Source organism: Perna viridis, chromosome 15 (genome assembly GCF_037379345.1).
Source record: "Perna viridis isolate PV_CMFRI_1.1 ecotype Kerala chromosome 15, ASM3737934v1, whole genome shotgun sequence".
Classification (NCBI taxonomy): domain Eukaryota; kingdom Metazoa; phylum Mollusca; class Bivalvia; order Mytilida; family Mytilidae; genus Perna; species Perna viridis.
Window position 1 is genome coordinate 2,507,017 of NC_142459.1, and position 121,896 is coordinate 2,628,912.

Sequence of the window (121,896 nt, forward strand, 5' to 3'; positions counted from 1 at the left end):
CCATGTTTTTCAACAGACTGGAACAAATTCTGCAAACTATGTAATGAACCTTCCATACATCATTTTCTTAAGGTTTTTTTTTAAATTTTCTTCAATGGAGAAGATAAAAAATGGAGCTTTACAAAGCGCAGCATGATACGACCGCAGCATATTGAACATTAGTAAATTTGCGTAAGTGTTGATATAAACGAGTGTGGACACAATAAGGTTTTGGATACAGTAACTTGCTGGACACCGTAATGGGGTGGACACAGTAGGATTGACCAAATTCCACTTTAAGTCTCAAACTAGGAACACCATGCCCTAAAATCCCATTAAAATCTGACATAAAATACAAATTTTAGGCAATTTTGGACATTTTCAATTTTGGCCCCATTTGGCCCCTTATAGCTTGGGAACGATAAGAGCTACACCAAATCTGTCAACATACTACTGAAAGCTCATGTCAAGAGGAATACAAAGAAACAAACGCCACTTTAATCTGTTAAAAAATAAATATTTTACATTATTAAAAAAATGGAGCTTCGCAAAGCGCAGCATGATACGACCGCAGCATATTGAACATTAGAATATTTGCGTAAGTGTTAATATAAACGAGTGTGGACACAGTAAGGTTTTCGATACAGTAACTTGCTGGATACCGTACGTAATGGGGTGGACACAGTAGGATTTGCCAAATTCCAGTTTAAGTCTCAAACTAGGAACACAATGCCCTAAAATCTCATCAAAATCTGACGTAAAATACAAATTTTAGGCAATTTTGGACATTTTCAATTTTGGCCCAATTTGGCCCCTTATAGTTAGGGAACGATAAGAGCTACACCAAATCTGTCACATACTACTGAAAGCTCATGTCAAGAAGAACACAAAAAATAAATCCCACTAAAATCTGTTAAAAAAAATAAATATTTTACTTTATTTAAAATAGTGCAATTTTGGCCCCTTTGACCCCTAATATCTCGGAAAAGATAAGAGCTACGTCAAATCTGTCAACATATTACCGAAAGTTCATGTCAAGAGGAATCCAAAGAAAGAAACCCCATCAAACTCCCATTAAAAATAAAAATTTGAGGTTCTTTGTTAAAGTACGATTTTGCCCCCTTTAGGCCCCTTATAGCTCGGAAACGGTAAAAGCTACGCAAAATCCATCGACATACTGTCGAAAGCTCATGTCAAAGAAAGAAACCCCAACAAAATCCGATGAAAAATAAAAATTTGAGGTACTTTGTAAAAGTGCAATTTTGGCCCCGTTTGGCCCTTATAGCTCGGAAAGGGAAAGAGTTATCCAAAATCTGATAGTTGTGCGCTATGTTTGTTTTTCATAAGGAATCCAATGAAAAAACTCCATCAAAATCCGACTAGAAATAAAAAAATTAAAATTTTTGAAATTTGCCCCTTTTATCTCGTGAACGGTAGATGCGACATGAAATCCGTTGAAATACTACAGCTGCATAATTTTATTAAGAATAAAATGAAACAAACCATCAAAATATGATAAAAAATAAAAGATCTGCAATCATATATGAGAAAACATCAAAATTGGCCCTTTTTGGCCCCTTATTTTAAAATGGGTGGAGCCCCAACTTCCTTAATCTACAGAAGTCTTCCATTTGTGCCAGGGAACCAGGAAATTTCATAATGATCCCTATAGTATAACAAAAGTTATGTATGTACACGGACGACGATGACGACGTACGACGACGACTGCGCCATACCATAATACGACCGCAAAATTTTTGCGGTTGTATAAAAATGTGATTTTGCCATAGGGTGCATTGTGAAGCCAAATTTTTTTCTGGCATCATGTTTTTGACGGATAGGAACCAAATAAAGGACCTTTCACGCTGTGGATTCATTATGTTCGTGGTTATGCAAAAGTTTGTTTGTTTGTTTGTTTGTTGGGGTTTAACGTCCGGTCAGCAATATTTCAGCTATATTCAGACGATGAACATGACATGGATGATAAAATGAACATGAAATGAAAAAAAAGGATGGGACACAAGGACAATAGGGTCGACAAATTTTGATTGCCACTGGAAAAAGGGGGGATGGGTAAGGTCGGACAATTTAGCCTCCTGTGGCGGAGCGCAAAGGTTCCTACTCCTATCGAATACCACAGCAGGGTTCTTTAACGTGCGAGGAACGTGGCATCTTTCCCAACACGGTGCAACACTATGGTTTGCGGTCAGGTTTTCCGTATTATAGCCTGACAACCCCAGCATGTAACACGCCAGGGGTACCCCATTCCACCACCTGGGGCACACATCCCAGTTGCTCTGTGGGCAGAGCGGCTAGCCCCCGGCTAGGTTTCTGAGCACTATTTAGTCACCTTATACGACAAGCTTAGCGCTTCTGCAGGCCTATTCTTTTAACACCCGGACCTGCACGGGGCGTTATGCAAAAGTAGACTGTTTCCAGGATACATACTGAATTTTGTGGTTTTACAATTTTACAGTAATAAAATAATGTAAAATACATATTTCATTGAATATTTAAATTCATGGTTTAACTGCACCGATAAAAATTGGTATCCAACGAAATATAATGAATCCACATTTCATGTAAAGTTTGGTTAAATTTGTCTCAGTGGTTTCAGAGATGAAGAACAAACTGATTTTCAAACAGGGTCCAATGTTAAAGTTCCTCCTTAGCAGAAATGCTTTTTTTGACAGATGGGAACGAGATGAGTAATCTTTGTAGAGGACCTTTCATACATCATTCCTGTAAAGTTTGGTTCAATTTGCCTAATTGGTTTCAGAGAGTAAGATCAAAATAGGGTCCAATGGTAAACTAATTCTGTCCTTGCATCATGTTTTTTGATGGATCAGCTGGAATTAAATGAGCAATCTTTGTCAAGGACCTTCCATATATCATTCCTGTAAAGTTTGGTTAAGTTCACCTTAGTGGTTTCAGTGGAGATCAAAATATTTTTTTTTCCGTACGGTCCAATGTTCAAGCAAGTTTTGCCATGGTGGCCATGTTTTTTGACAGATCAGAATGGATGAGTATCTTTGTGAAGGACCTTCCAAACATCATTTCTGTAAAATTTGGTTAAATTCACTTTAATGGTTTCAGAGAGGAACATCAAAATGTGATTTTCCTATAAGGTCCAATGTTAAACTTAGTTCTGTCTTGGTGGCCATGTTTTTGACGGATCGGAAGAAAATGACTATACATCATTCCTGTAAAATTTTGTTAAATTTGCTTCAATGGTTTCAGGGGAGAAAATGAAAATGTGAATTTTCCCATAGAATCCAATGTTAAACTAAGTTCCGCCCAGACGGTTGCCATGTTTTTCGACGGATCAGAATGAAATGAGTAATCTTTGTTAAGGACCTACCATACATCATTCTTGTAAAGTTTGGTTAAATTTGTTTCAGTATTTTCAAAGGAGAAGATGAAAAAAAATGTTATTTTCCCATAGGGTCCAATGTTAAATTAAGTCCCGCCCTGGCTGCCATGTTTTTAGACGGATCGTAACGAAATGGGTAATCTTTGTTAAGTACCTGCCATACATCATTCCTGTAAAGTTTGGTTAAATTTGCTTCAATGGTTTTAGAGAAGATGGAAATGCGATTTTCCCATAGGGTCCAATGTTAAGTTAAGTCGCGCCGTGGCGGCCATGTTTTTTGACGGATCGGAACGAAATGAGTAATCTTTGTTAGGGACCCGCCATACATCATTCCTGTAAAGTTTGGTTAAATTTGCTTCAAGGGTTTCAGAGAAGAAGATGAAAATGTGATTTTCCCATAGGGTCCAATGTTAAACTAAGTCCCGCCGTGGCGGCCATGTTTTTTGACGGATCGGAACGAAATGAGTAATCTTTGTTAGGGACCCGCCATACATCATTCCTGTAAAGTTTGGTTAAATTTGCTTCAAGGGTTTCAGAGAAGAAGATGAAAATGTAATTTTCCCATAGGGTTCAATGTTAAACTAAGTTCCGCCCTGGCGGCCATGTTTTTTGACAGATCTCAACGAAATGTGCAATCTTTGTAAAGGACCTTCCATATATCATTCCTGTAAAGTTTGGTTAAAATTGCCACCGTGGTTTCAGAGGAGAAGTTCAAAATGTGAAAAGTTAACGGACGGACGACGGACGCCAAGTGATGACAAAAGCTCACATGACCCTTTGGGTCAGGTGAGATAAAAATCATGGGGGGGGGGGTTATTCCTAGGTACAGATGTGCGGCCCAGATTTTCTTACTCGCCCCATTCATATACATGTAGGTATGATAGCTAAATTATTTCTGAGACATTAATGTTAGCTATGCATGCATGTTGTTATTTAGAATGGAAGGAAGATAACCACATTTTACAAATACAAATGCTGAATGCTAAAATATTATGCATTAGTTTACTTTTATACTTTAGTACTGTCATGAAGGCAATTTATTTATATATATGACATTTGTGTAAAGTACACCTTAGGGGACAACCATTTGATTCTGAAAGGTGGGATGGCAGTTTTCTGGCCTTGAAAATCATGAAAATAAATTTATAATCTGGCCTGAACCACCCAAAACATAAAAAAATAATCTGGCCAGATTCTTTAAAACAGTATATAGAAAATAAATATTGTGGCGAAAAATAAATTTTCTGATCCGCAAAATGTTGAAAATAAATAATCGAACTCCACCAAAACTACCAGGTCCCCCTCAGAAACATATGGTCGTCCCCTCATCGTGTACATATGCAACATTTGAAATTTCCACCCTTTCATATACTAATAATAAAATCCTGTGGAGGGGGTAGCACCTAGTCTGAAAATTGACCTCTGGTAGGTCAAAACCCTGACCCCTGTCCAGACAATTAGACGAAATTTTAGACCCTTTAATCCTAAAGCGATCCTTACAACTAAATGATAATGATATACAATATGATTTATACATATTTTGATTAAGTTATTTCATGCTTAAAGATAACATTTACATGATTTGATGTAATGATAAAACCGCATTCGAGACAGAAAAGTTCTAGCCCTTTCTATAAGACGAGATGAGATTTAAGCACCCCTTTCCAGACAAATCTTCCAAAAATGCAACGTTCCACATTTGTCGAACAAACCCTGTACCATTTATAAGGGGAGTGCATACCACCAGCCCCCGGGAATTAAAACCTTCTGAAGTTTGCCTACTGACAACGACGACATGCAAGTCTATCAAAAGAGCTACATTATTGCATCTCAGCTCAAACAGTGAACCCTCATTTGCCTATGGGAAGCACACATTTGCAAACATGTAGAATGGAAATACCACCCCTTGGAGTGGAGGTGGAAAGGGGGGACAGGGGTACGGGGGGTTGAGGGTCGGGGAGCGGTGATGGAGTAGGCAGGGGAAGCGGGGAAGAAGGGGGCGGGGAGCGGGGAGGAAGGGGCCGGGGAACGGGGAGAAAGGGGCCGGGGAACGGAGAGAAAAGGGGCGGGGAGCGGGGATACAATATCCCCCTTTCCACCCCCCCTGGACATAATCGTGCTCTCGAGGTTTTTTTTGTGAAGTTTGTAATTTGCCATAGATCTGCATATGGACACAAGACAATTATTAGTATAGGACAGCCTTCAAAGTTCCAGTGCATATAGACCTCGTGTAAACATGTATTTCTATCTGAGAATTCTTTCCACAACATACTTTCTTTACCTACCCTAGGATTTTTCTTCCACAACCAAAATACACTAGGGAGAAATATCCTAGGGAATAAACTGCACTAGTGTATTTATTCCTTGTGAGTAGAAGTCAACACAATCTGGAAGATCTACAGTTAATCTCATAGAGATGTTAGATCCGGTGAAATTTTTATGAGAGACGGTCAGTCAAAAATTTAGCCGGATCTATAAACATCTCTACGAGATTATCTACACAAGGAGTGAAATTACGCTTGTTAACACAAGTTGTCATATTGATCGCCGAGAAAGAAGTGCTTGAGATGGACCTTCAAAGATAAAATTATATAATTTTGTGTGGTGTTTCTTACCGACTGCATACTTGCTGGTCTTGCTTCAACTGGCCTGCCACGATGAAAATGTCGTTCTTTTTTCCCGCGTTTATGCACATTTAAGACGATAAAAATATAACGTTATCAAGATTTATCACGTTTATACGACACAATTATAATGATATATGATTTTTATTTGAAAATATGTTAATTTTGATTTCATATCTTTTATCGATAAAAATATTTGTCGATTTAATTAAATCGACTAAATAATATGTCGTCATAAATAAAGCATATTATGCGATATTTTTTTATCGCCATTTGAGTTAAATGACCGTATAATCGGTATTCTGCCATAATTTTGATACGAAATGTTGACTTTTATCACAACAAGAAATGATACCTATACGCTTCCGTACATTTCGCCTTTTTTTAAGTTGACTTGTTGCGTTGGAACAGGCCAAATCAACTTGTCTAAAGTGCTCTTGTTCAGTTGAAATGAGAAGCGTATGGAACAAGTCGACTTGCATTTGTTGACTTGTTTGATTAATTTCTTTTCTTTCCGACTTTTTCAAGTTGATAATTTTTCGGAAAATGTTTCTACACACACCACGTGATTTTTTCAGCTAGAAGCATGGCAGTCTAAGGGGATGGATTTCTTTTAAGGTATCTATGCTTAATTTTTCATAGATTGTACCCCGTTCATTATGAATTCTTATGTTTTTCTTCATTCATTTTTATTTCGACCTCCGGGTTTTGACTCCTGCCATACCATATTTCATGTGGCGCAATCAACATTTGTGCATCGGACTCAAATAATTCGCAATAATAAATGAACTATAAATAGTGGTCTGACCCACTATGGTTTACACAGGACTTTTTAGGCTCTTTAGCTCAATGAAATCGATTATACCGGGCCCAGTGCAGGTCCGGGTGTTAGGAATTGCAGCAGCGCTAAGCTTGTCGCAAAAGGCGACTAAATAGTGCTCAGAACCCTTGCCAGGGGCTAGGGCGCTTTGCCCACAGAGCAACTGGGATATTGTGCCCCAGGTGGTTGAATGGGGTACCCCTGGCGTGTTACATGCTGGGGTTGTCAGGCTATAATACGGAAAACCTGACCGCAAACCATAGTGGTGCACCGTGTTGGGAAAGATCCACGTTCCTCGCACGTTAAAGAACCCTACTGTGGTATTCTCCCAGAGTAGGAACTATAAGGCTCCGCCACAGGAGGCTAAATTGCCCGACCCTACCCACCTCTCCCCATTTCCAGTGGCAATCAAAATTTGTCGACCCCATTGTCCTTGTGTTCCATCCCCTTTTTCATTTCATCATCATTTTCATGTTCATTTGATTATCTATTTCATGTTCATCGTCTGAATATAGCTGAAATATTGCTGCTCGGACGTTAAATCCCAACAAACAAACAAACAAACGATTATACCGGAAAAACAATTAACGATCTTTCTCAGAGTTATATCTTTTTTTATCATTTGCTGCAGTTTTTTTTTGTTTTTGTCATGTATGTTACATCAAGCATGACCATATATGATGTAAGTGTGATTTAAAAAAAAAACGAAAAAAACCTTGGTAACCCATCTTGAAAAAATACCCCTGAAATCGCAGTTTTTGTTGATTTTAGCAAATTTAGTTTGCGATCTGGATATCTAGCTATACAGAGTATTAAGAAATTTAGTTTTAATTTCCCAAAATATGATTAGTATGACAAAAATATCTCCAATGTAATGTGTAAAATAATTGGTTGATCCTTCTGGAGTTTTAATTTATAAATAAATAGTGATCATATGGTTGCAGTTGTTGTCCGTTATCGTTCAGTCAAAAAAATGAAACAGATTGATGACTATTAAATATTTGACTTATCTTTTCCATGTTGTGTTTGAAAGCCGGAATCTCTCACCTGGCAGTGATTTTGTTACCTCCTGTTTACCCCTGAATACATGCATTTTTCCTAGGTAGCAAAATTATTTCAAAATCATTCAGAATTACCTAAAATTATCGGCACAACGTTTTACCTAATTCCTATAGGGGGGCCTTTGTTTAAAAAAGAAAACTGAACGTTTATGTAGTTTTTCCCAATTAAGCCGAAAAGTACTGATAAACTTTTCTAATTTCAAGGAAGGGAAACTTAAAAGTAACAAAATCATTGCCTGGGAAACCATGCCCTTAATTAAAGAGAAAATGAAGTATGTATACCAAACAATATTTCAGGGGTTATAACTCCTACAGAAACATTTTTTTCTTTAACTTAGTAGGAAGGTAGAGTTCATTTCATTAATCAACTTTCTTTTTTATTTCCAAGATAAAATCCAAAAAAGCCCGGAAAATTCAGAACATTTCCAGGACCACAACTCGTTCAAAAATATTACATTGTTTTCTTTCAATCTTGGTTGAGCGCTTTATGCTCGTCTGTCTTATAATTGACATTGATCGGCTGTTTTCAAGATAAAAACCAATAACGAAAAATACTGTTTTAAAGGTTAATATTAGTTCAAATATATTTCTACCTTAATTTGTTAGTGGAGCTCGTCATGATTTTCATGTTCATAATTTACATTAATCAGCTGTCTGCTGTAGTTTCAACGTTAGCCATGAGCCGAAAAAGTTTGGACATTTTTAGGGCAACAACTCTTCAAAACTAATTCTACTTATCTTGAACTTCGTAGACACATAGTGTTGCATTTGATTAAACTACCTTTATTTTAGAACAGTGATCCAGAAACTCATATGCTATCATGCTTCATGAACAGAGCCCTTTCTTGACATATAGGGAGAGGCACATTTGTGAAGAATAATCGAAGCTTTTAGCTACATGTAGGTTACAGTTACACTGTATGGAATCTACATCGATAGCCGGGCGTTTGGATATTGGAGTAAATTTTGCGAGTAGTTTAACACAGTTACAAATGATTTCACGGATTATTTTTATGTTGCCTGATAGATAAGACACGGACCATTTGATTAAATTTTCCAAAGACATTTTCTCACAGTAACCATAAAGGAGAAAAAGTAATCTGACCGCGAAGCGGACGAAAACAATTTTCTGACCCGCATACAAATACCCCTCCCCCCCCCCGGAAAATCAAATGGTCCGTGCCTAAATCCAAACGCCCGGCTACTAATACGGATTCCTTACAGTGGGTTAGTTTGCCTGTCCCTATTGTGACATACTACGATCGAAACATTTTATTCATGATTTTAACTTTATAATTACAGGTCGCTTTCCTTACCATTTTTATACGATGTAAGAGCCATGATACCATATCCAGGTGACAACGGAGATATTGAAGAACTAGTTAGTTACTATTTTAGCAATTCGTTCACGACCTCAGAAATCTGTGGTTTCTTAATGATCCGTCATGGTATATCAGCAAGCGCTTCAACGGTTGAGAGAATTAAACGACGAAACGAATTGAGACGACGGCAAAACCGCAGCGATCTCGTATAAGTCGCTCAGAAAATATATGAAGTCCGGAGAGAAGGTCATATAAATCTTGGATATAGGTTTTTATGGAGACTTTTGAATACACGCCACCACCTCTCTGTTAGTCAGGAAATCATGAGGCATTTGTTGCGAATGGTAGACGGAGAAGGTGTTAATTTAAGAACAAGACATCTATTACACAGGAGGACTTACTTCAACAGAGGACCAAATTTTCTTGTACACAAAATGTACCATCAACCACAGATGTATAACTGTTCAGACTATTCGTTTGCTCTTCCATGTAATTTACAATCTATAGATACTCTTAGCAGGGATTATTCACATGATATGCCGGTTAGGGGTTGCAGTGACGACTTTTTGGAATTTATTTGGTTTCTCACAAATCAGCCGCCGCAAGACACTCTTCTTCCAAGAAATATGGAAAAGGCTATAGAAATATTTTTTACTTTAATATATGCTTGCGATGTGTTCACACATAGAGCTTAATTAATGCCAACAGAGTGTATTTACATAGATTTAGTAATAAATACATTTAATATAAATTCGTTTGTGTATTTCTCTATTTAAAGATACAAAATTTAGGTTCAAGCTTGGATTACAGAGCGATGTAACAGTAATTTTACACAAGAAACTTTCCAGAACTTCCGAATGTATCCGTAGAATTTAGAGTTAATGTTGCACATACACCGAAGGCATATATATGTAAAACTGTATATAGATGTTTGTGAGTCCTTTATCACTCAGTAAGGATAGCAAACATATCATCTTTTCCGTTTAGACTTCAAAAAACCTTAAGTATCAAGTTTGAGTTGTGTCGCTGTAAAGTTAGTAGTGGATGGGGATCTAAGGGGACAAAAGCAACCGTTGTTAGTGTTCCGAGAAAGCAAAAAAGTGTTGTCTCGTTCTTTTTATTCTCTATTTACGGTTCATTGAATAGCGGGTCATGATGAAAATGTGCTTCGGTCAACACTTTAACATGCCTATAAAACTATAAGAAAAAAAAATGCATTCAATTCTTGCTGATCAGAAAACAAGATATAGCCATCACAGCCATACATAGTTTGAAATTGGCACCTATTGGGATATTTGTACAAAGTTCTTATTTTGTATAGAACCAGTTTTGTCCAGTTTGAACAAAACATTGTCGAAGACTCAAACTTTGTCTCCTACAGAAGTAATGCCAGGCTTTCCAGAGCACTTACAAAGATTTCTACCACAGCCAAGCTGTTTTACGTAGGACCCTATATGAAATCCAGGTGAACAACTCAGGCTCCTCGGAGCCCCTGGTTTAAATTTTAAACTCTTGAAATTACGGAGTAGGCTTCATTTCTCGTATTGAACATGGTAGATGTACTTTCCACTATTTGGCTACTTATTTCGGTTTGTATGAATATGAGTACCTCTTTTTACTATGTTTGGATCTCGGTCTTCCTTTGTATAGGTTGTGATGCTGCTGATGAGAGATTACTCCTTGAAACACGTGTACAGCATATCAAAATTCACAATATTTATACGACATTGGTAATCTTGTTTTTTGAAACAACTGGGTCGATGCCACTGCGGTGGACCAGAAGTCCCCGAGGGTATTCTCAAGCCCAGTTATCAAACTCTTCTGACATTAATTTTACTACAAATTGTTTTATAAAAAAGGAGTAGGTGTATTAAGCCCTAAATTGACCCAAAATTAAAATTATATTACAGTCATGAACTGTTGTGAAAACGTCTTTAAGTCAATTCCTTTTAATAAAGCACACCTTAACCTAATATACATTTTACGATTTCGTAGTAACAACAGTGCAAAAATGTATTACTTTAAAGAAATTTGTGAAAAGTGCAATAAAATGACATATTTTCCATGGTTTTCAGAGAAAATGAATGTGTCCGCATGCAACTTACAATAAGATATTTTAAGTGTACATTCGATTTGTATGTATCTTTCATCATACAAAGTTTAGTTTTGTAATTTTTAATGCGGACGATTTCAAATTTGAGAAAAACCTACAAAAAATTCACTACCCGTGCTGGTCCGGGTGTTAAAAGAATAGGCCTGCAGCAGCGCTAAGCTTGTCGTAAAAGGCGACTAAATAGTGCTCAGAACGCTAGCCGGGGGCTAGGGCGCTCTGCCCACAGAGCAACTGGGATGTGTGCCCCAGGTGGTGGAATGGGGTACCCCTGGCGTGTTACATGCTGGGGTTGTCAGGCTATAATACGGAAAACCTGACTGCAGACCATAGTGGTGCACAGTCTTGGGAAAGATGCCACGGTTCTCACACGTTAAAGAACCCTACTGTGGTATTCTCCCGGAGTAGGAACCATAGGGCTCCGCCACAGGAGGCTAAATTGCCCGACCCTACCCACCTCTTCCTATTTCCAGTGGCAATCAAAATTTGTCGACCCCATTGTCCTTGTGTCCCATCCCTTTTTCATTTCATCATCATTTCATGTTCATTTTATCATCAATTTCATGTTCATCGTCTGAATATAGCTGAAATATTGCTGCTCGGACGTTAAACCCCAACAAACAAACATACAAAAATTCGTGATTTTCGGCGTTTTAACAAAATATAGTATCTTTATATGGTCATTTCAACATTACATTAACCACAAGTCTCAAGTTACTGATAAATTTCTTTTATACAGATCTTTTTTTGATAATTTATAACTATAAAACACATTGCATTTACAATTTAAAATTTTTAGCTGAAATACGGGCCTTAAATCAGTGCTTACGACACCTACCCCTTTGCAATATTTATTTAAATTCTAAACCCTCGAAATTATGGAGTAGGCTTCATTTTTTGTTAACACATGGCAGATATAATTTTTTTCCGCTGTATTTAGCTACTTATTTCAGTTTGTTTGAATATGAATATTTTTCTTTACTGTTTGGATACTCCTTGAAACACGTGTACAGGGTATCAAAATTCACAATATTTACACGACTTTGGTATTCCCTACTTTTTAGTTATTTGGCAGAAGTTGCAGTTGGACCCCTTATTGCATTTGTATACACCCATCTTTTAGACAGGACGTATTATGGTAATGTTGTCCGTCAACTCAAAAAATGCTTCTACCAAACATTGTTCATTTGAGTGGTGAATTTGATGTTTGACACAAATCTTTTCAAAGAAGTGCGTCTTGCCTGTTTGCATGTCCTGCGCGCTTTGGCTCGAAAACCTCGAAAAAGTTTTCAGAGATCGGATGTTTATCAAAGCGCCGGTGTGCCTTGTTCCGAACGCCTTGGGTTTGCCGAGGTTTTAGGAATGGCTCTTACGGCTATGTCTATGAGGTATTCATTAAAATGTAAATGGATTTTCTTGATCAGTTAACTTTTAGGGTGACAATTCTTCTGTGCAAAGAGATTGAAAAGAAGGCGAGTCAGCTTTTCTAATTTCCAACAAGGAAGTCGCTCTTGAACTGAAGAAAAAAGTCTTCTATGTTTTTTACCTTTATCATTGAGAGATTTATTGCCCCACATTGGATTATGAACGTTGAAATCTCCGATCACATAAAGGGTGTTCGTAACTGGTCTGTAATTTTTTTTCAAATCTGAGGTCAGAATCGATGTGTTTGGAGGAATGTAAATTAATCATAGTGTTATTGTTTGATCAAGTGATAGAAGAACGGCAACTTCCTGCAGATTGGTGTCAAGGTCGACAGCACTGTGAAGCACGCCGTCTTTTACCCAAATGGTGGCTCCACCGGCAGTCCGCTCGTCTTCTGTAGTTTGTTTGTTTGTTTGTTGGGGTTTAACGTCCGAGCAGCAATATTTCAGCTATATTCAGACGATGAACATGAAATAGATGATAAAATGAACATGAAATGGTGATGAAATGAAAAAGGGATGGGACACAAGGACAATGGGGTCGACAAATTTTGATTGCCACTGGAAATAGGGAGAGGTGGGTAGGGTCGGGCAATTTAGCCTCCTGTGGCGGAGCCCTATGGTTCCTACTCTGGGAGAATACCACAGTAGGGTTCTTTAACGTGCAAGGAACGTGGCATCTTTCACAACACGGTGCACCACTATGGTTTGCGTCAGGTTTTCCGTATTATAGCCTGACAACCCCAGCATGTAACACGCCAGGGGTACCCCATTCCACCACCTGGGGCACACATCCCAGTTGCTCTGTGGGCAGAACGCTCTAGCCCCAGCTAAGGTTCTGAGCACTATTTAGTCGCCTAGCGCTGCTGCAAGCCTATTCTTCTAACACCCGGACCTGCACGGGGCCTCGTCTTCTTTAGCATATGTACTGTAAATATTGTAACCTTTTATTGACATGTTGTCGGACTCCTTCAAATGAGCTTCTTCGAGAAAAAATGCGATAGGAAGGAATGATTGAATTAAAAGAGTTATCTCTAGAAAATTAATGTTAAAATCTCAGCAATTCCATTGTATAATTTTGTTCATAGCGTGCGTTTTCATGTAGAAGGTAAAGGAATGAGCTTTTTAGCACTTTTTGGTCCAGTAATCGGTGATTGTGACTTTGGACGACGACAATGTAATGGACTAACTAATTCCATCTCACTGTCTCTATCACTTAAACTTTTAAATCTGTTTTGAGTTTTTGTTGGACTGGGACCTCTGTCGACCCCATTGATAGGTCGGGTGGTGCTCGGTGGTTTCACTACCGACTTCGACCCTGATCCACTAGGGTCCCTGTTTCCCACTTCCTGCTTGTTGTTCCTAGGAGTAACAGTCGATATTCTATTAGGAGCTCCCATGCGGGACAGCTTATTGCATCCACGCCACCAGATGTGTTGGTACTATTTTTTTACGATATAATGGTATTACAATGTCCGTAGTCGTCTTTGTCGTCGTCCGTCTGTAGACACATGGTTTGCGGACACTTTGCTCTATTGCTATGAAATTTTAACATAAGGTTGAGAATCATGAAATACAGCTTGGGATTGTTTTTGGAGTTTCTGGCCTTTTCCGTTTCTGAAAAAGGGGCCAAATTAGTGTTTTCCATTAAATTTGATGTAGAGAATATATTATTTGTCCGATTTTGATAGGATTTTGTTTCAAAATGTTTCGTATAAAACTCTGCATCTGAATAACAACAAATTTGACACAACTTTTACCGTTTTCGAACTACATGTATAAGAGGTCAAAGTGGGTCCACGCCCAAAAAATGTTACTTTTTTGTTTCTGGTCCGATTTTGACGGGGTTTGTTTCTATGGATTCCTTGTCAAATTCCCTACACCCAATTTTAATTGGATTTGAAATAGGTTTTATGGTTTCGATCCGAGCTAAAAGGGGCCAAAATGGTCAATCTTTAATTACTCATATTTGTTAATTTTTTCATCCGACTTTGTTGTTTTTTCCAAAGTGTTCCTTATGAAATTCTGCATCAGTTTGATTGCAGCAGTTTTTTTGTATTATGTACCGTTTCTGAGCTATAAGGGGCCAAAGTGGGGTCTACGCCCAAAAATCTAACTTTTTTGTTTCTGGTTCGATTTTGATGGGGTTTGTTTCTATGGATTCCTTATGAAATTTCCATATCAATTATTACCATCAGGTTTGTGCTATTTCTTGTGGATTCAGAACATTAAAGACTAAAATTGTGTATTAAAGGATATTTCGTAAGTGGTTATTTAATCAAGTACTTTAAAGTGTCCAGTACATCACTGTGTCAGGCATGTTACTATGTCCAACACATTATTGTATCCAGAATATCATTGTGTCCATGCTTTCTCAACCTTCACTTGTTCGACCACTACGGTTGTATCATGCTACGCCCACCGCAGCTCTTTATTGTTTTTATCACTTTGTTTTTTTTTTGGAAGACTAATCTTTTAGAAGATAGTGAAGAATTTTGCTTACGGTTTGTAATCATTTTTCCAGAAGGGACAACTAGAGCAGAAAACCTAGATAGTTTATCTGCATCCAAAGGCCGGGTATACATAGTTTGCGTTTCAGTACTGCAGAAAGAGCATTTAGCGACACTGACATAAGATTTTGGACCTGTCGAAGTATCATTCGAGACAATACGACCGGATTTTAATAAAATTTTCTCCTCTGAAACCAGTTAACCAGTTTAAATCATGGATGGTCATGATGACTTTCAGAGCACTGTGACCTGACCTGCATCCAAGATGGCCATAATCAGTGGATAATTCATTATGCAGACATTGCTAAAAGGGCTTATTTAAGTCAGGTGAGCGATACAGGCTCACCTGAGCCTCTAGTTATTATCTATACAGAAAAGAATGGTTTTCAATGTCCCCCAACTGACCCAGTTTTGATGGTCAAAGGGTCGCGACTCCCACACAAATTATTAAATATCGCTGATTTTCGAAATTGTACAAGGTTTTAGTGGTAGTAACCTTTGGTATAAATTTCATAGGATTCTGTTGAGAATTGTAGAAATGAGAGTGTGGGATTGATTGGAACATGGACGGACGCCGGGTATTTCTATGTCTGCAGTCATGTTGCGCAGGAGACAAAAAATGACGATGATGTGTGAATGCAAAATTACAGTAGAGGCTCAGGTGAGCCTGTATCGATCACCTGACTTAAACAGGCCTATTTAGATATATCTCTGCATGGTGAATTGAAAACTAATGATGGCCATCTTGGAAGCAGATTGGTTCACTTTGAAAGTCATCATGACCACCTAAGTGTCAAATTGGCTTACTAACACACCTAGTTTCTGAGGAACAAAAATCTCAATATTTTGCCCATAGGATCCTAGTTAAAACTATGTCTACTGATGGTGGCCAACTTGAATTTGCCGCGTGGTTTCTGACCAGAAGACCTTTAACCGTTTTTCCATAGGGACCTATGTTAAAACTTTGTCCATTGATGGCGGCCATCTTTAATTTCCGATCAACATGAAAAAACATACTGTTGTAGAGGACCTTCCAGTGAACACGCATGCAACAGATCAATTCAATTGGCATGGTGGTTTCTGAAAAGAAGAGCTTCAAAGATTTAACACAATTGGAACAAAAGTTCTGCCCTTGGCGGCCATGTTGATTTTCTGATCGAAACGAAAAACATAACTATTGTAGAACACCATCTACTGATAATCCATGTCAAGTTTCGTTAACATTGATCAAGTTGTTTCAGAGAAGATCAAAATGTAAACAGCTAATGATGGACGACTACGGACGCTCATGGGTAGCAAAACCTCACATGACCCTTTGGGTCAGGGTGAGCTACAAATGACAACCAGAACTGACGGACGCTCAGTGGTAGCAATAGACCTTTGGTTAGGTGGACTGAAAACAGTATGTTCAGATGATATTTGTAACAAGAGGCTCCAAGGAGCCTGAACCGCTCACCTGGAATATAAGCCTTGTAAATATTTTCGCTTTGAACATTTCTGTAATTAAAAGTTTCTTTCTATCTGCAACAGTTGCCAAAAAAAAAAAAAACAGTAACATTTGTGAAAAATGGTTATTAAAGGACAACAACTCCTATAAGACATCATTGGACCTATTCGGTCTTATTATCTTTTTTTAGATCTAATATTGTTAAACATTTTGCAATTTAAAGTTTCTTTCTAAATATTATAGTTTTAAAAATAATAGCCAAAAAAATGGAAAAAATTGTGAAAACTTGTCAATAAAGGGCAATAACTCCTATATCATCAGACGATTTTGGCCATATTGACTTTTTTGTAGATCTAATATTGGTGAACATTTTAACAATTTAAAGTTTCTTTCTATTATACTTTCTGAATAATAGCCAAAAAAAAAACCCGAAAAATTTGTGAAAAATCATCTATTAAGGGCAATAACTCATATAAGACATCGTAAAAGTACATTAATACACATAATTTTTTAAATGGAGAATCTTTTCTAAGCATAACTTGCTTTTGTTCATGATAAAAAATGAATGTAAAATTCTTTCACTCTTTATTTGTGCAATGTGATTTTCAAATGTGAGATAACATTTTGACTTGAACCAAATTACATATGCTTAATCAATGTCCCAATGGTTACTGACCATTAACTCAATGTCAATTAACATCATAAACAGGTGAGCTTAAAAGTAAAATTATGTTAATACAAAGAATTCTTTAAATTGAGAATCACTTCTCAGCATAACTTGCTTCTGTTAATGATCAAAAATGAATGTAAAATTTCTACACATTATTTGTGCAATGTGATTGTAAATTGTAAGATAATCTTTGGACTTTAACCAAAGTAAACTCTTTTAACTTGGTCTATTCTTGATCTACATCTTGGACAGTCAATTTTGTTCAACTCCAAATGCATACCACATGGCAAGCAGAAGGCGTGATAACAAGGATCCAGTACAGCATTGATTTCCCTACCATAACAGACTGAAGATAGATTATTACCACTTGAGTTCTGGTTGGTCGTTCCACTTGTTCCAGGGTTGTTCATACCAGTTGTGATGAGGTTGCTTGTTCCACTGATTTCAGGGTTGTTCATATCAGTTATGATGAGGTTGTTTGTTCCACTATTGTTCATACCACTTGAGATTGGGTTGTTCATTCCACTAGTTCCAGGGTTGTTCATAACAGTTGTGATCAGGTTGCTTGTTCCACTTGTTCCAGTGTTGTTCAGACCAGTTGTGATAAGGTTGCTTGTTCCACTGATTTCAGGGTTGTTCATATCAGTTATGATGAGGTTGCGTGTTCCACTTGTTTAAGGGTTGTTCATACCAGTTGAGATTGGGTTGTTTATTCCACTTGTTCCAGGGTTGTTCATACCAGTTGTGATTGGATTGTTTATTCCACTTGTACAAGGGCTGTTTAAAAAGGTTCCAGGTGTGCTGGGATGGTGTACCTGAAAAACAATTTATCAGTATAGGTGAGCTTACAAAAAGTTAAATCACATGAAAATTTTTTACCATGAATGCACTTGTCTAGTTGATAACTTTACCGAGGACAATACTAATATTATAGGGATATCAACTGTGAGCATGATTATTAGCCAGAGAAAACTTGAAACTTGCAGTCAGATTGGGTCACGCCCCCAAATAAGTATCCCAGTGATATGCACATCTAAATACTGTCATGAATGCTTTTGAAAATTAGTTAATGAAAAACTAGGGGTTGGTTGTTTTTTTTTTCTTTTAGTAAACTTAAGCATATGTCTCCCCCCTTTTTTACTGCTTGATAGTACTATTCATGCACAAAAAATGAATGATATGCACATCTTCATTGTCATGATAATTAAATGTGTCAAGTTTTATCTCAATCTAAAGTACAAGTTTTATCTTAATTCAATGTATGGTGTCGAAGAATTCAAGCTCGAAAGCCATATACTCTATATACTGTATACTTAACTTAGTTTTCTAAGTCATTAAGGGCCGTAACTGTGAGAATAAATAGTGAATCGTCAAAAAAGAAATGAGATGCACATTTTCACATCATGATAATTAAGTATGTCAAGTTGTATGTCAATCCAATGTAAGATGTGGAAGAATTTGCAAACCATATACCCTATATTGAACTAAATTTCATAAAGTCATAAAGGACCATAACTCTTGGACAAATTTGTGGATCGTTGAAAAAAAAATATAAAAATAAGATGCACATCTTCACATCATGATAATTAAGTGTGACAAGTTTTATTTCAATCCCATGGAAGGTGTGGAAGAATTTCCACTTGCAATTTTATTTTGACCCACTATCACAACCTTAATGGTTCTTTTTACTCTCCATAATGGCCATGATATACCCAACTTCCGATCTTGACCCCAGACTTTCTGTCAGGTGAGGTAAAAATGAAATTTAAGTGATTTTTTTTACCTAGCGCTAATTTCAAGAAACCTTCTATTAGAAAAGACAACTCATGTCATTGTGAGGTAACTTTGATTTATGGAAAGACAAAATTCTGATCTTGCAGGCCTTATAAGTCCATCTAGATTTCTATTATCATTCCTCACTTTCCCTATAGACTGCTTACATTACAAGAGGGGTCTGTACTATAAGCTGATGCAAGGAAATCAGTATTGATGGATGTTGTTGGTGTCCCTAGATTGATCCATTGTTTAGATTCTGGCCTGGATTTTGGAGTATCAGTCTGTGTAGCAGCTCTTGGAGCAGGTGATGATAATTTGGGTAGAAAATCACTTTGTTCACTGTCAGAACTTGATTGACTTTCAATAGAAGGTTCCTGAAATGATGAAATTACAACATTTAAATTCAGTAAACATGAAACATTAGACTCAATACCAGTTAAGATATAGAATTTATGGTAACACTTCTAATATCTTTATTTAAGAAGATTTTTCAAAGCCTTGTCCATTTCTATATATAAATAAAAGCAGCAAAAATAATGATAACAGATACTTGAGATTTAAAAAAAAGTATGATTAACTAATCGTATTGGGATAATTGAATATCGATTAATCGGTAATGTCTGTATGAAACACGCTTGGAAAACTTGCAAGTCTCAATTTCAGCCTAACAGATAATTTAACACAAATTCTAACAATGCAAGAATGTCATGTAATGTTAAATACATATAAGGACCGGCACTTGGCTATATAGTCTAAATATAGCTTAGCATAACCAGGAAGAAATCTTTTTAACAATGCCTACTTCCCATTCCAGATAGTCTTCGAGTATTAAACTGTAGGCTCCCTGTGGAGCCCGTAATTTTCATCTGGTTAACAGTTCCCAAAACAAAGCTGGCATTTCAACAATCGATCAAAGTTTGGCATTGAATAAGCAATATTTTGAAATAAATTTCCAAAAGTGTTTGGTGCTAAACTAAGTTTGGCAATGGCAACTTTCTAGGCTTTAAGGCAAGGCCATCTGGTACATTTCTGCAGGTACCAAGTGATCATTCAACAAAAGTTTGGTTTGATTACAATCCTATGTAAAACTAAGTATGGCTTTGGCCACCATCATATCAGTTACCATTCTGGAAGAGACCCAACCAGGGAAAATTCCCTTAATATTTGGTTACGACTGAGAAAGTGGTTCTAGACAAGAAGCTTGGTTTGCGAGCTGGGTTAATTGATATAATTCTGAAAGAGGATCACCCAAGGACCATTCTATCAAACTTTGGTTGCAACTGAGCAAGAGGTTCCAGACAATAAGATTTTTAAATAATTTCCCACAGAGTCCTGTTAGTTCTGCTGTGGCAGCCATCTTGGTTAGCAGCCAGGGTCATCGGATACAATTCTGAAAGAGGATCATAATCTACCAAAGTTTGTTTGAAATTGGCTCTGCGATTTCAGAGGAGAGGATTTTTTTTATTACCACCCCCCTTTTTCTATGTTTAGTAACGGCTGCCATATTGGATGCCAATCAGGGCCCAGGATGTATAAATTTGTAAGAGGACTACCCATGGACCATTCTACCAATGTTTCGTGAAAATTGACACACTGCGGTTTCAGAAGAAGATTAAAATGTGAATTGTGGACAGACAGACAATGGATACTAGTTAAGTGGTGACAATAGCTCACATGGCCTTTAGGCCAGGTGAGTTAATATTGTTCACCTGGTTGTTTATACACCTTGCTATGTGTAATAAAAGTGTAATTTAAACCATTTGTTTTCTTTAATTTTCAGTTGATATCATTGAAATAACAAACATTAGTTAACTAGAATCAAAAAAGTTTTTTGAATATGCAAAAATAATGCAAACAGGCAAAATTTTCACAGTTGTACCAGTACTAAATAATTTTGTGACCAAACTTGTGCCATCTCCGATTTTTCTCAAAACTTTAGAAAAGATGTGAATACAGTTATCCTTCATTTGACATTTTAGAATTTACAAGGCATGTCGACTGAACTCCAAACTAATTGTAAATGGGGAACCCTGCATATAAATAGATATTTGTGTAGGGAGAATTTAATAATTTTCAATAAATAATTTTAAGACAAAAATTTGCGTCATCTTCAGATTTTGACAAAATCTTTTTAAAATAAATAATTGAACAATATTCTCTAAATTAAACAGGAGGAATCTATAGCCAAAATCAAAATCCGAATAAAGTATATAAAAACACTCTTTACAATGACAGTTTCTGAATAGTGCTGCTGCGAGACTAATACACAATTATATATACTTCACCTTTTCTTTTGTGAACAGATAGATGTGTGGCTTTTCTTTACCAATATATTCCACGGTTGGAAAGTCTAATTGTTCCCCAGAATATGCACCAATGTATGCCTCCATCTTACTGATGCAGCCTTTGTAAAATTTCTTCCATTAAGGAAAAAGATTCTTTTAAGTTCATCTAATATCTGGTCTTGGCTTAGATCCTTGCTTAATTGAACAGGTCTAGGACCACTATGGGGAGGACTTTTTAGTATTTTTTGTAGGATGTATTTTGATTGAGTATAAAAGTAGTGTTGCCAGCCAACGATGCAAGTCTTGGTAGGGTAGGTTCTCTTCTGTTTCTGGCCCCGTGTAGGTCCGGATGTTAAAAGAATAGGCCTGCAGCAGCGCTAAACTTGTCGTAAAAGGCGACTAAATAGTGCTCAGAAACCTAACCGGCGGCTAGGCGCTCTGCCCACAGGGCAACTTGGATGTGTGCCCCAGGTGGTGGAATGGGGTACCCCTGGCGTGTTACATGCTGGGGTTGTCAGGCTATAATACGGAAAACCTGACCGCAAACCATAGTGGTGCACCGTGTTGGGAAAGATGTCACGTTCCTCGCACGTTAAAGAACCCTGTTGTAGTATTCGATAGGAGTAGGGAACCTTAGCGCTCCGCCACAGGTGGCTAAATTGCCCGACCGTACCCGTCCCTCTCTTTTTCTAGTGGCAATCAACATTTTGCGACCCTATTATCCTTGTGTCCCACTCCTTTTTTCATTTCATCATTTCATGTTCATATTATCATCAATTTCATGTTCATCGTCTGAATATAGCTGAAATATTGCTGCTCGGACGTTAAACCCCAATAATCAATCAATCTTCTGTTTCTGAAAGTAAAAAGAGCAATTAACAATGTATCTGTGACTCACTTAGTTTACCCCAAGTATTAATAAATTAGTAAATTGCTCATATATTAAAGAAATACAATGAGTCGCTAGACATGAAGTAGATATATGACAGACCATCAAGTTCTTCAGGGTCATTCAAGCATGAAAACTAGGTCAAGGATTAATGACACATGTCAGACTGACAAGTACTAGTATACATGAATTTCCTATTGGTGCATTTTCAAGGGAATTTATGTCACAAAACAAACTTTTTGAGATTATGATGGAAACTGGCACAATTCTTTAACAAACAAGAAAAGAAGTATGCCCAAACCTCTTTCTCCCCTGCAATTGATACAAAGTTATTTTGTTATGCACATTTTTTTTAAAAATTAAGTGTGTCTGTAAGACACAACTGATGCCCCACCTGACCATAAGAAATCTTAACTAATCAAAAGTTATTCAGCTAGTACAACGAAGTTCACACCTGTCATTTTGAGAATATTTGTAAGAGTTTAAAATCCCATAAAAATTTACACCTCCATTATGTGTATAAACATCCTACAAAATATTAAGACTGTATCTCTTAAACTGTTAAAGGACAGACAAACCATTTTTCCTTAATATAGCTTGTATGGATAAACTACCAACTACCTGTAATTTTGAGAATTCTTGAGAAAAATCTTAATGCCAGGCACAAATGTAAGCTAAAATTTGTTCCTATTAAAAAAGATTCCTCCAGAACAAATTTAACGTGAAATATGTTCTTCTTGAACTTTTTTCATAGCAGTATTGTTAATCAAGGGATATTTAAATACATTAAAAGTACTCATATCTGAGTTTTAAACTGTTGATAATTATGGATCCTGAAGAGCATAACATGTATCCTAAAGATACTGTTTTAGCAGAGAAAACAGAGAATACGAAAACTTGTTTCAAAATTCATTGCAAATAATAATGAAATGCTTTATATTGAAAAGGACAAAATTAGTGAGCAAATGATGCAGAGACTTCTTGTTACAAAAGAAAAAGATGAAATATGTTCCTCCAGAACTTATGTCACAGTAAATTTGTTCCATTTTAAACATTTTACATGATTAAAAAAGTTCCAGGAACTAATTTCATTGCAAAATTTGTTCCACTAGCGTGGAACTAATTTTATGCAAGTGGAACTAATTTACCAGTGTAATTAGTTCCTAGAACCTTTTTACCATGTAAAATGTTTCAAAAGAACAAATTTACTGTGACATAAGTTCTGGAGGAACATATTTTATGAGGGAACTTATTTTTTGTTACACATGCACACCTCAACAATGTATATAAGGCACGGACCATTCGATATTCTAGGTGGGGGGTGCGGGGGTGGGGGCTGGGATTTTACCTTGAACCAGATAATTTTTTTCCGCTACAAACAATGCAAGAAAATTGTCGAAATATTTCTTTTTATTTGATTGCCAAAACTGGTCAAATTATTTTTTTCAACCAAGGTGCTAGTCACAAATATTGTTTTTACAAAAAAATCTATGCCAGGAAAGTTTTTTTAAAAAAATCACAGCCCCCCCCCCCGAAAATCAAATCGTCCATGCCTAAGCACCATATAAAATATTAAAGCTGTATTTCTAAAGCTGTATGAGGAGTTCAACAGACAAACCATGTTCCCTTAATTTAGCTTGTATGTCCAACTACCTGTAATTTTGAGAATTTTGGAGAAAAATCCTAATCCAAGACACACCTCCACAATGTGTACTAGAAACTGGTGTTGCCTGAATATATGCCCGACATGATGACAAAGGAGAAAATGATTCCTAATAACTGCCACCACAAGGAGTTTTAAATCAGAGTGTTGATCTTATTAATATCAATTATGGACAATTTCCGAAAAATGTTGAAAAGTTAATATATTGTACAGAAATTGTGTGAAATTAAACTCCTGCCAATATGCAATATGTAATCTAAATTGTCCAAAAAGAAATTTCTCATCACAGTCACATCTCCATTATGTAATCTAGCAACCCATTCAATTTTATCAAAATCCTGCGAGTGGTTTGGAAGAAGTTGCGGACAATGCCATTGATCCATATATTGCCAAAAAATGACCAAGTTCAAACATCCATATCTTCCACATAAATTGTCAGTAATAAAATTCCTCACCACATGCACATCTCCATTATGTAATTTAACAATCTATGAAGTTTTATTAAAAACCTTCAAATTATTTAATTGGAGTTGCGGACAACGCATTGACCCATATATTCATGATATTGGTGAAAAACAACTAAGTCCAAACACCATATCGTAAATATAAATTGTCCAAAATTAAATTTTTCACCATATGCACATCTCCTTTATGTAATCTAACGATTGACAAAGTTTCATCAAAATCCCTCAGATCGTTTATATTTGTAAAAAACAACCAAGTCCAAACATCCATATAAATTGTCCAAAATGAAATTCCTGACCAAATGCACATCTCCATTTATGTATTCTAACAATCCATTAAGTTTTATCTAAATCCTGCATGTCGTTTAGGAGGAGTTGTGGTCAATCTATTATGGATAGACATGATGAAACCTATATACCCCCCAAACATCGTTTGCCGTTAAAGAACCCTACTGTGGTATTCTCCTGGAGTAGGAACCATAGGGCTCCGCCACAGGAGGCTAAATTGCCCGACCCTACCCACCTCTCCCTATTTTCAGTGGCAATCAAAATTTATCGACCCCATTGTCCTTGCGTCCCATCCCTTTTTCATTTCATCATAATTTCATGTTCATTTTATCATCACTTTCATGTTCATCGTCTGAATATAGCTGAAATATTATTGATTAAACCCCAACAAACAAACAAACAAACCAAACATCGTTTGCGAGGGTATACTAACCATCCAACAAAATATTACACTTGTATCTCTAAACTAAAGCTGTATGTCAGGAGTTCGGCAGACAACCATATATGCATATGTATTCGGATGAATGGACGGGAAAACGAACGAACGGACAGGGTTAAATTAATATGCCCTGACTAAATTCATGGAGGCATGAAAAGAATAGGGGTGCTTTCTTTTATGCAGGTTCAACTGTTTTGTACTAAAACCCTGGTACCCTTCGTCCGTTTGCTCATCATTGAAAGGGGACCAGTAACATACCAATATTTGTAATTCCAACCAGATCATGGAAATAACCCTGGGAAAATCATGTACCAAATATTGAAAGCCTATCACTTATACTTCACGAGATATGGACTTGAGCATAAAAATTGATGGCAACATTAACAATGCCATTGGCGCCACTGGTAAAACGATACCTACAGGTGTATGTCTCATGAGACAAAAACTGGTAACAAAAATATCCAAGTCATCCATGAAAACAAGGTCAAGGTTTAGTGACTTGTCAGACTGGGCACATCCTAAGGGGTCAATTAATCATACATGTACATCGTGACTTTTTAACTTTCTGAGAGAAACTGAACTACTCACAAAAAACTAGAGGTAAAATTAGCAGTCTTCGAACAATGGAAATGAATTCAAGGTCAAAGCAATCAAAAATGCATTCAAATTCAAGAAGTTTTGCCATTTTTTTAGTGTCAAATCAAGAAGATTTTTATCTACCTTAATTCAGTGACAATATGTAAAGAAATTGTGTCTTTGGGCTTATTTAAAACATCAAGCGCAATAAACATGAATCACTAAAATCTTCAGCCTTGCAGTGAAAGAATTTATGTTGTTTGTAATATAAATAAAAGTTCTATGTCTATGTGGAGTAATTCATGCAACTATACAACCATAATGGATACTCAAGGTGGACAGTCTCTGATTGATTTGTCCAGATGTGATTAATGACAGATAAGGTACATTCATATTAGGCATGCAATACACAACATTTGAGGCAAATGTTCTGTATCAATAAATGTATTGCTTGTTAACCTGCGGGGATCATTTTTAGGGGTTCAATTCTGAGAGACTGCCACAAAATCAAAGAGCTTTAAATCGCAGGTATGAAAACTATGCAATTAAAGAAAAATACACTGTATTACAATTGTTTGAATTTCATTTGCATGTTCTTATTTCTCTTACCTCTTCACCAACATTTTTTGCCCTTATATTTTTCAATCATTGCCATTACTGATCACAAATTTTTGATGGGCTTCTTTTCATCCTATAAAAGAGATTAAAAAACTAAGAGGCTGCAAGAAGCTGAATTGGTCACCTGTTTGAATACTTGAAAATGAATTTCAGTTATCAAAAAGTGTAACTTATTTTCAACTGGAAATCTGACAATTTTGACCTTTGACTTTTACAAGAGCTCTTAATAAGCTATCATTAGTGAAAGTGAAACTTTTGCTCTAGGTCTAACTCTATATTTTCACATTCACGTTTACAAATCTACCATGAAGGAAAATAAGGGGAAAAATAAAATCTGCAACAGTTTATTAATGGCTTTTGATGCAAATTTTTGAAAAAAATTACTATATTTTGTAACAAAATTACAATATAAGTAATTCTGAAGAATAATGCAAATTATCAATTTTTTTTTATTAAAACAGACTTTGAAATAAATAATAATTTCTGTAAATTTATTTTTCATTTAGAGAAAAAACATCAATGCATTTTTGCCATTTTTAGTAGCTATTTTTTGGTTTTTACTTACAAAAGTTTTTGTTTCTCATGAAAAAAAAATCTAACTTGGTCGTGAAAAATACATTCGCTCAGAAGAAACATACATGATACTTTTTTATTCACTGAAAATTGCATAACAATTGCTGTTTTTATTTTTGTGATCTTGATAGGTGATAGTAAAAATGAGGAAATATGGAGTAAATGTCAATCAGACACCAAACCCCCAACAATTATGTCACAAACTGAGATTCCCATACAGTCTTCAACATGACCATAGTCACTGTATGTAAATCTATGTATGGCCCAAGGCGGTTCCAGGATTTTCGAAAGAGGGGGCGTAATGAAGGAAAATATACTGTATATTGCCGAGCGGGGCCAGCCTGAAAAAATTAGGACTAAAAAAAATGACGTTTTTGTACGATTTTGTGCTTTAAGTATTAATTCTTTCATTTAATGGCCCCCTTTGAACCCGCCGCTGCGGCCCTAGACACAAGTGAAAAAGCGCACCTATCTAGGGGATATGTCGACTGTATCCCTAATTACCAGATATAGGGTCACAAACTAAAACCCTAAATATATGGTATAGTGTCATATTTCCTATTATTCTTGAAAAATGCCGGATCTGGGATATCTTAAAATTTAGGTTTCACCCCTAGTATAGGACTTCATTGTTCATCCGATTTTGCAATTCAAAATTTAGCTGATTTGCCTTCAAAATCCAGAGTCTTTTACGTATCATTTACACAATTTTTGAATGTTTGTATTATCCCAAGTCATTTGCATAAATTATATAAAAAATGCCTTTCTCGATTCGATTTTTCGATGCAATATTTTAAGTGTGTATTTTCCCACATTGGTTGCTTTGATTTTGCCTTTGGCCACGATGTGAGGAAGGATTTGGATCTAGGAAATCATGTTTAACCCCACCGCATGTCTCATGTGCCTGTCCCAGGTGAGGAGTCAGGTCGCTGGTTTGTCCTTGAACGTGTGTATTTATTTGTATTTTGTATGTAATTGTAATAACCTGGAATACTGTTCCTAGTAATAACATTGAGGCAAGATATACTAATAATAATAGTATTTAGTTTTAAGTTTTTTTTTCCTTTTTAGAGCTCGTCATGAGGAATAGAGTTCCACCCTAGTTGAAGGCCTTAAGGAGAACTCTAGATTCATCAGTTTTCTCCGTTTTTTACTTAGATTGATTATGGCCTCCTTGATACTTACCACATATCTTCTCTTTTTTATAATGGTTAAATAATTAGTGAAATTTCTTACATCGATAGTTTAATCCAGCTCCATTTTTTCCTCCATCATTCTCCGAAAAATTCTAGCGTGGGAATGAGTATTTAATTTTCAAATATCTCACGATCATAATTTTGATATAAAGACTAATGCACTTGAAAAGGTCGGAAAGAAAAGAAATTAACCAGACAAGTCAACAAATGCAAGTCGACTTGTTCCATACGCTTCTCATTTCAACTGAACAAGAGCACTTTATACAAGTTGATTTGGCCTGTTCTCACGCAACAAGTCAACTTAAAAAAGGCAAAATGCCCACTTAATAACTGAACAAGTAAACATCATTAAGTTTACTTCTTCGTTATTTGTACAAATGCAACAGCACAAGTATACTTGCGACATGTAGACTAGTTCAAAGATGTTGTCATGTTCACATTTAACAAATAGGAAAGTAAAGAAATAAGTAAACAAGTGAACAAATTTATGTCGACAAGTTCAAATTTAATGCATCTTTCCTACTTGTTTATGTTCACTTGATAAAAAAACAATTCGGCAAGTCGTGACTAATATACGCTTCTATACTAAGCTTGTCGTAAAAGGCGACTAAATAGTACTCTGAAACCTAGCCGGGGGTTAGGCGCTCTGCCAACAGAGCAACTGGGATGTGTGCCCCAGGTGGTGGAATGGGGTACCCCTGGCATGTTACATGCTGGGGTTGTCAGGCTATAATACGGAAAACCTGACCGCAAACCATAGTGTTGCACCGTGTTGCGAAAGATGCCACGTTCCTCGCACGTTAAAAAACCCTGCTGTGGTATTCAATAGGTGTAGGAAGCTTTGCGCTCCGCCACAGGAGGCTAAATTGCCCGACCTTGCCAATCCCCACTTTTTCTAGTGGCAATCAAAATTTGTCGACCCTTTGTCCTTGTGACCCATCCTTTTTTTATCATTTCATGTTCATTTTATCATCCATTTCATGTTCATTGTCTGAATATAGCTGAAATATTGCTGCTCGGACGTTAAACCCCAACAAACAAAACAAACATTTTTCGTTTCATCATTCATGTTCATTGTATTATCCACTACATGTTCATCGGCTGAATATAGCTGAAATATACCTGCTAAAAGTCCTGAGTTTTGAATTTTCCTGAAGATGGCCTGGCTCCAGTGGAAGGCACAACCTTTAACTGGTATACCCGGAAACAGCTGGCGGAGAGCATTCCATAGACCTCTTTCGAAATCGGCGACAAACGTTTGGACATTAGTGCGTGGTAGGAGATTTAAAACTGTACGGAGAACTGCAACATAATCTTTTGATGGCATGAAGGAGTGGCACCTGTTTGGTCTCAACTCCACTTAACAAAAAGCAGTTGATTATGAATAGCTGTTGGAATGGATTTTTTTTGTGACTTTGCCGTCCAACATTTTGTTGTGACTTTGAACGTGCCGTCCATATACCAACATTTTGACTTGGACAGTAACGGTAGCTGTTGATTTGTTGCCAAAATGACGTATCGTTGACCATTCTCTTTGACATCTGCTTGTAGGAAGCCTTATGGAATAAAGTATTCCGCCAACTGGAAGTCAAGGTCTCTGGGTTCTGGTGGACGGTCTTTCTGGCGTCTATGTTTACATTGTCTATTCAAGTTGTTGATTGCGGGGCGGCTGGCCTCAGGCAAGTCTGTGATTGGATTTGCTGACAGGACTGTTTTAACGATCTCTGATGATCTGGTAAATGCATTTGTTGGTAGCGAAGCCTGTGGTTTTAATTGTGTTGAAATGGTTGCTGCAACTACCTGGCCTCGTGCTGATGGATGGTTATGTGGTAGTCCATCCGGTATAAATTGGTCACCTATCTGGTTTACTGTTGATGGACAGCGATTGGTTTTACCACCGACACTACACCACCACCATATTTTGTCGTTGCTCTGACGTTTTACGCCCCGTGCAGGTCCGGGTGTTAAAAGAACAGGCCTGCAGCAGCGCTTAGCTTGTCGTAAAAGGCGACGAAATAGTGCTCAGAACCATAGCGGGGGGCTAGGGCGCTCTGCCCATAGAGCAACTGGGATGTGTGCCCCAGGTGGTGGAAAACCTGACCATACCTTAGTGGTGCACCGTGTTGGGAAAAATGCCACATTCCTCGCACGTTAAAGAACCCTACTGTGGTACTCTCCCGGAGTAGGAACCATAAGGCTCCGCCACAGGAGGCTAAATTGCCCGACCCTACCCACCTCTCCCTATTTCCAGTGGCAATCAAAATTTGTCGACCCCATTGTCCTTGTGTCCCATCCCTTTTTCATATCATGTTCATTTCATCATCAATTTCATGTTCATCGTCTGAATATAGCTGAAATATTGCTACTCGGACGTTAAATCCCAACAAACAAACAAAAACAAACTGACGTTTTACTGTGTAGGAAAACCCACCGGAGGAGTACAGCTTCTGCTTACCGCGTTTGGTACCTTGTTGAAGAATTTGATAAGTTGTTTGCGCATCTAGTTTGATGCCTTCCATAGGGTCCTCGACGGAACCGTCGGTCAGGGACTCCTCGTTGACTGGTTCTGGTATAAGGAAAGACCTGTTGCCGATATCAAATGTGGCATCTAGGTCTGGATCGGGGTCTGAATCTGAGTACTGCAATACCCTAGGTGGTGGTCTTTGTCTTACAATGGGTTAGTCTGTGTCACTGAATAGGCGTGTTCTACGTACTGGTAAAGGCGGGTGCATTGGTCTTTTAAAAGTTTGGTCAGTCTCAGAGTCTGTGTCACTGAAAAGGTATAGATGGAATTGAAGCTGGTTGATATGCTTCAGAGTCATTGTCTGTGAAATATACTGGTGTTGTTGGTATTTGTACAGGCGGATACTCAGATGTTGCTGGTACAGCTGTTTCTATGATTGATATGTCAGAATCGGAATCGCTGTATAGTACTATTGGTAAATTGGTCTAGACTGGTCTGGCTGATTGTTGGCACTCGGTGGCGGGTGAAACTTATAAAACTTAACATGGCGACAAAAATCAACGGGGAGTCCAATGTTTCTTATTAAAAAAACGAAAAAGTGATGTCTGCAATTCTTCTGACGAAAGTGATAAAAACTGGCCAAGATTTATTGCAATTTCTGCAAAAAATAAAGACAAAAATGTTAATGACCTTTCTCCTTTTTTAATACAGAAAACTATCAAGAGTGTAGCTGGTGATGTGAAAGATACAATGAAAATAGGATCAGGAATTTTAATTCAATGCCTCAGACCTGGCCAATCATCAAATTTGTTAAAATTAACCAGGATTGGTGACCTTGATCTTGATGTGGTTTCATCTGCACACAAGTCACTAAATAAGTCACAGGGTGTCCTTAAATACCGAGGTCGAGACCTCGACGCCTTGACTGATGAAGAGATCTGTGAGGAACTGAAATCACAAGGCGTTAAGTCAGTGAAAAGGTTTACTTCTCGACGTGCAGATGCAACCAAAGCAATAAGAACAATCCTGTTAACATTTAGTTCCACTTCAGTGCCATCTCATGACTACATTGGTCCATACAGATCAGCTGTCAGTCTGTATATTCCTAACCCACTTCGGTGTTTTAAATGCCAGAAGTATGGACATGGAAAAGGCCAGTGTAGAGGAAAACTGTTTTGTTTCCGATGCTCTGAAGAAGGACATGAGGGAATCGACTGCAAAAAGATCTGAAATGCAGAAACTGTGAGGAAGCTCACATATCATCATCTAAAGATTGCCCTCTTTATAAAAAAGAAAAAGATATTTTAAAGCTAAAAACTGAAAACAAAATTTCATATAGTGAAGCTCGCCAGAAGTGGTCCCTTTCCAACAATTTTCTTGCATCTGGCAAAACATCATATGCTAGTGTTGCAAAGCGTGTTTGTCTGTCCTCGACTGTTGAGGTGCAGATGATCATGAGTTGGAAAGAGGATATCAATGGTCTTGCCAAACTGCCCACTGAGGTATTCACCAACATAATGAAACCATCCAAAAAATGTTTAGAGGAAATTAAAAAGGCCAGAGCTAAAAAATCTCACCAAAGTTTCCAGACTCAGTCGGACTCGGATTCATAGTAATACATAGTTCAGTTCCTTTAACTACCGATCTACATGCAGTGGCCGTTCGTTTATCCCTTGATAAAACCATAACCGTTTGTTCCATTTACATTCCCCCAAATTCAATTTTGTGCAGAAATAAATTAGTTGATTTGGTTAAACAATTGCTCAAACCATTTATTATTTTGGGTGACTGTAATGCTCATAATCCTTTATGGGGAAGTAATCATACGAATGATAAAGGTAAAAAAGTTGAGGAGCTCCTTCAGCAAGAAGATTTGTGCATATTTAATGACGGATCTTCAACATTCCTTCATTCACGCAATGGATCGTATTCTTCTATTGATTAAAGCATTTGTGATCCTCTCGTATTCCCGACCCTACCCACCTCTCCCTATTTCCAGTGGCAATCAAAATTTGTCGCCACAATTGTCCCTGTGTCCCATCCCTTTTCATTTCATCATCATTTCATGTTCATCATCTGAATATAGCTGATGTTTTGTTTGTTTGTTTGTTGGGGTTGAACGTCCGAGCAGCAATATTTCAGCTATATTCAGACGATGAACATGAAATTGATAAAATGAACATGAAATGATGATGAAATGAAAAAGGGATAGGACACAAGGACAATGGGGTCGACAAATTTTGATTGCCATTGGAAATAGGGAGAGGTGGGTAGGGTCGGGCAATTTAGCCTCCTATGGCGGAGCCCTATGGTTCCTACACAGGGAGAATACCACAGTAGGGTTCTTTAACGTGCGAGGAACGTGGCATCTTTCCCAACACGGTGCACCACTATGGTTTGTGGTCAGTTTTCTGTATTATAGCCTGACACTCCAGCATGTAACACGCCTGGGGTACCCCATTCCACCACCTGGGGCACAACAACCCAGTTGCTCTGTGGGCAGATCGCCGTAGCCCTAAGGATTCTGAGCACTATTTAGTCGCCTTTTACGACAAGCTATGCGCTGCTGCAGGCCAATTCTTTTAACACCCGGACCTGCACGGGGCCTGCAGCAGCGCTAACCTTGTAAAAGGCGACTAAATAGTGCTCAGAACCCTAGCCGGGGGCTAAAAAGGGCACTCTGCCTACAGAGCAACTGGGATGTGTGCCGCAGGTGGTGGAATGGGGTACCCCTGGCGTCTTACATCCTGGATTTGTCGGACTATAATCAGGAAAATGTTTGGTAAGATGTCACGTTTCTCGCACGTTATAAAGAATCCTATTGTGGTATTCTCCCGGAGTGGGGACCCGTGAAGGTCCGACGGTCAAAAGAATAAGCCAAAATTTGTCGACCCTATTATCCTTGTGTCCCATCCTTTTTTTTCATTTCATGTTCATCGTCTGAATACAGCTGAAATATTGCTGCTTGGACGTTAATGTTTGTTTGTTTGTTGGGATTTAACGTCCGAGCAGCAATATTTCAGCTATATTCAGACGATCAAAATGAAATGAACATGAAATGATGATGAAATGAAAAATGGGATGGGACACAAAGACAGTAGGGTCGACAAATTTTGATTGCCACTACAAATAGGGAGGGATGGGTAAGGTCGGGCAATGTAGCCTCCTGTGGTGGAGCACATCGAATACCACAGCAGGATTCTTTTACGTGCGAGGAACATGGCATCTTTCCCAACATGGTGCACCACTATGGTTTGCGGTCAGGTTTTTCGTATGATAGCCTGACAACCCCAGCATGTAACATGCCAGGGGTACCCCATTCCACCACCTGGGGCACACATCCCAGTTGCTCTGTGGGCAGAGCGCCTAGCCCCCGGCTAGGTTTCTGAGCACTATTTAGTCGCCTTATACGACAAGCTTAGCGCTGCTGCAGGCCTATTCTTTTGACACTCGGAACTGCACGGGGCGCTTGGACGTTAAATCCCAACAAAGAAACAAATCCATTGATGTATGACCATATTGAATACATGCAATACCTTATAGTGGGTTATTATAGCCTGACAACCCCAGCATGTTACACGCTGGGGGCCCCGTGCAGGTCCGGGTATTAAACGAATAGGCCTGCAGCAGCGCTAAGCTTGTCGTGAAAGGCGACTAAACAGTGCTCAGAACCTTAGCCGGGGGCTACAGCGCTCTGCCCATAGAGCAACTGGGTTGTGTGCCCCAGGTGGTGGAATGGGGTACCCATAGTTGTGCACCGTGTTGGGAAAGATGCCACGTTCCTCGCACGTTAAAGAATCCTTCTATGGTGTTCGATAAGAGTAGGAATCTGCGCTCCGCCACAGGAAGCTAAATTGCCCAACCTTACCCATTCCTCCCTTTTTCTTGTGGCAGTCAAAATTTGTCGACCCTATTATCAAGGTGTCCCATCATTTTTTTTCATTTTATCATCATTATTTTATGTTCATTTTATCATCCATGTTCATCGCCTGAATATATCTGAACTATTGCTGCTCGGGCCTTAAACCCCAAGAAACAAACAAACGTTCATTTAATCATCCAGTTCATGTTCATTGCCTGAATATAGCTGGAATTTTGCTGCTCGGGCGTTAAACCAAATAATCAATCAATAAAACTTGGTCACTATTCCTTTGATCTCACAGTTAAGGATTTGTAGTGGTCCGGATTTAAGGTCGCCCATAGTTAGATACAGAATCGGAAAATTCCGTAAACTGTCTCAGCCAAATAAATATGAAAACGAAGCTGAACCATTGAAAATATCATCGACGGAACTGACCAAGATAAAACGTACGAGGAAACAAAAGAAAATGAGCCAGGACTCCACTAAAAATTGTAGCATGGACGAGGTGCACAATCGGTAGATTAAGCGCCGTAAATCATGATGCTTTGTTTTTTATTGATATACAGGAACTCGCAGTGATTTGGATTTTTTGCAAGTATTTTTGGCAACGAAGCATTTCCAATAATACCTAGGCCACCTGTGATGACATGTCTTTCAGAAACATTATTGAATGGTAAAGATAAACTGGAGTTTAAGTTAAATTTCATCATGCTGGAGATCGTGCAATACCTTTTATGATTTTAAGAATATTTTTCTGAACTTTTTTTACCTAAAAAAGAGTATAAAATGAAATAATTGAATATTGTAAAGAAAGTTTTTTTTTCCAAATGTAGATGCAGCGTAAATTCCTTGTGTATTCTAACAGACGATGTTAGATGGTGAGATTGAGGGTGAGCAACTTGTACAACTAGTTGGCCTTTAACCACTGCCCTACCCGACATCTTGTTTAGTCTCTTAACAGTCGATTTCAGTAAAATGGAGACAACTTTTTCGTTTGTCAAGAAATTCCTTCGAATTACTTTGCAAATATCTCGATCTCCAATGAATAGATTTTAGTTACTTTACACAGATGAGGCATACGTTGTGACCAATCTCCATTGCTGTCCAATCATCTTTTAGGTTGTTTAACTGGTATATTTTTATGTTGTTTGTAATTTTGTACTAAAGAGTATTTTATTTTTTTATTTTTTTTTTAAATAACGCTTGGCAGATCATAGATGGTAACCTTTGAATACGACCTTAACTCTCTAAGCTTCAGCATCGGAAATGAATGAATTATTGTTTCTTCATCAATATTTATAAGTTTATTATACGGGCTTTGGTTTTGTTCTTCATACTCCTTCAACCAAACATTTGAGTACCTATGTGGAAGGCAATCATAATTATTATTTATCAATCATTATTTATTAAACAGTATGTAGGTTGAGTAATGAAACATGAAATTCTATAATTTAGTTGTAAAATTTCCACAATTGATTGCAAATGTATGGAAATTTAGACTCCAGTATATGTATCTGGACAATAGAAATTGTAATCAATGGAAAGAAGATTTTCGCGAAATTTTAAAGAATGTAATCCAGGGACAAAAACCAGACATGGAAACACACAACGACGAAAATAATACATACAATATAACAGATGTAAATGAGCAACTCGTACTTCACTAAATACTGGGAGCATTCACCAATCTACGATTTGGAAGAATCTTGTTATTAAAGCCTGTGTAGTCATTCATTTAAGACGGTCATAATTCTTTCTATACAAATTATTACAGTGATACATTAAATAATTTTAGTACACACGAATTGGCTATCATAGGGTCAGAGACTGTGCCTTATATGGTAGGAAACGAACGTTGTAGCAACATTCTTCTAGGAATAACCATAAAACTTGCATACCTTTGTGCACAATTACAGTGGCTGATTTAGAATCTTTGCCGAATACACTGGTGGCTGTACAAACTATTATACCCGTGTCCTGTAGATTATGTATTCCTATTACCTCCCCATTATTATACAGAGTGTGTGGTGGCAGTGTAAGGCCTTGATGGGATAGCTAAAATCCAATTATTACAGTGGATTTTTATAAATTATAGGACGTTAATATAAAAAGACATAATACAGGAACAACAACCAGACAATCAAAATAAACACATAAAATAAAGAACATTAAAGAACTAAAGTTACACGTCCAATTAATGATAATAAAAACACAAGTGCGCAACTCTGATACAAAATAAAGCGTAGAGCATGGAACGGCTGCACTTGAAGGTTAAGCGTCTTCTGTTTTGTTTAGCAGAGTTGCTAATAAAACATTACGTCCGCGTGAACGAAGGGAAATGAAAACACCTGTACATATCGGTGCAGATAGATACACCATAATGATCCACTAGTTACGTTTTTAAATAGCTGTGAAAAAGCTTACTGTATAAGTTAAACATATCATTTTCTTTTAATTGTAAAATTAGTGTGGACTTATTTTCTTATCTTCCAGAACGTTATTAGCGCAGTGTTGTTTACTGTTGGTACAATAAATGCATACTAATGTTTAAAATAACAAAACATTACACAAGGGATAAATTCTGGTTCTTATATTTTACTATTTTTAATTGTTCATGCCGAAATGTTGGCAACTTTTTAATCGCACTAAACAGGTAGTGGAGTTCTATAATAATAATAATATTTTTAGGATAATGTTTTGATGGAGTGTCATTAAATTTTAGTGTTGCTCCCTCATATACCAATATAAACTATACACATTGTAGATTAAGATTTAAAATTTTTATTGTAACTATTCCGACACGTCACTTACCGATGTTAATGTCCAAGTTATTGCTGGCTTAGGCAGACCTGTTGCTTTACATGTAAAATTATGTCCACTTCCGCTATTTCCAGAGAACGCCTGTGGTGGATTCACTATTTTGGGAAGGTCTGAATAAAAGAAATGCATATTAGAAATTTGGTAGCTGATGTTTTTTGGCAGGATTTGGGTACTAAAACATTGTTTTAAAATTAGTTAACACTTTTTGTTTGATCTTCTTTAATATTGACACCTATTAAAATTAAAACTGCCGTTTAAGTATCTTCGGAATGAACACCCAGGATCTTAACTACAGATTCAAGCTATTTGTTCTGAAAATTTCTTGAAATATTTCATAACACGACATTTTTGTATGCTATGCAAATTTTGAATAAACGTTTTAATATGCTGCCTTTCACGCGGTTTTTTGTTATTGCTTTTTTTAATCGACTTGCTTTGTTAAGTTCGAGATAGTTAAGAACTTGCCGTATGTTGCTTCAAACATTATATTTGCCTTGCTGGTTCCGATATCGTTTGTTGCTATGCAGGTATACATTCCAGATACTGATCCTGTCACATTTTTAATCGTTAGGGTACCACCATGTTCCTCTATCACACTAGCCGTAGCTTCATTCTATAACACATCATATGTAATTTATACGAAGAGAACCACTGCAATAAGGGTAATGCTAATGACAAACACACAATTCATAGTTTATCAGTATCAGAGGGCAACATGTTCTTAATTTGTGGTATTAAGCACCTCAAGTGAGAACAATAATACTATTGGAACTCGGTACATTTCAAAAAGTAATAAAAATGAAAGGAATCTTATGGTTAATTGTCGTAAATTCAAAGTTTGAGAACGACACCAACTATAAAAAATGAAAACAAACAAACCATAATATTCGAAAAGTAGTTGGAATGTGTCATTCATATTTATATAACGAACAAAAGTTTTATATCAACCCAAACCTTACAATATATTATCATAATGCATTTCTCTCTTAAGCAACATAATAGCGAACCTTGTTGTACTGCCACCTGATACGTGGTGTTGGATACCCTGTAACATTGCACACGAGCTTTGTCTCGGTGTAATAGTTGGCAGATACTGTAGATGGGGCTCTTATGATCGGAGCAACATAGTTCTGTGACTGAACGGCTACGATTTAAAAGTAACAAAAGAAACTTCAGTTGTAAAAAAACATCACAATAAGCATAACAAGTTACTATACAACATGATCGCTTTATTTTCACAGTTATAACAAGAATGAAAATGGTAAACATCAAACCCATGGATTGTCAATGAACGACCTTTTCTGCAGGTCCAGAAGAAAAAAAAAAGAATATGCCCGCAGTAGCGCTAAGCTTGTAAAAGACGACTAAATAGTGCTTAGAAACTTGGCTAGGGGCTAGGGTGCTCTGTCAAAAGACTAGGCCTACAGAAGCGCTAAGCTTGTCGTAAACGGCGACTAAATAGTGCTCAGAAACCTAGCCGGGGCTAGGCCCTCTGTTCTTAGAGCAACTGGGATGTGTGCCCCGGATAGTTGAATGGAGGTACTCTTGGCGTGTTATATGCTGGGTTTGTCAGGCTATAATACGGAAAACCTAACCGCAAACCATAGTTGTGCACCGTGTTGGGAAATATGCCATGTTCCTTGCACGTTAAAGAACCCTGCTGTGGTATTCGATAGGAGTAGGAACTTTTGCGCTTCGCCACAGGAGGCTAAATTACCCGACCCTACCCCTCTTTTTCTAGTGGAAATCTAAATTTGTCGACCCTGTTGCCCTTATGTCCCATCCCTTTTTTATTTCATCATCATTTCATGTTCATTTTATCACCCATTTCATGTTCATCGTCTGAATATAGCTGAAATATTGCTGCTCGGACGGTAAACCCCAACAATCAATCAATCATAAATCAATAAAATATTAAAAAAAACCGATTTGACGAAGGCGTTGTAAAGTGATTGTGTTTTGTTTAAATAAGGGTATGTTTTTTTTTTTAAAATGAAAAACATGGTTGTCTGAGAAAAATATTAAATATTTAAATGAAAACTAAAGTTTTCGGGCCCATTTATTAGGACGAGTTGACGAATTTATGAACATACCATTGACAACTACGTTAACGGCCTGTATATCGATACCAACTCTGTTCTTAGCAGTACAGGTGTAATACCCAGCATCAGCATTTGTAACATTCTCAAAGACAAGATAATGACCCAACTGGCGAACGTTTGGTGGAAAATGTCCCTGTATTATTAATCCAATAATATATAGAATTATTGAGTGCTTTTGTGTGTTAAGAATTTATATAAAAAAAACCAAAACAATATATATATAAGATGCGTTTAAATTAATGGAGTTCAGGTTTTCATTCTATATCTATTTGTGTGTTATTTTAATTACTCCGTGAACTTTAGCGTGAATGTGGATTGTCCAGTCGATATCCTAGGACTATGTTTTCATTATTATTTTTTATTATTTCTGATTACTGTTCAAATCCTGTTGCCCAGGATATGTGCAACATGTTCGTAATTTTCACTCCATATATTTAAGTCAAAACACTGCTGTCGTATGAGACAGAATTGAACATCTATGAAAGGTAATAATTTGTATTAATAACTTAAGTGTCGAGTCGAGTGCGCTTCGAGATTTAACTTGTTAGCGAAAAATTTTCGTGTACTCTAAAATCTTGTCTATCTTCGATACTTGCGATTAATTTAAGTAATTTGCTCTATTTATTTAATTATATCTATAACTTTCAATTAAAAAAAGAAATGTTTATGACAACATAGATTTTTAACAAAATGTGTGGACAGGTCGAAATTATTTAAAGTATTCATTTTGGGCCTTATATATGCATTTTTACGAAATATGATAACTTTATAATTGTAAGGGAACATTTGAACAAAATGTAAAGATAATAAATAATAAAAATACATTATTTTTTCAAACATGATTATTAGAGAACAAAAGCAGAGCGATTGTTAACACAAAAGCTTCTAGTGAAACGCTTACTGTAACAGATTCCCATGTCACCTCAGGAGTTGGGATGCCCTCGGCGTAACATGGTATTGTTACAACTGCTGTTCCTTCATCTATGGACTTTTCACCAACAAGATAAATTTTTGGACCTTCAGTAATTCTTGAAGCTTAAATGAAAAAGACATAGTTTAACGGAGAGTACTTTTAAATCTGCACAACTGTATAGAAAATGTTATCATCAGAAGACTTTAATTTGGTTGGAAACGAACATTACCGTTGTAAGTAAAAAAAATCTACTATATTTGCATACAAAAAAAATTGCAGATTCGAACCGAGCAGGATTTTGTCAGAATTCACAGAAAATTATCTTTTCATCATGAACATAGAACTACTGTAAACGTACTAATATTTGATGTGTACTAATTTTTGCTATTCTCGCGGTGGAAAGAAAATGACGAAAAGTTGTACTCGCGAAAATTATTTTTAACACTATATAACGTTAACATTTTTTTTGAAACCGCGAAAATTTATACCCGCAAATATATTCACTTGACAGAATCACAGAAAATTAGCAACCACAAAAAATTAATGAGTTTACAGTATATTGAACGGATTGCTTCTGTAATTTGAAAGTAGTAATTCCACACAATTTTAATCAAACGTTGTTTTGTAATGCACAAACATGACAATGGATTACCAACATCGTTTATAACTCTCTCAGTTTGTTTTGTACGAAAAGACGTTGATACAAACCCATTTCACAATTTATTCCAGTGTCTCCCTCAAGACATCTGCATTCGTAGCTGTTGAGATGGTCAATACAAGTGCCCCCATTTTGACACGGATTACTTGCACACTCGTCCACCTCTAAAACATAGATCATTCATATTATAACATTTCTCTTTCTAAGAATCCTGCAAAATGAGTATAAGATGTGGCAATTGACAAAAAAATGAAAAAAATGAAAAAAAAACGCAGATACTTCTTGAACTATCAAAGTATTTATCCTTACAATCTCCAAAAATAACCATCAAATTGTTTGCGCTAGACTTCTAACAAATAGGCCTCTGGAACAGGGTTATATTGAGGCAAGATTGAAGTCATCACTACAGAATTTATATGGTCATGAACTCGTTATGGTGTATCCATATGCACCATGAAAACTGATTTATTCAACTAGTCATAGTTTTCCTTTTCTCGTTTGTCTACTCCGGACTTTTTATAAGCAACTCGGCGGGTGTTTCTAGAAAAGCAGACGACGCTTACCCTACCGGTGCACCTGGTCCATGCTCCCAGTTTTTAGTGGACTCCGAGTTGCTCATTTACTTTTGTTACTTTGTATGTATGATTTTAGTTATTTAAGGTTCTTTGTGTGTGGTGAAAAGAATAGGCCTGCAGCAGCGCTAAGCTTGTCGTAAAAGGCGACTTAATAGTGCTCTGAAACCTAGCCGGGGGCTAGGCGCTCTGCCTACAGTGCAACTGGGATGTGTACCCCAGGCGTGTTACATGCTGGGGTTGTCAGGCTATAATACGGAAAACCTGACCGCAAACCATGTTTGTTTGTTTGTTTGTTGGGGTTTAACGTCCAAGCAGCAATATTTCAGCTATATTCAGACGATGAACATGAAATTGATGATAATATGAACATGAAATGATGATGAAATAAAAAAGGAATGAGACACAAGGACAATGGGGTCAACAAATTTTGATTGCCACTGGAAATAGGGAGAGGTGGGTAGGGTCGGGCAATTTAGCCTCCTGTGGCGGAGCCTTATGGTTCCTACTCCGGGAGAATACCACAGTATGGTTCTTTAACGTGCGAGGAACGTGGCATCTTTACCAACACGGTGCACCACTATGGTTTGCGGTCAGGTTTTCCGTATTATAGCCCGACAACCCCAGCATGTAAGAAGCCAGGGGTACCCCATTCCACCACCTGGGGCACACACTCCAGTTGCTCTGTGGCCAGAGCGCCCTAGCCCCCGCTAGGGTTCTGAGCACTATTTAGTCGCCTTTTACGGACCGCAAACCTTAGTGGTGCACCGTGTTGGGAAAGATGCCACGTTCCTCGCACGTTAAACAACCATACTGTGGTATTCGATAGGAGTATGAACCTTTGCGCTCCGCCACAGGAGGCTAAATTGCCCGACCTTATCAATTTCGCAAACCATATTGGTGCACGTGTTGGGAAAGATGCCACGTACCTCGCACGTTAAACAACCCTACTGTGGTATTCGATGGGAGTAGGAACCTTTGCGCTCCGCCACAGGAGGCTAAATTGCCCGACCTTGCCCATTCCTCCATTTTTTCTGGTTGCAATCAAAGTTTGTCGACCCTATTGTCCTTGTGTCCCATCCCTTTTTTTTCATTTCATCATCATTTCATGTTCATTTTAGCATCTCTTTCATGTTAATCGTCATTCTTTTGATTACCGCTATAGCCTTGTTTCCCGTGATTACTCCTTTGCATTTTTAAAGTATTGATTGATCATTTGCTAGTCACTTTTAGCCAAGTTAACAGTAAAAACATATTTTCATCAAAGATGATTAGGAAAGTTTTGAAAGGTTTTAGATTCTTCTGATAGATGTATTGAATATACTTGTTGCAAAAAGGATAAAATTGAGAAACTTAGACAACTAGGATGTGTGCCCCAGGTTGTGGAATGGGATATGCAGGTTTGTTTAATGCTAGGGTCTTCAGTACGGAAATACTGACCGTAAACCATTTTGGTGCAACGTATTGGTAAAGATGCCACGTCCCTCGCACGTTAAAATGTGGTATTCGATAAGAGTTGGAAACTTTGCGCTTCGCCACAGGAGGCTAAATTGTCCGACCTTACCCACCTCTCCCTATTACCAGTGGTTATCAACATTCGTCGACCATATTAATTTGTACCCTACCCCTAGCATCCATTTTTATTTCATCGCCTGGATATAGCTGAAATATTGCTGCTTGCGCGTTGAACACGAACACTAAATCAAGCACTCATATTGTTATGTTGTTCAAGTTGTAGATCTTATTGAGTCATTCTTAACAATATTTGAATTGAATAAAAAATGCATTTCAAATCTTAAGGAGTTTTAAACATATTAAATTGCCTTTGTCACAATATGTTCCAGTGAAGCCCTCCATACAGGTACACGTGTACCCATTGACACTATCATGACAGGTTGAACCCAGGTGACATGGACTACTGGCACATTCATTTATATCTGAAAGGTGAGAGTATATTAAAAGTTCAACGGGAAATCGAGTAATTTGGGCATATGCAGATAGGAATATAACTTTAGTTAAATTACTCTTATTAGTAATACTTTATGGTCAATCTTCGAAGAAAAATATGTGTTATCTAATTATCAAAATTATCCATATAAAAATGGGTTTAGATTCATTTTCGACAGATGTCGTAATTTAATATGAATGTGTAACTATCTTTCTTTGTCTTATTTAGTTGCAGCGTATATATCATGGTTTTTCAGTTGAATATTTTCGTTATAACAATTAGTATTTAGATTTAAATTATATGCAATATACAATATAATACCTGTCTGACATTTGTCTCCAGTAAAGCCTGCCTTACAGTCACAGCTATAACTTCCGACTTTATCGTGACAAATACCGTTGTTTTGACATGGATGAGATGCACATTCGTTAATATCTACAAACACATTATAAATGATTTAATACTAGAGCGATATTATGTTTATGTTTACATTGGAGTTTTGGTGATGACGTTATATTTTCTGATATGTTTTAAGTCCACGATATCTGTTAAGAATAACAAGAACAGGTTTAGTGGTTATAAATCAACAGATTCAAGGGACAAATAAGACGCAAGGAAAACAGACCAAGAAGAAGTAACGAAGGTAAAGATACAAGCTGCTAATTGAAGGTTAACAAACAGAAAAAAATCATGATGCTTAAATAAAGAATCGGGATACACGGTGTGTAATAAGCCTTTTCTGTTTTTTTTAGCAGAGCTCATTGCTAATAAACAATAATATGGCAAGCCAAGGTGGACAATGAGTGTTATCTAACATTAAAAAAATATATTTTAATATTACGAATTCACTTTTTAATATTGAAAAACTCTTTTGTAATATTAAAAACAATCAGTATTTTATATTAGAAAATCATTTTGCAATATTAAAAAAATGTGACTGACGTTGCAAAATTACAAAAAAAAATTAATATTTGAAATTCATTTTCTAATATAACAAAATCCATTTTCTAATTTTATGAATTCAATTTATAATATTACTAAATGTGATATATTTCTAAACCAGGAATTTGTAATATAAGAAAATGAATTTGTAGTATTGCAAAATGAATTCCTAAAAAAATATTTTCTGATATTAAAAAGTTTTCTTTGTTTTGTTTGTTGGGGTTTAACGTCCGAGCAGCAATATTTCAGCTATATTCAGACGATAAACATGAAATTGATGATAAAATGAACATGAAATGATGATGAAATGAAAAAGGGATGGGACAAAAGGACAATGGGGTCGACAAATTTTGATTGCCACTGGAAATAGGGAGAGGTGGGTAGGGTCGGGCAATTTAGCCTGCTGTGGCGGAGCCCTATGGTTCCTACTCCGGGATAATACCACGGTATGGTTCTTTAACGTGCGAGGAATGTGGCATTTTTCCAACATGATGCACCACTATGGTTTGCGGTCAGGTTTTCCGTATTATAGGCTGACAACCCCAGCATGTAACACGCCAGGGGTACCCCATTCCACCACCTGGGGCACACATCCCAGTTGCTCTGTGGGCAGAGCGCCCTAGTCCCCGGCTAGGGTTCTGAGCACTATTTAGTCGCCGTTTACGACAAGCTTAGCGCTGCTGCAAGCCTATTCTTTTAACACCCGGATCTGCACGGGGAGATATAAAAAAGGGATTTTGTAATATCCAAAAAGAATGTTTTCTAACATTTAAAAAATGTTTTTTTTTATTATTACAAATTTACTTTCTTATATTGAATTTCTAGTATTAAAAACCGATTTTAATATTAGAAATTGATTTTGTAATATTGAAATATGTGACTGATTTTGCAGTATTGCAAAGTGATTTTTTAATATTAGAAATTCATTATCTAATATATCAAATTCAATTTGTATTATTACAAAATGTGTGATATTTTGTGATATTACTTAATCAGTAATTTGTAATATTAGAAAACGAACTTTCAATATTTACATTGATTGATTCTGTGAGCCCACAGCAGGGTTCTTTAACGTGCGAGGAACGTGGCATCTTTCCAAACACGGTGCACCACTATGGTTTGCGATCAAGGTTTTCCGTATTATAGCCTGACAACCCCAGCATGTAACACACCAGGGGTACCCCATTCCACCACCTGTAGCACACATCCCAGTTGCTCTCTGGGCAGAGCACTATTTTGTCGCCTTTTACGACAAGCGTAGCGCTACTGCATGCCTATTCTTTTGACACCCGGATCTGCACGGGGCTTTAATATTACAAAATTTCTAATATTAAAAAGAAATGATTTTGTAATATTAGAAAGAAATGATTTTGCAATATTAAAAAGAATATTTTGAATATTATAAAATACTAATTTTTGTCCACTTTTGCTTGCCATAGAGTAAAGGAAGAGATGTAATCAAGTGCTATAAAATTTGCATTTCTATGAAGTTAACCGATGCTATGTTTAATTGAATCTCTGATACCTGTTTCACAGTTTCTACCGGTGTATCCAGAAACACATGAACATGTGAAGCCATTAACACCATCATTACATTTAGATCCATGATGACAAGGATTGCTAACACATTCGTTTATATCTGTTGAATAAAGATAAAGGTACGTTTTGTTTCACATCAGCGGATAAGCATGTGTGCAAGTCAAGAGTTTTTACAAGTTCTTGAAAAAATTAACCGATTTAATTAGTCATTTCAAGTTACGAGCCTTAACCACTAGGCCATCCCTCGTTGTGTTGGTCGAATATGTGCATACTGTATTTACGTTAACAAAATAAAGTAAGTTAAATAGTATAATTAAGGCTATGCTATTTATGCAAGCAAGTAATTTGGAATATTCTGTTTATTTCTTACTATTTGAAGATTTAAAGAGATACGAATCAGGAATAGAAGCATGATTTAAGAAGAAAGATGATTTAAAACTTGACAAATAAAACATAGATCTAACAGAACACGACTCAAAATTCCACGTCGCTAGTAGACGGATTAAAACAGGATATCAGACATTTCCAATGACGTGAAATGGTACTTTTTTCATTTTGTTTACACTACGCGAACTAGTAAAATCAATGATTACAAACTAACGACACAGTACATGTTTAATCAAGGGAACCAAGATTCTAGCGGAAATCAAAAGAATGTAATCCAGGGACAAAGGCCAGACATGAAAAACAGACAAACACAACAGCGAACATAAAATAACAAAAAATAAATACATAGCAAGTAACAAAAGTAAAGGAACACATTAAACAATCCTTCAAAGGATTTAGATGCAAGATGCATTTTAAAGAAACAATATACCTGTCTGACAATTATCCCCAGAAAATCCGGCACCACAGACACACCGATAACTGTTTAGTCCCTCGTGACATGTTGCGTTGTTTTTACATGGGTGAATAGCACACTCATTGATGTCTGTAATTTATAATACCTCTTTAAAATTCCAATGATAATAGTTCGTCATGATAAAAGTTTTGTTTATATATTAGTTATACATTTTGGTAAGTTGTTCATTCGATAATGTACTTAGCAATTGCAAAATAATTCTCAAAAGTGTTGGGAATTCAGATGTGAAACCATTGTAAACATTACAAAATGGGATTAAGAATTGGTCATAGACCTATAACATAGACAAATCTGCGTATCTGATTGTTTTTAAAAATCTGAGTTTCTTACCAGGAGTCAAGAGATAATGAAAACAAAGTATGTTGAATATCATTTTCCCCAATTCAATTACCTGTTTCACAATTGTGACCTGTATATCCGGGAAGACATGAACACGTGTATGTGTTAATACCATCACTGCAGGTGGCACCATTTTGACATGGAGTGCTTGAACATTCGTTTACATCTACAAAATAAGCTGATTCGTCACTAAAAAGTTTTAGATGTTAAGTTTATTGTAAGTAAATTTGTTAAACTTCGGTTATTTTTACCTCAAACATATTAAGTTAATTTGGTCATTGGATTATATGGATGTCTTATTTAGGAATAATTATGCTAAACTCACAACTATGATCGAGAGTAAGGTATATTTTGTTTATTCCTGAGACCAAGTGTCTTTTTCGTTGGTTATCAAACACTAAATTTACGAAGAAGACGTTGATATATATTGTGAGGTGGTTATCAAGCACTAAATTTACTGGGAATACGTTGATATATATTGTAAGCCATTGTTCCATCTTAAAATGGAAACGCTAAAGTCATGCAATCGCTCTTAATGTTAAAACTGGAACTGTTTTGTCATATGTATACTTACATCAAAGAGGATATGTCGACATATTTATATTTTACCTGTTTCACAATGTATGCCTACAAAACCTGCATTACAAACACACTTATAACCGTTTACTTCGTCATAACATTGTGCGTTATTCAAACAGGGATTAGAAACACACTCGTCGATGTCTGCAAGTATAAAACATTAATTCAAGATATATATAAAGTATGAAAACCAATAATTCCCTTTATTTACCCTCCTCTCTGGATTTAATTTTTTAAGGAACTCGGAGGGGATTTACTGAAAATCAGATGCCACTGACCATCCCGGTATACTTGATCTACGCTCTTGAGTTTTTAGTGCAGTTACGCTAGAATTGTCCCTACATCACTCTTGAATGACGTGGGGAAAATATTTTACTATGAATATTCAGGGAAAAAAATACATGCTACTGGATTGGTCATGTTGCAATTAACCAATTGATTTTAGTACAAAATAATTCAATTTGTTTGCCATCAAAGATCTGTTTAGCCATTAATTACTTCCGAACATAGACTTCAGATACAATCAGAAAAGGTGGGTTTGTTTGTTTGTTTGTTGGGGTTTAACGTCCGAGCAGCAATATTTCAGCTATATTCAGACGATGAACATGATATTGATGATAAAATGAACATGAAATGATGATGAAATGAAAAAGGGATGGGACACAAGGACAATGGGGTCGACAAATTTTGATTGCCACTGGAAATAGGGAGAGGTGGGTAGGGTCGGGCAATTTAGCCTCCTGTGGCGGAGCCCTATGGTTCCTAATCCGGGAGAATACCACAGTATGGTTCTTTAACGTGCGAGGAATGTGGCATCTTTCCAAACACGGTGCACCACTATGGTTTGCGGTCAGGTTTTCCGTATTATAGCCTGACAACCTCAGCATGTAACACGCCAGGGGTACCCCATTCCACAACCTGGGGCACACATCCCAGTTGCTCTGTTGGCAGGGTTCTGAGCCCTATTTAGTCGCCTTTTACGACAAACTTAGCGCTGCTGCAGGCCTATTCTTTTAACACCCGGACCTGCACGGGAGTGAAAAGGTGGGTGAATATGTCAACGAGACAACAATTCCATCGGAATGAAAATGTCAGCACAAAGGGTTCCAATTGGTCTTCAATAAACGTCATGGAAAGTCTTAAGTATATACCTGTGCCACAATCCTGACCGTTATATCCAGCAGTACATGAACACGTGTATCCATTGACGCCGTCATGACAGGTGCCACCGTGATGGCAAGGATTACTGGCACACTCGTTGATGTCTAGAAATTATTTTAAATCATGAAAAGACCAAGCGTTAATTCTTAATTCGATTTTTTGCAATTTTACGACTTTGACACAAACGAGCGGTTTAAATTGAATATACTTACATTATAAGGATCAATTAAAAAAAAAATAAGTATTATAATCTCAGAGTGACGACTTCTTTACATTTGTAACAAGAAAATATTTTTTCAAATTTATATTGATTGATTGATTGATTAATTGTTTGGCTTGGATGATTAAATGAACATCAAATGTAACCTTTGCGCTCCGCCACAGGAGGCTAACTGCCCGACCCTACCCATCCCTCCCTTTTTTCTAGTGGCAATCAAAATTTGTCGACCCTTTTGTCCTTGTGTCACATCCCTTTTTTCATTTCATCATCATTTCATGTTCATCGCCTGAATAAATCCCAACAATCAATCAATCAATCAATGTAAATATGAAAATCTTTTCTTGTTACAGCTGTAAAGAAGTCGTCACTCAGAGATTAAAAAGAAAACGTCAAGAGTGTCTTTACTTGGGTATTCATTTACAATTTGAATTTGAACTAACAATGATTACAAATCACATTGTTTATTTCTATGAAGTTGTTTTTCTGTATATCCGACACAAAAACTGGTTACCTGTCTGACAATGTCCACCAGTGAAACCAGCACCACAGACACACCGATAACTGTTTACTCCCTCGTGACACGTGCCGTTATTTTTACATGGATGTACAGCACACTCATTGATGTCTGCCAAATAAGAAAATACAGTGACTTCGAATGTCAGTGTTATACTAGAATGCCTGACATGTAAATGATATATTTAGTGACTTACAACTCATTGTAATACTAGAGTGAGTTACATGTCAGTGTAATACCAGAGTGTCTAAAATTTACGATTTTGCTGACATACTTTTTACAATCTTTAATACCATGAAGTGATGGTTATTGTCCACAAAAAAATTAAAAGTCGTCTTTTAGTGATATGCAAAAGTTTCTTTATTTATTAATTTAATACATTAACTGAAATCTCCGAAATTAGTTAAACATATGCCTTTGCTTTATGTCGTAATAATTGGTTCATGGCAATGACACATTGCAATTGCTCCACAAAATTTTATACCACAAACAGATTGTTGGAAGCAAGTTTGAGGCTGATAATATTTTAGCAATAACAATCATGTTCCTATCATTTAATTTTTTTGGTGATGATAGGCAAACGGCTATATTCAAGTTTTGTGCCAAAAACCTCAGCAGTCTATACATTGTAATAAATAATCACATTCAGAGAGGAGCCAAGTTTAATGACTAATTTTATCGTTCACAGTTCTATACTTCTATTTGTTGAGAAAAACTACTAGTAAAAACTCCCGTCATTTTTCAGAGATATAAGGACAATTTACTCTTTGAAATAAAAATAACTTGACCTACCTGTTTCACAATGATGACCAGTATATCCAGGTACACAGCTACACGTGTATTTGTTAACGCCATTATGACAGGTAGCACCATGACGACATGGATGAGTTGCACACTCGTTAATATCTGTGGACAGAAAACATTCAGAATGTTCACGTTTCAGCCGATGTCGTGTTAAACATATATACCAATTATCATTTTGTGGAATTAAGTACCTTGATTGTTAATAATACAATAATTAATTTAAAAAAGTAAACAACCAAAAAAAAAACAAAAAAAATGAACATGAGTGCCGAAGAACCCCTAGAATTAATGAGTGTGCGGAAGTTCTTGGTCGGGACCAACAAAATTATTGGACATTAACTGCAATTTGTAACATGTAATCTGCTCTTATTTGTAACAAAGAAAACATCACTTTTAAATATCATCGAAAGTAAATAGATATATACCTGTTTGACAATTAACACCTGTGTATCCAGGTCTGCAGGTACACCTATACATATCTACACCATCATTACAGGATCCATGATGTAGACAGGGAGAGGAAGCGCATTCATCTACATCTACAAATGAAGACATTAAAAATTTACCACTTTTATTAAAGATATTGTTGTTAGGGTTCATTTTAGATTATGTAATTTCATATCAAAGATTTCATTTGGATTCTGAATATAGAAACGGAAAAATAAGTTAAAAATGTCTTTGGAAAATATAACAATAAATATATCAAACAAGCCCGGTTATATATCTTGACCTATGTCACCATCATATAAATGTCAGCACATAAATAGCTTAAATGGGCACATTGATTGAGTGGTTGTTATTTCATTCATTATCCGAACATTAACAAGTTGAACAAGAATCTATTAAAGTCATAATATAATTGAGAGGAATGAGAAACTGAAGCAAACGTGACTATCACCAGAGCTTAGGAGAAATTGGTAGGGTATGTAAAAGTGTTTAAAGCATGAATAATTCTTGTTAAGTAGAAGCCTTTGTAAGAATTCCGTAAAATGTGATACACCACAAAAAAGGCTACATATTTTTATTTTTGATATGAAGATGATTTATGGGTCTACATTATAACATGTGTGATTATTCGTTCAAATCTACCTGCTCTTCGGAGATAATAAACATTAATAGATTCTATTATATTTGAATGTCATTTACAGACTTATCTCCCTCAATTTTAAAATCTACAGTATGAATATGAACCTATATGTTCATACTTTGAGTTGATATTTTCACATTGTATGAGCAATACAATGGTGAATAAAGGATAAATCGAGTGGTCGGGGATTTATACCATCCAAGGTATATGCCTATCCATTGCAGTAAATTACATTTTTATACTAACATCATGATGTTCAAAGGACATGTATACTGAAACTTATATTGATACAGTTATGTTGAACGATGTGTTACCTATCTCACAGTTCTTTCCTGAATACCCTGGTAGACAGCTGCATGTGTATTTATTGACACCGTTATGGCATGTTCCATTATTCTGACATGGGTGACTTGAACATTCGTTGATGTCTGTAATAACCATTTGATGAGATACAATGAATCGTCAACGAAATAAAAACGCCTTCATTGAAAGTTAGGTAATCAAAATTTCTAAGCCAAAATTTAATTAAAAAGAAACCACATGATCTCGGTGTATGACGTAATGTAGAAATAGCAATATTGACAATTAAAAATATACTTCGAAAATTCTTCCTCTATTCTCATAAAGAGACGGTCTTAGACTTCAATTCGTGGCATGATGAAACCTGATAGCTTGCCTCTTTCACAGTTAAGTCCTATGAAACCCCTGGAACATGTACAGGTGAAGTTGTTGACACCGTCATGACAAACGCCATGTTGACATGGATGACTGGCACATTCATCAATATCTGAAGAGAAACAAAAATGCAATTACATCATTTGTTCATCGAATATCTCACCATGCAGTGCCTAGGTGTTAAAATAAATCGCAGCTTGATGTACATTGCCTAAAGCACTTTCTGGTTGCTAAAATAATTTAGCAGGACGTAGTCATTTAGTTTGATAGGGTTTTGAAGCCGTATTCTTCGTGTTGAATTTGAAATTCCTGAATCCATTTCACAAAAATGTAATAAATAATGGTCTAATTCACAAATTCAATTTTCCGTTATGACGTCATAAGTAAGAATAAATTTTAAACCGAAATCGACCGCATATTGATACCTACTTTTCTTTGTGTAGTTGATGAATTGAATGTGATTTCTTGTTTTGCTTATACACTGACTCCTTTTTAATCGTATCCTCAATAATCTAAAAACATATCTAAACCAAACATTTTCCCTGAATAAACCAAATGCCTGCAAAAACGGAATAAATTCTTGTATGTAAAAAGGTTTGGTTTAGACCGATTTCGATGTAAATACATTGGACATACCAGTTTCACAATGACGACCAGTATACCCGGGTTTGCATGTACACGTGTACCCATCGACCTTGTCATGACATACTCCATGGTTCTTACAGGGATTAATACGGCATTCATTTATATCTACAATGTTTGGATACCTTGTATTTTTCAATTACCAAACCGGCGAACGTATCTGAAATCACTCTTGTTTTGCAAATGATTGAACCGCTCGGTCCTGTATTTGGCTTCCTGCTTCCATATTTTTGGTAATAAGTTCTTTCTTTGTATTTGGTTAGAATGCTTCTGATGAGAGATTTACTCTTTGTATGTACAGCATACGGCAATTTGTAACAATAATATGACTAGTATTTCTGATAAATTGTGAAGCTTGTTTTTTTAATAACTTGCAATCAGCTGATTCGGTATGTATTTACAAGGCAATTTGTTTGTGGGTCGTTTTATGCAGTAAAAACGTTTTGGCTAAACCACATAAAAACTACTAACTTGTTTCACAAAGGTGTCCAGTATATCCCTGGAGACATGAACAGTTAAACGCATTTACTAGATCATGACACGAACCACCATTTCTACATGGTTTAGCAGCACACTCATTTATATCTATTATAGTAGAGGCAGTATTAAGATACGAAAATCATTTCGAAAGTTCATATTTCTATTAAAACTGCATTGTTAATTCCAATTATTTTAATCATGAATATTGTGTATTGTCCCTCTCCTTCGAATGACCAACCAATAAACATATTCTGTTTTCAAATTTACATGGCGTTGATTAAAAAATATAAAATCAATATGAAAGAGAGCAACAGTGAATAAAAATTGGATAATTAACAGTTTAAATAAGAATATTAGGGATTATTTGTTTGTAAAACCGAACCTGTTTGACAATTAGTACCGGTGTAACCTGGCTTACAAGTACATGTGTACTTATTTATCTCATCAGCACACGTGGCCTGGTGCTGACAGGGATTACTGGCACACTCATCAATATCTACAATAAAACAAGCATGGGGTAGAAAAGAAACTTAACATGATGATTGACTGATGAAGGAGATACGTTTTTGATATAAAGGTTGCAGTAAAAAGGGTAAAGAAAAACGTCAATATACATCGTTTGTTGATGAAAAAAAGGTTAGTGATCGCGACATAATAATATTTTCTGTAATGACGATTTTTTATTCACACTTGCATGTTTGCAGTAAAATTAACGCATGTTTTTTTGCACATGCTTATGAATTTGAAAGAAATTTATCGCTTAACTCCTTGGTCTTATTTAATTGTCCCGAATGGGCCTAAGTGACGCTTTGTACACTTTTAATGTATGGACCATATTTATTGATAAATGCCAATTATTACCTGTTTGACACTGACTGCCATGATAACCTGGTTTACATGTGCATGTATACTTATTGACACCATCATGGCAGGTTCCACTATGTTTACAGGGATGTGAAGCACATTCATCAATATCTAGAAGGAACAAAAAAAAAAAAACAACAAAAAACAAAAACAGAAAAACAAAAACAAAAACAAAAAAAAACCGAATTCTACCGAAATCTATGAGTATACTTTTTAAAAGAGACAAAACTGCCTTTTTTAGATCTTAAAAAACGTAAAATGTTCATCGTGTCATTATGTAAGTCTCGCCCGGTAATATTGATAGTAAACATACCAGTTTCACAATATTTTCCAGTGAACCCTGCAGGGCAGACACACGTGTAGCCATTTACCTCGTCGTGGCATTTCCCACCGTTTTTACAATGGTTGTGTAGACATTCATTAATGTCTGAAATCAAATATTTCATTATAATGTGGATCAATTAAGTTGATCGATTAAAATAAACAATTATAGATAATAAGCAACATAGCAAACTTCATTTAAGATATTATCTTTAATACGGTAGGATATGATATGCAATTCTGATTCATAATGTCCTAATTTTCACCAGCGAAATACCAGTCGATAAGTCGTAATTTCATATATCGACAGTAGCCTGCTATAAGAAAATAAGAGATAAAAAGATCGTAAGGAGTAAATGATTACGTTTCCACTGCAATTGCTTGCAATTAATCGACAACATATTTGTCCAGTGTGGTGGACGTGTTTTTCAACAAACGGTCGGCATTCGAATGGAAACAAATTGTGCTCCTTTACTTGCTGACCTATTCCTTCACTCTTATGAGGCTGATTTTATAGCTGATCTGATCCGAAAAATAGAATATCGTTTGGCTAGATCTTTTAATCTCAGTTTCCGCTATATAGATGACGTATTATCTTTAAACAATCCTAATTGCGGGGATTTTGATACATCGCATCTACCCAAAAGAACTTGAGATAAAGGATACTACAGACACTGTGAAGGCAGCCTCATATCTTGACTTACACTTAGAAATCGATGGTAAAGGGAAATTGACCAAACTTTACGACAAACGTGATGACTTTTCATTCAGAATTGTCAACTTTCCTTTCATCTGTGGCAACATCACTTCGGCTCCTGCGTATGAAGTGTTCATATCACAACTCATACGTTATGCCAGAGCTCGCCGAAACTACGCAGACTTTTTGTATCGCGCTAGAACTCTAACAAATAGGCTTCTGGAACAGGGTTTTGTTGCTACAAGATTGAAGTCATCACTACGGAAGTTTTATGGTCGTCATCATGAACTCGTGGATCATTATGATGTGTCCGTAAGCACCACGAGGACTGATTTGTTCAACGGGTCATGGTTTTCCTTTCCTTGTTTGTCTACCCCGGACTTGACTTCTTATGAGCAACTCGGCGGGTGTTTCTAGAAAAGCAGAGGACGCTTATGATAATAAATCTGATCATTCAACGCGGTAAGTTTTGATTTTTACATTTACACTAAGCTATATGGATAAAACAGACACAAAAAGTTAACGAATTTGTTTTAAAGAACGCTTTTAAACCTACTGTTATACTCACTTAATGTAAGCTGCTGTTTGAACAATGATAATTGGCGGTTAAGCAAACATGCATTTGACTAAAAATATTTCTTCACACCTTTTATATCTTTACTAAATACCAAAATCGACGAAACATATTGATGCAGACGTAAGGCATCTATGTATCCAACGAATCTAGGTTTATTTGAACCTTACTTTTCTCACATCTGGTACCTGCATATCCTCTACCACATGAGCAAGTGTATCCGTTCACACCATCATGGCATGTCCCATGTTGACATGGTTTACTAGCACATTCATCAATATCTTAAAAGTATCCAAAAAAAAAACTTCTTAAGAATGAGGCATTTTATTTTATTGTCATACTTTTAAGAATGAATACAGTCCTTGAACCAATCCGCGCAAAGCCCAGTGCAGGCCCGGATGTCAAAAGAATAGGCCTGCAGCAGCGCTAAGCTAATCATAAAAGGCGACTAAATAGTGGTCAATACCCTAGCCGGGGTCTACGGCGCTCTGCCCACAATGTGCCCCAGGTGGTGGAATCGGGTACCCCTGGCGTGTTACATGCTGGGATAGTCAGGCTATAATATGGAAAACCTGACCGCAAACCATAGTGGTGCACCGTGTTGGGAAAGATGCCACGTTCCTCGCACGTGAAAGAACCTACTGTGGTATTCGATAGGAGTAGGAACAATAAGGATCCGCCACAGGAGGCTAATTTGCCCGACCCTACCCACCTCTCTCTATTTCCAGTGGCAATCAAAATTTGTCGACCACATTATCCTTGTGTCCCATCCCATTTTTCATTTCATCATTATTTCATGTTCATTTTATCATCCACTTCATGTTCAACGCCTGAATATAGCTGAAATATTGCTGCTCGGGCGTTAAACCCCTACAAACAAACCGATCCGCTCAACAATTTGACAGATCGATGACCGTTGACTGATTGATCGCTGACGAACCGATTATCGGTGACCGATCTTATCGCAGTTTTGTTATGTAAAATGACGTAAGACGTGATTGAAATAAAATATATGTAAAATAAAAGTATAAATTGATGTTTAAATGAATTACATTATGTAAATTTTTGTAAAATTGACAAAGAAAACAATTAAAACCGTAAAATACAGTGTCCGCTCTGTGGTCACGTGATGCGATCACCTGTTTAAAGGATCGGATTGACGGATCGATGACTGGCCGGAAACTGATCGGTGATCGATGACCAATCGGATCGGTTCAGGTACTGTATATGAGGTTACAACAGTAAAGGTCATAGTATTATTATATTGATTTAAGAAATTCATGTCATAAAATATGCTCCTAAGGGTTTGTTAGCAAAAATATTTTTGTTTAATTCAGATATCTGTTGGCGACTTCATAAGCATAACAGAAACTGAATGATTAAAGAATTAGCTCACACATCTCTCCTTTACATTATTTAAGTAGTGTTTTTCAGTTTGACATATTGACTTACGACTAATACTGCTACCATATTCGAAATGTTGAAAATCCCTTCTTAGTTTTATTAGAGAAGATTTATGAATTAGTTTAAAGGACAAATGATGGGTCCTTATTCATATGACCCTTGGGGTAAAATCACGAAGTAAGTTACTTTGTTTTTAATTAAATAATTCTTAAAATTGAAAGTTGAAACTAGGGATACACTAGGGATACACTAACGAAACACTAACGTTTGCTACGTGGGAAATGGTGTTACTTTGATTCTTGCTATTTTAAAATGAATTATGTCGTAATTAACGTCTTCAATTCAAGTCTTTAAAATCTCACCTATCAAATCGATGTACGCACACACGTAAAACCATTGTTTCATAGCTAGGAAGACATGATAGGTATAATATAACTTGTTGGTCAAAAGTACATGCATAGATATGGATTATTGACTTACTTGTCTGACAGCTTTCTCCAGTAAAGCCAGCTGTACATGTACATCTGTATCCGTTTACTGTATCTGTACATGTCCCATGATTTCCACATGGACTAGAGGAACATTCGTTAATATCTACAAATATAAATTCGGGATCATTTCTTATTACATCGGAGTGACACATAAAAAGTATCAAAGTCTTAACAAAATCTTTGTTTTATACAAAAGAAAAGCAGACGATTATGTCCGTTTCTCTGGTTGTCCTTGAACTCTCCGATCTCATTTCTAATCCGCATTTCCATTAAATAAAGTTTGATTAAACTTTTACAAATTATATAATGCATGATTCCATTGCGCATCTCCTGTTTGTATCCATCATTATGACTTTTTGAGTTGCGTTATGCAAAACATAGAATTAGTCGATCCCTGAAATCGAGGCAAACTTTCCTAAACCGGAACCCCTTAAAATTATTGAGACCGATAACTGAACGATTAATTACGTCAATGTCAAATTACGTTAACCTCCTTTTCACGGCTTTTGTATGATACTTTATAAAGCTATATACTTAAATCTAAACACAGGTCCGGGTGTTAAAGAATAGGCCTGCAGCAGCGCTAAGCTTGTCGTAAGAGGCGACTAAATAGTGCTCAGAAACCTAGCCGGGGGCTAGGCGCTCTAGGTGCCCCAGGAGGTGGAATGGGGTATCCCTGGCAGGTTACATGCTGGGTTTGTCAGGCTACAATACGGAAAACCTGACCGCAAACCATAGTGGTGCGCCGTGTAAGGAAAGATGCCACGTTCCTCGCACGTTAAAGAACCATGCTGTGGTATTCGATAGGACGTTTCCCTACATGTAAGTAGGCGCAGAAGGCTAAATTGCCCGCACCTACCCATCCCCCTTTTTCTAGTGGCAATCAAAATTTGTCGACCCTATTATCCTTGTGTCCCATTTTTTTTTCATTTCATCATTTCATGTTCATTTTATCATCCATCTCATGTACACGTCTGAATATAGCTGAAATATTGCTGCTCGGACGTTAAACCCCAACAAACAAACAACAAACACAAATTTTGCAATAGCTGGAGTTTTGTAATTAAGTGCCAATCTATATATAATTCGGACACTGCCAGAGGTAGAGGTGATTTCTGGTGGAGAAAAATGCACGGAACAAATGATTTTTTGCAGTAATTGAACTCAGTATTTTCACATAACAATTTTAGTTTCAATATTCAGATCTGTATTTTCAAGAAATGTATTCATTCATCTCCCACGAAAATCAACCCAAATATTTTTTATCTTAAAAGTGCAACAGGCAAATGACAAACTATTTATGTGGCCTGTAACTCTTTCTGAATAAGAAGTAAACATGAATTAGATGGGTTTTTGGAATGCATGAATCATTTCCTGTCTGATTTTTATAAAGACTGCCTGCTACTTAAGTTATATTATACATTGCTGAAAACTTACTTGTTTGACAGTTAACGCCTGTATAACCCGGGGCACAGGTACACGTGTAGCCATTAACACCATCATGACATGTTCCACTATTCAGGCAAGGGTGTCCAACACATTCATCTATATCTTACAGAAACGCAGAATAAAATAGTTATTCATTTATTTTATGCGTGTACTTACCGGTACACCTGATCTTTACTCCCAGTTTTTAGTGGAGTCGAATTATTCATTTACTTTGTTACTTTGTATGTATTATTTTGGTTATATTATGTTCTGTGCTATTTGTGTTTGTTTTCCATGTCTGGTCTTTGACCATGGCTTACATTCTTTTGATATCCGCCAGAATCTTGGTTCCCATGATTACTCTTTTAAATATTTCCGAGACCTCCAACATATACTAATCCACATCAAATGTCAGTTACAACACATTGCCATATTTGTTATTTAATTCACTATATCAATAAGCCTTTAATTTGATGACCTTTGACCAGTTATAGGGGTAATAATGAATACAATTACAGATACATTTCTGGTTGAATTATGTATATAGTATTTAATGAACGCTATCTAGTCAAGATATGGTTATGACCCTCTGTCTCGTACAACGGCATATTCATTTTGAATGTATACATTCGTTTGTAATTTATTGATTTTACGCAATGAAGTTTCTATAAATTGAACAATGTCTTAAAATGCCATCATGCATTAATATCCATTGGCAAATATATTTTCTTTAAATTCTTCAACAAAGAAAGTTATATTTCTCATCAAAAACATATTATCCTGAAATTCTCTAAAATACTTCATACTTGTCTGACATCGAGTTCCTCTGAAGCCTTTCGGGCAAGTGCAAGTGAACTTGTTTACTCCATCGTGACACGTTCCGTGATTTTTACATGAACCACTTTTACAATCATTGATATCTGAGGAAAGAATTAAAACTATTTTTTAGTATATTCCTGCATTTTATTGCCTATGATAGTTAGCTGATTAACAGCTTGTTTTTTTTTGCTTCACTTACTGTAGCGTTTACCTGAAAAGTTCCTAACAATGTTAGAACTGTCAAATTTGCGATGAAAATTTTTGGTCGTTTTGTCGTTCCTACATAATAACACCTAAATGAACTGTCCCGTACTACCATACATCGTGTACTAAGTTACAACCCTAGATTAATCCTACGTGGAGGAATGACCCGGCCAGCGAAAGTTATATTTTTTGTATAGCCTAGCTGGTCGAGTGGTCTAGGGAGCTAGACTTTGTGCAGGCGGTGTTGCCAGCTGTACGAGTTCGAGTCCAGCGGAGGGAACGACCAAAAATTTGCATCGCAAATTTGACAGTTCTAACATCATTGGGAATTTTTCAGACCTTTCTGTATATATATATATCGACAAGATTGATCATTTTAAGAAGTAACTTTGGTAGTAAAATGAAAAACAAATGAAACAAGCTTAAACTAGCCAGTTACTAAATATCAGTTTTATCGGTAGATTGTTTTAAGTTATGTTAGGCAATACTTGATATATCACCTTATGTCATGTTTATGCTAAAATTCAAAAGACATGGTAGTATAGTATTCAAATTATTATAAGTGAACTATTATGAAAGCCTAATGTCAACATGAATTTCATGTACATGAACAGTTAAAAAGAATTGCGCTAGCAATTACATATACTCCATTTTTTACTTACTTGTCTGACATTCAGAACCATTGAATCCTGTTTGACAAGTGCATGTGTACTTATTTATACCGTCTTGACAGGTACCTTGATTCTTGCAGGGGCTGCTGGCACAATCGTCAATATCTTGTAAAATATTACAATTTTACAGAGAAAAGCATATTAATAAAATTATGCAATACTGCAGTTTATAAAACTTTGCTTTGTATGCAGCCTTCGTTTTGAGCATTATTGTTTTGCTATATATGGTACACGAGTAGGCGTACAATACTAAAATCAGCTACAATAAAAATTCAATTGTAGTATCTGCTGTACAATAAAAGGGTCATTGCGTTAGCATTAGGAAACATACATGCAATATCTCTATATAACGCAAGACTTTTGAAAAATGATGATACTTTACATAGTCTTGGCCTGCAATTTATATGTTTATTAAATATACAACCTACTATTTTGGCAGTTAATCCCACCAAACCCGGCTGGACAGGTACACGTGTACTTGTTCACATCATTATGACATGTTCCGTGATTCTGGCACGGATTACTGGCGCATTCATTTATATCTGTAACACAGTGAACATATTGGATGACGTAATAAGGTAATAATTTATCCTGAAAACGCCACAGGTGGACTTGTAAGTGTGATGAAGGTGAAGAACGTTAACCTCCCTACTGTTATAAGTTTAACACTTGATTTATTTGATTTTTCACAGCGCTTCCACGGGTAAGAACAACGTCATAATTTCAGTAATTCTCTATCGCTCGGGCCAAAAGTAAAGCCTAAATCAGTAAGTGTGGTAAAGATGGTACGCTCAATGTCATAATGTCATTAATTATGTTGTTAAATGTAATTGGCATATATTACATTATGAATGTACATCGATATATTGCTTAAGAAATAAATCACGGAAACTCGATTTTATCATTGTTTTGCCAAGGGCTGGCCTTTTTTGTAGTTATTTAAACCCTCTTTATCGCTCGAGGATAACAATGCAACATAAACGGCAACCCCGTGGTAAAACAAAGATGAAATGGAGTTTCCGTGATTTATTTCGATTCAAATGGGACTAGTTTCTTTATACTTTTCAATAGACGCAGCCAATGTGTTGCACGGAATGTTGATTTATCACTTTTCTTAACATAGCTGTGGTCTAAAAGGCTTTGAAGCACGACATATACGAAAATCAATAAAACGATTTTTTAGCATAGCAGGGTTCCTAATTGATTGAAACTTCATCTTATATTGTTGATACTTCATTCAAATATCCGAAGTCCTGTCCCAAAATAAACCACGTGTTTATATTGGTATGTGCGATATAAATCAGAACCATTGGTACCTGTCTGACACTGGGTCCCACTAAAACCAGGAGGACAAGTACATGTGTATTTGTTGATACCATCATGGCAGGTTCCGTGGTTTTTACATGGATGTGTTGCGCAATCATCTATGTCTAAAAAAACGGACGTGTTTTTTAATAGACTGTTTAGCATCAGTCCTTATTAAAATTAACAAAAATATATCTAGCTCGACGTGCAAAAGATTGGTGGTTAATTCAATGAAATCTTATCGTTTTATATCTGATTATCAACACTATGCAATATCAGTTTTTGACAGAAGGATATGTTTGATAGGTACCTTTTGTGATATAAGCCTTTATAAAAATAAAAGTGTTCTTTATTTTAAAATGATTTAAAACGAAGATGTGATTTTTAACTTATTCATCTAAATAAATATATAGTTATAAATCTCACTTGTTTGACAGACACTTCCAGCGTAGCCTGCCCGACAGGAGCACGTATACTTATTAATACCGTCATGGCATGTTCCATGATTCTGACAGGGATTTTTAGCACAGTCGTTAATGTCTACAATACAATGAATTACACGATGACTATATTAAAACAGCCTAAATAGGACGTTGCTTCATGTTCATTGAAAAAAAAATTCCCTGTGCAAAAAGCCCTAATCTTTTTTTTTTCATATTATTATATTAAGTTTAACATATTAGCCTAAATAAATATTTTACATTTTTTAAATATAATTTGAAACTTTTAAACTTTTGTCAGTATTTAAATTGAATATAATTAGTGAAAACTTAAATTCAAAAGTACAAATTAAAAAAAATGTACAAACGAAGAGTAATATCAACGCGATAATACAATACCTTAAAGTTGTCCATATAATGTTATACTGATATCAACTGATATATTTGTAGTTCAAATATCCCTTAAAGATCTGTAATGGGAAGAAAGTATAACGTTGAAACATAAATCGAGCCTACACAGACATACTTATCTCACAGTTTTTGCCTGTAAACCCTGTTGGACATGAGCACGTGTAACTGTTTACTCCGTCGTGACACACCCCTTTGTTTTGGCAAGGACTACTACTGCACTCGTTTATATCTAAAATAATCATCACAATAAAAAGTCTTATAATCAATTGATAACATTGATGCCATGCTGTTATAGCTTATAGTCAGTACCCATTCAAACATGATTACATGCAATTTGGAAAAATAAAATGTTCAATTTTAAAGTTTGATTTAAATTTTAAAATTTTAAGCGTTCATTTAAGACATAATTTAAATAACGAAACATGAGAAAAATTAAACCGGGCAGCAACACCATTATCTATTGATTTAAACAGTTTGTTACTTACGCTAAACTGCTGTCTATTTTCCCGTTTTATAAATGCAGAAACACTTGATTATTAGCATACAGAGTATGGAACGCTAAATGTTTAACCAGTTGTACCACAATTTATTTTAATTTTAGAAGTAATTTTACTTGGCTTTTGATACTTTTGAACGGGAAACTAACTTGTTTGGCAGTGTGATCCACTGTAACCCGCTTGACACCTGCATGAATATTTGTTAACACCATCCACACAAACGCCACTGTTTTGACATGGGCTACTCGCACACTCATTAATATCTGTATGAAACATTGTTTAAAGTACCATGATTGTATATTATTTGAATATGAATACGCAATGTCATATATGTCACGTTCAATAACAGAAGAAGGACATCATTGACTTTGTTGGTTTATTGAAAAATTTCGTGACAAGAGGGGCAAATGTTAATTTTGTAAAACCATAATTTGTTCTTTATTTTGTTCTCTACACTGCCAGTATCCTGTGATACTTGACTGACATATTGCCATTATGTAGACAATAATCAAACGCTTATACATTGGCACAATATTATTTAAATTGTATATGCATTTTGCATAATAATATATTAAAAAAGCAAAACAAATATTCAAATATCAAACTGTGAGTCATGGTCTCATATTGACAAGTGTCGCAAAATAAACAGGAAGCAATAGTGTCGGTTACTTTTAATGTACATTGAATATTTATAAATTGCTTGAGTCAATGATTTTTCCGTAGTTTATCTGCGCTTATTCTGTTTTCTCACAATGTTTGTTATTTATCTTATATAAGGACGGATAGTGAACGGAAGACATGAAGTTACAATTCTTTGAACTTTCATTTTTCTCCACATGAAATTGCCTCATTTATTTTTCCCGTTCTTTTATCCTCTACTCACTCGATTCGCAGCATGTGCCAGTATAACCACTATCACAAGAACAGGTGTGTATGGACGAGTACCGCCCGTGGCGGGAACATGTAGAACCTGACGAACATCTTCCTATTCAGTAAATTATAAAATTAATATTATATTAAACTAATTTACTTTGGAAGTATTTGTCGACGTATGTGGTATAATCTTAAAATGGAAATGATAACGTTAACGTTTTGTTGTTGGGAAGAAATATTTTTTAAGAAAGAAAATAAGAACATTAAATCCAAATTGCAGATACACTGAATTATAAGTTTGTATTTAACTGTACAGTCAAATTCACAACATATGATTGTCATATAAAATCATACGAAAAATATGAAAATTATAACACATTCATATGAAAATAATATGTTGCTCTTCACATGTCATATGTTATACATTTGTATTTTCCTAAAGCAGACTGATCAGCTGTAATGCTGTGGACAAATGATTTTTTTTAATCCCGATTGTCATAGGAATATATTTATCCATATATGGAAACGGTATTTTTTAGATTATTTAATATTTTTTTTCAACGAGAGAGAGTGAGCATGAGAAACTCCCGCGAGTTGAAAAAAAATTAATAATCTGTTTACAGCTGTTTTGCTGAATTGTAAGACATTAGTTTTTTTTTTTATTTTCAGTTTTGCTGACCTAAATATGTAAGTTTTATATGCGCTGCAAATTTCCTTTCGGGGCTACTTTTCGGCGACATGCTACGTGACGTCATGTTGTGCAGCAGTGATAGACATCATTTCAAAAAAAAAAAAAAAAAAATCGGTTAACTATGACGGTTGCATTTAACATTTGTGGAATAATTTTGGGATATATCAATTTTAATCGGGTAAGTTACTGTATTTAATCATTTTCCATATTTTTCAATATTGCAAAAAATTAGCCAATATTTCATACGCATTAAAAAATGATGGTTATTTGGGTCGTCAAATATTCCTACGCTGTATGTCACACAAGGACATAGAAACTGGCGATAATTTTCATTCTCACTCGATTAGGGTAAGATTGAAAATGATCGTCAAGCAAGATTGAAAGGATTTTTAACAAAATAGCGATAATTAAATTTATTGGTAATTTGTATTCTTTCCATTGATCTTGTTGATAAATATATGATTTTGTATATCTCGAACATGACAAGGTATATTTTGAATAAAAAATAAACAGTCTGTAGTCCCTTATAATATTGCCAGTATAAAACTTGAAAGTAACTATTATTCTAGATTGCAAGGATGGGCCAGTGTATATAGACGTACAGGTGTATCTAGAAGCACAGGCACACTTACTGTATCGACAGGATGGGGTAGTATATCTATACCTACAGGTGCACTTACTGTATCGACAGGATGAGCCAATATATATCTAGACGTACAGGTGCACTTACTGTATTGACCGGATTAGCCAGTATATCAAGACTTACAGGTACACTTACTGCATTGACAGGATGAGGCCGTATATCTAGATGTACAGCTGCATGTGTAGTTCCCGACACCGTCGTTACACCTTACGTATTTGACACGACTACCTAGTGTATCTAGACGTCCAGGTACATTTACTGTATCGACAATATGAGCTAGTATATCTAGACGTGCAGGTACACTTACTGTATTGAAACGATGAGGCAGTATATATAAACGTACAAGTACACTTACTGTATCGACAGGATGAGTCAGTATATTTAGCCGTACCGGTACACTTACTGTATCGACAGGATGAGTCAATATATTTAGACGTACAGGTACACTTACTGTAACGACGGGATAAATCAGTATATTTAGTCGTACCGGTACACTTAATGTATCGACAGGATGAGCCAATATATATCTAGATGTACAGGTACACTTGCTGTATCGACAGGATGAGCCGAGCCAATATATGTCTAGACGTACAGATACACTTATTGTATTGACCGGATTAGCCAGTATATCAAGACTTACAGGTACACTTACTATATTGACAGGTTGAGCCAGTATATCTAGATGTACAGCTGCATGTGTATTTCCCAACACCGTCGTTACACCTTCCACCATTATGACAAGGATTAATACTGCATTCATTTATATCTGTTGATTAAACGGAAAACACACGATTAAAACTTCTTTCTTTTATTTTTATATTTACTTCTGCTAATCTCGCGATCAACATTTATATTTTAATTGTTACCTTCTTTTAAAGTATTCATTTTTTCTTATTTATGTCATTTTCATCACATGTGAGAAAGAGTAATCAAGGGAACCAAGGTTATAGCGGTAATCAAAAGAATGTAATCCAGGGACAAAGACCGGACATGGAAAACAGACATACACAACAAAGAACATAAAGAAACTAAAATCATACATACACAGTAACAAAAGTAAATGAGCAACTCGAACTCCACTAAAAACTGGGAGCATGTACCAGGTGCACCGGTAGGGTAAGCGTCTTCTGCATCTCTAGAAATACCCGCCGAGTTGCTCATAAAAAGAAGTCAAGTCCGGGGTAGACAAACGAGGTAAGCAAAACTATGACCCAATGAATAAATCAGTTTTCATGGTGCTGATTGATACACCATAACGATCCACGAGTTCATGATGACGACCATAAAACTTCTGTAGTGATGACTTCAATCTTGTAGCAACATAACCCTGTTCCAGAAGCCTATTTGTTAGAGTTCTAGCGCGATACAAAAAGTCTGCGTAGTTTCGGCAAGCTCTGGCATAACGCATGAGTTGTGATATGAACACTCCATACGCAGGAGCCGAAGGGATGTTGCCACAGATGAAAGGAAAGTTGACAATTCTGAATGAAAAGTCATCACGTTTGTCGTAAAGTTTGGTCAATAGTTTTCCTTTACCATCGATTTCTAAGTGTAGGTTAAGATATGAGGCTGACTTCACAGTATCTGTAGTATCCTTTATCTCAAGTTCTTTTGGGTAGATGCGATGTATCAAATCCCCGAAATTAGTATTGTTTAAATATAACACGTCATCTTTATAGCGGAAACTGAGATTGAAGGATCTAGCTAAACAATATTCTTTCTTTCTGATCAGATCAGCTATAAAGTCAGCCTCATAAGAGTGAAGGAATAGGTCAGCAAGTAAAGGAGCACAATTTGTTCCCATTGGAATGCCGACCGTTTGTTGAAAAACACGTCCACCACACTGGACAAATATGTTGTCGATTAAAAATTCCAGCATTTTGTAAACATCTTCCTCTGTATATTTGGAAGATGATTTGGAATTATTTCTTACAAAGTATGAGGAATCTCTACCAAGAACTATATATTTGTATCTAGGTGTACCATCTTTTTTGGAAAAACAACGATGTATAATGTTTTTAAGTGGGGATTTTAAGTGAGTATGGGGAATAGAAGTATACAGTGTTGAAAAATCATAGGTTTTAATGCTATTATATTCGGATAATAGTCTTAAACTGATTGTCTCCAAATTATCTTTCGAATTTTTCAGGATCCACATTGAATTAATACCACTACGGTAGTAACAAGTGTTGTGGTAGGACTGTAGACCCTCTTTGACAGTTGTGAGTATAGAAGTTAAAAGTGTTGGAAGAGGTTTGGTGGTACATTTTGCAGATCCAGCTATGAAACGTTGTTTGTATGGATTCTTGTGAAGTTTAGGAATCCAGTACATAGACGGTAAATCACAATCATCGTCCTTGGTAGAGAGACAAAGAGAGGATAGAACAGATTTATGGTTTTCCACAATCTCTTCTTTGGAAAAGTGGTAGCAGTGTAGGTCTTATCACTGCTATTATTTTCTACGTCTACCTCTGATAATAAACATTGGATATAAAACGTTTTGCAGACAAAAACAATGTTGTTTTGGGCTTTGTCTGCTGGTACGACAACATACTTGTCATGTATAGTAGACAATGTTTTTGCTACATCGGGGTCTTTGAAAACTGATGTAGCCTTGACACTCATTGACCTACTTAAAACTTTCATTCGTTTCAAAATTAAAGACCTCACGGCCTTCAACCATTCTGACAGAGAATCAATGTCTTCTTGTTCTCGTTTTATTTAACTTTAAAGTTATAATTCCAATTTATGGAGCGTGGTTCACGGTACTTGGGACCTTTAGAAAGGATATTACGCAGAGATTCGTTTTCGATAATGGTTAAATCTCCCGTAATGACGTGACCAGAAGGACCATATTTGAAAGGAGAGGTTTTGCAAGAACAGTCAGGTGGTTTAGCCTTGAAGTCCTCAATCTCGAGGTTCTGCAATAGCCTTTTATAATTGAAAATTTTGGATGCGATGGGTGAAGTATAGGAATATGAAATAATTGGTATGGATTTGTCTTTGAAATATGGGGGAATTTTGTTGGTAACGTTTTTTGTGATGGAGGATTTTAGCCAAATTAATTGCATCTATACCTTTGTTGACAAACATAGTCATAGTGGTATGATTTGCAAACCGCTTTTTTTGTTCGAAATATCAATGGGGTACCATAGTATCTACATTCAGAAGATTTTTTTAAAAATTTACATCATTTTTGTTTTGTCTTGTGTAGAAATATTAAGATTCATTATTTAAAGTAAACTTAGAAAAGAACCCAAAATATAGAATTTCCATGAATATATTGTAATTTTGTTTATAGTTTTTTTTAATGAATTTAAGTACCAGTCCATATAAATTCAGACACTGCCTATGGTAAAGTGATTCATGGTGTAGAAAAACTCATTGAACAAACAATGATCGTTTGGTCTACATGTGCTATATATTCATGTGACAATAGTATATTTTGTATTTAGATCTGTACTTTTGAGAAAACTACACTTAAATCTACCACTAAAATTAACCAAATCAAATCAAATCAAGAACGATAACTCTTAAAAGGGCTAATTTCATGTACAATCTATATAAAGTTTATCTCATAAGCGCAACCCCAAATGAAAAACTAAGACTGGTTATGTGATCTATAACGATTTCTGAACAAGGAATAAAGCTGAATAAAGCTGAATTCGATTGGTTTTTGATATGTATGAATCATCTCTTGTCTGATTTTTATACAGACTGCTACTTAAGTACAAATGTACCTGTTTGACACTGTGATCCGGAATAACCGGTGGCACAGCGACATCTATAGTACGTGTAATAGTTAAAACAGGTAGAGTCATGTTGACAAGGATTGCTAGCACATGCATTTTTTTCTGCAAAATAAATTTCAAAAGAGTTAAAAGAATGGTTAAGTAATGGAAAAAAAATAGACTATTTTTAACGAGCCATTTTGCAATCATTATTTGCATATCGACCTTTAAACAGCCTTTCAGTGAGGAGTTTTATTGTTATCTGACTCATTTGTAAACTTTTAAACCATTGGAACAAGCAGATATACAAAACAAGAATAATCGCTTCTTTTTTCTAGTTGAACCATGCTACTTTGTTTGCAGCTGTGTATAATGTTGTTTTTGGACTTTCAAAAGTGTCTGGTTGAAACAGGTCTTTGGATTATTCAGGGCTCGGTTTAGAACGGTTTCACTACAAAAATAAAGGCGTGTCGAATTTAAGTTGATCGAAGAGAGTGTAAACAAAATAAAAGTCACTTACTTGTCTGACATTGACTTCCCTCGTAATGAGAAGTGCATTTACATGTATATTTATTAATACCATCTATACACGTTCCGCTATGTTGACATGGACTAGAAGCACATTCGTTGATATCTAAAACATAATTATACATGTAGAAAATTTATGCATAGTTTTTGGAGTCAACAGAAACTATATAGTTTTTGAAGTTTTTGAAATTAATAATGTTTAATCGATAAAAGTAATGCGGAATATTAATATTTATGTGATAACTAATAGAATCAATTTTATCGCAATTGCATTATCAAGATACTATGAAAAGCAGAGGACGCTTACCCTACCATTGCACCTGGTCCATGCTTTCAGCTTTTAGTGAAGTCCGAGTTGTTCATTTGCTTTTTTTACTTTTTATGTATTATTTGTGTTACTTAATGTTCTTTGTTGTGTCTGTTTTCCATGTTTAGTCTGTCCCTGGATTGATTTCTTTTGATTTCTCCTGCAACTTTGTTTCTCTTGATCACTCTTTTAAGTACCCTGTTCCACAACTTTAGTAGTTTTGAAATTTTTACTACTGAGGTTCAGTTCGGTAAGAAATGTATGTCGCCAAGATATCCAGATTTGATAAAAAAAAATACTACAGATACATCCACACTAAGTTTTATAGGGTATTATTCAAGTGGCACTCCAGATAAAATCATGCAAAATGTGATTCGTGGTTGAAGAGTCTACAAATTTTTATTTCTGATATTTTGTTTAAAATGTTATAGTAAACAGAAATTAACATGTGTTTTTATATAACCGTTGTTCTCGGGAACTAAAAAAAGAATGCACCGTAGAATTCAAAATTAAGGGACACAACTCTGTAAGTAACACTAAAATACAATAGAAACTTTCATTAAATTTTCAATGTGGGTTATCTTTTGATAGTAGACAGATTGGAATGAGTAATTATTCAGTTGATATAGACCTATAATGGAATTTAATAACGAAAATACAAATGTCGTGTAATATATATTATATAATTGACATTATTCTTACAAAGACTACTACTTGAATACCGGTATTGTAAAAAAATACAACATTGCAAATCATTTAATATTGCATTTTTCGATATGCATACGACAAATTGATATTGTCGGTATCCGTTAATAAAGAAAAAGCATGGGGGATACTTTAATTTGCATAAATAGTTAGACTTACTCGTTTCACAGTTTCTACCGCCATATCCACCTGGACAGGAGCACGTGTAACTGTTGATCCCATCTCGACATGAACCACCATTCTGACATGGTTTACTGCTGCATTCATTAATGTCTAAACGAGAAAAGGAGAAAACGGAAAAAATTCTTTGATATTTTTATAAATTTCAGATTTTTCGTTTCCGTGTTATAATTTTTTTTACTTAAAAAAAGGAGATTTTCAAGTTTTCGCACAATTACTCAAAAACACTTTGATATTTTTATAAATTTCAGATTTTTCGTTTCCGTGTTATAATTTTTTTTACTTAAAAAAAGGAGATTTTCAAGTTTTCGCACAATTACTCAAAAACACTTTCACTAACTTTTATGAAACTTAATTGTTCATATCTATTGAAGTAAGCTCCCTTCCGATTTGTATAAATGTAAAACTTTACGTCTCCGTGTGATGAAAAAAAAGGCCGGAAACGGCCAAGGAAATTTTATTCATTGAAAAATCGATTAAAACAGGTCATTTGTTACGATGATCGAAAAATAAACAATATAGAAATGTATGGGTGAAAAATCAAGACAACAAACTTAGTTACAACTGAAGTAGCCTTGATAGTACCAAATTTTTTGGTGCATATTTTATGTACTTTTATTTTTTTGGTTTGGGGGATATTCACAGTATTTCTAGTTGATCATGCCCCGTGCAGGTCCGGGTGTTAAAATAATAAGCCTGCATCAGCGCCAAGCTTGTCGTAAAAGGCGACTAAACAGTGCTAAGAACCCTAGCCGGAGGCTAGGGCGCTCCGCCCACAGAGCAACTGGGATGTGTGCCCCAAGTGGTGGAATGGGGTACCCCTGGTGTGTTACATGCCGGGGTTGTCAGGCTATAATACGGAAAACCTGACCGCAATCCATAGTGGTGCACCGTGTTGTGAAAGATGCCACGTTCCTCGCAGGTTAAAGAACCCTACTGTGGTATTCTCCCGGAGTAGGAACCATAGGGCTCCGCCACAGGAGGCTAAATTGTCCGACTCTACCCACCTCTCCCTATTTGCCATGGCAATCAAAATTTGTCGACCCCATTGTCCTTGTGTCCCATCCCTTTTTCATTTCATCATCATTTTAAATTCATTTTATCATCAATTTCATGTTCATCGTCTGAATATAGCTGAAATATTGCTGCTCGGACGTTAAACCCCAACAAACAAACAAACTCTAGTTGATCATATAAATTTATTAAAGCATAAGGACAAGTTAAAAGGGCAACGGGCGTATCATGCGCTTAAAGTGCAGCTGTTTATTTAACTTGGGTTGATTTGGTTCTTTTAAATATTTTAATAGGGTAAATTCTTAATTCTTGTTTCATCAACATACTTGTTTCACATGATTTCCCTGCATACCCAGCTGTGCATGTACACTTGTAGGCATTGATGCCATCAAGACAAGAACCACCGTTTTTACACGGGTGACTAGCACATTCGTTTATATCTAACGGAAGAATAGAAAACATGTTATACATGTGATTTAAAACCCTGACAGAAAATGGTCAGTGAAACTACCACTTGTTATAACATTTATTGTTTCATTGATGTGTTTTCTTCCGTATTTCTTTTTCAGAATTTGAACGTCAAGAGCAATCGAACAGATGGATATATGATATACTGACATGTTCTTCTAAATACCTTATCTTTATATTTTGAAAAGCTCGTTTATGTGAAAAAGCGATAATTTTCCAATACTCAATACGTAATGAAGACTTATTAAATTTTACAGGTTTTACTTAACAACATACAGTACTTGCATGAGAGTAAACTTCCAATGCCAAAGGAAGTTTGGATTTCGGAGAATGATGAGACTATCTTTCAAAATGCAATTTAAGTTTATATTGCGGAGAGTATATAGTGCAAGTAAGAAGTTTATAACATTTAACAGCAGTCTTTTATAAAAATGACATGACATGAATGAATACGTACTATTTGCACAAACTTTCCCGGCATAGCCAGGTTTACAAGTACATGTAAAGCTATTAAAACCACTATGGCATGTCGCTCCATTCAAACAAGGTCCTGCAGCACACTTATTAATACCTTGAAGAACAATTAATATTGCAGTCATATATGTATTGTAAACAACCACTGTATCAAAACTTCACATATCTTCCGTCTTTTCTTGCATTAATTATTTGATAGACATTGACCTTTTGAGAGTTCTAAAATTTTTCAGTTGATCATAATGTTATATTCATTCCATAAGAATTATATTTATTGATATAGGCAATTTATCAACGTTTGCAGTGGGTAAGTATACATATCCTGTAATCGATTTCTGTTTGTGCATGTTCATATTTTTAACATCTCTTGCATTTCTTGAAGGCTTAAAAAGGGCGCATGAAACATTTGGTAAATGGAACAGCCACTGAATGTTCTAAGCTCTTCCTTAAACTCGTCTGTATTTTTGGTTACTTTTGACACATCATATCAATCATTTATTCGCAGTAGACACAACAATTTAAACAGTTCAAACTCTTCGTCGATACAGAATTTCAAAGAGAGATCATATTTAACAATTATTTCAGAGTGGATTTATTGCTGTGATCTTTTATTTCAGAATAGCAACTTTTTTATCTGGGAGTGTTTTACTTTGAACCTGCTTTGCATTGATAAAGATAATCTACAAATCATATGTTTCTCAATCTTATGAGACACGCAAATTCCGACCCACCTTACTCGCGGTTATTGCCGTTATATCATGCAGGACTAGCACTTGTATAATTTACTTGTCTAGCCGTGTTTACTGATATTTTCATCGGCCATATACTTTTAATGTAAATTTAACATATTACACACGTGTTTCACAGTTTTTCCCGTTATATCCTGCTGGACAGGTACATGTGTAGGAAGTTCCAGATATCTTGCAAGTTCCTCCGTTTTGACAAGGTTTTGAAAAGCAGTGAAGATTCATGCTTCCTGCCAAGAATAAGGAAACAGTACGTTTCTAACACATATATATGGGATTTTGAAAATCATTTAGACATCTTTTGTAATCGTTTAAGCGTTACACATAATGATTATAGCAATAATGTTTATGAAAAAGGCATTTAAGCAGTTACTTGATATTATTATTTTATTGTGAAGGATCTAGAATAGTAAATATATTATAACCACATCGAAGGCCATGTGCTTGCTGTAAGTGCAAGCGGACATTAGTTTCATCGCTCTGTATTTAAGATATAGGTGACTGACTAGATTTAAAACAATGCGTATGAGGTGGCATGTCTACTTGAGGACTGCTGCTTGTGTGATTAATGATGATAAAATTCTATGTCTGACAAATATAACGCAGAATCTGTTGTTGTTCTGAAATATATGAATTGTCTGACAAATGACGTAAAACCACAATCAATTAATCAGTTAATTGATCAATAATTGACGACAAAACTAACAAATATATAAACTTACTAAATGTTTCACAGTTTTTCCCTGTGTAAAATAATGGACAGCTACAAGTATACGTTGTTCCGCTTTTATGGCATGTTCCATGGTTTTTGCATGGATTGCTTGTACAGGGGTGACGGACTTAAATAGTAATAGCACAGTTCATTAAAAAATATGATATTATACTAATAGAAAATGATAACAGAACCAAATAATATGAATTAGGAACAGATTACAACCGAACATCGTGCATTTTTCATTTACGCTTAACAAGTCATTGGGAAAAGGGGGATGGCTGAATAGGGGCTAGATAGAAAAGGTAAACAATTGTCTATTTAAAAAAGATAATAATTCAGTGTGCCGGATCAAGATAATGTAAATATTTTTTTATATATTTTGTTCTTTCTTTATGAACTGTATTTTTCAACTTTAGACCAATTTAAAGGCTACTTCCAAATTGAATTCACTTCCCTGACCCATTTCTGCAGGTCTGTCTGGTTGTCTTCACTTACTTCATTAGCCTTGCATGGATGCACGGTATAAAACAGTAAGTGCGCGTAATAAAAAAACATCTCGTTTAATTGTTATGAAATCCAAATTGTAACGAACTTTTCTTTGTTTGTAATGTATTCTTTGTCTACCTTAATATGAAGGTAAAAGACAACTTCTTATTAACACTTACATACTATGTATGTAGAAACTGCATGGGGTTTTTGTATCGAAGAGTTCGTGATGGTTCTAACACATTTTCACGTTTCTAAGACATTATACAGTCCTATGTTTTTTTAAGGAAAATAAGCACTTGTTTTTTTTTCCACAGCAACAATTTAAACACCATTTAAACTTTTATTAGTATTATTATTTTTTATTATTTTTCAGATGAAAATTTACTGACAATTTTAAATCGCTATGCGTATAAATTTACAGAAATCTTACGGTATTGTCTCGTCTCGCAGTTTTTCCCTGTGTAAAGTGCACTACAAGTGCATGTGTAGCTACTCCCACTGACATGGCATGCCCCTGAGTGCTGACATGGGTTTCTAGCACAAGGGTTGACAGGAGCCGCTTTGTAAAATAGAAAGTGGAAATGTATCTAATTATGTATTAACTCATGTAGTAGTGCGATTGAATAGAAATTTAAGTTTAAGATAACTAAAACATATGGTGTGAGTGATGAAAGAAATCTCGAAAGACAAGGCAAAATTTTTATCTAATGTTTAGAATTCAGTTAAGGTTATAATGATAACACAATTGAAGGAAATTGGTAAAAAAGAATATGACGGAGATGAAATGATGGAACACTGTTAACATTTTTTAAAGTACCAGTTCATATTAATTCAGACACTGCCTATAGTAGAGGTGATTCATGGTGCAGAAAAAAACACACCCTACAAATAGTGCTCTATTCGATCTACACATGCTGCAATGTAATGTAATGATTGCCTTACTGCATTTAGCTCTTCCTTATTAGGAAAAACAAACATCATTCATATCACACAAAAAGCAAGTATATTAAACAAATTCAAGAACGAATACTATAACCACCTATATCTCGAAAGTGCAATAACCGAATGACAAACTAAGACTGATTAGATTGTTATTTAATGTTTCTGAACAAGAAATGACTGTGAATATCGTGAATATTTACCCGTATGAATCAGCTCTTTTCTGATTTGAAAAAGACTGCTTGATACGTTTTAAATAAAATCCAGTGGTTGTCTTTTAATTTATCACGAATTAAGATTGGGTCTGTATTTTATGATAACAAAATAGATTTAATCACAGTAGAAGCAAAACAACCTTCTTTTAGCACGTACATGTACTAGCTGCTCCGTGATGACTACAGCAGGTGCCCGAGTAACCTGAATTACAGATACAAACTGGCTTAGCTGTAGCTGTAGTGTTCAGTTTATACCACCGGCCGTGTCTTGAACACGTTGATTGGGAGTTGCATTGTACGATTGTTGGTATATTTATACCTAAATAAGAAAGGTAAAAAGATAAGACAAAGAGGACAAATAATAGTTATTATTGGTATGTTTTAAAGAGTAATCACGGAACCGAAAATTATAGAGGAAATAAAAAAAAATGTAATCCAGGGACAAAGACCAAACATGGAAAACATGATGAAGAACATAAAATAATCAAAATAACATACAAAATAACAAATGTAAATGAGCAACTCGGACTCCACTAAAAACTGGGAGCATGGACAAGGTGCATCGTTAGGGTAAGCGCCCTCTGCTTTTCTTAAAACACCGGTCGAGCTGCTCATAAAAAGTAAAGACTAGGGTAGCCGAAAGGAGAAAGAAAAACTATGACAGGTTGAACAAATCAGTTTTCAGGGATGTAGATGGATACCCTATAACAATCCACGAGATCATGATGACGACCATGATACTTCTTTAGTGATGACTTCAATATTGTAGCAACTTAATCCTGGTCCAGGTGCCTAAGTGTAAGAAGTCTAGCGCAGTATAAAAAGTGTGCATAATTTACTTTGTCAACATAATAGATGAACCTCAGGTTGGTCTTTATTTTGGTATAACCGTTCGGAGCCATCGATTTGATTAATGAAAGGCCCAAAATCACATTTCCCTTCTAAATGGAAACCATTGAAATAAAAACAATTGACAAATGTGTTACGGTTGACGAATTTATTCATAAAAACTTTACCTGGAACGATAATACCAAGAATGATACTGGGTTGTCTCGGTATGTAAGCATACTTACCAGTACCAAACAATAAACAGCTTACAGTAGTACAGCAAACCACCAAAACACAACCTTCGAGAGAGAAATTCATGTTCATGAATTTGAAGGTCACATGACAATAATTGACCGGTTTGTCGACACAAAAAAAGTTTTCTTAAATGGCATTTAGTGGTGTAGGAAATATTAATGATGCAAGATGGACACCCTCTGAGTAATTGAAGGAAGGATGGAGATCCATATTACTTGCATAATAGTTCATAATAAAATGTGCTTGTCAAGAAATCAGTCAATAGGGAAGGGATGTATAAGATTATATTACTGTTTTCATAATATAAACTAATTTGACTTGTAACAAGCTTTCTGATTGGTTGATTCTTTTATAGCAAACCAGGTTATTTTGAATACCCTTAATTGGTAATATGACGTCATTAACGTCGATTAGTCCGCACTATGATATTCAAATAATGAGAAACAAAAGAACTTTTCAAATACAAATCAAATATGGACTGTAATTCATTAGAAATTAAATTAAAACGAATGTTTTTAATTTTTGAACAAGTTACACTCAACAACCCGGTTTGGGCTAGAAAGTGTTATCGTAGATATTAAGAGTTGAGCGTCGCGTTATTTATATCTGCAGAGGAAGTTTGGTCTAATTCAAGAGACGTAAAACGAAAAATGGAACCGGTTTGTAAGTAAAGAATCTGCCTTAGATTTATTCCTATATGCACCCTATTTCATATATATGTTTTTGTTTAAATCAATCATCTCTTCTCCACCATGTTACACAACTAGGTAGTACGAAACAAAAAACTGTAAAGAATATTCGTACAGCATACAGAAATTTGAAATTGATATTTGTAGTATCATTGTATTCAATTAACAACTCTTTTTTAATGAATATGCATTTCTTTTTGTTTTCGAAATTAATTTCCTACCGTAAAGAAAGGTGTTCATCTTGTCAATTTCGGCGTGTCACGATTTAATAAATTCTTCTAATTTTATCAAGATAATATACAAATCGTTCTTATGAAATATTTACTACATGTGAACTTAGAAATACATTGGCCTGGTTCTAATAAATAAGAGAATATTGATATTAATTGAAATAAATATTCCGTTTGTTACATATATGTTACAAAATTATGGAATGATTACAACACCTGAACCGATCCGTGCAACTACAAGTGTGACTCATCATATGTGTTATCGGCCATTTTCGATCCGTCATCGATCGGTCATATCGATTTCTAAAAACGGTGATTGCTTTCGTTTTCTAAATCAATTTATTAAAGAATATCTGTAAGGAAATAGATTACATCATTTTCTTTAAATGAAAAAAAGAAAACAATGTAAATTCGATATTAACAGATTATAGTACAGATACATTGTTACAGATTCAAGGAAAATTCTGAAGTTTACATAAATTTGATCATCCTTTATTTTACACAATAAAAAAGCGATTAGATAGGTCACCGGCAATCGGTCATCGATCCGTCAGCGATCAGTCAACAATGTGAGTGATCGATCCTTTAGATCCTATAATTTAGCTTTCCTCGTTTGTCGCCCCGTGCAGGTCCGGGTGTTAAAAGAATAGACCTGCAGCAGCGCTAAACTTGCCGTAAAAGGCGACTAAATAGTGCTCAGAACCCTAGCCGGGGGCTAGGGCGCTCTGCCCACAGAGCAACTGGGATGTATGCCCCAGGTGGTGGAATGGGATACCCTGGCGTGTTACATGCTGGGGTTGTCAGGCTATAATACGGACCTGACCTCAAACCATAGTGGTGCACGTGTTGGGAAAGATGCCTCGTTCCTAATTATTTTTGTTAAATCTTTAATACCTAGGGAGACAAAGACGATGTATTTACACTGTTAAAAAGTTAGCATTGTTGTACTTCTTCGGCGAAATTGTACTGCAAGTACCACATTACTCTATTAAAAAAAATAACGAGAGTGTGTATGGCAAATATATCAAAGAGACAACAAGACCTTTAGGATGAAAATGTCAGCCTAAGGTTACACATTGGTCTTCAGAGAACAATGAAGAAACCCTCACACGGGACAGTCTGCAGCTGGCCAAAAAACATCAATATGAACAGGTACTGCGAAAAAGTTGTTCATTTTATCATTCATGTCATGTTCATCGCCTGAATATAGCTAAAATATTGCTGCTCGGCGATGAACCCCAGTAATCAATCAAGCATCCCAATTGTATGTAAAATCAATCTCAATTGTTCCATGCGGGATTGATTGTTTGTTTGTTTGTTTGTTGGGGTTTAACGTCCGAGCAGCAATATTTCAGCTATATTCAGACAATGAACATGAAATGGGTGATAAAATGAACATGAAATGAAAAAAAAGGATGGGTCACAAAGGATAATAGGGTCGACAAATTTTGATTGCCACTGGAAAAAGGGGGGTGGGTAAGGTCGGGCAATTTAACCTCTTCTGGCGGAGCGCAAAGGTTCCTACTCCTATCGAATACCACAGCAGGGTTCTTTAACGTGCGAGGAACGTGGCATCTTTCCCAACACGGTGCACCACTATGGTTTGCGGTCAGGTTTTCCGTATTATAGCCTGACAACCCCAGCCATGCGGGATTGAGAATCACGGTACATCAAGTTGTACAAAAAGGACACAACCCGTGTCAAACAAAACAAAAAAAGCTTTTCAATAAAAGTAGATACTACAATGTGAAACGTAAAATGTAGAATAAACAAGCGTGTATTATTTCTCTTTTGCCGGAAATTATGCCACCTACACATGGGTCCTTTGAAATGCATGAATATCAGTTGTTATCATCATCAGGTTTACAAACCATAATTTTGAATATTTACTACTATCTAGCTATAACTTAATTCCTGAAAAAAGTAGTAACAAGCACTTCCGAGTACTGTTCGGCGAGTCATGACTTTTGCGAACAATAAAGATTTGAAAAATTGTTTATTTTATCCTTGTGACGCTTTACATTCTACTATACAATGAACATTTGGTATAACAGAGCCTTTAGACAAGTTTAGATAAGCTGTTTGCCTGACCAATCAATAATTTACGTTTATTACTTTGTATGCATTATTTTGGTTATTTTGTTCTTTGTTGTCTATATCTTATCGTTGTTCCTGGATTACATTCTTTTGATTTCTGCTAGAATCTAGGTTCCCTTGATTATTTTGCAAAACTTATTTCAGTTCATATTATGGAATTGTGTAAGAACATATTCTTTTTTATCTTTTTTTTTCTATTAGAATTATCTACATTAAGAACAGTAATTGAAACATTAGTAAGGATATGAAATTGCCAAAAATTCAATGCTAAGATTTTGTTCATAAATTATCTGAATATTTGAAGATTATCACACTACATGTCATGGCCGTATTTTTAAAATATAATTTTGAAAGCGTTGACCAAATTATCTGTATGTGTATTGATAAGAGTTATCTCTTAACCGCATTCCGAAGTGAGTATGCATTCTAGAATGGTATGATTTTTTTCTCTTTGTCAATTTATATGGACATTAAGTGTTTTCTCTCAATGTACCATATTATCCTTGGTCTAGTTTTATGTTCATTATAGTACATATGTAAGTCATAAACGGCCTTGTTCTTGATTTGTGTGGTAATTCCTTTTTGTCATTTTTGTGTTGCTTGTTAGTCTGCCAAAAGCTAGTTTCTAAGAGTAATCAAGGGAACCAAGATTATAGCGGTAATCAAAAGAATGTAATCCAGGGATAAAGACCAGACATGGAAAACAGACATACACAACAAAGAACATAAAGTAACTAAAATTATACATACAAAGTAACAAAAGTAAATGAGCAACTCGGACTCCACTAAAAACTGGGAGCAAGGACCAGGTGCACCGGTAGGGTAAGCGTCTTCTGCTTTTCTAGAAACACCCGCCGAGTTGCTCATAAAAAGTCCGGGGTAGACAAACGAGGAAAGGAAAACCGTTGAATAAATCAGTTTTCATGGTGCTGATGGATACACCATAACGATCCACGAGTTCATGATGACGACGGGATGTTGCCACAGATGAAAGAAAAGTTGACAATTCTGAATGAAAAGTCATCACGTTTGTCGTAAAGTTTGGTCAATAGTTTTCCTTTACCATCGATTTCTATGTCTAGGTCAAGATATGAGGCTGACTTCACAGTGTCTGTAGTATCCTTTATCTCAAGTTCTCTTGGGTAGATGTGATGTATCAAATCCCCGAAATTAGGATTGTTTACATATAATACGTCATCTATATAGCGGAAACTGAGATTGAAGGATCTAGCTAAACAATATTCTTTCTTTCTGATCAGATCAGCTATAAAGTCAGCCTCATAAGAGTGAAAGAATAGGTCAGCAAGTAAAGGAGCACAATGTGTTCCCATTGGAATGCCGACCGTTTGTTGAAAAACACGTCCACCACACTGGACAAATATGTTGTCGATTAAAAATTCCAGCATTTTGTATACATCTTCCTCTGTATATTTGGAAGATGATTTGGAATTATGTTTTACAAAGTAGGAGGAATCTCTACCAAGAACTATATATTTGTATCCAGGTGTACCATCTTTATTGGAAAAACAACGATGTATAATGTTTTTAAGCAGGGATTTTAACTGAGTATGGGGAATAGAAGTATACAGTGTTGAAAAATCTTAGGTTTTAATGCTATTATATTCGGATAATAGTCTTGAACTGATTGATCTTTCGAATTTTTATTGATCCAAATTGAATTAATACCACTACGGGAGTAACAAGTGTTGTGGTATGACTGTAGACCCTCTTTGACAGTTGTGAGTATAGAAGTTAAAAGTGTTGGAAGAGGTTTGGTGGTATATTTTGCAGATCCAGCTATGAAACGTTGTTGTATGGATTCTTGTGAAGTTTAGGAATCCAGTACATAGACGGTAAATCACAATCATCGTCCTTAGTAGAGAGACCAAAAAGAGGATAGCACAGATTTATGGTTTTCCACAATCTCTTGTTTGGAGAGAGTGGTAACAGTGTAGCTCTTATGACTGCTATTATGTTCTACGTCTACCTCTGATAATAAACATTGGATATAAAACGTTTTGCAGACAAAAACAATGTTGTTTTTGGCTTTGTCTGCTGGTACGACAACATATTTGTCATGTATAGTAGACAATGTTTTTGCTACATCGGGGTCTTTGAAAACTGATGTAGCCTAGGCATCATTGATCTACTAAAAACTTTCATTCGTTTCAAAATTAAAGACCTCACTGCCTTCAACCACTCTGACAGAGAATCAATGTCTTCTTGTTCTCGTTTTATCCATTTTCTTGCATAGTCCTCGACGGCATCCATAAGAACTTTAAAGTTATAATTCCAATTTATGGAGCGTGGTTCACGGTACTTGGGGCCTTTAGAAAGGATAGTACGCAGAGATTCGTTTTTGATAATGGTTAAATCTCTCGTAACGACGTGACCAGAAGGACCATATTTGAATGGAGAGGTTTTGCAAGAACAGTCAGGTGCTTTAGCCTTGAAGTCCTCAATCTCGAGGTTCTGCAATAGTCTTTTATAATTGAATATGTCGGATGCGATGGGTGAAGTATAGGAATATGAAATAATTGGTATGAATTTGTTTTTGAAATATGGGGGAATTTTGTTGGTAACGTTTTTGTGATGGAGGATGTTAGCGAAATCAATTGCATCTATACCTTCGTTGACAAACGGTAGTGGAAGAAATGATCGTTTTTCTTCATCTTGACTTTTCACAAGACTGGTTTAAAGAGTGGAAACCAATATCCAAAATGATGGCAACAAGTCTGTATAATGATGAGATGGGGTCAGAGACTTGTTCTATAAAGGGAGTGTAGTAGAGTGAAAGGTATAGAACAAAGTTGGGTTCTAATGTGATGAAGTCCAAGAGGTTTCTGTATGAAAGAAAGGAGACCATCTATGGAGACATCATGTAACTTAGGTGACGTATAGTGGCGATGGCCATGACTCCTTTCCCGTCTTGGATTTTTGTCAAATAAATTCATCACATTTATGTTATTGTTATATTGGCTTGAAAGGTTTCCTAAACTTTCGATGTTGTCATTGCATCCGTAAGGTATTGCAGTACCTAGTCTGCGTATCCAGTACTCCTCTCTTTCCCTACGATAGTTTTTACTTAGAACGGGACTGTTCGTAGGATGGTAATTTTTTTTCTAAAATACGAACTTTCATGGAGAGGATTGAATGATCTTGTTGATTAAAGTGTTGATAAATTGTCGGGAATTTGGTGGTGTTAAGTTTGGAACGATGACCGCACATTCTTTTATTTAATCGTTCTTGCGTTTCTCCGACATATATTGAACCACATAAGTTGCATTCTAATCCATATATTAAGTTTGTTGATTTGCAACTTAGGTTATTGTGACTTCTTGTATGGAAGGTTTAGTTTGTAAGGGAACTGGAGAAGGAAGGGTAGGTTATAAGAATGTTGCATGTTTTGCAATTTTTAATACCACATTTTGATATGGTACAATGTGGTTCGTCATCGTTGTAGTCAAATATATCGTTTAAAGTGATGGAACATGGTTTGATGATTTTAAAATAGTCAGAATTTTTGTACTGGAATATATTGTCTGCAGACTGAACGTGTGATTGGGTACTTTTAGTTGAATTGATCGGGGCACTTTCCATACCTGATGTGAGTGTGCTAAGATTCCCATCTCGGGACACCACATACTTACAAGACAACAGTGTCCGATCTGCTGTCAGGTTCGGACCTTTTTATACTGGGCCACGTCCGAGCCAGTTTTTCTTTCATTCCTCTTGTTAAAACCATTTTTTAAAAAAATATTGTATTACTGGATTGATGATACCCTCGGGGACAAAATCCACCAGCAGAGGTATCGACCCAGTGGTGTGAAAGAGTAATCAAGGGAACCAAGATTATAGCGGTAATCAAAAGAATGTAATCCAGGGACAAAGACCAGATATGGAACACAGACATACACAACAAAGAACATAAAGTAACTAAAATTATACATACAAAGTAACAAAAGTAAATAAGCAACTCGGACTCCACTAAACACTGGGAGCAAGGACTAGGTGCACCGGTCCAATATCATGGACCCAGTTGTTTAAAGATTATTCCTTGGACAAAAGTTATCCACTGGATAAGTCTAATACAATGTATACGCGTTATCCAATGAATAACTATATTTCCAACGGATAAAGTTTTGAACACCTATGCCCAGTTTGTCCATGAGAAACAGAAATGCTACTAGTTTGATTGCATATGTATGTGTTTTCTTATTATTCGAATTTGTATTTTTTTCTTTGTCCTTGCTTCTTGAATTAAACAAAGGTTGGATTTTAATTTGAACATACTAGTCTTTCATTTAGCTTACAATTAATGTAATTATGTCAGCATTTCTGTTGTTACTAACTATTTCTGATACTGTTGCAGAATCTCATTACGTGCATCACAATCTTGATGGTTACAAAGCTTTCACTCGCAGGGAATATGACTTGTGTGTGTTCCCATAGCCGACAGCCAGTACTTTCAGCACCAAATACTTTTGGCCACATAGAAACACACATTGAAGAAGGACAATGTCTTCAAACACCTTTTGCAACTCAGGATCCATGGTTGGCTGTACTGTACCAGAGACATATAGCCTTAGAAACATTTTCAGCTGTATGTGGTTTATTAATTAACTCAAACATTAACACACACATTATTGTTTATTCTGTCTGTTCATTAAACCCAAACCTCGTACAAAAATACTCTATTTTGTCTGGAACCTGTTTCACATAACTTTTTCAAAAGTGAACGGATAGTTATTTGACGGATTCAATCTAATCGTTTCGTTAAATCTAGTCAAATATCTGGTAATAAGTACACTGTAATTAAAGAACTACCGAACAATTCGTGCATTTAGCCAAAGGGTGAGGGTATTTCTAATCCTATATTTTACAATTAATCTATCAGCTGATGCCCTATTGTAAAGGATAGTATTTTTGTTGAATTTGTGAATACTTATTGAAATCTGATCCCAGATTCTTGAAAATTAAGAAATGTGTAATTCCTTATAATAAACATAGAACCAGAAACGAAAAATAGTTTTAACTACTGATCATGAACGTTGAACATGTTTTTCAACAACATGTGATTGTATCTAGGAAAACAATAGGTGAAAGGAAATTTGAAAACATAAGTACCAATCCATATAAATTTTTTCATGAGTTAAATTCAGATTTGTGCTTTTGGGAAAACCATACGTTGATCTCCCTCTCACATCATCCTAATCAAGAATTGTACTATATCATAGTGTCAATTTCATACGCAGTCTTTATGATATTTATCTGAAAAGTACAGGAACCAAATGACAAACTAAGATCGGTTTTCTGTCTATAGCCGTTACCGAGTACGAAATAAAAGTGAAAGTTGCCTTTATGCACTCATGAATAACATTCTGTTTGATTTTTATAAAGACTACTACTTAAATAATTTAATCAAAGTGAAAGATGGGAACCTGGTTCACAGTTCTAATGTTACTACTGCATAATTGGAGGAAGACTGATGATGTCTTTGTCAGTAATGAATGTCCCTCTTCGTTTCCAGGTAAAATTGTGTTGAAACCATACTTTTATCGAAATAAAACCATATGTTAAGGTTGAATAAAACATTATAAAAGCTACAAGATATGACATTAAAATCTGTAAATATATCAGCTCTTATCTTAAATGCGCATCGGTGGGTTTTTCAAGAAAAGCAGAGGATACTTATCCTACCAGTGCACCTGATCCATGCTCCCAGTTTTTGAAGTCCGAATTGCTCATTCACTTTTGTTACTTTGTATGCATTATTTTTGTTATTTTATGCCCTTTGTTCTTATGATTTCCGCTAGAACCTTTGTTCTCTTGATTACTCTTTAAACAATTCATACCAACGTGAGAGATAATACGTATAACTATCAGTACAGTAATTATTCAATACTTGTTTGTTGGTTTAAATTGTAGGACAAATTCAGTGTAACACTGGACCTTGTACTCATGGTTACTGCCATAGCGCAGATTTTGTTGAGGGGAAACCTAAATTTTGTATTTGTGATCCCGGTTTTACTGGCCAAGAATGCGACACAAGTTGGTATTAACATGATTATGAAATACCTAAGAGGGTATCCGGCAAAAGCCAGTTTGTGGCACATGACAAATATTTTTTAAAACAATTCATCCATTTCTTATCATAAATGCATCCCTTATAAAAGCTGAATGTTGATTTGTTTATTAACTGCAACGTTTAAAGAGAAATAAATAACACAGAAAGCATTGAAATTTATTAAAAAGGAATATAATTCTTTAATTTTGTGTCAAATTTGGTTGTTTGCTTGGGAATTTTAAAATCGTTTTCCGAGCCATCCATTGTCGCTTTAAACAAATCTTTTTAGAAGTTGACGTACACATGATACGAACATTATATCTGAAATATTCAGTGAGATACAATTTACAATGTGCCAACCATATCATAGGATCTGCCTGATATTTACATGGATAGCCTCTTAAACTACAATAGCACAACAAATATAAACTTTAAAAATACAGATGATAAAATAAAAGAATTAAAAAGAACTAAAATAGAACATTTTAAAGGTTGTACAAAAACATGGCTTATAAATGAGATTATAAGATACGTAAAGGCAGTTTAGCTGAAATAATACGCTACAGTCACACACATGGTTTTAGTTATTTGAATTCGACCATACCGAACACATACATATAGCATTTTTAAACATAAGTTAACCCAGAGAGTGGCTCAAATTCACTCATTTTTGCAAATATTTTTGTAATAAATAATCCGTAAAAAATTTAGTCCATAATCCCTACATACATTGTATCTCACAATGCTTTATATTTGAGATTAAATAACCATTTTGAATCATTTTGTCTGAAATCCAGAGTTTGTGTTGGATTGTTTATTACTGATACTTTATAAACATTTACATTCCCGCAAATCTATTTTTTTAAATTCAGAACATGCCTGTACTCGGTCAAGGGTATCCTTAGCCGGAAAGTGTTATGACGTTATCAACACTCATTTAGCCAATCATAAATACAGTCATGTTCCAGAACTTAATTATACAGGTGAGAGTAAAGATTAATATTTCGACCCCAAATCAATATCTTAAGTTGCAGGACCGTTAAACGACAAAAATGTAATTTCCTCAATTATTAATGACTAATTTTGTGATCCAGATTTCTTTTGAATAGTAACGCTGTTATTTATATATCAAGCAGAAACCATAAGGGTGACGAATTAAGTTGCACCAACGTTATGCACTTCTCTCCTTATGGGTCAATCAAAGAATGAAGAGGTATCAAAGAACAAAGACCAGACATTGATAACAGACACAAAAAAGAAAAAAAGTAACTACAATAATACAGAATAACAAAAGTAATTGAGCAGAGTATGTTGTTGTTATGAATATGATTACGAGTCCGAAGAACTCGTTAAATCTTCATGCGTTGATGAATTTTCTGCAAAGTTTGTTGTATTGCAATTTTCTACATAAATTTTAAAATTAGTGATCGTAGGATTGATATTCGTGATCTAAGGTTTTGTCGGGGAAAAATTTGTAAGTGAAATTAGCGAATTTATTTCACATTTGAATTATCGAAAATTATCACACACGGAACATTTGATAAATCACTGCTATCAATATAGTGTAGTTAGAAATTATATAATTAATTAAATATACTGTTTAAATTTTAAGATTTTAACTACCTATTGTGAAACATTTTTTTTCTACTCATTAGGTACACTGTATCCTCTTAACGAGGATTGTATGATCTCTACGTCAACAAATCCATCTGTAAGAGGAGTTTATTGTCACTGTGGTCAACAGGAGGCACTGTTGTTCTCAAATCACTCTGTATCTATGTGTGGATGTGAAGGCGGTAAAATGCGGAAACTTGATGGTACCTGCACAGGTAGGATGTTTGCCTTCAGGTATCATACATTTGGTAAAATAATCCTGCTTACGTTTTGCAATATACAACAACAACATACACATTCTGATGAAAGATAACACGTTCTCATCTCATCGTCCGGCTCATAAAATGTGTAACTCTAGAATAGAAAAAGAGTCAATATCCCATATAAAGATACCGATTGACATCCAATTATGTAAACTAGACGTCACATTTAATATTACAATTAATATGACATTTATGTAAAGGGACCACTTTTTTGGAACGAAGTAGTACAAATACAGTAATATCAAAGGAAACAAAAACTGACACAACAAGTCAAGGTGTTGTATATATTATTCGAGACAAGTGTAATATTTGTATGTATTAATTTTTCCCTTTCAACTTTTAGATATGAATTTATGTATGCTGACGGACTACTGTGTACATGGAATCTGTTTGAACACTACGTTAGTCCCAGCCTGTGTTTGTGATGCTGGGTTCACTGGATCTCGGTGTGACACAAGTATGATTATTTTTTAAAAAAAGGCAGAACATAATATCGTTACAACAAAAGCTTACTTAGCTTCTGGTCAATTTAACAAGTACTGCAGTCATTTTCCTTCACTAAGAAACGATTAATAATTTCGCCTTAAAGATCTACGTAAAATTGCTTCATTCTGAACTTCATACCTGATACTTAAAATAATAGTGATACATGTATTTAAAAAAAGTTTTTTGAATAAAGATAGCAGAACTTGTTTCCTTCAGAGATAAGCAATTCATCCATTAAATACTGCAACGGTAAAAGATTGACTACGGTGTTTGTGCCGACACTTTCTGCATGTGTGAGATGGGTTAGATTGGTGAACATTGTGACACATGTGAGTTTAAAACATCAGTTCAAACAATTAAGAAACTAAATAAAACAAATGTTAATTTGCAAAATTAACTGCTGCTAGGTATTAAATATATTCCTGTGTTATTTTCCATTTTGTTTTCTATTTTATTTGCTGCCACTTGCGATAAACGTTTTGATAGTACATTGTTATGTTGCTATGTATTTCATTTTGATATTTCAGTGCAACATTGCGATAATGGTTATTCACTGATGGGAGTCTGTCGCACTTACGGTATATATTATTCTTAGTGAATCAAATGGGATGTTTAAGAAATGGAAGCAAAACTATCACATAATCTTTTACACTAATGAAATATTGGGTTACGCCAGCGACGAGCATAGGGTATAAAATTAAGTAATACTTCCAATTGATATCTGCCATAGAATGTAGAAACACAATCATTGAAATGGTATGTAATTGCAGAAGGCATTTTTAAATTTTTTGTTTTCTTTCTTTACAGAGTAGCAAACCTTTATATACATGCATTAGGCTTATTAGATTTACATGACTTTTTTTCAGACAAACAGCCATTTAATGAAAAATGTCATGACTCAAGCGTGTGTCCAACATGCTTTCTTTATCCGTTTTCCAAAGCTGGGGTAATATGTGGTATAGAAGGTGATAAATATCGACTACTTGATGGCACGTTTGTGCCAATTATAGATGTTCAACATAGTAAGTATGTGTATAATCCATGCACATAGTTCCTAGTCAGTCAAATGGGACCACATTGGAATTAATTGATTTAGACTTGTCGACTTGAAAGTGCTTTTTTTTCGCTTCATATTTTTTTTATAGTTTTTATCAACCTAACCTTTAAAAGTAAAGTAGCATTTTTTTTAAAAAGGGGAATTAGTTATTGTATACCAATTATGATTATGATTTGCAACAGCAGCCTCCAGATGAATAGCGGTCGGACAGTCTTCAACCACTCACACACTTTTTAAGATTTCCTTGGTCGGATTGCATTTTCAATTATCATGGTGAATTGTTTTTGTTCTGGTATAAGGATATGGTTGTACAAATAGTGTATATTTGGGCACTGGGGTGTTGTGATGATAATTTTGTTTCTGATAAATACATGATGCATTATTAGTTCACGGTAGAAGATCCAAAGCATCTAGACTGTAGCAAGATAGACATTTTATATTGAAAAAGTATTTTTCCCTATTTTAACACTGAATCATTTGTTATAGAATTAGTTTAAGGCGAACCAGAATAATGATAAAGGTTACTCGGTTCGTGCTGCAAGATTGATAGTAATTCCTGTTAAATGGTTACCTTGGTTGTGGTAAATAATTTATAATTTATAATAGTCGTGTAGAATAATCACACATTAACACATATCATGATATGTAGGAAGTTGGCAGGGGAGAAACGTGGTATGAAAGAAAAACCCCACATTTCAAAAGTTTTATTTTCATTTTTTACACCGTACTAATCAAGGAAAAAGACAAAACTTTAAATATTACTTTGGTTAATTTAGTTATAATTTCGTTGAAATGCACTGTAAATGACCATTTCAAGGATAGATAACTCATTTTTCTGTCGTTCTATTGAAAAATGTCCGAGCAAATTAATTAATGCACGGATTATATTGTCAGATAGGTGTTTTTTTTAACATGTTTCTGATTTTTTTTAAGGTTCGCATGATTCTAAAAAAAAAACAAGCTTACACTTAATTATTCACATATAGTTACAGCTGGTGGTTGCTTTCCTCCGAATTCGATTGTAATTGGGAAACAAAATAAAACGATTAAAATGGAATCACTGAAAATTGGTGAGGAAATCCTGACAGTTGACGACAAAGGCAATTACGCTTTCACTAAAGTTATTCTGATGATGCATAATGACAGACAAGGAAAGCTTAGGTATCGTAAATTAATGACGGATATTGGGATATCGTTAGAAATTAGCCCAGAACATTTGATATATACGGTGGATTACCATGGCAATGTCATTGTTAAGGCAGCTGGCAGAATTCAGATTGGAGATTCCATCTTTAGCTTCAATAAATACCTTGGTAGACGTCAAGTCGTTCGTGTACTCCAGATCACTGAAGAAAGTAAAGCTGGCATGTACGCACCGCTTACCGAATCTGAAAACCTAATCGTAGACAATCATTTTGTATCCTCCTATGCTACTTACGAAAACCAAGACTTAGTTCACTTACTATTCTGGCCATGGCGCGTGGTTCATAAAGTGAGTTCATGGACATTTGGACAGGAAACGTATGCTCCAATGGAAAACAGAGCTCATTGGTCACTTAAGGGTTTCTTTATGTTTGCAAACTTGAGATGTTACCTTTTCAACGAAGAATAGTGTGAATACATGAATTTCTAAATAAATTATATATCGGAGTTAACAAAAAATGAATTAAGAAATATATATTTGCAATTTTCATATTGTTTCTTTTTTCGCTCTACCCTTTCAGAGATTTGTTTCTTTTATCATTTTGTAATAGAATGTGCAAGCAATTTCTTAGAAATCAATATGGCTGACAATATATGTTTACAAAATGCAAAAAGCCGGGTGTTGATATGTATATAACCGTAGCGATACATTTCAACGTGGTAGGTCAAGCGCTACTTAGCACTTAAAATAAGGCTGACAAGAACTCTTGAAAGATTTTCAACAAAATTAGAGACTTATTGTCACATTACTTTACTTTAATCTGCTGAAACAGTAGATGTGGTTGTTATGCTTTTGACCGTGAACAGTATGTATATTGATCCCGAGTAAACTAACATGAAAAGAGAAATAATGTACAAAAATCGAAATTGTAAAATTCTATACAGGCAGTCCTAAAACCTTGTATCTTTATGACTTACAAAATTCTACAAGAGGTAGAAAGTTTTCCTCTTTTCAACTGTGAGAAGAAGGTCATTGAAAGCGGCAAATTTGAGTGTGTTATTAGTGTCCTTTATTTCAATTTCGTATTGAGTAGTTGAGTTGTCATAGTTTGGTTAATGTTTGACAGGAGTGTTGGGAAATATCAGAAATCAGAGGTACTACATTGGTGGTCATCAGGGTGCTTACTTCATATTGAAACAAACATCCACTTAACAGCACTAGTCATTTTCCAAGGTCGATGATATGAAAGTAAGCAGCTTAGAAAGTGTATAGAAGTGCATTTGGGTGACCCAGCAATAAAACGCCTTTTTATGACACTTATCAACTTTAACTATCAAGCTAGATCCTTTACGGAAGATCAATCAAGGAAAATAAGAACAAAGAGATTTTTGAATATATTGGATTTGCCATGTGATTTCCAAATTATTTTATCAAACTACTTAATATGTACATGTAATGAAACATAATAATGGTAGTATATGTGTATTGGGTGCTTTATTTCCTGACACAACACAAGGATTTATATGGAGGTTTGATTAGGATTATGCAACATCTTGATTTCTGCTGTTGTTCGTTTGAAAAAGATCAATAAGATTTATTATTACTCAATTACTCGTAACATCCAAGATTGACATATAAAAAAAAACAAAAACAATTAAGTTGAAAGTTACAAAATATTTGACAAACGTCATTTATTGAGGTCGTAAGGGTTATGGTCATGATTTGTAAAATACATCAGTGATGTTTCTCTTAAAAAAAAACAAAATTTCAATTAGAAGGTAACTAAAGAATTGAAAGACTAGCAAAATGCTAATACAAACAAATGAATATATATATATATATATATATATATATATATATAAATATATATATATATATATATATATTTATATATATATATATATATATATATTTATATATATATATATATATATCATCGAATTAAGTGTAGTTATTAGGACACTTTATATATAACCGGAACTACTCCATGAACTGTATATGTAATATCCGGTCAGTACGGTAGAAGTAGCTAACATCTAATATCACTTCGTATGTAACGTTGCAAATCAACCCTATATGGTAAAATATGCTTAGTAAACACGGAAAATGAATCCAGATATAAATAAATTAGATTGACAACGAACTTATGGTATGAAGTAATTAGGGCATATATACATTATTTTTTATTGTCTTGCTTGACCAATAATTATCTAAAGTTTCTGCCGGGAGAGAAGCTTAGAGAGATAATATATCTAGATTCATACATAATTTCTAAGCTTACTAAAATCAATTATCCGAAAATGATATTTTTGATATTACAGACTTTCGTTTGTTAGGGTTTGGGCGAACTAGGAGTTTAGAGCAATCGAAAATGCCTACGATCGTGTTTATTGTTTTGTCAATTGTTTTTTTTTAGGAGATAGTATCTTTACTTTTGTTACTTTGTATGTATGATTTTAATTACTTTATGCTCTTTGTTGCGTATGTCTGTTTTCCATGTCTGGTCTCTGTCCCTGGATTACATTCTTTTGATTACCGCTATAACCTATGTTCCCTTGATTACTCTTTCTAAATATATAATTGAATAAATATAGGGTAACACTGTTTTAATAGAAAGAGTATCTGTAAACCATTACCTTTTGTTGCCATATTGTTAGACGTCTAAAAATGACAGAATAAGGATAAGAATAACGTTTGGTTCTATATTAGATATTTAATAATATCGACAGTTGATAGTGCTTCAATGAATGCGATAAATGAATATTTTACAATTATTTGTTAAATTGTCATCAAAATATTTTGAAAAAGCTAATTTATGTAGGTTTAAAGACTTAATCAGATGCAAAGGATTTTGCTTCTCTCGCTGTGAATTGTTCTGATATGTTCAGGTATTTACAATTTCAATTTAGAATCAACTTGTATAAATGTTAGTTTTACTCTACTTTAAACTATGTCAAATTAGCAAATAAGGGTAACAACAATATGAGTGAAAACTATTGCGCTTCATAATCAGGCCAAGTCCAATTTTCAAAGTAATAATGACGGAGCATCAGCGACGTCCTATATACATAACTGCTCTGCATAGCGTGTATTATTGGAAGTGTCGCATAATCAGCTGGTTGAGAAATCATTACCAGCGATAAACACAACATTGTAGTGCAATTTCAACAAAGTCATATGTTATTTGAGTACAAGCACCGTCCCTCTCAGACAAATCCTAAGTTGTATTAGTTTGATACGGCGGGTGTGTAGAAAGCAATGTCGTATGTGATAATAATTTCGACTGTAGCAATAATTCAGATGCGAAAAACTGTAAGTTGACACGCGATTCGATTATTAAATTTAATTTCAATGTATCCATACATGTTATTTATGGATTGAATTGAGTTTCATGCTGATAAACCAAGAAAATCTAATTTCATTATCCTCAAGAAAAGTCTTAGAATAACACAGTTTAGCACAAAGCCTTTTTGAAAACTCTATCAATCTGAAATCTACAAACCTGAGTTAAATAGATTTTCTCAAGCCTAAAAAACGTCTGAGTTTTAATTTAACACATTTTCAGAGTTTTTTTGTGATTTTTTTAATTGGCAGGCCCAGAGTAGAAAATATTATATATAACGCCAATTTTGTTTATTTCATGTTCTTGTTGCCTTTTGTCGTTACCTAATCGTGGATGATACTGTTTTTCCGATCGGATATAGGTTCTTTTGCTTTTCTCTGCATATACTGTCCTATAATTCACACTCCAATATACTAGATAAAATGTGGTCTTGTTTACTGTTTAGTACACTGTGATCTCTGCTAAAAATTCAATCGTGAAAATTAATATATTACTCATAAGAATATTTAACTCAATGAACTACTATGGATATGACCTCATTGATATTATGTATATATGCAATTTTAGATATTGTTATTAAGACGCATTTAAATGGCGGGGACCAAAGATTATAGCAGAAATCAAAAGAATGTAATCCAGGGACAAAGACCTGATGTGATAGAAAACTATCACTCACAACAAAGAACATAAAATAACCAAAAACAATACACACAAAGTAACAAAAGTAAATGAACAACACGGACTCTAAAAACTGGGAGCATGGACCAGGTGCACTGGTAGCGTCCTCTATTTCTAGAAACACCTATCGAGTTGATCACAAAGAGTCAAGTCAGGAAACGTCATATACTTTTTTTGCAGATTCAGACAAAACAACTTGTCCAGAAGGTCTTAGTCGTTGTACCGACAAAATTTGTCGACATGTGTGCCACAATGACCAAAGTTTTTATCTCTTTTCGTCTTCCACGGAGAAGGCATTTACACTTATGTTAACGCCTATTGTTGTCAAACCATTGCAGAACAGCTCATTAATGCAACCTTCATTGGATAGACAAATTCAACTCACAATCAAGAAATTTTTATCTTCTGTTACACAGAAAAATGATGTTACCACAGTTCCGTTCTTTAAATGCGATTTTACTCTTAACACTTCAACTGTTGATTCAAGTTTGTCATGTGCAACTAAATATGTGGAAAGTTTTTCCGAGTTTCTATAGGAACATAGTTCCTCCCACATTTTGAATGATAAAATAAACATCTTTGCAAGTGAAACTCGAGTAACGAAAACAATTGAGGAAGGAGACAAAATTGTGTACACTACTGTACACACATCATTTCAAAGCCATGAAACTAGTGTTTATACTTTAATGCAAATGACAGAGGAAATAATCATTTCAACCTATCTAGATTTCCATTTAGTATCACCTTTTCCCATCAAAACTACCATAGAAACCACACGAGTTACTTCCATAGTGAACTCAGGGCAGATTATTAGTTCGAAAACTGCTATAGATCTTACATTAGCCACAACTGAATTAGTTTCTTTCACGATGAATCATGACAAAATCCAAAATGCATTACTGGATTTTTATTGTACCGACTTAAGTAAAAGTAGTTTAGATTAAGAGCTGTGTACCTAAAAATAGTAAATAAAGTGATCTCATCAGTATTGAAGTCCATTGAGCTACCACTGAATCAATTACACATTATACAAATATATATTATATGAATTTGCATTACACTGTACATTAAGCATATAAGCAAATCTGCCTATCGCTGCTAAGATATCAAATCACATACATTAACAGATATAGAGGTCCAAGGTTATACCAAGACGTTGGAATACGGCCGATTTTATGGGCACACGTAGTAAAGTAGTTTAAATAAATTGAATTAAATAGATCTTTGTATTAGGTAAATATATATAACACATAGTGTTGATTAAAAACAAAATCTTATGACTTGTTTTAATCTATCATACCTACGTAACGTTGATTTTATACATATTGCATTCGTTCCATATGTAAAATTATGAAGTTGCGTTAGGAAATTAAGCTTAACCAAACATGTTTACCTGCGTTACAAGCATTAACTATTAGTCTTACTTGGCATACTTGGTATCATAGGTATTTAGTTAGATATTAGTACTTTTTAGGGTTATATCATGTAGTCATAAAAGTTTCCGTACCAAAATAAAGTATCAAATAGAACAAATAAGTGCATATATCCATGATTTTGCGTTTCCTTTATTTTTATCTAGAGAATCAGTTTTACTTTGTGAGATCCTTTTGATATAAAAGCGTAGCCAATGTGATAATCTTCTATTTTAACATGTTAAGTGTTAAGTTTTTTACTGTTTGATATTATATAAAATTCCGTACTTTCGTAAAAGTATGTATTCAGGCGAGCAAAGCCAAAAAAATAAAATAACTTTATATTGTTTTAGTTGCGGAACGTAATTTGATGATCTCTTAGTCCCTAAAGTTGCGCCTTGTTTCTCAAATGTAAACTTTGGATCAGATCAGCTTTAAAGTAAGCTTCATAAGAGTGAAGGGATAGGTGAGCTAGTAGAGGTGAATAATTTGTTTCCATTGGAATGCCGACCATTTGCTGGAAAACGCATCCACCACACTAACTCTGGAGAAATATAATGTCGATCAAAATACATGCATTTTGAAAACATATGATTTAGAATCGTTGTTAACGAAGTATGAAGAATCTCTACATAGTGCTACATATCTGTATCTAGGTGCAGCATGTTTTGTTGTGCAGTGAAAACGATGTATAATTCTTTTGAGTCAAGACTTTAGCTGAGTATGGGAAATAGAAGTATAAAGAGTTGACAAATCACAGGTTTTTACAATGCTATTGTATTCTGATAATAATCTTGAATTCAGGGTTTCCAAGAGATCTTTCGAGTTGTTTAGGATACACATTGAATTATATACCATTACGGGAGTAACAAGTGTTGTGGTAGGACTGAAGACCCTCTTTGACAGCTGTGAGTATAGAAGTTAATGGTTTTGACAGTTGTCGGGTGGTACATTTTGCAGATCCAGCAATGTAGCTTTGTTTGAATGGATTCTTGTGGACCTTATGAATCTAGTGCATAGACAGTATATCACGATCATCGATTTTGATAGAGAAACACCAAAAGAAGACAGTACAGATTCATGGTTCTCCACTATCTCTACTTTTGTGGTAGCAGTATAGGTCTTATTACAGTTATTATTTTCTATGTCTACCTCTGATAATAAACATTGGATGTAAAACGTTTTGCAGACAAAATCAATGTTGTTTTGGGCTTTGTTTGCTGGTACGACAGCATATTTGTCATGCAGTTGCATACTATGTTTATGCTACATCTGGGTATTTGAAACCGATGTAACATTGATACGCATTGACCTACTTAAAACTTTCCTACGTTTTCAAATAAAGGACCAAATAAAAATTCCAAAAATACTAAACAGGATGCATTAAAATGTACTAGATAGGACGCATAAAAATATAAAAAAGGACTAGATAGAATATAGTAAAAAGTTATGAAAAGTACAAGATAGGATGCATTACAACAAATGCTAGATATATTTTGTTACAATAAGACCTAGACAGGATGCATTACAAAACATTCCAAACAGTTCTAGATAGGGGGCATTAAATATTACAAAAAAGTACTAGATAGGATGAAAAAGAATACCAATTTGTATCAACCCAGCCGTTAATGATGACCTAAGCTTTCAACTAGCTTAAATAACACTTTTTGTTGATAAGCAACAGTGTTTGGAGCATTTGTTTAAAAATAGCAAGGGTAATTTACAACTGATCTGTAATAAAACTCTGAATTGATGGACACTCATTATCATCATATCTTTATTTATTTCAGACCATTTAAAATCATCAAATATATTCAATTCTAATGTATTCTAGTAGACATCTGGCATTCTGCGGGGTCGCTTTTAAACAGATGTGCATAATGTGTAAGCGGACCTAAACACAGACATACTGAAAAACCAACACATGTAATGAACACTAAACATGCATCTTTCCACTTGGATATATTACAGTGGTAGACCTTGATTTTGTATTTAGAATGCAATCTTTACCAGGGTTCATGTATCCTCTTCTACGGGAACTTTGACCGACAACGATTTACTATGATAAACTATTTAGTCCCCGGTCAGTATGTTTTGCTTCGTACCGACCGAAATTATTTGTGACAAGTCAGCTGAATCATGATAAGATCATATGATCGAACAACTAGAATCTCAATAGAATCCAACAATGAAAGGATTATTCATTCCTAAATGACAGAATTACTTTCACAGCCTACTGAATAACAGAGAAACTAAGAGATGCTTTTTTGGAGGAAAATATAAATTCCACTTTTTATTTAAGATTATGGAAAGTGAAAATCCTTTAAAGAAAGTGCTTCTTTATTCTAGTTCTTCTGAATCACATATCGTAGTATTTTAAATCAGATAGACCGGGGGTAGAATAATCAAGTCATTAATTGGGAGAGTTTTTTTTTTCATTAAGTAGACATTTTTAGAAGTATGATCTGATTGGTTGTGAAATTGCATTGATAATATATGCAATATAATGTAAACAAATTACTATTTATACTGTGAACCGTATTTTGTCATGGACATCGGAAATAAACTTCCACTGCAAAATCACTCTTTTCCTTCCGTATTCAGAACGTATGGATAATGTATTTGGTGCACTGCAGAATATGTTCATAATGTACATTTTTATTTGATTAATACCTACATTATATTGTAAACAAAACTAGGTCCTGCAAAAATATTAGACCTCATTTCTAAGACAGAAAATGTTTTGTCGATATCAATCAATGCTCATCTGCTCCTAATACAAGTAGTCTTACAACTTCACAGAATGCAAGGCCATCGTACCAAAGTGTTTAAAAAAATAAATAAAAAAAAATAAAATAAAAAAAAATGCTCGGACGTTAACCCACAACAAACAAACAAAAAACATTAAAAAAAAGGTTTAAGTTTATATTAGTATATAAGATTAGTATATAAGGGAACTAATATTCTAGTGGAAATAAAACATATATAATCCAGGACAAAGGCTAGACAGGTATAATAGACACACAGGCAATGAAACAAATGTATTTATGTCTTAGTCATGAATTCAAGTTTTCCAATGATTTATTCGTTATCCTTAGGTAAGAAAATCATGTAAAAATGTTTTTTCTAAATATATATATTTTTGCATACGAAACAATTGAACTGCAGCTCGTATGAATCATATACATGTAAGACAGAATTCACAAACAACTTTACAAATACCCAAAAGTATCATTTACCTGTACACAGATAGAGTAAAACATATTTTTTTGTTTTAATGTTACTTTGTATGTATATTACTTGATATCTTGATTCATTGGATACTTGTGCCATTGACTTCTTACTGTATTTGTTGTTTGCTCGGCTTTGTTAATGTTATATTCACTCATCAACAAGTGCATATATAATAAAAATATTTTACCTGCTAAGTATGCTTAAAACCTCTGTTGTTGAGTGACAGGGACATCAAGGGAACCAGAATTAGAACTTACTTTAGTAAGAACATAATCAATGGACAACGAACAAATAAAACAATAGACTGACAACAAAATACATACAAAATAACTAAAAAAATACATAAAACAAAACGATAAACAACCGGACCATGGGATCATGGACCATATGCATCGGTAGGGTAAGCGTCCTTTGCTTTTGTAGAAACACCGACCGAGTTGCTACATTAAATGGAACGACTGTTCATGAAGCCTAGATGTAAGAACTATAGCACGGTAAAAAATTATTGCGCTTTAGTAGTTTCGGCAATCTATTTCTTTTAACCGGGCTGAAATCATAGGGCAACGTCATTTAAGTTCGTCTATACAACTATTTATCTCATATCGACAATTTAAATGCAATGAACACATGATCAACCTAGACTTGCAATCGCTTAAACTAACTGTAATTGGAATTTAAAAATAGATTGTGAAAATATTCAGTCAAAGAAAATAAAGAAGAAATAAATTCTTTTACGGAATGCAACTATACATGGAAAGTCTATAGTACTGAGTGGTAATTACAATTGTATGTATGTCAGTTAGATATTTTATTGTTTAAAACTAAACAGCATAAATATAAATAATAATCATATTTTACAAGGATGGTGTTTAAGTCTCAATTATTGATTTGCTTATTTTTAAAATGTTGTCTTCTTATTATATAAATGTACGCGTCTATACATGAGTATGCCTTTATGGTTCATAGTCCTTCACTTTGATAAAGTGTATTTTAAGAATAAAACTAAAGGTAACATGTTTATATTGATTGAGTAACTAATGAAAACTGTATTCAGACAAAGGTACCACTTTAATTTCGACACGTATAAAAAGAGAAATAATTTACTTATTTCAGGGAGATGTATGAACATCCGTCCTATATGTCTTTAATAATACCAACAGTTGAGTTTATCAACGACATATAAAACCAACGATTCAACAATGACATACAATTCTATTTTACGTATATATTGTTTATCACTTGTATTACTGACAGAACAAGTAAGTTTGTTTAAATGTCTATAAATGAAACGAGTCACTTTCTTATTGGTTATACCCCGTTACTGTAAATGTCAAATGTACACAATACATAATGTCAAAAGTCTTTACTCTTTCTTACTGTTTTAAAAAATAATTATAAAATACTTTTGAATGTTACAGTATGGAAACATTTCTAAATAGAATGATATAATTCAGAAGAAATTAGCATAATTGTTACATTTGTTTTATATGATAGGTCTCTGCATCTTGTGGTTCCGATATGTATGAATGTAACATAACATTAAACTGTATCCATAATAACTATTTATGCGACAAAAATCCAGACTGCATGTATTTGGATGATGAAGAACCTGCCAATTGTAAGTTCATTATCTTAAAGCATGTTGTCAATAACATCAAAACAATGTATTACTAAAACAGTTTTTGCCAAAGACAATATATGTCGATTGTACTTGACTGGCATGTTCACTATTGGCAATTGTACGTCAATATAATAAATAGAGAATGAATAAAATATATCATAAGTATAATAAATGGTAAAGTATACATCAAATAACTTACAGGTCCTGTGGATCCTTCGTCATGCCAAAACACTTGTACTGAAGGCCAAATGTACAGATTGTACTTGTGTAACGTCGATAGTAGACTGCCCCAATCCAATCAGTTCGACCAATGCAACAACTACACCTGCAGTTCACAATGGTACGGCCCCGTGCAGGTCCGGATGGTAAAAGAATAGGCCTGCAGCAGCGCTAAGCTTGTCGTAAAAGGCGACTGAATAGTGCTCAGAAACCTAGCCGGGGGCTAGGCGCTCTGCCCACAGAGCAACTGGGATGTGTGCCCCAGGTGGTGGAATGGGGTACCCCTGGCATGTTACATGCTGGGGTTGTCAGGCTATAATACGGAAAACCTGACCGCAAACCATAGTGGTGCACCGTGTTGGGAAAGATGCCACGTTCCTCGCACGTTAAAGAACCCTGCTGTGGTATTCGATAGGAGTAGGAACCTTTGCGCTCCGCCACAGGAGGCTAAATTGCCCGACCTTACCCACTTCCCCTTGTTCCAGTGGCAATCCAAATTTGTCGACCCTATTATCCTTGTGACCCATCCTTTTTTTTTCATTTCATGTTCATTTTATCATCCATTTCATGTTCATTGTCTGAATATAGCTGAAATATTGCTGCTCGGACGTTAAACCCTAACAAACAAACAAACAAACACAATGGTACGGCAAGATATTACTGTTGCATCATTATATGAGGAATGTATTAGCCAAAGGCATACTTTATTTAATAAGAGGCTCATTTAAGATGATAAACAAACAAAGTTGAATACGTTATACAAATCAACTGCATCACAGCTGTAACTAACTTAACCAATTAATTATTAAATTTCAGTGATAATCGAATAACCAATTATAACTGTTTTCGATCGGATCCGGGTTTTAAAAGTATGAATTACCCATACTTCATTTTGCTTTCTTTGAAACGGATCGAATTGATGTAAATTGAAATGTTTGTCTTAAAATAGAAATCTCAAGGTTCGATTTAATTCTGAAATATTTAAAAATACAGAAAACAGTTTAAGGTTGTTAAAAAACTTATATTTGAGGAACCATAGAAACGGAATAAATTGTTGCTCAACATTTATTGTCGTTCGTGAGCAATAAAAACTATCATTTAATAGGTGAGCGTGTCTTACATTAGTACACAATGAGTTTCATACAGTAGATTATACACTTACATTAGTATTATGATAATTACTTGTTACTCATACGTTTCCCTTTGTAGATAAAAGGACTGCAATTATAGTATTGATAGCCATAACTATAGTTATAGTTTTTTTTCTGATATGTATTCGGATAATTTATATCAAATTACGCAAGCCTAACAGGTTAGTGCATTCACATATGTTCAATAGAGAAGTTGTTTCCATGTTATAACAAACATCTTTTTACGAGACAAAATAAGTTTTTAGCATTTACTATTTTTATATTTTTGAATAGACTAATGAATAATGTTCTTTTCATATTGAACTATACTTAGACCTTTAATATCTATTTTGGAGGCTCTAGTTTGGCGGCGTTTGCCTCATGTGTTAATTTCGATCTTTTCAGTCGTTCAGTATTTTATACTATTACAGCTACTGGTATCCTTAGTTTTACAATTATGACAAGATTTGGTGATAAATCAAGGCTCTACATGGCATGTGATACTAACTGAATCGTGATCATACTAACATACAATTAAAATCTTCAAATGTGATATAATACTTTGCCATGTAAAAGTCAAACGATCATATCTATAAAGTTTTGTCGACCTTTTCTGTAGTTTATACATACAAAGTGCATCTGAAAATTATATAATGAACTAATATTTTGCTCAGGGTTAACCAGAATGCAGTTCCATCAACAGAAGACACTAGACCTGATATAGTTCTACCGATGACAGAACCATAAGATAGAAGAAGGGTCCCTTACCTTCATTTGATCATACATATAACACACAGAGCTGATTTCCGTTTGCCATACATTGTCACTGCACGTACAGTAAAGATTTGATTTCATTGTAACCATTTGATCAATAGTCATATTAGTCACAATGAATTTAAGCGAATTCTACATCAATAATATTTGTACTATACAGGCAATATTTTATGAATAATATAATGATGCTGAGCAACCTGACCGAGAGAAATAATGATGAAAACAAGAGGCCGTACGAAAAGTATCTTAACACCTATCAACCTATACATCATTACCTCTTATTGTAATTTTGAAGGCTTTAATAGGTGAAGGTTTCTTACCACCCCCATTGCGCAGTAAATGATCACTTAAAATGTGATTTTTAAAGTCGAAACGTTTAAAAGTAGTTAAAGATGTCTCCATTTTGTCATTCATAAATTATTTGGAGTCTTTATATCTTTTTCCTCTCAGCTAATTATATCCATAACACTTTGCACTCTATAAGGTATCCATTTTGTGAATAAAACAAGCTAATTTTGATTAGTAAAGTTCTTTTTAACATCTAAAACTTGGTGTTTTAGTTTGTATTAAAACTGTTTTTTTTGTATTTACATGCTATTTTATTTGTGTTTTTTATTTAAAACGGTTACGAGACAATTAATTTGGCTCCTGCATATGGAGTGTTCATATCACAACTCATACGTTATACCAGAGCTTGCCGAAACTACGCAGACTTTTTGTATCGCGCTAGAAGTCTAACACTTAGGCTTCTAGAACAGGGTTATGTTGTTACAAGATTGAAGTCATAACTACAGAAGTTTTATGGTCGTTATCATCAACTCGTGGATTGTAATGGTGTATCCATCAGCACCATGAAAACTGATTTATTAAACGGACCATACTTTTCCTTCCCTCGTTTATCTACCCCGGACTTGACTTTTTATGAGCAGCTCAGCGGGAGTTTTTAGAAAAGCAGAGGACGCTTATCCTACCGGTGCACCTGGTCCATGCCCCCAGTTTTTAGTGGAGTCCGAGTTGATCATTTACTTTTGTTACTTTGTATGTATGATTTTAGTTACTGTATGTTCGTTGTTGTGTATGTCTATTTTCCATTTCTGGTCTTTGTCCCTGGATTACATTCTTTTGATTACCGCTATAAGCTCGGTTCCCTTGATTACTCTTTCATGTAAAGCTTGATTTTAAGTAATTTCAGGTGAAAATATGTTTTGCTCTTTCATGGGGCATGAGAAGCGAAAGGATCTCATTCGTATTAAAAAAAAATAAAAAAAAATACTATCGTTCTTTTTTTTTATTTAAATATGTTTTGTTTTGTTTTTAATTCTGTGAAGATCTTTTAATATATTATTGAAACTATATGTTTAGATTTTAATTTTAATTTCCACATTTACTAGTTATATACCAATTTCAATAATGACATCATAATTATTCCTACTTACATTTTAATGCCAACTAAATTATTTGTAGTTTTATTTATTGTTTACTGATGTTCAATAGATATTCCACAACTATATTTTACCGAATACATATGGTGAACTATCTTTTGCAATGTGATGAAAAGACTGTTTTGAATACATCACGCTAAACACAATATGCTTACAATGATTTATCCAAAAAAAGATAGTTAACAATTCATTCTTACATTTTTTAACTGTAAATGAATTGTCATATAATTTTACATACTAACACATTTAATATTTTGGAGAATTCACTGAAATGTACTAAAGACGGAATTAAAATTTAGAGTTGAGTTAGAATAATAAAACATTTAAGAAATTGATATTCGTACTATAAATTACTGCATCAACAAAGGTATACCGTGATCATATATTTGGTAAACGAATTTATAAATTATTAAAAAAAAAGCATGGGAGTAGGCGTGTTGCATTCAATTATAAATGGGTCCACGTATATTTGAGTATTTTATACCAAGCCTCAGCAACGTATTACATAGGAATATAAAGGCCAAGCTGTGTGTAAAAGAGAACACCATGATATTTCTATGGACTTTCGATCTATAAGCAACGTTTTCGGTGTCTTGTTCTAGTTAAACCAAGGTCTCAGATTTTTTCCCCGTTGCGTACCATATAACATATCATTTCTATTTTGTCTATTTTATTTTACCAATACCGCTCAAAACATTAAAGAAAATTATCTTGCGTTACAAAATACGTATCACGAGTATCTCCTATAACGAATTACGAAAACAAACTGAAAAAGACAAAACACCATCTAAAAAGACGACACTGATTATCCCTCATGCGTATTTCTACTATACACATAAAGCTATATAAAGCGTCATTTTTACAGAATTGATATTAAAATATATTAAATAAGGGTAACAACAAAATTACAAAACAACTAATCCGATTGATAATCAAGTTCAAAATAGATATTAAACCATAGGAGCAGCTGGTATCGCAATGGTCTTGACTTGGTCGTGGATTAAATCTTAATTTTACAGCTCGCTAAACCTCCCTCTTCCAATGCGGAATGAATGTGCTAGTAGTGATTAACAAGCATTTACCTGCTTTTTTAACCAGGGAATAATATTTAAAAAGAATTTCGGAAGAGATCTTTAAAGACGCATTTCCAGATAACCCTGTTTCAGGAGTATGTAATTCATTTTATATAAACTCAATACTTAATGTAAGCCTGTCCAACTCATTTATGTTGGCCTTGGGCTGACATTATCATCTTGATGGGGTTGTTGTCTCTTTGACATATCCACCATACCTATTCTCGTTATTTTGTAAATCTTTAAAATGCTCCAGACAACTGTTTAATTATATCCAGTGTCAAACTATTGGACTGACTAATATAGTAGAGAGAAAATCATGTCAAAAAGACACAGGCAAGCTCACAATGACAAAGTAATTTATTACCTGAAACTTGCTCATTTGCTTTTATTTCTTTGTATGTTTGATTTAGTTACTTTATGTTCTTTGTCGTGTATGTCTGTTTTCCATGTCTGGTCTTTGTCCCTGGATTGCATTCTTTTGATTACCGCTATAACCTTGGTTCCCTTGATTACTCTTAAATATTCGATCAGTCATGAGTGCATTATTTATTTTGTCCTAGCATTTTACTAGCTGCTTTGATAATGCTTTATTAACTAACTTACCCACTGAAAATCACATTAGTATTAACAGGGTATAATAAAATAATTTTTAATGTGTAAAGATAGAAAAAAAATATTACTTTTAACCTATATTCCGTGAATATATTATATATTTGATTATCTTTTTTATTATCAAGTATTGTATTGTGAAGGCTGTGCTGAAATCACTTTACGTGTTTTCAATATTTACCTGTACAAATTTAAAGATAAAAATTTAAAATATCCCTTTATGACGAAAAAAGTGAATTCTAACCAACTTCTACTTTATCATATATAGAAATTGCCAACGTATTTGGTATATGTTTGTCACAGACGATTGAGATTCAAAGGTTTAAAGCACCTACAGACTTTGGAAATATCCAATAGAAATAAGTTAGAGTGAGTATAATGTACACTGTGTTAGCAAGGAAAAAGATGATGATACATGTAAATCTTTTCTGAAAGCATTTTACGGTATGTACTACATTTTACATTTATAAATAAGGCAAAATTTTGATAAAGAATTACAACAAAAACTGATTTTCATGTATTTTATTTCTATTATTTAAAAGACTGTTTTGATAGACCTAAGATATTTTATCAAGATGATTGAATATTAAGAATTGATCGTGATCGTTCAAAATTTCAAACAATTAACATGTTTGCTAAATCAATTGTTCAAAAGCTGATTGCTGTGCTAGGTGTTAGGTTGCTAAAACAAACGAAAAAATTCTTTAAAGTAAAAACGATGAATAATGATATCCAAAACGTGACAATTTATTTGATGATGAGTTTCAAGTAATAGCGCAAGTTTTAACACAAAGGGATACAACAAAAATGGCATTCGTTTTACTAGATCAGGTGAGTTTAAAATGATACAGTATGTTTTGTAAATAACTATGCATAAATCAATAATGTTCTTTGTAATTTAAAAATAGGTAAGGGTTTTCCCAGGGAAACGAAAATATACACACAATCAGGTCGTAGTCGATAAATAGTCAATTCGCCTCCCACGCCTGTCATTACAGTCCTTAAATGGTATAAACCTCCTATTTTCATCATAAACCGTACCCCAATTTAAATTCTTTAAATGCTTAGTTATTTTTGTGTTCAATTATTAAAGCAATAAATATTTGAAAACTAATTTCATCACCCTCCCATATCAAAATCCCCATCTCCATATACACCATCCCCATACACTATTATCCATCTCCCAATATTATACAGAATGGGAAGTTTTCCCTATATAAGTACTGTACTTTTTCATGTTTGATGCTTGTCAATAATTAATTAGAATGATGTTTCACTTTCATCGACTGATTCAGATAAATTATTTAATTTAGTGCAAATATTTTTGGTCATGTTTTTTCATTAGAAGGATACGGTTCGTTTCATCTGTTAGTACAATTTAAAACGCTTACAAAATAATAAAAAAAGAAATTCACTTAATATCAAACTAATATTATGTACTTCCATGTTCCTTTTCAATATGCAGTTATAACGGTGCTTCATAGAAATTTCACTACTTAAGAATACATTTTAACGAGGATGATTAACAAGTTCATATGTGGTGTTCAACTGATTGCATTACCAGTCCTAGTGAGTACAATATAGAATAAAGAAAATATGATAAAGATTGAAACTTGTTGTGGATGTAAACAAGGTCGATAGTGTTGGTAACAAGTCTTTTTTATAAACCTATGATAAGTGTTATGTTAAGCCCTCTGTCATATTTTGATCTGGTTAACGCACAAAGACCTTAGTCATCTAATTTTTACCTTTTAGTTGTGATGTGTGAAGGCGTTTTAAAAGTTTTTCCCTGTTTTATGATTGTATTATTCAATGCCGTATTGGTAATACAATTTGATAACTTTCACAGATCGGACAATTACACATTCAGAACAAACTCTTATAGATGATCCACGCAGTCCTAATTGCAATCCTTGGTATTTTCAACACAATGGAGTTAACTTGCATTCCTTTGGTTTGCTGGCATCTTCCTTAATTGTTCAAACTAATACCAAAAATCCCACAAACTAACCTATTTTATATCATTTTATATAAAATAAATATATGGTATTTTAATTTATTGATCTACAAAATGTGTATATGACACTGATCAAAGCCTATGGCAATATCTCTCCCACATAATACGACAGATGATGAATAAGTCCCAACGAACCATACTTTATAGCAAATATACACCGGAGAACCTTTAAATTATTAAATTGCTTTTGAATAAAATATTGATTTTGCTAGCACACACTGTGAACTGTTTGTCGATGGGTTAGCGAAACGTTAAACCTGCTGCTACAATTTGTTTTTGCGACTTTTTATTTTGTCCTGGAACAATTATCACACTTTGTTTTTCCCAGTATTTGAATAACAATAAAACACCATATTGTTTTATTTCACAGATTTTTGCAAACTGTTCTCCTCACGAGTTCCAATGTGATAGCACAACCTGTATTCCCAATTCAGAACTTTGTGATAACAATTTTGACTGTACTGACATGAGCGATGAACTACCAGCAAATTGTAAGTTTTTGCTTCAGAAAATATCAATTTTAGACCAAAGAAAATGCAAAAAAGCATTAGTTTCAAATGCATATATTCTAAGAAGCCTAAAGAAGCAACCTTTGTAATAACATTCTTTCTTGTGTCATTGGTGCACATTGTTTTACAAATTTCGATTGGTTCCATTTTGTTTTAAGTGGCAGACAATATTCTATGTAACTAGTCTTTTAAAGTTGTATGGAAACATCGGATTTTTAAACAACTTAACACTTCAGGAGAAATATCTATCATCTTTGCCGTTTAATGAAACTGTATAAGCTGCGGTAGGCCATATATAAGGTATGGTCAAGGACGTTCAAAATCCCTTTAGGAAACGACAATATCAATGCTTGATGCAAAGGCTGAGGTAGGCAATATATATGATTAATCTTCAAATTAAACTCAATAAATGCTTGATGTATGAAGAAGAATATTTTTTGAAATACGTTTCGGTCAACCAAAGTAAAACTGTACACAAAAAAATAATCCACCTTGAAATTAAATTTATATTGTTTATATTTAATATGACAGATGCTAATTACATTGATGTAGGTCCAGATTCAGACAAGTGCTCAAGCACGTGTACCGAAGGACAATATCAATGTACAGACTGTGCATGTGTAACAGATCAAACCCATTGCTATGTTATATCGAGCACTGAGGATCCCAACCAGGAAACCAGTGGTGATACTAACCAACAAGCAAGCACCGTATCAGCTTCGCCAGTGTTAAACAAAGGTACAAATATAATTTACATTAAAACGTCTATTTTGATCCAAATCTCTGACATGTTCCTTAAGCCTATTTAGAAAAAATCCTTAATTACTGTCCTATTAAATTGTTGGAAATTATTTTTGTTTAACTATGTTATTTTTTATCTTTTAGTGTTTTTTTGAGAACATGCATTGTTTATACTGGCTGTATATAGAAATATATTTCTTGATTTTGGGATGAGTAGGTCAATTTCATTTTACTGACACAAAGGCTTTTCTCTTGAAAAATTTTAAAAGTGAAATATTCGTGTGTTTTTTGGTAAATAAATGAAATTTGTGTTGCATTATCAAATATGAAGTACACCTTAGAAGCTTTTTTCCGGCAATGGTAATATGATACAATTTAACTATCAAAAGTTACACTTCTGTTTATTATTCTTTTGGCGTGTATTTCAATGCATTTTGTGAATGTAATATCAATGCAGTTATTAAGATCTATACATTCTTTTATATGACAATTTTTTACACGTTTTTGTTTGGCTTTATATGTTTGTGTTTAGTGAAACCAGATAGTGTGTCTGCCAAACATAACCGACGCCATGCGAACTATTGCTTAAAGAGTAATCAAGGGAACCAAGATTACAGCGGTAATCAAACGAATGTAATCCAGGGACAAAGACCAGACATGGAAAACAGATATACACAACAAAGAACATACAGTAACTAAAATCATACATACAAAGTAACAAAAGTAAATGAGCAACTCGGACTCCACTAAAAACTGGGAGCATGGACCAGGTGCACCGGTAGGGTAAGCGTCCTCTGCTTTTCTAGAAACACCCGCCGTTGTTATTGTAAACAAATGTTTTAATTATTGAAAAAACGGTTTTGTTTGGTTACTGCATGAAATATAATAAGAATTATTACTTATATTTAATAAAAAAAAGCATATATATATATCTTGTTATAATTCAAGCTTTTCACACCTAATTTATCGAATATATTATTATCATAGTGAATGTCATAAACAGGTCTGAGCTGTTAAGGTATCAATGCATCTGTTAAGGTATTTACTTAGCTGTTTAGGTAATCATGAAGCATTTAAGATATTTATGAAGCTGTGTATGTGTCTGTGAATTAAACTATTATCAATATAATCATGCAAGGTTATTCTACAGATACATGGATTATCTATACTATCGTATGTACCATTTTCCTGCCGCTGTTAGTTGTCACCATAATTATAGTAGTATACTGCAAGAAAAATAAAAAAATAAATAGGTAAATATAAGATCATATTGTAAATATGTAGATTACCTTCTCAACAAATCATAAAACCGAATATAAAAATACATAAGAACATCAATAGGCTGTTCACCTAACAAATAATCATAACGAAACCATAATATACTATAATCAAATGACCAAATATTGCCTTATTTGTAATTGTATATTAAATAATATTTACATACAATGAAGACCCAAAAATCCTATTAATACTCACACAATCAGCACTCTTGATCTATCTGACTGTTGAATACTTTAAGATCGATATTAGGTATTACATAATGGGAACATAATTCAAGATAGAAAGGTATGTTGTTTTGTTATATCTGGACATACCGAAGTACTATTGGTGATAAGTCATTTTGTTATTGTTTTCGTATTACATGTCATGCAGTTTTCTATTGGTTTAGTAAAAAGCTGGTTTTTTTTAGTACAGAAAGAGCTTCCGTCTCGTCATGCAATAAAAGTCCAGCCGTGGACTGAATCATAGGTTCGACGGGGTGTTTGTTGTATTTTCTTCTGTTTGTTAATGCTGTTGCCTCTAGTTTCTCTTTTCTTTCGTCACCACTTTATACCATTATAATTTCTACAAACATTCATTAATCATTAAATGTGTCTCTATCATGGGATGATTTCAGGGTAGGAGACACCGAAAAAACATGATAAAGACAGTTATAAAAAAGAAGACAATGGAGATACCTTAAAGCAAATGTGTGCATCTTATGTGAAGAAATATCTATCAACACTCCCTCCTATCACTGGAAATCGAAATAGGAATTCTTAATAGACAGTGTTACATGAACAGTATAAATGGGAATCATCAGATATAACAATATACCTAACACCACATTGAATGCCTCGTGATATACCAAAGAAGGAGGTTCCTTGCAGTTTGACGTTAACATGATTTCAGCAGAAGAACATATGTCAATGTCTGATTTGAAATTAATAATAAACTATTTGATTACTGTTTTTTTCCCATGATATCAATTTCTTTTTTCTTTAATCTTAAAGCCATTTAACTAAATAGTGCGAACACGTATAATTATTTGTTTATTTCTTATTTGAAGTCCTCCTGTTTCTCTCTCTCGATCCTTCTTACTTTCGTTTTTTTAATTAATTTTTAAATTTATTAATTTTTTGTTACATTGTCCACATTTTGTCATTTTTCAAATCAGCAATTCTAGACCATTTTATAGAATAACAATCTAGTTTCGTGCTGTTAAGAATGAAATATACTATACGAGTAATTTGGGTAAACGGAAAAGTTGTTGATAATATCTTATCAATAATTTGATTTGGTACGCCATTCAATGACACGTAACGGAGATCAACATAAATGCTTGTATACATTGTATTGTACATTCAGAATTATTCTAGGCAGAATTTCAATCTATTAAAAATTCACCAACAGGTTCCATTCTATTGATTAATATTGGAATCTCGGTTCCCTTAACTACTCTTTCATCGTTATACAACACTTTTCGTATAATTGTAATACCCTGACACTTTTTAAAGATTAATCAAGGGAACCAAGGTTATATCGGTAATCAAAAGAATGTAATCCAAGGATAGACCAGACATGAAAAACAGACATACACAACAAAGAACATAAAATATCTAAACTCATACATACAAAGTAACAAAAGCAAAGAGCACTTTATATGATTATAGGTTTATGTAAAATGCATTCGATAGAATAACGTGCTTTGCGTTTGAGATTTTGTATTCAAATAAAACAAATCATGAAATCAAAATTATCTTTGATAAAGGAAGTACTCTGTGATTTATTTCTAACCTGATAATTCATATTGAGTGACTAGTATTTGGAAATGAGTTATCTCTTTATACAAGATTCTAGCGGAAATCAAAAGAATGTAATCCAGGGACAACGACCAGATATTGGAAACAGACTAACGCAACAAAGAACATAAATTTGACTCTTTTGTTTCCATTTTACAATTTTTATCCAGGTAAATGCAGTTTTATAGTACGCTAACGTGAGTATTCCAACCTAATTAATCCGATAGTAGTTATTTATTGGTACCTTGACAGAGTTTGATTAATTTTATTGATTTTTAAAATCCATAACATTGCCGTCAGTTGTGAACTAATAATAGATATTTGCCATGGGAGTTAAAAATAGAATATTGAAAATTTTCACAGTACATTAAAATCCCAAACTATATGGAATATGAATAAGAATATCCAGTCGTTGTTTATGACAAATTGAGGTAAGTAGATGTAGCATGTAAAATGAACAAAACGAAACTTTTCGGAAACGTTAATTTAAAATTTTACTTGTATGTATGTAAGTTAAAGATTTATGTCCTTTTATCAGAATAGAAATATATTTCAAAAGTCATTATTAATCTGTTATACACGTGATTTTTCATAGATAATTCTAATCCGTGTGATTCGATCAGGATACAAAATGTCAATTAACAAACGTAAATTTACGAGGAAGAAGTTGAATGTAGTACTGTATTTATATTGTTCAAATGTAATTTCAACAAACCCGTGATTAAAAATTGAGCCGAATTGCCGCTAGCAGATTGCGTTTTGTCAGTATTTGCCAAAAAAACCAGTCAGGACAAGTTTTCCAAACTTATTTGAAAAGCGTCTTTTGATACTCCAAGCTAACACTAGGTTTAACTGCTTTTATGTGAAGATAAAATTAAAAAAACAAAACACACACAGAAAAATCAGTTTGCCTAATTGACCACCGAACCAAAGATTTTAGTTTTATTCCTTTTCAACTATACATGAAGCAATATGTTTTCCTTTGTACCTATGTAATAGAGGCCCTTTGTTTGTCAACAAATACATATATGTATACAAAGTAAATACACAGTAATATTGTAACTATGTCATTACCGTTCCTTTTTATAACTGAATAAATTTTCCTAGATAGTTGCATCTGTTTCCGTCTTACAAGTATTCAATAACAAGAACAAGAAAGGACTTAACAATGATATATGATTACATTATTGTTGTACTGGGACTTCTTTTAGTCGAAAAACAATGTCTTGTGAGTAGTTTTTTAAATTTCATCAACATATTGATTAGAAACTATTTTATTTTGTTAAAAGTACAAGCTCAATATAATTTTCCAGTAGTATGAACGGTTGACATAAAAAAATGCTGACGTGATTTTTACTTTATTGTTCATTCTGCATAACTTCATCATTGAAATTATAATTTTTCAGGACAGGATAAAGAGACAAACACAACAAAGTATACAAAACTACCAAAAATAACACGTACAAAGAAATAAAAGTAAACGAGCAAAACGAATCCCACTTACACCTGGGAATTATAGACCAATTTCATCGGTAGGTTGAGCATCCTCTGCCTTTCTAGAAATACCCGCTAAATTGCTCATAAAATATCGTGTCAGGGATAAACGAAACAGGACAGAAAACTTTGACAAGGTGAATAAGTCGATTCTAATGGTGGAGATAGATACACGAGTTTATGATGACGACTATTAAACTTTTATATTGGCATCATACCCCTGTTCGAGAAGCCTAACTGTAGGTTTTGCAAGAAATAACAAGTTTGCGTAGTTTCGGCAAGTCCTGGCATATTGTGTAGATATGCAGGTCGTGAAGGGATGTTGGCATAGATAGAAGGAAAGTTAACAATACGAAATGGCAATTATCGCGTTTGTCGTATAGTTTGGTCATGAGTATTCTTTTTTTTAATGCTCGCAGTTTTTAGTGGAGACGGGATTGCTCATTTACTTTTGTTACTTTGTGTGTATGATTTTAGTTACTTTGTGTTCGTTGTTGTGTATGTCTGTTTTCCATGTCTGGTCTTTGTCCCTGGATTACATTATTTTGATTACCGCTATAACCTTGGTTTCCTTGATTACTCTTGTAAACAATCTCTAAGTAGAGATCAAGATATAAAGCTGAATTCAAAGTGTCTGTGATGTCCATTATCTGAAGATCGTTATTGTACATGCGATGAATAAATCAAGCACCGAAACTAGTATTGTTAAAGACAACACGCCCTCTATATCACGAAAACGTTATCACGATAAATTAAGCATATTACATAAAAATGTTATTATCAAATTTGTTTACAGATCTCTGCAGCTTGTGGCTTAAATAAGTATCAATGTAATGACGGACTGACTTGCATTCTTAATTCTCAACTCTGTGACTATAACTCGGACTGTCCTGGTGTAGATGATGAAGACGCTGCTAATTGTAAGTTCTCAGTCAGTGAGAGAATAATCAAGGGAACCAGGATTCTAGCGGAAATAAAAAAAAATGTAAAAGATGGATACACCGTAACGATCGGCGAGTTCATGATGATGACCACAAAACTTCTGTTGTGATGACTTCAATATTGTAGCAACATAACCTGTTCTTGAAGCCTAATTGTAAGAAGTTTTACGCGATACAAAAATTTTTCGTATTTACTGCAAGCTCTGGCATAACGTATGAGTTGTCACATGAAAACACCATACACAGGTGTTGAAGGGATGTTGCCACAGATGAAAAGAAAGTTGACAATTCTGAATGAAAAGTCATCACGTTTGTCGTAAAGTTTGGTCAATTGTTTTCCCTTATCATCGATCTCCATGTGTAGGTCAAGAGTCTGACTTCACAGTATCTGTAGTATTCTTCAACTCAGTTCTTTGGGATGGATGCGATGTATCAAATTCCTGGAACTAGGATTGTTTAAATATAATACATCGAATGAGAATGTGTAATTTGTTATTGACAATTTTACATTCATTGCAAAGGAAAGGGGAAAATAGAGCATATCACATTTGAAATGGTGACTTACTATATTTTCGTTTAATAGTTCCTTATCTAATAAAGGATTTTGTCTTGAATAGAAAGTTCACTTTTTGAGTTGTTTGTCAACCGAAATTACTTAATGTAGTATGATAGAAAATAATCTCTTATTTCTATTATATGTTGGTAATAAAGGTCAGGTTGACCCCACTGCATGTCCAAACACATGTACCGAAGGACAATACCAGTGTACAGATTGTAGCTGTGTAACATCGATAACTGGCTGTCCCAACCAACCCACTACTGAAGCTTCAAACCAGCACTTCACATCAAAAGATCACGATGGTACGGCGAATGATTTGTTTCATATGACGATAGTAACTTATAATATCAAGTTCATTATCTGCTTTAATAAGAGACTCGCTCCATTTTTAACTTGTTTTTTTATTATATATTTTTTCGACAGTGGCCAGATTTAAGAGGAGAAGGGTTATGATAAGGCCAACGTACTTCAATCCCGCCACATTTTTTTGTGCCTGTCACAACTTAGGAATTACTTATAATGACCTCTGTATGTATTTTTTTTCGTTTTTACGTTCGGTTTACCGTCATTCACTGAGGATCTATGGGTGACCTTAAGTTGACATTGCTACAATTTTGAATATTTGCAGTGACAGATGGCAGATGGGGTCGCATCGTTCTTAGAAGTGATTGTTTAGTGTTTATATACATGTAATATATTCATATTTTCGACTGTAGGTAAGAAGAACAGAACTATAATATTAGCGTCAATTTTGTCTATTGGTTTTGTCTTGATTACAATACTGATAGTCTTCATAGTTTTATACTGGTTGAAAAAACGTCTAGACAAGTTAGTATATCTTTATATAAATAAAGTTAATATTATATATATTCATAACTATAAAGGTATAGTAAATATGATGCATATCTATATATAGATTACTAATTATAATTTATATCTATATATAAGAATATCAAATACTATTTATATACATTTATAGGTATAGTGAATATAATCTGTATCCAAACCACTACAAGTAACACAAGGCAAATGAAATGATACACACAAAAACTAATGAAAGAATAATCAGTCAACCATTTTTGGACTAATATTTGAAATGTTATGTTATAAATACCAGTTTGTATACACTTTGAAATTTGAACCAAACAATCTTGTGAAATAATCTAAATCCCTTCATTTTTACATATCAGTTAAATAGTACTGAAAACACAAATAATACCTTTAAACATTATTTAGCGTTTCCCTAGAAAGTTATATTAAGCATTTTATAGATCAACACACACACTTGTTATTAATGAAAATTTTAGTGAAACGAGAAACTGTTTATAAATAAATTTTAAATACACAAAACTGTTTGTTGCTTACATCAAATTAATATTACTAATATATGGTACTCATTTGAAAGCATTAAATCATAAAATGAAAATATACAAATTTAATTGAGATATTTATGCTTTATGCTCTCGTATATCTATCTTCTATATATTACAAGATTGTATTTAGTAGAGTTGACCCAGAAAGTCAAAGTCCAAAAGACAGTTAAGACACTAAACCAGAAGAAAATAATATGGCAATACCATCGACAAAGTCATCGATGTTTCCTCCAATAGGTCATCAGTATAACGCATATGAAAACCATACACAGACAATAAACGAAATGCACTTTTGTTAAGTTTTGAGGCTATTATATTATACTTCTTTGATAATTCTAGATCTGTGATATTATACTTTTTATATTTTTTTTTTATTTAAATGTATTTGTTTGTATGGAATTATTATGTCTCAGTTATCTTACTACTTTAAAGGGCATTAAGCGACCAAAGGATGATATCATTTCAATATAAAGCTACATGTAATTTCATGCATATGTATTACATGTCAAGTCAAGATTTATTCATTGATTGTTTTTGTTTTGTTTCAATTTCTGTTATGATTTTGTTCAATTTTAAATAAGTTTTCTACTATTTAGTATGTTGCAACATATTTTACCCAACAAAACAAATGTGTTTCGATGTTTGCATACTATATTTTATACATATAAAAAATATATAAAACAGAACAAATTACACTTTATTTACGCAAATCCACACACATTGATACTTCCAATGATTTTTTTTCACAGATATTTTTATGTATTTACAGTACTTGAATGTGGGAAACTTCCCACTTAAATGTGGATACACAGGCAAAACAGAGTCGCGTTAACTTGACGTTGAAAAAAGCGTTATCAAAGGAACCAAGATTCTAGCGGAAATAAAACAAATGTAATCCATGGACTTACATAACAAAGAACACAAAATAACCAAAAACAATACAGACAACGCAACAAAAGTAAATGAACAACTCGGACTCCACTAAAACATGGGAGCATGGACCAGGTGCACAGGTAGGGTTAGCGTCCTCTACTTTTCTAGAAACACCCACCGCGTTTCTCATAAAAATATTCAATCGAAAGAGGAAATGTATACTGTGACGAATTGAATAATTCAGTTTTCATGGTGAAAATGGACACATCGTAACGATCCACGTGTTCATGCATATGATGACGACCATAAATCTTCTGCAGTGATGGCTTCAGTATTGTCGCAATGTAACCATGTTTCAGGAGCCTAATTATAAGTAATGTAGGGCAATAAAAGAGTATATTGTATTAGTGGTGTATTAGAAAACTCCATGCGCATGTGCGAAGGGGATGTTGCCACAAGGAAAGTTGAAAATACGGAATGAAAAGTCAAAGCGTTTGTCGAATTGTTCGGTTAATAGTTTTCCATAGTTTTTTTTTTATTTACATAAGTTTAACGTGACTCATATTTGCTTGTATATGCAGCACTCAAAAATATAATTTAGAGCAATGGGGCATTAACCAATTAGGTTGCAGTAAGGTAGTGGGTATGAGGGAGCCGTGAATAGAACACGGAAAATCGGAAAACAACTTTGATTGACGCTCATTGACACTAAACACAATTTATTTTAATTGATAACTGTGTTGTAAAAGTAAAACATATATGATTAGTAGTTATTACGTATTTGGTGGTGATAAATAGGACATGGTGTTTAGGACTTGAGTTGTAGAACATGGTATGAATGACTTGTAGTGTAAGACCAAGGATGTAGGACATTGGGTGTATAACTTGGGATGAAGGACATTGAGTGTAAAGCTTAGGTTTATGACTTGTGAAAGTAGGGAATTAAATGTTGACCCCCAGAGAAAATTTATAGAGATTAATGTACTATTTATGCAGATGATGATACCGATTTGAATTCATCGTGCTGTAAAACAAAATCTTTATTAGCATTTTAAGAAAAGAAAATTCAAAACTTTAATCACTAAAATTACCAATATGTTTTACTACTCAATTCAAGTAAAACATCATTTGTTTGTTTAAGATAACTGACGTGCATCAAAGACTGAAATTAAGGTATGAAGTTTTGAAGAAACTATACACAGTATAAAAAATCCTGATAAAACCATTTTACGATTTGCAAAATGCTGATTGTTCTGGTGATTTGTTGAACGATAAGTAATTTTAATTTGTGTTAACCTGTTAATTTTTTGGTGATACATACTGCTTTATCTTGTTGTCATTTGTCTTTGGTGATATTGTGTGAGCCTTTACGTATTGAGTGATTATTTCAAAGCTAATACGATTTGATAGAGCGCATCGAAGCTTGAAGGTTTTGTAAACCGTGCCTAACGTCTTATAGATATGCTATTAAACGAGTAGTCAAGGGAACCAAGATTCTAGTGAACAACAAAGAACATAAAATAACTAAAATAATACATACAAAGCAACAAAAGTAACACTGTTTTTTGACAGAAGACTGAAGTCATAACTAGATAAGTTTAAATCATGTATGTGTTTAGATTTGTCAGTCCAAATACGGACAGAGTAAATTGGTTACTCTGGGACATCTAAACCAATACGTCAAGTCGCAATTTCATCCCAAATTTATGTCCCGCTTTTCTAGTAAATGTTAAATGAAAATGGGTACAGCAACACAAATTTCAAGGTGAGTATAAATATAGAAAATGATCTGCAGTAAGTACAATTTATCATACAATGATATTACCAAGTCTAGTAAGTACAACTTATCACACAATGATATTACCAAGTCTAGTAAGTACAACTTATTACACAATGATATTAACAAGTCTAGTAAGTACAACTTATCACACAATGATATTACCAAGTCTAGTAAGTACAACTTATCACACAATGATATTACCAAGTCTAGTAAGTACAACTTATCACACAATGATATTACCAAGTCTAGTAAGTACAACTTATCACACAATGATATTACCAAGTCTAGTAAGTACAACTTATCACACAATGATATTACCAAGTCTAGTAAGTACAAACTATCACACAATGATATGAATGTGGACGTCAATTGTAAATGAATGTTTTAAAAAAGATTCATGTTCACATACTATGATGAACGTAGTTCCCCCGTGTATCATAGCTGTGTATCTATTTAGATTTAATTTGAATTAAAACTTTGTTTCTATCATTTCAATGTCAATGGGAGATATATTATGTTCCGGGTTTTCACCCGATATTTAATAATGCAGTGATGGAAATAAACATACAATAAACTAGAAAAAAAATAGTTTAAAGTTTTAAAGTTATGAGCATGTGTTGTCAAATTTCAAGGCCCATTGATATGCACAGTTATCTGTTATTGTTGTTTTACTATGTGATTAAAATTGAATTCATTACCAATTCAACCTTCACGATAGGTATCTTAATTGGCTCATTTGAGTTCAGGTCCAGTTGAACAACAATTTTAACATGATTGATTTTAACCGTATTTGAGGTTTTTATACTAAATTAAAGCACTCTTTGGTTCTCAGTGTAAATGTTTTATTTTATATGAAAGCTTATATAATAAGCTTGTCCCCCAGTGTAAGTTCAAAGCTATATGTTATTGCTGTGGTATTCCGTGTCTTATTTAAAAACTGGGGTCTTATCTTATCGTTTATATATATATTTTTTCTTAAAAGAATGGAACGATAAAATTTGTTATAACTACAAAACCAACCTACATGTACCAAGCAAGAAAAGATTTATGTTACAGAATAGATTAATGATCATATACGAAATGATGTGCAATAATTTAGGATTAAAGGAAAATACAATATATACATTACACTAATGAAACCTCTTCAGGTACATTACGCATTTAATTTACAGACTTTTGCAACATGTTCACATGGACATTTCCAATGTGATGATGGAGTTACCTGTATTCCTATTTCAGCAGATCGGACACTCTGTTGTCTTGTAAGTATATGGTGTCCCCAGATGGGATTCTTAGCACAGTCACATCTGGTATGGAAAGTGCCCCCACCAGTTCAACTAAAAGTACCCAATCACACGTTCAGTCTGCAGACCATCTATTCCAGTACAAAAATTCTGACACTTTTATAATAATTAAACCATTTTCCATCACTTTAAACGATATATTTGACTACAACGATGACGAACCATATTGTACTACATCAACATGTGGTATTTAAAATTGCAAAACATGCAACATTCTTATAACTGAACCTTACTTCTCCAGTTCCCTTACAAACAAAACCTTCCATACAAGAAGTCACGATGACTTAAGTTGCAAATCAACAAACTTGATATATGGATTAGAATGCAACTTATGTGTTTTAATATATGTCGGAGAAACGCAAGAACGATTAAATAAAGGAATGTGCGGTCATCATTCGGGAATAAACACCACCAAATTCCCGACAGTTTATCAACACTTTAATCGACAAGATCATTCAATCGTCTCCATGAAAATTTACCATCCTACGAACAGTCCCGTTCTAAGAAAAAACTATCGTAGGGAAAGTGAGGAGTACTGGATACGCAGACTAGGTACTGCAATACCTTACGGATGCAATGACAATATCAAAAGTATAGGAAACCTTTCAAGCCAATATAACAATAGCATGAATGTGATGAATTTATTTGACAAAAATCCAAGACGGGAAAGGAGTCATGGCCATCGCCACTATACGTCACCTAAGTTAAATGATGTCTCCATAGATGGTCTCCTTCCTTTCATACAAAAACCTCTTGGACTTCATCACATTAGAACCAAATTGTATTCTATACCTCTCACTCTACTACACTCCCTTTACAAAACAAGTCTTGACACTCCTTT

General features: G+C 34.7%; 6 protein-coding genes across 30 annotated transcripts; 4 read left to right on the plus strand and 2 right to left on the minus strand.

The window, feature by feature from the left end:
• Positions 1-17,348: 17,348 nt before the first annotated feature.
• Positions 17,349-21,506, minus strand: LOC148596504 (uncharacterized). The gene is made up of 3 exons (XM_088564280.1): positions 21,402-21,506; positions 19,281-19,490; positions 17,349-18,155 (listed from the first exon to the last, which is right to left on the minus strand). Exons 1-3 carry the CDS (start codon positions 21,504-21,506, stop codon positions 18,015-18,017), a joined length of 456 nt encoding a protein of 151 aa, XP_088420406.1. The 3' UTR covers positions 17,349-18,014.
• A 14,007-nt stretch (positions 21,507-35,513) lies between these two features.
• On the minus strand, positions 35,514-78,201 carry LOC148596505 (uncharacterized). 2 transcript variants are annotated; one of them, XM_088563857.1, is made up of 48 exons: positions 78,128-78,201; positions 77,208-77,261; positions 76,292-76,453; positions 75,411-75,539; positions 74,499-74,615; positions 73,887-74,006; positions 73,014-73,127; positions 72,415-72,528; positions 71,054-71,167; positions 69,875-69,988; positions 69,364-69,477; positions 66,276-66,389; positions 64,300-64,401; positions 63,566-63,679; positions 63,035-63,148; positions 62,495-62,608; positions 62,080-62,193; positions 61,192-61,305; positions 60,755-60,868; positions 59,876-59,989; positions 59,079-59,192; positions 57,631-57,744; positions 55,917-56,027; positions 54,468-54,581; positions 54,152-54,265; positions 53,673-53,786; positions 53,282-53,395; positions 52,805-52,918; positions 52,170-52,280; positions 51,808-51,921; positions 50,832-50,945; positions 50,395-50,508; positions 49,600-49,713; positions 48,859-48,972; positions 47,738-47,851; positions 47,181-47,294; positions 46,745-46,858; positions 45,914-46,027; positions 43,768-43,881; positions 43,322-43,435; positions 40,977-41,090; positions 40,257-40,390; positions 39,347-39,488; positions 38,261-38,397; positions 37,719-37,866; positions 37,245-37,363; positions 36,332-36,488; positions 35,514-35,794 (listed from the first exon to the last, which is right to left on the minus strand). In XM_088563857.1, exons 1-48 carry the CDS (start codon positions 78,144-78,146, stop codon positions 35,775-35,777), a joined length of 5,430 nt encoding a protein of 1,809 aa, XP_088419983.1. In that variant the 5' UTR covers positions 78,147-78,201; the 3' UTR covers positions 35,514-35,774. The 2 variants fall into 2 exon arrangements, with proteins under 2 accessions (XP_088419983.1, XP_088419984.1); XM_088563858.1 differs by lacking the exon at positions 78,128-78,201 and adding an exon at positions 77,921-78,012 and having other exon boundaries at positions 35,515-35,794; positions 76,275-76,453.
• Positions 78,202-85,614: 7,413 nt separating this feature from the next.
• LOC148596506 (protein lin-12-like) lies at positions 85,615-89,669 on the plus strand. The gene is made up of 8 exons (XM_088563678.1): positions 85,615-85,763; positions 86,162-86,284; positions 87,173-87,283; positions 87,956-88,129; positions 88,521-88,634; positions 88,880-88,992; positions 89,191-89,241; positions 89,530-89,669. The coding sequence occupies exons 1-7, from the start codon at positions 85,667-85,669 to the stop codon at positions 89,218-89,220; spliced, it is 762 nt and encodes a 253-aa protein (XP_088419804.1). The 5' UTR covers positions 85,615-85,666; the 3' UTR covers positions 89,221-89,241; positions 89,530-89,669.
• Positions 89,670-89,723: 54 nt separating this feature from the next.
• On the plus strand, positions 89,724-91,375 carry LOC148596507 (tiggy-winkle hedgehog protein-like). Its single transcript, XM_088563679.1, has 2 exons — positions 89,724-90,301; positions 90,707-91,375. The coding sequence occupies exon 2, from the start codon at positions 90,772-90,774 to the stop codon at positions 91,330-91,332; it is 561 nt and encodes a 186-aa protein (XP_088419805.1). The 5' UTR covers positions 89,724-90,301; positions 90,707-90,771; the 3' UTR covers positions 91,333-91,375.
• An 8,733-nt stretch (positions 91,376-100,108) lies between these two features.
• LOC148596508 (uncharacterized) lies at positions 100,109-103,822 on the plus strand. 4 transcript variants are annotated; one of them, XM_088564072.1, is made up of 6 exons: positions 100,124-100,317; positions 100,645-100,790; positions 101,026-101,149; positions 101,354-101,492; positions 102,581-102,683; positions 103,176-103,822. In XM_088564072.1, the coding sequence occupies exons 3-6, from the start codon at positions 101,129-101,131 to the stop codon at positions 103,246-103,248; spliced, it is 336 nt and encodes a 111-aa protein (XP_088420198.1). In that variant the 5' UTR covers positions 100,124-100,317; positions 100,645-100,790; positions 101,026-101,128; the 3' UTR covers positions 103,249-103,822. The 4 variants fall into 4 exon arrangements, with proteins under 4 accessions (XP_088420197.1, XP_088420198.1, XP_088420196.1 ...); XM_088564071.1 differs by lacking the exon at positions 101,026-101,149 and having other exon boundaries at positions 100,109-100,317; XM_088564070.1 differs by lacking the exon at positions 102,581-102,683 and having other exon boundaries at positions 100,124-100,305.
• Positions 103,823-106,606: 2,784 nt separating this feature from the next.
• On the plus strand, positions 106,607-117,618 carry LOC148596509 (low-density lipoprotein receptor-like). Of its 21 annotated transcripts, none has more exons than XM_088563716.1 (10): positions 106,607-106,771; positions 107,868-107,971; positions 108,790-108,910; positions 109,481-109,666; positions 110,820-110,922; positions 111,567-113,162; positions 113,839-113,959; positions 115,878-116,027; positions 116,354-116,553; positions 117,229-117,618. In XM_088563716.1, the coding sequence occupies exons 2-6, from the start codon at positions 107,921-107,923 to the stop codon at positions 111,589-111,591; spliced, it is 486 nt and encodes a 161-aa protein (XP_088419842.1). In that variant the 5' UTR covers positions 106,607-106,771; positions 107,868-107,920; the 3' UTR covers positions 111,592-113,162; positions 113,839-113,959; positions 115,878-116,027; positions 116,354-116,553; positions 117,229-117,618. The 21 variants fall into 21 exon arrangements, with proteins under 21 accessions (XP_088419842.1, XP_088419847.1, XP_088419848.1 ...); XM_088563721.1 differs by having other exon boundaries at positions 116,354-116,441; positions 117,218-117,618; XM_088563722.1 differs by having other exon boundaries at positions 116,354-116,441.
• Positions 117,619-121,896: the final 4,278 nt, after the last annotated feature.

Bases quoted from the DNA above. Each gene is read 5' to 3' on its own strand.
- LOC148596504 (XM_088564280.1), bottom strand. From the start codon at position 21,506: ATGGAGGCATACATTGGTGCATATTCTGGGGAACAATTAGACTTTCCA. The intron at 19,491-21,401 runs GTGAAGTATATA...TCATCATTTCAG, and splicing joins ATCTGTTCACAAAAGAAAAG to GAACCTTCTATTGAAAGTCA. The intron at 18,156-19,280 runs GTAAGCAGTCTA...ATTGTTTTTCAG, and splicing joins GTACAGACCCCTCTTGTAAT to GTACACCATCCCAGCACACC.
- LOC148596505 (XM_088563857.1), bottom strand. The intron at 54,582-55,916 runs GTAAGGTTCAAA...ATTTGATTTCAG, and splicing joins AGGTACCAGATGTGAGAAAA to ACATTAATGAATGTCTACAC. The intron at 35,795-36,331 runs GTATGCAAGTTT...CCTTCCACATAG, and splicing joins CACTGTAATTGTGCACAAAG to GTACTCAAATGTTTGGTTGA.
- LOC148596506 (XM_088563678.1), top strand. From the start codon at position 85,667: ATGGGAACCTGGTTCACAGTTCTAATGTTACTACTGCATAATTGGAGG. The intron at 87,284-87,955 runs GTGAGAGTAAAG...TCTACTCATTAG, and splicing joins TCCAGAACTTAATTATACAG to GTACACTGTATCCTCTTAAC. The intron at 88,993-89,190 runs GTGAGTTTAAAA...TTGATATTTCAG, and splicing joins TGGTGAACATTGTGACACAT to TGCAACATTGCGATAATGGT.
- LOC148596507 (XM_088563679.1), top strand. From the start codon at position 90,772: ATGGAATCACTGAAAATTGGTGAGGAAATCCTGACAGTTGACGACAAA.
- LOC148596508 (XM_088564070.1), top strand. From the start codon at position 100,731: ATGACATACAATTCTATTTTACGTATATATTGTTTATCACTTGTATTA. The intron at 100,791-101,025 runs GTAAGTTTGTTT...TTTATATGATAG, and splicing joins TTGTATTACTGACAGAACAA to GTCTCTGCATCTTGTGGTTC. The intron at 101,493-103,175 runs GTACGGCCCCGT...TATTTTGCTCAG, and splicing joins TACACCTGCAGTTCACAATG to GGTTAACCAGAATGCAGTTC.
- LOC148596509 (XM_088563710.1), top strand. From the start codon at position 113,900: ATGATATATGATTACATTATTGTTGTACTGGGACTTCTTTTAGTCGAA. The intron at 113,960-115,021 runs GTGAGTAGTTTT...ATTTGTTTACAG, and splicing joins TAGTCGAAAAACAATGTCTT to ATCTCTGCAGCTTGTGGCTT. The intron at 116,554-117,217 runs GTTAGTATATCT...ATATATTACAAG, and splicing joins TTGAAAAAACGTCTAGACAA to ATTGTATTTAGTAGAGTTGA.